Source organism: Ictidomys tridecemlineatus, chromosome 11 (assembly GCF_052094955.1).
Source record: "Ictidomys tridecemlineatus isolate mIctTri1 chromosome 11, mIctTri1.hap1, whole genome shotgun sequence".
Taxonomy (NCBI): Eukaryota; Metazoa; Chordata; class Mammalia; order Rodentia; family Sciuridae; genus Ictidomys; species Ictidomys tridecemlineatus.
This window is the reverse complement of record NC_135487.1, coordinates 44983295-45127473: the sequence shown is the minus strand read 5'-3', so window position 1 is coordinate 45127473 and position 144179 is coordinate 44983295. Positions and strand designations below refer to the sequence as shown.

The following is a 144179-nucleotide window of genomic DNA, read 5'->3' as shown; positions in this document are numbered from 1 at the left end:
GGTGACTTTGGGCCATTTGCTTCCTTCACTGAATCCATTTCCCCATCAGCAAATTGTGGATCACTTCATCTAACCTACAGAACTGTTGGAATCATGGAGTGAAATGATGTTGATGACTTGTTATTCATTTTCCCCCTCATCCCTCTTGTCTCTTGAGTATTTGTGACTCAACCCTAATTTTGGGTGGAGGGGGCAGCAAATGTACTCTATAAAAATTAATTTTCCAATGTTCCCTTTACCTAGCGGTGGCCACATGACATAGTTTTGGTCAATGAAATCTAAGCAGAAGAAGATCGTGTAGTCCTGAATAAGAAAGCTCAACTTTTTTGGTAAAGTTTCTCTACTCTTCCTTCTTGGAATAGGGAAGGGAGACAGGAGGTGCAGCAGCCATCTTGGCAAAATGGGAAGGCTTGGACTTCCCCTGGTGTTGTTGGACTGCTTTCTCCTGAACTCACTACTTGAGGTAAGAACACTCTAACTAGTTTAAGCAGTTTGAAGCTGACCATTTTCTTCACTGATGAATGCAGGCTTTGACCTGTCCTACATTCTCAATATATACTGGCCATTTCCATTAAGGTAGGTAACTGTCTCTAAAGTAGAGGAAGAATTGAAGCTCCCATACCCTGCACGTAAAACAGCATTGTTCTGCTTAACTGCCCTGACTTCAGAGGGTGCAACACTCCTCTCTTCTCTGCCTTGCTCACCTCCAGAATTACGAACACAGTCCTCTCCACCTACAGACCAGTTTCAGTCGAAAGGGGATAATGGATATCAAATCCCTGCACTGTGTCTGGCAAACAAGTTTAAAACAATGGATGTTCCTTTTTTGAAGCAGAAGATCCTAAAGAAGCTTCTGAAAATGAGTCTTCCTGGATAATGAACACATGGAAGATTTTAGAGCGCCTCATGGACTTCAAGGTGAAGAGACCCCAGCAGTTGTAGCATGGCATCCACGTGTCCAACTCCTGCCTGGAGCTCTGGTCTACTCTTCCTGAGTCCTTAGATAATCTCCCTTCCCCTTCAATCTCACTGAGATTTTTGGTCCCCTTTTTCTGTAGCACTCATCTGGCAATAGTCATTGTGTCTGCCTATTCTATGTTAAATGAGAATTGCCTTTGACTCCCTGGTAGCCCTGCACAGAGTGGGTACTTAATAAATTACTGTTGAATAACTAAATGAGCATTAAGTCAAGTCACAGAGAGGTTTTAACTTTTTCCCAAACTGAGCATTTTCATGTCTGAGTAGCTTTACACATGTGCTTCCTGTTGCTTTGAATTCTCTTCTCCCATTTATGCCGGTAGGACTCCTGAGCACTCACGTGTGCCCATCTCAAACATCTTTTGAAACTCTCTCAGAGGTGCTATGCTTATCTCTACTATAGCACATCATTTTGTATTTCATGATGATTTGTCTACATGTTTCTCATCCCTACCAGACTGGGGACTCTTCAAAGCATCTCATAATTTGTTCCCTGTCCATTACAGTTAAAATAGATTCTACAACATGGTAGATAATAAGAATTTTGGTGAATTTAGTTACCAAAAATTTTGGCTTTGACTTGATCACCATCCTTAACCCTGTAATGAGACTCATAACATCAGGTGTAGGCATTTGATGTCGACCAAGCATTTTTATTGTCCATGCAGCTTCCAGAATAAGTATGAAACATGCCTGCAAAGAGTTAGACTTCCTTGTGGAAACAAACCATGCTTACATGGATGTTTTAGAGATCGGTAGAAGTTGAGGTTATGGTTCTCTCATATGAGGCCTCCTGGAGTGACTGACTAGCAATGAATCGTGGCTCTAAGAATTTTGGGGAGGCCCAGTGACCCTCTGCTACTTCTTCCAAAGACGCTAGAGCCTGACACAAGCTAGCCCAATCAGATTCTCTCTAACAGTAATACAGAATTTGGAATGGATTGCAGAGGAGACGGGGAATTGTTGGAGGTGACTCACATTTGTGGCAATCCTCCAGGGAGAAAGGACATGAAGAGCTTTGAGTTACCAGAACTGCCCAAGGTTCTCCTATCTTGGTAGTTCAGCATTTCCTTTGATTCTCTGAGACATCCCCAGCATCCTTCCAATAAATTTCCCTTTTCCTTAAGCTAAAGTCCATTTCAGATGCTTATAATTAAAAAAACAAAATCAAAACCAATACAACCACATGCCAAAAGAATTTCCTGTTTAGTCCCTGTTATGGTTTAGAAATGAGGTGTCCCCCAAAAGCTCATGTATGAGGTAATGCAAGAAAACTTAGAGGTGAAATGAGGGGGTTAGGAGACCCTTCGCTTAATGAGGACATGAATCCACTGACAGGGATTAACTGGGTGGTAACTGCAGGTCAGTAGGGTATGGCTGGAGAGGTGGATCACCGAAGGCCTGCCTTTGGAGTTGACATTTTGCCTTTGGTGAGTGGAGCTGTCCTCTCTAGCCCCTGATTGTCATGTCCTGAGCTGCTTTCCTCGGCCATGCCCTTCTACCCTGAGGTTCAGTTCAACTTGAGCCTAGAGCAATGGAGTTGGCCATCTATGGACTGAGACTTATGAAACTCTGAGCCCCAAATAAATTTTTCCTCTTCTGTGTTGTTCTTGTCAGGTCTTTTGGTCATAGAGATGAAAAAGCTGCCTAAAACAGGCACTGAATTTTTTATGATTTGTATCAGCTGTTGGTGACAGAAAAATTTAAAAAAAAAGAGTGGCTTAAAAATGATAATCAATTCTATTTCTCTATAGTGAATATAGCAACCAGAAACGGTTGCCTGGTCCTCAGAGATCTGGGTTCCCTCTACTACATTGCCCCACCACTAATCTTGGTCTATGATTTCTATCTCATGGACCAAGATGGCTGCTCATTTCCAGTTGTCCGGCTACTAATCTAGCCTACAGGAAGGAGGCAGACACACTTCACCCTTTAAAAATTTGTCCTCCCAAATTAAGCACACCATTTCTGCATACATTTCAAATGCAATTAGGTAACTCCCGCATGTCTTCCACTTGCCTCCCCAGTCCCATTGTTTATTCCTCTTCATCTGCCCTCTGCCTTGGAAGGCTGGACTTTGTGGATTCCATCAATGGGGTATTGTGTCCTCTGGCTTCTGTGATTCTAGCTCAGACAATAGGGGATCTAGGAAAAGATGAGACAATGCACAGAGTGAAGTCAAGGCATTCATTTCCATTGATCCCTTCCTTCAAATGACTTTGGGCCAGCTCTGTCCATCAACTCAAGGCTACTGATTCTTGCAAAAGGATTGACACTACCTGACTCTCTCTTTCCACATCTGGTAACTGCTACTTCCTTTGATATTATTAGGCCTTAAAGGAGGTAATAGCTGATATGAGCTCTATTTATGAAAGTCTCTCTTATCCTAAAAGAAGAGAAGAGCCAATATCATGGGACAGTGACCTTTTGCTAAAGTCCCAGTGGTCCTTTTTGATCCCTTTGCCTATTTCTTATGTCCATTGTTTATAGGTTAAACTTTGGATACCCTCTTGTTAATATCCATAATGTAAGGAAATCACCATCTTCTTACCTCATACAAGGCTGTTATTCACTGAAAAAAAAATAAAAATGTCCACTTCTTTTTTTTAACTCTGATCTCTAAGTATTATTTCTTTAGGTTTTTGTTTTTGGTGCCAGGGATTGAATCAGGCCTTGAGCCTGCTCAGCACACTCTATATACTGAGCTGTGCACTCAGACCTTATTTTTTCAGTTTTAGATTTCAGTTTTTCCATGAATTATAAAAGAAGTATGGCAGTACCACTTTCAATCTTGGGGTGTAGGTCCCAGAGTACACACTGCAGTGTGACAGATCCAAGAAAGGACCTGACCTGGGGACTCAAGAAGAACCAGGACAGCAGCTCTGAGTATTGGTTCACACCGATTCTGAATGTTAGAACAGGCAAGAGACAGAAGGCAAATGAGTCTCAAGCACCCAGAGGAAGTGCCTAGGCTCAGGCAAGTAGGGGCCTGGCATCACAAATATAGAGAGACAATTATCAATCCAAACAGAAACCAGGAAATGTTCTGTCCCTTACTGGAGTATTCCAGTTCACCCAGTCAAAAACTAGCCTCTGTCTATGACTTCTAATTCTTGCATAATTTCCAAATCCCAACTTGTCTTCAAGTTCAGGTGATTTTGCCTTGTAAATATCTCTCCTTTATTTGTTAAGGTTCTCATTTCCAATAACATAACTCAAGCTCAAATCATCTTTTGCTCGCATTAATAGAAGCTTCTTGCTGAATCATTACTTTCCCCTAGAGACTCATTTTCCAAACTGCAACCCAAGGCTGTGTGTGTGTGTATATGTGTGTATGTGTATGTATTACTGGGGATTGAAACCAAGGGTGCTCTATCACTGAGTTATATCCCCCCTTTTTATTTTAGTTGGATCCAAGGTTTTTCTAAATTGCTGAGGCTGGCCTCAAAATTGCTATCCTTCTGTCTCATCCTCCTGAGTAACTGGCATTGTAGGCATGCACCACTGTGCCTTGCAATAAGGTATTTAAAAAAAAAACACCAACTAGATTGTGTACAAATAAAAATATAATCACAGAATTTTCATTGGATACCATAATGGGGTGACAAGATCCAGACATGCTCTTCAAAATCAACAAGATTATGAGCCACTGTTTTCAGACATTGGACAACAGACAGTACAATATTGTGATTCCTAAGAGAAGGGAATGCGTGAGGTCAGCCCCTTGGCCTTCTGCCTGGAATCTCATTTTGGACCCTATCGCAGGGTGAGGGAGCCTATTCACAGCACAGCGATGCAAACAAATGGAGAAGACAGAGTGGAGTTCTGGAAGGCTCAGGAGAGTCCAAATTGCAGAGTTTCAGAGAGGAGAGCTACATGGAGAAGGTACTATAGATTCCTTGATGGATGTCTAGTCACATGTGCCTTGGGTAAAACATCATTCAGCCAGGTCACAGAGAACCAGGGAGCTGTAGGCTGAGCACTTCTCAGAGCTCAGAGTTGGTTGACATTTCAACTCTAACCAGTAAGGGTGGAAGGTCCTCATGGATGAACTAGACAAGGAGACCACAAAGGGGTCAAGTGCTAGTCATGGGGTTAGATTATCCCTAGAGGAAAGCCTTCTTTGGAATTGTCCTAAAAATCTCAAAAACAAGTCTCAAAGAATTACACCAATCAGCAGGCGACTCATCTATCTGTCAGAACAGAAGCTTAGTATTTTTTATAGGACAATAAAGGGATCAGGGTTATGGCTCAGTAGGATGCTTGTATCACATGCCTGGGGTCCTGGGTTCGATCCTCAGCACCACATTAAAAAAAAAATTAAAGAAAAATAAAGATTTTTTTTTTAAAAAAAGAATTATCTCTTTAAAGGACAATAAAATCCAATATTCAGCACCCAATAAAATAGTTTCTGGACATGGCAAGAAGTAAGCAAATGTGATCTATAGTCAAGAAAAAAGTCAGCCAATAGAAACAGATCCAGGAGTGACAGAGATGATAGAATTCGCTAGGTGCAGAGGCCACTTGGGAGGCTGAGACAAGAGGTTCACAAGTTCAAAGCCAGCCTCAGCAGCTCAGTGAGGCCTGCAGCAACTTAGCAAGATTCTGTCTCAAAATAAAACAAAAAAGGGCTGGCATTGTGGCTCAGTGGTTAAGCACCCCTGGGTTCAATCTCTGGTACAAAATAAAGAAACAGCAACAACAAACTTTGTAAGAACAGAAGGTAGGTCAAATACTACGGGCTGTAGTTTGCTTACCACTTCCCTAGAGCAATCACTAAAAATAGTTAAAATAAAATTAAATTGTAGACTAAAAAGCCATTAGTGGAGATAGACTAATAAAAAAAAAGTCAATTCAGAGGAAAACGGGCAAATGAGTCAAATAGAGAACAAATAGCAGGGTGGTACTGAAGCACCACAATATTGCTAAATACATTGAATTTAAGAACCACAACACTGGTGGGATGAAGCAGCAGATATTGCTGAATATATTAAACATAAGCACCACAATATTGGTAAATTCAATAAAATTTAGTTGAAAATTCCAATTAAAAGGGAGATCTTGTAAAAATAAATGTTAGAAAAGCAAGACTCAACAACAGGTAATACCGTGAAAACACAAATGTTAAGAAAAGCTGGAGTGGCTACAGTAGTACCAAATGAACTTCAGCATGAAGAATACGGGCAGAGACAGGGAGAGATCTTTCATTGTGATAATTCATCAAAAATTAGATCACAAGACACAGTAATTGTAAACACCCACCCCAGAGCTGCAAAATTTATGAAAGAAAAACTGACAGAAAAGAAAGGAGACATAGACAAATCTACAGTACTGTGTGAAAGATCCTGATACTTCTTCCCCAATAACTGATATAACAAGTATAAAGAAAATCAGCAAAAATAGAGCAGACTGGAACAAAGGTGCCAGCCCTTGGGACACTATTGATATTTACAGCACATTCCACCCACATCAGAACACACTTTGATTTCCAGGGCATATGGAATATTTGAAGAGTGTCACACGCAAGTCCTAAGAAAAAAGTTTCAGGAAATTTAAAGATAATATCATCGTGTAGACTGTGGTCTTTGACCACAATAAAAATAAATTTAAATAAAAATAATATTGTGGTCTTTGACCACAATGAAAATAAAGCCCATTTCTAGATACATGTCTGGAAAATGCTCAAATATTTGGAAATTAATTTAGAGTTCTAAATAACTGATGAATCAGACAATAAATCACGTAAGATACTGGAAAATGTACTGTAGTGAAGGAAAATGAAAGTGAAGGAAAATGAGATGAGGGAAAAGCAGTGGTCAAGGGAAAACTACAGCTTTCAATGCTTATATTAAAATCAGCATACTATGGTGATGCAGCCACATTAATGTTTACAGCAGCTCAATTTATAGGAACCAACCTAGATGCCCTTCAACAGATGAATGGATCAAGAAAATGTGATACATATACACAGTGGAATATTACTTAGCCTTAAAGAAGAATGAAAGTATGGCATTTGCAGGTAAATGGTTGGAACTAGAGAATATCATGCTAAGTGAAAAAAGCCAATCCCCAAAACCTAAAAGCTGAATGTGTTCTCTGATAAGTGGCTGCTGGCCCATAGTAGGAGAGCGGGTAGGGGAGAATGAAAGAACTTTGGTGTGAGTAGAAGACAGTGAAGAGAGGGGTGGTGTTGTGGGGATAGTAAGGACAGTACAATGAGACAGACGTTATTACCCTATATACATGTATGATGACACTATTGTAGTAACTCTGCACCACATACAGCCAGAGGAATGAGAAGTTGTGTTCCATTTGTGTGCTATATGTCAAAACTCATTCTACTGTAAAATACATAAATAGAAAAAAAAGAAAATTAGAAATGACACATCATTTTTGTCTAAACCTCCAAAGCAGTGAGCCATCTTAAGCTAGAGATGAAGATGAATTTAAACTCAAATGAGTGGAAGTAAGGAAACTAAAAAATATAAGAATAGAAATCAATAAAATAGGAAATAGAAAAACCATCACAGAGAAAAATCAAAGAATTCAAAAGCTGGCTTTTAAAAAAAGATCAATAAATTGATAAAACTCTGATAAAATCACTAAATAGAAGAGGGAAATGACATAAATATCCAATATCAGGAGCAAATGAGGGGTCATCTTTAAGATTCCTGCTGTAATTAAAACAACAGTGAGGTAATACTGTAAATAACCTTATGCCAAAAACTCAACAATTGACATAAAATGAACAAATTCCTTGAAAGTCTTTAATTAACAAATCTGATTCCAGAAGAAATAGAAAATATGCATTGCCCTAAAAATCTGTTATAGAATTTGCTATGGTTATTAATTTTTTTTCATAAATTGAAAATAAGGACTTCCAAAGTAGATTATATGAAACCATTAAGGAAAAATAGTACCAAATCCTCCAAAAGAACTGTCTCAGAGAAGAGTGGAGAGCGGACTGCTTCACAACTCATTTCATGAGGCTTCTCTTGCTATTAAATATAAACTATATATTAATATCCTTCATGAAACAGATATAAAAATTCTCCTAAAACATAGCAAAGAAAATTCAGGAACATATAAAAGGGTACTATACCATATCCAAGTCAAGTTTATTCCTGGAACACAAGGTTGATTTAACATTTAAAAATCGATCAATGCAATTTTACATTTTAACAGGAAAAAAAAGAGAAAATAAAGTTTATGGATGCAGGAAAAGATCTTACAAAAATTAGTATCTATTCATTTTTTAAAAAAAATTGCTTAACAACCTAATAATAATGGGGAAGTTCTTCAGTCTAAAAGTATCTATGAGAAACTTAACAGCCAACATACAAAATGGTAAATGCCCTCTTCATAAGATAACTTTTAACTTATATCAGATCACACATAGACACACAATATTTAAAATGGAAAACAAGCCAAATGTAAGAACTAAAATATCAATTTCCAGGAGAAAACATTGAACAAAATGTTTCCAACTCTTATTTATTTCAATAGGACATTTGAAATAAATTTATTTCAATAGGACGCATACGATATGGAAAAAATTCAATAAATTTGACAGTCATAATTTAAAATTGCTCTTTTGGAGATAGCATCAAAAGAATAGTAAGGCATTCCATGGACTGGTGAAAATATTTGGCATAGATAAATCTGACAAAAGACAAATATCCAAAGTATATAAAGAGCTCTTACAAGTTGAAAGATTTTGTTGTTGTTGTTGTTCTATTTTTGGTACCAGGGATTGAACCCAGAAGCACTGAATCACTGAGTCACATCCCAGCCTTTTTTATTTTTTTATAATTTTTGAGACAGGGTCTTGCTAAGTTTCTTAAGTCCCTGACAAATCGCTGAGGCCAGCCTCAAACTTGTGATCCTCCTTCCTTAGCTCCCAAGTTTCTGGAATTACAGGGCTTGAACCACTGCCTCTGGCAAAAGAAGATTTTTAAAAACTTTAAAAATCAGGCAAAAACTTATAATAGATATTTTCCAAAAGAAGATATAGGAATGGCAAATAAATGTGAGAAGATGCTCAATATTATCGGTCATCAAGGAAATGAAAATTGAAGCTATGGTGAGAGACCAGGATACAGCCTTAAAATGGGTGAAGTTAGAAAGACTGATGAAGCCAAGCATTGCCAAGGATGTGAAGTAAATAAACTCCTCATGTGTTACAGGTAGTCACAAAAACACCATCACTCTGGAAAAGAGGCACTTTATAAATACATACTTACTTACAATCCAGGTGATATCTTCTACTTCAAGATATGTACATGAGAGAAATGAAAAAAAAATATTGTCTGCATAAAGATGTGAATACAAATGTTTATAACAGCTTTATTGGTACAGTTCCAAAAGGAGAAACAACCAAGCAACCACCAGCAGGTGAATGGATCAACACATTTTGGCAAATCCATCCAACAAAATGCTACTCATCAAAACAGTTGGCCAAATGAAAAATGTACCTATACACAGGAACTTAAAAATATCATTTTATTTAAAGGACTGATCTGATAAAATTTCATTTATGTGAAACCCTGGAAGAGACATATCTAATCTAAATTGACAAGAAAAAATTGTGGAGCAGTTGCTTGCAACTGGACATGTTTGAGATTGATTGACTGGGAGAATAGAAGAAAGCCTTCTATGACCACAGTGGTGGTCACATGGGTGTGTACATTTGTCTAAACTGATTGAACCATTTGGTCAAATGGGAGTATTCTATTGTATGTAAAGGATATTCCACAAACCCCAGGCCTTCAAAGTCTTCCCAAAAGTTGCCAAGGAAGCACCCTCAAGTTTCTCTGGGTTGTCAAGTGAATTCCTCATCTGCACTCACATTTACTTAGTCTCTCAACTTTGCTCCTGGGGGCTGTCCTGGTTCTCTGTAGTGTGTATCACTGGAAACTCTCAGCATGCAACTTTGTCCTTGATCTCCCTATAGACTACAGCACGTGTTCTCTATGGAACATTTTACTAAAGGTTTGGTGGTGAAGAAGGGAAATCACATCACAAAAGAAGAAATGATGAAGACTAAATGTCAGACATTTAGATGTTCACAGGCATCAATGTGCTCCTGCTTCCAGAGTCCTGGACCATGTAACTTCTCTCCCTAATTCAAGGACTCAAGACTCTGACAGTGGTGGTAGTGGGGTGCAGGGAGTAGACTGATGGTGGAAAATCCCTGCAGGCCTATTTATTGTAAAAATAGAAAAGTATAAACTCTCATCCTTTTAGGATGATAGCACTTACCTTTGCAGGGTCCCAAAAGCCAATTAAAGTAACTTCTCACACAAAAGAGCAATTACTTCCCAAAAGGATACTTTCTTAGATGAGTGTTTTTCACCTGGGACTCTTTTTAAAAATGCAAACTACTGTGGCTACACCAGTGTAAGAATTGAATTGAATAAGAAGTTCTTGGTCAGAGACCTAGAAATCTGCATTTCGACCAGCACAACACCTCAGCAAAACCCCCCTGTCTTGAATTCTTAGGCAGTTCAAAACAGCAGAAATTCCTGTTTTGTGATTAATAAAGTCTTCAAGACTTCTTACCAGCAGTTTAGGTGTCTCGTTCTCAATTTTATTAGTTGACATTCAAGTTTTGTGTACAGGAACAGGACCTTCCCTCAATTTCCATGCCCACAATCCACCTTTGGATCACAGGAAAGTTTTTGGACTTTCTGCCTCACAGGTGGTTCCTCAGGAGGTTCCCAGATCGTATTTAAGGCTGCAGTGCAGGAAACATAATTCCATAATGCTATGTCTGTCTGTAGCTCCTTAAAGCGCAAAGTCACCCCAAACCATTATAGCTATTCCTAACCACAGATTACTGTAGACTGCTCATGCTACCAGGAAGTTTTATGGTCAGCTCTGAAAACATACATTGCCCTTTGGGATCTTTTGATTGGCAAGATCAAGTTAAAGTTGTTAGATGATGTTCTGGAAAAGCAGTTTATCTATTAATGTTGGCAATTCTTAATAGAATCCTGTGTTCGCTCTCCTCCTCCTCCTCCTTCTTGTTCTTCTTCCTCTTCTTCCCCCTCCCCTACCTTCCCTCCTTCACCTTCTTCTCCTTCTCCTCTTAGTCATCATCATCGTCGTTGTCCTCCTCCTCCTCCTCCTCCTCCTCCTCCTCCTCCTCCTCCTCCTCCTCCTTCAGATTGAACCCAGATGTGCTTTACCATTGAGCCACATCCCCAGCTCTTTTTGTTTTTTATTTTAAGACAGGATCTCAATAAGTTACTTAGGGCCTTGTTAAGTTGCTGAGGCTGGTGTTGAACTTAGGATCCTCCTGCCTTAGCCTCTTGAGTCACTGAGATTACAGGCATGGGCCACCATGCTTGGCTTACTTAAAAAGTGTGGGTACTGAGGCAGAGGTGTTATAATCATACACCAAGGGCCAGGAGGTCCAGCTCCAAAGTCCTTATGCCTGTGATGTTACCCTCATTCCACAAACACTTGCTATGTGTCTGCAGTGTGTGCCAGGCCCTGTGATAGGTTCTGGGGATATGGCAGTGAACAAGAGACACAAAGATCCCTGCCCTGACAGAGCCCACATTTTATTTCAGATTTATCTTGTGAGTTTGTGATCATTTACCTAACTGATCTCTATTGCAGGATGTTTAAACTATTTCTATCTTGTCTTTAAAAATAACCCTATGAAGGACAGTGTTCTGATTTATACATCTATATCCTCATCTGTCTATTTCATCAATAAAGCTTCCAGAATGGGAATCACAAAGTTCAATGGTAGGACTATTCATTCAAGTTCATTAGTCATATTGCTAAATAACTCCCAGGATATACCAATTTACACTCCTACCAACCTCAGCAGTCCCTGAAAATGTCCATTTCACCACACCCTTGACTAAATAAAATGTTTTTTCTCTGTCTTTAATTCTTGCTTATCTGATAGGCATCAAACTCATAGATCTGTAACAACAAATACCATACCAATTTAGTTTTATTTAAAAAATATGAATTCACTGATTCAAAATAGTTGAAAAATAACAAATTGTTTTAAAAAACACCTCATCTCTCTTCATAATCAAAGAGAAAAAAAATCAATATTGAAAAAATCATATACTTCCCAGTAATATGAATATCTTTGCTAAGCTATCAATTTTTTCTGAGAAACATATCTGATATTAAAAGAGTATTTATTGACATATAAATCTTTCTGTGGAGTGGCTTATGTATGTTCCCAAATCTGTGACCATGGTGCCTGTGAGCAATTGATCTCTTTGTGAGGTTTTAACTTGCCCATCCCTGAAGGAATCCAAAGCTTCACCTTCATGCCAGAATCACATTCGAACAGGTTTATTTTTGCACTACCTCTCTTAATTAGATGAGATTTCTCCTCTTCTTGGGATTTCTGGAACACATATCACATGCCTTTGTCATTATGCTTCATGAACTCAGTCATATTAAGTGTGTATGGAAAAGTAAAGTTAATGGCAACTGCTAGATAGATCTGTGGAGAGAATTAAATGAATCAATGCACATAAAGCACTTAGCACAGTGCCTATCATAGAGAGACCCTCAACACACATTTGACCAATAAAGGAATAAATAGCCAACACACAATAAATCTCAGATGCTGCCAACTGTTAGCAAATAGTTCTCAAGCCTTACTATATGTAAGATTGATTATGGAAACCTGTAAAAACACAGACCATGGAGTCCTGCCTCCCGCGACTGTGATTCCTTAAGTATGGGGCAGAGGTGTTCCAGATCCTACAGGTAGCTTAGAGAACCACTGGGTAGCCTACGAGTCGGGCATGTAGCAGGTGCTCAAGGAGAGTAACTTGAATTGTTGCTTCCATTCCTGTCAATACAAAGCAAACAGAATGATGGTTCAAACTTGTATATGGAACCTTGCCCTTCCTCAGAGATGATCGCAAAAGTATTTCCACCCTTGTCCTGGAGCAGCATGTCCCCAAGTGTCACATTCTTCTGTGTCCACCTCAGCAATACCAAATTTTAAGCAATTTACACCCGTTGCTTTATCTGATTTAATTCTCATAATATCTTCATGATAGGGGGAAATGAGGTCTAGGAAGCTTATTACCTGTCTGAAATCACACAGCAATTGACAGTGTGGGTTTCACACAGGGTGTCTTCCCTATAGCTCACCAGTGGGATGAAGGAAAGGAACTGAGAAGCATCACTCTTGGTTGGCTCTTCTGGAGCAGGTGAGGTGCAGAATCCAGTGTTCCTGTGTGTGTGCATGCATGTTGCCAGCAAATTCCTGATTATAGGTAATCATATAAAACACAGGAGATATTTTCCCTTGTACGTAGATACTCTAAATATAGGAGAGTAAATCACCCTGACTTCATTCCTAACCAATCGGCCCCTGCCAGTTTGCACACTACACAAACATAGAATGACTCAAAGAACCCTCAGGTGGTGGGTGGGTTAAAAATCAATGAAATAATAATAATTTTCATAAATGGGAACTCCCCAGCTTCCCACTTGGCTGTTCAGTTAATCGTGAGTCATGAATTTTCTTTTTAGGGTAATATTTACCATACAGCATGGCTGGTGATAGGGAATACGTAATATCCATTTATCTGATGGGAAACATATTCTTAAATCATTACTCAGGGATAGATTTACCTGATAAATAATCCCTGGGATTAAACAAAAACGTTAGGGGTTTGGGACGGATTATAGGGAATAACAAGGTGAATAGGAAGAAACTATAGTTTGAGTATAAATAAAAAGGGTTTTGGCCTAGAGATAGACCCTGAAATAATCCCTCTTGTGATAATTAGAACAGAGAAGCCAGAGGAAGAGACAGAGGCAGGGACAAAGACGGTGCAAGGGAGAAGGAGGGAATGAGGACGAATGTCAGGAACGGTGGTTAACGTAATAGGCACCTGTATTGTGCTGTTAGCAGCTGCAGGTGCTGAGCTGGTTATTGCAATGCATCTTCATGGGTATCTCATGAGAACCCTGGGGTCACTCCCACTATCATCCCATTTCTCAGACTCCAGGTAGTAAAGCAGTTAAGAGCACTGGAGCCAGTACCCTACTTTTCAACCCAGTTCTCTCTGTCCTAGTTGTGAAACCTGAATGCATCTGTACTTTTGCCCACCTTAGAGGGCACTGTCAAGCTCATCTTGTCCAAATGTTGCCAAGGTCACAGTGTTACGGTGCTACTTACTTTCACAGTTGCAAGCAGTGACTCCCAACTAACCTCAGAGGTTCCTCCAGGAGCCCCAAGTTCCACAGTTCAGTGATCCTCCAGTTCTGCAAACTCTCCACCTTCTTTCTCAAGAGCAGGTGATATTAATTTTTCTTTGAGTTCCGGGTTATCTCATTCCATCTTCCTGACTGCTCTGTGAGGTAGGTATTCAAATCTGCATTTTACAGATAGGAAAACTGAGGCTGAGCAAGGTGGACTTCTTGTCCAACAACAAGGCTATCTAATCCCTAAGCTCTGTTCTCTTTACGGTCCAGCAAACGTGAAAATTCAGATCTCTGCTAGGGAAGAAAGAACATGATGAGTTCTCTGTAAGACAGGAGGAGATCCAAAAGAGGGAGAGATGATATCTGACTGCCAGGATCTAAAAAGCTTCATAGAGTAAGAGAACAGAAGCAGAGACCTGGAAAGTGGGAGAGGGTGAGTAGGGCAAAAGAGAAGATTGCACATGTAGGTTGCAAAAATGCACCATGTCAAAAGTGGGAAGTCTTGGGCTATGTCATTGATTTACTTTGCCTGGGACATCTTGCAGGAATGAGGGGAAAGGAAAGGCCAGATTATGGAGCATCTTGAGGGTTTACACTGAGGAGTTTAGACCAAGAAGCACTGGGGAGCCCTGGGTGGACTTGGAGCAGTCCTAGTTAGCAGCCCCACAGAGACACAAGCTCTCCTCATGCCCCACCCCCCTCCTCCTGTTCTTCCAGAGCCTTTCTGCCATTGACAAGCTTTGGGGGAGGCAAAGAGGCAGCCCTCTGTTGTAGAAAATATGTGGGCTTTGGAGATTAATTCCTGCTAGAGCAAGGAGAATTGAGAATCATTCTCAATTCTCAATCATTAAGAAGGGGGCATTTGACCAGAAGGGCAGATGAGGTGTCAGCACTCAGGAATGATAACAAAACACCAAAGAGAAACCAAGGATGGATAAACCAGGGAGTGCAGAGGGACAGAGGCAGGGGGTTGACAGGAGCATTTATTCTTCCTGAAAAGGAAAGTTTATGGAGGTGAGATGGGGAGAAGGAATAGAGCGGGAATAGATTAAGTATAGATTTTTGGTCAATGTCTAACTAAGGAGTCCTTTTCTACTCTGAAACACAAAGGAGCCCTGGAGGGATTTTGAGCAAGGGAGTGATATTGCACCTTGGAAATATCTGCAACATGGGTCAGAAAGAGGGGAGGAGAGACTTGAGACACACCAGAGATCCGACCCATCACTTCAGGCAAACTGGGGAATGAAGAGTCCTTCTACCTTGGGCATCAGCAATAGGGTGGCCTGGTTGTTAAGACATGCTCTTGTCATTGTCATTATCATCATTGTCCTCGATCTCTTCTTTTTCCTGTTCTTCCTCCTCATTCTCCTTCCCCCTTTCCCTTCTCCTCCTCCTATTCTTTCCGTTTTTCCTCCTCTTCCTCCTTCCTTTTCTCCTTCCTGTTCTTTCTCCTTCTTCTCTGCATCCTTCTCCATCTTCTTGCTGCTCTTTCTCTTCTTTCTCTTTGTCTTCCTCCTTCTAAATTACTCACCTCTCCATAGAGGATTCAGGTTTACTCTCCCAATCATCTTCTTATTTGGTTCTGACTTTTTTTTTTTCAAATTTGTAAGAATTAGAATTAGACTCTGGTGGAAGTAACAGATAACCCCGAATAACAGTACAACTTCTTTCTCTGTCACTTCATGTGTCTAGCAGGACCTAGCGTTGCTGACAGCTCCCTGATAGACCCAGACTCTTTCTAGCTTACTGCTCTGCCATTCTTAGCTCATGCCTTCCACCTTGTACTTGAAGTTGCTCAAACTTTATTATATCTGTTTTTCATAAAGCAAGATGACAGAATAGTGGGTAGAGACACACACCCTCTATAAGGTCTTTGCTTAGCAGTTGGATGGCCATCTTAAGTGACAACAGCCGTTTTAAAGAAAAAGCTTTGCTTTCCCACCTAAGGGCATCTCTGCGAAAGGCTCACCACTCCCTCATATCAACCCGACCCCTAACCACCAGCATTAGGACTCGTTCTGCTCTAATTCCTGAGCCTCCCCCATAGAAGTCCCAGAACCCAAGCCTGTTTTGCCTCTCTCTCCTATAGAGAGATGGCCTTTATTTGTCAGCTCTGACAAATAAACTCTTGTGTGTATCTCTGCCTGATATCCATCTTTCATTTCTTGCTTACCCGTCTCTTGTTCTTTGCTTTTTCTTCACCCTCCACTTTAAAGACATTTCCTAGAGTTTGCACACTTAGTTCTCCTTACTCCCAACCTCACATTGTCATATCTAGGAGCCAAAGAAACTGGCAAATGAGGGCTTTCATTTGGCTCACGGACGGGATACTCCCTAAAACCTGATCAGCTCTAAACCCGGATCCGCCCTGGTCCTTGAGCAAGGTCACCTTACTAAAGCATACATGCAATGTCCCAGCGAATGTCCTCTAAGCAACATGGGTTATGCTGGTAAGGAAATTTTGATGTGTCAATCCTACTTGGCAATGGCCCTCAGCAATGTACTGCAACTGACATCTGCTAGTGTGGCAAAGAGAAAACCACTCCCTGATCTCTGGTTCTGAAGATAATGCAGAGGAAATTAATTGCCTCACTGGCGAAGGCCATCCCTAGCAAACAGTTTCTCACCCCTGCCTAGGCAGGCCTGTGTTGGGTGCTCAGGAGGTGGGAAAACATTAAATGTGATATCTCCCCTCAAGATACTTAAATGCTTGCAACTGTAGAATCTCAGAGCTGGAAGGGACACAGAGATAGTCTAGTCTAGTCCTCTCAGCAGCTGACTCACCTTCAAGTTGTGCTTGCACATCACCAACAATGGTGGTGGCCCTCCAAGGCACCTTGACTGTGAGTCAACAGCTTTTGTTGCTTACACTAAATGACATCTGACATCCCCTAACTTTTCCCTAGCCTCTCTGGTTTATCAGGAAGAGATTTTGCTTATTCTTCATTCTATGAAATAACCCATTTGTTATGTGAAGGAGCTCTGTCCATCTCTCAGCCCCCTCCTTTCCCAACCAGTTTCCTCCTTTCTCCAGGAGTGTGTGTTATGTATTAAACTCACAAATTTTTAGAATTGTCAGGCCTGGCTCTGATACTTACTGACTTTGTGACCTTGAGTGACTGATGTTCTCTGAGCGTTCATTTTTCATTAGTAAAATGAGGCTAATGTTATCCACTGCATGAGGTTATGATGAGGTTTAAATGAGCTAATGAATGTAAAACACAGAGCCTGACATCAAATATAACAGTTACTATTATTACTAATATATTTATAATTAATAATAATAAAACATCCTCCTTCCTTCTGGATACATTATGATAAGATATCCAATTAATAAAAGAAACTTTTAACATTCAGGGAGAGATTAGTATTAAAACACTACCTACAATTGTGACCAGGAGTCCCAATTTGTATTCTCTTTGACAGTTTCTCTGGGTTGCTCCTGCTCTCCACAGAAATTTATCTCCTGGGGTCTTTAGTTTGCTGCCTCCATTTGTCCACTGCCTCCTGGGAAGGTGCCTCTGTTACAAAGGGTATTGACATTCCTTGGGCTGATTTGCTGTTGTTGTTAGCAGAAACAGATACCAAAAAAACAAAAATGCAAATAAACAAACTTTGAAGAATTCAGACACTGTTTGCATTGTATAGAGAATGGAGTAGAAAAGAGTCAGGAAACCTGGGATTCTGAATCCGACCTATCCACTGACTGGGTGGCCACTTTAAAGTGTTCTGTGAGTCTCTAATTTTTGAGAAGCTATTCAATCAAGGCATCCTGGTCCCAGATAAGGGATGTTCCATGGCCTTGATTGTCCTGGAATCTCTTTCTCCCCCACCTAGGGCTGGTCCAGGTGGGACCAGCATCTGGGTGGAGGCTGGGTGCAAGCCCAGACAGCCCTGCATACTCTATGAGCCAAGCATAGCCTGCCTGCTACCAGGGTGTGATTGTTCTTGTGATTTGGCAGCACCCAGCAAACGTGTTCCATCAAGGCTGACCTAAAAATAGTTTTTATGCATGGGGCCCAGAAAAATTCAACAGCCCAGCACACAGGAGGTTGGCCAACAAGGCAAAACCAGGCTGCCACCATAAGTCTAGAAGCACAATAGCCAAAATGATAAGGTCTGGCTTGTTTTCCCACATGCATCTTCCATATTCACCCTTCCCCTGCATCTCTATACCTCTCACATCAGGGCCAGTCTCTTCTCACTCCCTGTCCTCCTTCTCTTCTATTTCTGGATACACTGACTTTTGCAGAGGTACTAAATGTGGGAATGGTATCCCTCCTTCTAATTCCTACTTTTTATGAGTATTAAAAGCAGCAAGTAGCTAAAGCAGAGGTTCTGCAAATTTGTCATGTATCACAATCACCTGGGTGGAGGGAGCTTGCTAAAACAGTCATGACTGGACCTCATCGCCCAGTTTCTGATTTGGTAGGTCTGGAGAGCATTGCCTTCCTAACAAGTTCCCAGGGGGGTGCCAATGCTGCTGGTCCAGGAACCACATGGTGAGGACCCCTGGGGGAGCAGAAGTATGTGAGTTCTGGAGTCAGATCTTGAGGGCACCCCTTGGGGCTCTGCCCCTTCCAACAGAGTGACTTTGGGCAAATTACTTTTTGAACCTTATCAGGAAAACAGGGGAATCATAATTCTTACTTTACAGTGTTGATGTGAGGATTAAGTGAGTTGATTCATATAAAATCACTTCCAACAGCATCTGGCAACAGTGGGCCTTGAATAAACATTAGCTGTTACTAGGAACGCAGAGTCTGCCCAGCGCATGAGTCCAGTGCGTGATCTTTTCTCTCTCTGTAGTGACTGTCAGCTCTACTTGAGTTTCTTTGTCCATGACGCCCCTCCCAGGGTCTTTGCGGAAGGACAGGCCTATTGTGGGGCGATTTGGGGACACCAAAGAGCACAGATGGATTGTTACATCTCAGAGATCACAGAGATTCTTGAGACAGGAAAGGGCTAAGGAAATCCAGTCTGGAAGAGCAGAACTAAAACTAGACCCAGGTTTCCCATCTTTCCAGCCGGGAAACTTTCCACAACACCATGACCTGGGAGGCAGCCTGGCTATGCTGAGTGCTTTGAGGATAACCAACTCCATGTCCCTATGCCAGCCATCTCTGGGCATTTGGGTTGTTTCTCCTTTGATTGTTTATGATTGAAGATGACACAACTATAAACATCTAACATCTGAATAGAATGATGATTTTCTTTGGGATTTTTTTTCCCCCCTTGGACTCAAATCCTCTAGCAGAATGACTGGGTCAAAAAGTATAGTGTTATAGCTAAAAGAATATAGCTAATGGTGTTATAGCTGAAAGACTCATTGTCTCTTGCAAGGGGTGGAAACTCTCATTTTCCAGAAACCTCAAGATGGCTGGGGAGGCTGGTGTTGGAAGGGAGAGTCCAAGGCTGGATCTCAGGTCAGCAGTGGCAGGAGCTGTGGCTGAGAGAACGGAGCTCCAGACGAGGAGTGAGACGCCTGTCAACCACCTGAGATTTCCCAAAGAAACAGTGTTTAGACCAAGACTTCTCAAACCTGATTGTGCTAAGCACAATTATGTGGGGATCTTGTAAAAATATGCAGAATCAGACTCAGAAGGTCTGGGTGGGGACCAAGATTTTGCCTTTTAGTGCTGATTAAGGGACTATACATTTGACTGGCAAATGATGAGATGCCTCTGTCTTTGCCCACCGTTCCCAGAATTTTGATTCAATTCCAAAGATTCACCTGGATTTCCTCGTCTGGGTTAGACGCTCCTCTTCTTCTTTGTGGAACTAGCCCCCACAAAATTGAAGGTCATGGACCAGCTTATTCACCACTCTCTTCCCAGCATTGGCTGTAGTTTGAGACTTATAATAATAATAATAAAATAATAATTATTATTATTTTGGAGGGGTATCAGGAATTGAACATAGGGGCACTCAACCACTGAGCCACATCCCCAGCTCTATTTTGTACTTTATTTAGAGACAGGGTTTCACTGAGTTGCTTGTCTCACCAGCACTGGTGGGACTAACAATTATTAATAGGTAAGTGGGTGAATGGATGAACTAATAAATGAGCATGAGCAGATGGGAGTTGGAAATAAAGGGTTGGGTAAAGTATGGAGAACCACCCGATTTGGCCTCCAGATTATTATTGTCTGGTTGAGGCTCTCTGAACCACCCTCACCTCCTGAAAGCCCCGAGTCAGTGACCCTTCTCTGATCCTTGACGACGTTTTTCAACAACCCTCCCCGCCACCATTGCTGACCCTGAACCAAGAATGAACTCAGATGAGTGAATGAGATCCAGGAAGCTTAGAGGTTCCTTACAGGGTGGCTCTAATAAATACCAGAAAACAAAAAGCAGGTGTTGGCGATCTTTCCTCTGCCCAAAGAGTTATTTACACAAGTTTCCAAAGCAATCCCCTTCATCGTTTTACACGCCTATTACACGGTTCTCTTCGGGGAAAGGTCTGGAGTTGGTTAGCTCAGTGGATTAGAGAGTGAGTCCCCCAAGGCCAAGGGTGGTGGGAGCCCTTTCCCTTCCTCCACTTTGAGCTACTGGCTGATTGCCCAATCCTGGCCACTAGTGGTCCCAGTGGTTTACAGAATGATCCTGGGCCAGTGCACACGCATCCTCCTACTCAAGATGAAAGGTGGAACTGTGGAGGCATGTGAACTTGAACTTTGGTATCAGACAACGTGAGCAAGGTACAAAACACAGACATCCCAGTCACTTCCAATTATATAATATTTTTGTAAAAAATACTTTTCATTTTGAAATAATTTCAAATTTACAGAAAAGTTGAACAGGAGACTTCCATGTGCCTTTTTGTGCAGATTTACCATTTTAAATTGTTGGCTCTGTTTGCTTTCTCCTTTTCCCCTTTTTGTTTCTATCCCTCTGAAGATGACAAAAGTTCACTGAAACAAAAAACATTGAAATCATAAAGTTATTCCTCAAAAGTCAAAAACTAAATGTAAAAGAGTTAGACGTAAACTTTTAAATGACTCTGTAATGTGGTAGCATTTATACTTCAAAAACTATCAAAAGTTAAAACTGCACTAAGATTTTGAGGACATTCTGTAACATCCTACTATATCATTTGTCGTTTGGAAATATTTGAAAGTAGGTTGTATATATATGTTACTCCACAGAGTATGCATTTTAGTACTTTGATGTATATTACTCAAGAACAAGGATATTATCTAACCTCAGTATAGTTTCAGGAAATATAGCACTGAGAGAAAACTTTTATATATAGTCAGTATACTGCAATTTCTTTAATTATGTCAATGAAACATTTTCCCTCCAGTATCTGGAGTAACTAAGTCGTGTGTACATTTGTCTTTGTCTGTATTCAGTTTTATGTTTTTCCTTGCTAACGTAATTTTATTTTTTGAATATGTAAAATATTAACATGCTTCCAAAGTCAACACCGTACAAAAGGGTTTATTCAGAGATGTGTCCTCCCTCCCTATCCTTTCTATTCCCTTAACTCTTCTAGGTAACCAATTTTATTGTTTCATGATTTATTGTTCCTTTTTTCCCAAAAAGTATAAAATAAGAAGATTGATATATGTGTTTTTTCTTATTTACCCTTGTTATACAATATTCTTATTGATCCTTGTTATAATTTGGGCTGGAATGTCCCCAAAGGCTTATATGTTAAGGACTTGGTCCCAATGCAGCAATGTTCTGAGGTGGGGCTCTTGGCAAGTAAGTGATTGGATCATGAGAGCTCTGAACTCATCAATGGATTAATCCGTTGATAAGTTCTCAGCTGCTGGCATTATGGGGAGGTGGTGGAAACTTTGAGATGGAGCTATTTGGGGGAAGTAGGCCACTGGGAGCGTGCCCTGGAAGGGTATTTCTTATCCCTAGTCTCATCTCTCTCTCTCTCTCTCTCTCTCTCTCTCTCTCTCTCTCTCTCTCTCTCTCTCTCTCTCTCTCTCTCTCCTCTCTCTCTCTCTCCTCCCCAGCATCAAGAGATGAGCTGCATTACTCTGCCACACCCTCTGCACTGTGCTTCTCTGCTTCACACAGGTTCAGAAACAATGGAACCAGCCAACCATGTTCCGAAAACCCTGAAATCATGAACCCAAATAAATCTGACCTGCTCTAAGTTGATTCTCTTGGGTATTTTGCACAGTGACAAAAAGCAAACATGTTTCTTTCTTAAAGAAAAAATAGTATCCCAATGTACACTTTCGTACTTCGCTTTCATGCTAGCGGTGATTCCACATCCATCCATAGAGATTCTTTCATATACTTGTGAATTCATGGTAGATTATTTTCTGCTCCTCCTATTAAGTGGTAGTCTATGTATCCTCTTGAACTTGGGATGACCTTGTGAATCGCTTTGAGCAATATGACGTATGAAATATTTTAGGATATACAAACCATGACCCTCAGAGGACCATGGAATTCTGTTTTCTCACTCTTGGAAGGCAGCTACCATGTTGTAAGGAAGTTCAGGTGAGGCTACTGAGTGGTGAGAGGCCCCATGTAGAGTGGTCCTGGAGAACAGGAGACCATCTTGTGTGTTCCAGCACCAGCTGATCTCTGATGAATGTGGTCGGTGGAGGGACCTCAGTCTATATCCTGTGGCTAAGAAGAACCACTCAGACAAGCCCAGTCATTAAGAATAATAAGTTTGGGGCTGGGGATGTGGCTCAAGTGGTAGTGGTAGTGCATCACCTGGCATGCGTGAGGCACTGGGTTCGATTCTCAGCACTACATAAAAATTTTAAAAAAATAAAGATATTGTGTCCACCTAAAACTAAAAAATAAGATATTAAAAAAGAATAATAAATTATAGTTTTAAGCCACTAAGTTTTGAGGTGGTTTTTTCCAAAGTAATGGATGTGTGAAACAGTAGTATTCAGTGGGTATGTCCAATCCCCTACATTTGGGTATTTAGATGGTTTTTGCAATTTACAAATAATGCTTCAGTGAATGACATCATGCATTTCTATTTTCACACTGTTGGAGTGCATCTTCAATGTTAAAATCCTAGAAGTGGGATTGTTGAATTGAAAGATACATACACAGTTATTTTTCAGATGTTGCACATTTCTCTGTAAAGGGGCTATGAAGTTTTGCTTCCCCAGTAGCAATGTACAATTGTGACTGTTTCTGAAACTTGAATTTTTGCCAATCTGAGGTGTGATGAAGGATATCTCAGGGTAGTTTTAATTTATAATTGTATTGTTATCTATTATTGCATTAAAACAATTTCAAAATTGAGTGGCCATAAAACAACTCATTGTTTAGTGGCTTACTAACAAAGATTTATTATTCATTTCATACTTTGTGAGTCAGAACTGCAGGCAGGCTTAGCTGATGTCTATGGCTCAGGGTCTCGCACAATAGCAGGTCAAGCTGTCTTCCAAAGCTGCAGGCATCTCAAGGCTCAACTGGGGGAGGATCCAGTTCCAAGCACATACTTGTGACTGTTGGACAGCCTCAGGTCCTGACGGGCTGTTGGGTGAAGACACTGATTCCTTACTGTGTGGGTCTCTCCATTGGGTAGCTCACAACATGGCAACTGGCTTCTCTCAGAGCCAGTGAGATAGAGAATAAGAGAAGGTACCCAAGACCAAAGTCTGGTTGTTTGTGACTTTGAAGTGATATCTCATCACTTTTGCAGCATCATCTTCATTAGAAACAAGTCACCAGGCCCAGCTCACACTCAAGAGGAGTGTGACACAAGGATGTGGATGCCTAAGAGGTGGGAATCCAAAGGGGGCCAATCGTAAAGACTCCCTGATTTAGTATTTCTCTTAGCATGAGTGGGCCATTCATGTATTTATCTTTTGTATCTCCACATGATTTTTACATACAATTTTTTTCCTTGATGTCTAAAAATTCTTAATGTTTTAGAAATATTAATCTTTCATCTATGGTATATGTTAAAAGTATTTTTTTTCTGAATTTGTCATCTTTTTTGGCTTTGCTATGGTATTTTCCCATACAATAGATGTTGTTTTGAGTCATAATTGGAAAACATTTCTCTATACCCAGCTTCTAGGGAATCCATCATGTAATCTTCCAGGACTTTGTATAGTTTCATTATTTCACATTTTGTTCTTTGATAGACTGGAATTTATTCTTATCAACAACATGAGGATTGCATCTAATTTTATATTCTTCCAAATGTTTACTTGTCCCAATACTATTAACTAAAAAGTTCATTTTTGTGCTAGTGATTTGAATTACTCCTTTATTCTATTTTGAATTAATTCTATTTCTGGACTTCCTAATCAATTCTGTCAGTCTGCCTACCCATAGACACTACTCTGTCTCAAATACAGAGGCTTAGAGGATATTTTAATACTTGGTTTAGCTAAGGCTTCATTTTAACATTTCTTTTTAGTGCTTTCCTATCTATTTTTTTGTATGTTTCTTGTTTCATATAAAGTTTGGTATCAGCTTGTTTAGCTTATAAAAAATGCTTATTGGTATTTTTATAGTGATTACAGTAAATTAATAAATTAACCTAAGGTGAATTGACATCCTGGTGATGTTGAGATGTGTGAATCAAGAACAGAAATTATTTTTCCATTTTGTTCAACTCTCTCTTTGTATTTTTATGTGTGTTATAGTTTTCTTCATATACTTTCTGAACATTTATAATTAAACTTAAACAAGCTACTTTATCTTTCTGAATCTTAGATTTCTCATCCATCAAAAAAAAAAGATCATAATATCTTTCTTGAAGAACTGTTACAAAAAATAAAAGAGGAAAGTTGTGAAATGTATGCTGGGTAAATCTTAGTTTTCTCACTCTTTCCCTTGAAGTTCCTGCTTGCTCTTGAGGAGAGGGGAGGAGAATTATTTGCTCATCTATCTAGGAAGGACATCTAGGTCAGTTAGTAAGTCCATAGATTTTATCGGGTTCACCATGTACCAGGGTCTGCGCCAGCTGATAGGGATATAAGAGTGATGGAATGTGATGATCATTACTATCCAAAGTACTTGTATAAAGACACAAATTGGGGCTGGGATGTGGCTCAAGCGGTAATGTGCTCGCCTGGCATGTGCGGGGTGCTGGGTTTGATCCTCAGCACCACATACAATAAAATAAAGATGTTGTGTCCACTGAAAACTGAAAAATAAATATTAAAAAAATCTCTCTCTCTTTCTCTCTCTCTCTCCCTTAAAAAAGATAGAAATTGGTGTGAATATACTGAGTATACAACCAGAGATATGAAAAATTGTGCTCTATATGTGTAATGAGAATTGTAATGCATTCCACTGTATATAGAAATAAATTTTTTTAAAAAAACAGAATGGGAAAATCAAACACAGTATCTGTACTCATAGAGCTTCTGGTAAACCAACATTTCTCATTAATCCATTTGAGATTTTATAAAAGCAAAATGTAAAACCAATTATCAAGTCAGGCCCTGGAACTTGGCAGATTCTAAAATTGCCCAATGTAGAGAAATGAGGGCTAGATCCTAGTTTGGCTTGACATAAAAACAGACAATACCCCAAATGGGAAAGAATAGGAGCTGGAGGGGACACAGGGAGGAGGGAACTGAGGAACAGTGGGTCAGGATGGGGGCCAGGACCCATAATTAGTGAGTGACGGAGCTGGGACTGGAAGCATGGTGTCCAGGCTCCCTGGCTGGGGCACTTTCCAACACACACCCACTGTCATTCTATTTTCCATCTGCATCTCTTGTCACTGCCAGGTACACGGAGGGGTTTCAGCTGTCCACTCTAGCTGCCTGGGGAACATCGGCCAGAAATGAATAGCACATTTCTAAGAAAGACTTGATATCACCAGAGCCATTATGTCACAAGGCTGCAACTCAATCCTCAAAGAGAGAGAGGGCAATTTAACAAAAACTATACCAGGAGAATTTGGAATGGATTAAAAAAGAAGAAATCAGTTGCTCTACCACAGTGTTTTCTTTCTTTCTTTCTTCCTATTATTATTATTATTATCATTATTATTTAGTCAAACAGTCACAGTGTTCTATGTCTGTGTATCCTTTCCAGGTTGTTTAGTTTCACTGAACTTTTTCTTTTCCCCTCCCCTTTAAAATAATCTTACTAGCATGTTTCCTGTGGGATCTATGGAAGAGACCATTCATTGTACTGGGTTGGGTTTTCTCTTTCCTCTTTAGTAACAGAACTCCCAGTTCTTAGCTGAGCAAAGAACTGTCTGGAATAAAGGTGACATTTCCTCACTTTTACTGGAGTTAGGGACAGCCACTTGTTCCCATTCCTTCCTCCTGGGAGCTCAGGAGGAATGTTGTGTACAATTTCCAGAAAAGACAAAGGTGTGGCCTTCTTTCTCTCCTTTCTTCCTTCCTTTTGGTTGGAATATAGGGGTGAAAACTTGAACTAGAGGAGCAAATGGGCCCAGAGTAAACTCTGGAATCAGAGTCCACATATAATGAAGCACAGGATAAAAAAATATGGGATGCCATAAACCCCAAGCTGTTTCTGGACAGCCTTCTTCTGATATTTTGAGGCAAGATTTTCTCCCACCTTTTTAAGCTGCTGTTTGGGGACTATTTGTCTTATACAATGATGGGAAGAAGTCCCACCAATATTAATTTCTTGTTTTATGGGCAATTGTTGCATTTGCCTGCTTGGTTTCCTTTTCTCCTGATTTTATTGTATTTTATTTATTTATTTTTGGTTACAGGGACTGAACCAAGGGGCACTTTACCACTGAGTTATATCCTCAGCCCTTTTTATTTATTATTTTGAGACAGGATCTCACAAAGTTGCTTAGGGCCTCACTAAGTTACTGAAGCTGGCCTAGAACTTGTGATCATCCTGTCTCAGAATCCCAAGTCACTGAGATTACAGGCCTATGCTACCACGCCCAGCTCCTCCTGATTTTAATAATTGCAACTCAAGTTTTCTTTGAGGAACAATCCCTTCTGTCAGCATTAATAGAGCTTTCCATTAAGTTGTATTAATTGAATTGCATTTGAATCTTGGACAGTGTAACTCAAACTTCAAAAATGCCAGAGTGGCTCTGCCCTTGGAGGTGACAAGGAAAGCTTTTCATTACAAAAGATGGTTAAGAAATATGCCATGGAGGCTAAAAAGAGAAAATCACCATTTTACAACTATATTTTACAACTGGGTCTAAGCAAGAATCATCAATGGATGCTAAAACCACTGATTGAAAAAAAAAGTAGGGGAACAGAATATTAACACAGGCAGAAAGCAGATTACTGATCAACCACAAAGGTTCCCTTTAAAATGGTGAGATCTAGGGACACCCCTTTACCTGATGATCAAATATGATATCATGAATGATAGGGCATCCCATACACCCTGGTGTGAGGCACTGAGAAGGATTCACCTATGTCCTATTTATGCCAAAACAGAACCAGGTGAATCCAAACTGAGGGACATTCTGTAAAAAATTGGCTTAAACTCTTCACATATTTCACTGTCATGAAAGACTGAAGAGGAAAACAAACAAACAAATACTGAGGTGAATCATCCTGGCTTAAAGGAGACTAAGGAAACATGATCTTCAGACATTCTCTCTTTGCTGTGTACTACAAAAAATGAAGACCATTCTCAGCAATCGGACTGTCACATTCCAAAAGCAGACAGCATCACTCTGAAGGGTCACCTGGTTATTGTGAAGGGCCTCAGAAGAATCCTCTGGAGGGAATTCAATCACGTCGACATAGAACTCAGTCTCCCCAGAAAGAAAAAGAAGAGGCTCCAGGTGGACAAAAAAGAAGAGGCTCAGGTGGAGAACTGTTTGCAGGATCTGTGGTCAAGTTCAGAACAGGATGGGGGATCTCACTGAGTAATGGGTACAAGATGAGGTCTGGTGTGCTCTCGTCCCCATCAATGCTGTCATTCAGGAGAAGGGTCTCTTGATGAAATTCAGAGTTTTTTGGGTAAAAAATACATCCTCAGGGTTTGGGTAAGGATAGCTGTTACTTGTTGTGTCTCAAGCTCAGAAAGATGAATTAATCTTTGAAGAGAATGCTATTTTTTTTTCAAATTCAGCTACTTTAATTCAGCAAGCCACAATGGTTAAAAATGTTTTTAGCAGCACAACTCACAATAGTTAAACTGTGGAACTAACCTAGATGCCCCTCAGTAGATGAATGGATTAAAAAATGTGGAATATATACACAATGGAATATTACTCAGCAATAAAAAAGAATAAAATCATGGCATTTGCAGGTAAATGGGTGGCATTGGAGAAAATAATGCTAAGTGAAGTTAACCAATCCCAAAAGACCAAATGCTGAATGTTTTCTCTGATATAAGGAGATTGACCCATAATAGGGGTAGGGACAGGGAGCATGGAAGGAATAGACAAAAACTCTAGATAGGGCAGAGGGGTGGGAAGGGAAAGGAGGGGACGGGGTTAGCAATGATGGTGGAATGTGATAGACATCACTATCCAAAGTACATGAATGAAGACATGAATTGGTGTGAACATACTTTATATACAGAGATATAAAAAATCGTGCTCTATATGTGTAATAAGAATTGTAACGCATCCCACTACTATATATTTAAAAAATAAAATCAATTAAATATTGAAAAAAATTAAAAAATTAAAAATTTAAAAAAGAAAGAGTACAACCAATAAAAATAAATAAATAAGCAAAGGTACTGAATCTATCTACAACTAAAAAAAAAAAAAGAGAAAATTTGGGGATGATATCTACATTTCGAAAAGAGGAGCACTTCAGCAGGCTGATGAGTAAGATCTTAGAGTTATCCAGCTATGAAACATGGTCCTGGATTAGACGATCAATTTGTGATATTTTAATAACAATATTATTGATTTATAACAAAGTATTGATTTGGGGGAAAAATGATAATTAAAATGCACAATTCTTTATTGGATTCTTGGAACACAGAAGAGTTCTAAAGGAAAATTTGGAGAAATTTTAATATAGACTCTGTATTAACACTAGTGGTCTTTCACTGTAAGTTTCCTAAGCATGAAAACTGAGGTTACACGGATGAATATTCTTGTCTCCTTGTTTTTAAGGGATTCGTGATGAAGACTTTGGGGCAAAGTATCGTGATGTTTGTAACTAATATCCATACAGTTCAGTGAATACATTAAAATGGGCACACATATCCACACAGGAGACGTGGGGAGTGGGGAGACAGCAGGAGGAGAGGACATGCTTGGGAGGGCTGCTTGAAGGGTATAAGTTTGTCATACGATTGTTACAACTTTTCTGTAAATTTCTAATTTTTCCAAATAAAAAGTTGGAGGGTAAGTCTTTCTTTTCCTATTCTTAGAGTGCAATACATGGACCTTCAAAGCAATGCTTAGCTCCTGTCAAGGCTCTGGTTCCCTAATGCCAAGGAGCACATGTGTGTCCAGGGCAAGACTCCCCTGGCTATTCTTCAAAGCCTGTGTCGCTAGATGGGATTCATACTCGTTGCCTTTTGCACTTGCTGTATTAGTCAGGGTTCCCTGGAAAAAATAACTAATAGGATCTCACAAATAACTTTGGCATACCCAGTAAATATAACATATAATATTGCATAGAATAATACTGTTTCTCTGACATGTATATACATAAACACATATGCATACAATAATCAATAAATATATATTTTATATTACAGTATAATATATATTATTTATATAATAATATATAAATATACAATATTATATAAACAATATTACATGTGATAATATATAGTCTATATTATATACATATAATATACTTATATATTATAGATAGATAGATAGATAGATAGATAGATAGATAGATGGATAGATAGATAAAATAAGGAATTGGCTCATATGGCTCTATCTCCTCTCACCTGCTCCTCATTGCCTGTCACATGGATGGCTATGACTGGATAAGTCTCCCATCTCCCTGTGCGGACACTTGCAACCCATTCTCAGGATATGCAGACATCACAGACACATCACCTCATATCTGGGCTTCCATCTGGTCAGGGTCTCTCCACTTCAGTGGGATGGAATCACAGTCCCCTGTGTGTATAGAGGGTCCTCCACCCTTGGATCTTTTATGCCTTGTTCATTTCCCCTCTCTCACTCACCTTCTTTACCATGTTTTTTTTTTTTTCCTATGCACAGACCAGTCTAGATGTGCTGTCATTTTCCAAATTCAACACCTGCTACTTTTTATGTAGAGGCTTCTGGCCTGAAGTGGATGTCCCCTGTCCTGCCTCCAATAAATAGCCACCCTTCTTTCAAGCCTCAGTTCAGTGCCTCCTTCAGAGAAGTTTCTCCTGCTCTATTCCTGATCCAGAGGTTACTGACTCTACCAGGATCCCTCCTGACCGACTCCAATTAATTCACTCTTTCTGTCAAGGCAGATAAAGCCTTTTGTACCCAGTCTTGCCCCATGATTTGTGAACCAGGGATAGTGTCTGACTCAAGCCAGTATGGAGAACAATGTTGAGAGGAGGTATGTCAGGTGTATCAATGAATGAATGAGTGAAAGAATGAGTGAGTAAACCAAAAGAACACACTGCAGGTTTAATCATGATAATGTCAACAGCAGCAATCCTATCGATAACAAACATTTATGGAGCACTCAGTTGGTGCCTAGCATTATACTAGATGCTTGACCTGAATTATTAAATACCTAGAAGAATCATGGATACCTGCAATCAGTGCTGAATTATTGACATGCATCTAAACATTTTGCATGTGGTTACTCATTCAGCTGCACATGAGCCATATGTATAATAATAATCATAGTTTTCTTTCCTTTTTACTAATGAGAGTGCTGGGGCTTAACCTTATGAGATATGAGATTATTTGCCTTAGATCACACATCTAGTAAGTGAAGGATCTGGGACTTATCTCCTGGAGTCAATGGCTCCACTCCAGACCCCCAGTGCCCTTCTTTAGAATAACTAGTAAACCATTTTGAATGTTCAATGTAGTCATCAAAAATATTTCTAAACTTCAAAACGCATTCTTTTGAGTAGTAAGAATGAAATTCATATGCTCAAGCACATAGCACTTCTGAATTTTCAGCCACTTAAATACAGATGATGTGATAACAGATATTTTTGGTTGGACTGTCATGATAGATAACATGATAAAACATCTAAACATGAAGAAGTATAGAAAACACGATGGGAAGTACTTTGGAAAAGTCATTCATCCTGGATTCTTAAGCTATAATCCTCTTGGAAAAGGGCTTGGAATCCTGAATTGCTGGGAAAGAAAAAAAAAAAGACCAAACATCACGTGCTCCCATCCATGCCAGAAGACAGGACCTCAGAGGAACCCAACTTATTGGCTTCAACCTCTGCCCCCTTGGAGTTCAGAGTGAAGCAGGACCTAGGAAGTTGACACTGCATTCATCCAGCAGGACAGCTTGAACCATGAGTGGACATCAGAGTGGGCTTATGGTTTTCCAACCCCAGAAATGTAGGGGGCTAGAGTCAGAGAGAAGGAGCCTGGGACAATAATAAGTTCCTTGAAAATTAGCCCAGACTCCTTCAGTTTGGGGCTTGAATTCATGCCTCGTAACTCACTCTCTATATGAACTTAGGCCTCAGTTTTAGAATCTGTAAATGACAGTACTAGTTTCTACTGTGTGAGAATTGCATGAGAATTTGCCCATAAATCTCTTGGTAATCTCTTAATATTCATGGGCATCCACTGTTTTAAGCTCCCCCACTTCTTTTTTAAATGTTCCATTATTTTATTTAATTCTCTCAAGAACCCTATGAAGAAGGTACCTGAAAATTAATAGGCTTTCCTGAGACACCAGACACCAGAGAGCCAGGGAAGGAAGTGGTCAGACACACTGACCCTCCTACACAGTGGATGTAAAAGCCGGCCCCTCACCTCCACCCTTGAGAAGGCAGCCCAAGGCTGAAGGTGGATGGACTTTGGAGTCAGTCACTGTTCTTAGCCCAGCTTTTTTACATACTGCTGAATTTTCTCAGGCAAATTACCTAACCTCTCTGAGCTATAGTTTCCTCATTTCCATCCCAGGGGAAGATCCATGGAAGCTAATGGTAGCAAATGAGGATTAACTGAGATAAGATCTGCACGAGCCTGCCTTTAATGAGTACTCAGTAATGAAGCTGCTATTGTCATTATATCATTTTAATTATTACTTCCCAAATATGGGCAGTCCATCCCTGCAGCCCCACCCTGACCTCAGACCAACTTCAAGCAGGTGTCAGACCTCTTTACACACTCCACAGAAATTCGTCTGCACTAAAAATTGGTTTGCTGTAGATCTTATCCCAGAGTCAGAGGAGGTAACTTACCTTGCACATTCCAGAACAGACATCTGAAATCCTCCTCTGATGTCTTTCCTCTCCTGAATCTGTGTTGCCCCTAAACTAGCTCACCTCTCCCCGAGGCAAGACCCCAAGGTCACATTTTCCAGTCCTCCCATGACCCTTTCAGCCTCTCACCCCCTTCTTAGTTCTTGACCAAATTCTACATCTAAATCTGTGCATCCTAACCAACAGCCCAAAGTGCACCCATTAATTGACTGATCCTCCTTAGAAGTAGTCTTAACTTTAGGGATCTCAGACCCACAGCAACCACAAGCTGTCTATCAAAGTTCCTCATTAACACACCTAAGAGTCAGGCATGGGGAAACATGCCTATAATCCCAGCTACTCAGGAAGCTGAGGCAGGAGGATTACAAATTTGAGACCTTTTATTTGGAAACCCCGCTTCAAAATAAAAAGTAAAAATGCAGGTGGGCATGTAGCTTAGTGGCAGAGCATCGCTGGGTTCAATCCTTATAACTGCAAAATAAATAAATAAAAATAAATCAATATTTACACACACACAATCAGGGCCCTCCTGAAATGTGTTCCACTAAGCAAAATTTTCTGTCTCATTCCATCACCACTCTCCATGGCTAACATGGTGCAACTTGGCACATAAAATGTGCCTGGTAAATGGAAGTTATCATATTATTATTTGCAGATCTCTCTTCCTTCTCCTTAGAAAAGTGGGGTTTTCAGGGACACCCACTCCCAAATACACTTAGCTGGTAGAGGTGGTCTGCAAGCATGGTGTCACAGGTGTGTAAGTGAGATATATTTTAGAGTGGTCTTCTTCAAGATTTGTTAAAATGTTGAAGACTCTTTGAACATAGCTTTAAAAAACAACAACTAATATTTCTTTGAATGTTACCAACCAAATAAGTCAGTTATGGGAGTTGAATTGGCATGGAAACATCCTTTCTCACTGTCTTAATAACAAGAACAAACTATGTCTGCTGTTTATATAGCAGAGATCATTTGGGAGAAAAGAAGGAAAAAAACAAAATAAAATACCTGTTAGTTTACTTGATGTAAAATACTAATGATCACCAAGTAATATTAGCAATTAGGCAGAATCATCAAAATTCCAAATATTATTAGTTTGAGTTTCAACGGACTCAACTAGAAGGCCTCATTGAATCTTTTTATAGAGAAACAAAGGTATTTGTGTGTGTATTTGCATCTGTGTGTACATGCCTATGGAACAGAGTGGTGTGCTGAGTCAGCTTTTTGTCACTGTGACAAAATACCTGAGATAAACAACTTAATGGAGAAAAATTTCTTTTTTGGCTTATAGTTTCAGAAGTTTCAGTCCTTGTGGGATTGTGGGGGTCCACCTGGAGGGATGTGGTGCTTACTTCATGATGGCTATGAAGCAGAGAGAGAGAGAGAGAGAGAGAGAGAGAGAGAGAGAATGAATGGGGTCAGGGACAAAATAGGTCTTTTAAGGTCATGCCTCTAGTAAATTTCCTTCCTTCCACTAATTTCCTCTTAAAATTTCCACCGATTTCTAGTAGAGCCGTCAGCCAGTGACCAGCCTTTGCCACATGAGCCTTTGATGGACACTTAAGATCCCAACTGTAACAAGTGGATTTTAAGCCGTTTCTGACTAGCACTCATCTTTCTAAAGCAGTTAACTTGGACCAAGTGCTGATGGATCCTAGTCTAAACTACTAGAAAAAATGGCAGGAAAGGACTGATTATGGGATTAGTAGCAGGGGGTAGGAAAGGGAATGGAATAGACAAAAACTGAGTATAGGGAGAGAGAAGGACATTTATTGAGCACCCACTGTATTTTAGGCATTTTGCTATCTACATAATGATGTTTAGCTTTCATTACATTCTAGAAGATCCGTGGTATTATTCCTATTAGGTAAAGGAAGGAACTGAAACTCATAGAAGGTAAGAGGCTTGGCCAAATTCTCAGAATTAGTGAGGCAAATTCAGCAGAGCTGAATTGTTCGTTTCAGTGTATAGTAATGTCTATCAGAGATAGAAAACAAGAAGCTTGCTATGGTCTCCATAGTTCGTCTCCTTGCATTCCTTTCGAAGTACACGGGGTGGTAGAAAGAGCTCAGGTGTTAGAGATAGAAAATATAAAACCTACCTGTAAGGCTGCACCAGTTGCTTAAATACCACAAACTGGAATATTCTCATGCCAAATTGTAAACTGTTGCTGCCTTGGAGTCGTTCCTTTCTGAGTCCTGCCCCTTTTGCTACCTCACGTGTCCTGAAGCCTCCCCCTATGCTCTTCTAGAGCTCCCTGTGAGTCTGCAACCCAATGGCTTAGTCATTGCACATTAGCGGGAGGGCAGCACCCTAGTCCAATTCTTGGGCCCATCTATCCTGACTCACAGGTATCTTTACTGCACTGGTAGTTACTAACTTGAAATAATCAGTCCAGCCCTCGGCCTCCTTCCTACTCCCTCACAAACCCAACTGATCTATGGAGAATTCTATCTTTGCTAACTTGGGTCATAGATATTTGTGTGATACTTTATCTGGAAAATATGTGGAGAGAGTCAAACAGAAAGGCAGAAGGAAAGATAGTGCATTCACAGTAAGAGACAGAGACTGAGATGGTTTATGGTTTGTTTTTTTTTAAGAGTTTTTTTTTTCTCAAAATTAGAACTTTTTATTTGAAGTATTTCCCTTTTATCATTGTTAGCTCTGGAAAGTGTTGAGAATATAACCATTTTCTTAATAATTTAGCATTTTTAGAGGGTGCATATTAATTATGCAGAATGGTGGATCTCATTGTGGTATATTTTTTATTTTTATTTTATTTTATTTTTTTATTGGTTTTTCAAAACATTACAAAGATTGCAGAATCACATCGGTTACACATCCACATTTTTACATACTGCCCTATTAGTGACTGTTGTATTCTGATACCTTTCCTATCCTCTACTATCCCCCCTCCCCTTCCCTCCCATCTTCTCTCTCTACCCCATCTACTGTAATTCATTTCTCTCCTTTTTTTCCCATTCCCCTCACAACCTCTTATATGTAATTTTGTATAACAATGAGGGTCTCCTTCCATTTCCATGCAATTTCCCTTTTCTCTCCCTTTCCCTCCCACCTCATGACTCTATAAAGAGTTTAGAGGAGAGACAGGAAAGAAAATAAAATCTTGGAGGTTAAAATTTGAGAGAGAACACCGATGTGTTCGGTGAGTGAGCAACTCTGGAACAACAAGGATTTTGGAGATGCCATGTGAGAATTTGTCTTCCCTAAAGCTCCCAAGTGGCATAAGATAAAATGGAAATTTGTTTTTAATTACAGCTGATGAAGACTCTTTATATTGTACACAATGTAGAGACTGGGTCACATGGAGCTCTGGATTTATGAAGTTTACAAAATGACCTCTATTATTTCTTCTAATGTCAATCATCGGCAAAAATCTTGAACTGACGTCTCAAATGTTGATCAACTTCTGTGGGTTCTATAAGATGATGAACTATAGGGTCACAACACGTTACAGAACTCAGAAAGCAAGAGACTTGGATCTACCTGTAGTTCAGTCTGATCCCTTAGGAAAGTATCTTACTTTAATTTTCATTTGTAAAATGGAAGATGATGTTTATTTAGAAGTCGTTTTATTATTTTTTGAGTTTCAATATGCCAGACACTCTATGTCTATCACTTAAACTCCTATTGCCAATCTGTGACTTACGTGTGATCAGTTCTTTTTCACAGAGTAGACCTAGTAAGCATAAGAAATCTGTCCACAGACCCTCAGCTAACTAGTGAAAGGGCTGAGATTCACAGTGTCCTCTCTTGCTCCAAATCCAGAGCTTTTTCCTTTACTATGTATGATTTCCCAACTTTCCTTGAGACCCTAGAATGCAAGTCATGAGTAAGCTTTAGTATTTAGAAAAGGCTTTAAAACCATAAAAGTGCCATGGAAATACCAGATGTTTCAAATATATTATTATTTATTTTTTGGGGGGGGGTAAGTTTGAGTTTATAGGTCAATTTGTACAGAATGGAATTTTAAAAACAAATCTTTTCTGAACAACTACTATGGTATAAATGTCTATGAATGTAGCTATTTTTTTCTTGAAAATTCTCCTCTATTTTTCATTTTTTTAATTTTTAAATTTCTTTTAATTAGTTATCCATGACAGTAGAATGCATTTATGCACTTTGACATGTCATACTTAGATGGGGTATAATGTTCTAATTTTTCTGATTGTACATGTTGTAGAATCACATTGGTCTGCAGTCATATATATACATAAAGTATTAATGTCTGTTTCGTTCTACTATCCTTCCTATCCCCACATTCCCTCCAGGTCCCTCCCTTTACTCCCATCTACCTGATCTAAGGTAACTCTATTCTTTTCTAGTGTCCCCCAACCCCTGCTTATTGTGAATTAACATTCACATATTAGAGAAAACACTTGTCCTTTGGTTTGGGGGGATTGGCTTATTTTGCTTGGCATGATATTCTCCAACTCTATCCATTTATCGGCAAATGCCTTAATTTCATTCTTCTTTAAAGCTGAGTAACATTCCATTGAATATAAATACCCCATTTTTTTTATCCATTCGTCTATTGGAGGATACCTAGGTTGGTTCCACAGTTTACCTCTTATGAATTGAGTGGCTATAAATGTGGCTGTATCACTATAGTATGCTGATTTTAAGTCCTTTGGGTTTAAACTGAGAAGTGGGATAGCTGAGTCAAATGGTGGTTCCATTCCAAATTTTATGAGGAACCTCCAGACCACTTTCCATAGTGATTCCACCAATTTGCAGTCCTATCAGCAATGTACGAGTGTACCTTTTTCCCTACATCCTCACCAACATTTATTATTGCTTGTATTCTTGATGATTGCCATTCTCACTGGAATGAGATGAAATCTTAGTGTAGTTTTGATTTGCATTTCTCTAACTGCTAGAGATGTTGAACATTTTTTTCATAGACTTGTTGGTTGAATATATTTTTTTCTTTTGTGAAGTGTCTGTTCAGTTTCTTAGCCAATTTATTGATTGGGTTATTTTTTTTTCCTTTTTGGTGTTAAGTTTTTTGAGTTTCTTTATATATCCTAGAGATTAATGCTCTATCTGAGGTGCATGTGGCAAAGATTTTCTCCCAATCTGTAGGCTCTCTCCTCACATTACTGATTGTTTCCTTTGCTGAGAAGAAGCTTTTTAGTTTGAATCCATCCCAGCTGGGGATTGAACCTGGGCCTTGTGCATGCAAGACAAGCACTCTACCAACTGAGCTACATCCCCAGCCCCCTTCAAATAGATTAGTGACTGCTCATTCTTATTCTCTGTACTTTGGGATGTTTCACCAAAAGTGATTAGGGGTAGATGCTTGGAGTGCCACGCAGAATCCTTTTCAATGAAGCACGCATCTCCCCAGCTGCTGGGAGTGTGATCAACCTGCAAGGTAGAGATGCCTCTCCCGAGGTCACACCCTCTCCTGAGCAGCCCAAAATCAGTGTGATCCAGTGACCATCTGATGACAGAGCATAAAGACCTCTGGCCATCTTGGCCTAACTTTGTGCAACTCTGAAATGTTTTTCTAGTTCCAGAAGACTTGGTGAGGAGCAGCATTATTTGGGGGCCTGCATCATGGATTGCCTTCTTGCTCTGCCGGCTCTGCCTCCATCTTCTTTCCCTCCACAGGTATTCCTCCCATGACATCCCTAAAACATCCTGTGTGCTGAACACCTTCTGAGTCTGCTTCTTGGGAGAATCCACCCAGTGACAAGTGGGTTCTTTGTGAGTCCACATCTCTGGTTCATGTGAAACCTTCTCAAAGTTAGGAAATGTGCTTTATTCATTCCTAGGTCACCAGTGCTTGGCCTGATACTAGCTCCGGAGGGGTGGGGCAGGGGAACATTCCTTTCATGTTCTATGAAGGAGAAATATACCTGTGAACTTCTGGGATAACAGTAATAGTACTCCTTACATAGTATCCATAATTCATCAAATACTATTTTAAAGGCTTTGAACCTAAGGATTCAATCCCACAACAATCCCAGAAAGTAATTATTATTATTTCCATTTTACAGGTCAATGGTCCCAAGTTCTGCCTGAGGGCCCCTACTAGTGGTGGGTAGGTTTTAATTGCTCAGAGTCTGTCTCTGAAACTTGCTTTCCTCATCAGTCCTGCTTAATGCTTCCTGTATCCGTGTGGCCATCCATCTGCCATCCACCAATTGATTGATCAAGGTGAGCAAAGAGCTTGGGAAGGGGAGGGGAAAGGATCACCTTTTACTTTAGGGGCACTGGGATTGTTGCAGATGAAACGCCTGCTGTGAGCCCAGGGTCCATGCATCTAGGGTGTGGGCCCCCAGAGCTCCCCAGGTGACCCCGATGCGCACGTGGGTTTTGGAACCCCTGATACAGCAGCACTTAGGTAGAGGCCATAACGGAGGCCGTGGGATGTGGAGTGATCTGGCATAGCCACCCTGGCAGGGAGAGAAAGGAGCCAACACTCTCCCCTGGTTCAGGGTCCTCAGCCAGGGTTCTTTGAGCTGTACTTCCTGAGCTTGGGCCAGGAATCTGCCCCGGGCATGGGGAGCCACATACCTCACACGTGCATCTAATGATTGCTCAGGAAGTGGGGGCTTTGGGGCTGACAAACGTTGCACCGGAAAGGGGAGGGAGAGCTGTCAGGAGGGGGTCAGCGAAGCCAGCTCCCTCAAAGCATTGTCCTTTCCTTCCTCCAACAGGATGCCAGGAGCCTCACAGAAAAGGGACCCATTTGTCTTCGTTCCCAGCACAATAACTTGCTGCTGGCCTTTCTCTTGGGCCTTGCTCAGAGCAACAGGATACAGTCTTTGCCAGGAGAGAAGGAAGGAAGGAGGGAGGCAAGGGAAATGACAGGCGCTCAGGATCTCTAGGCCCCCCAGCCTGGATCCTGGACCTTGGGAAGACCCACGACTGTGAGGCCCAGGACTGCCTGGGTCCAGCTGGGCCCGGAATGGGAAACAATTTTCAATTGCAGGGAAAACCTTAATCAGATGTAAGCTGAGTAACCATTAGCAGCTGAGCTACAATATCTGGGCGTATCTAAGTGGCCTTTGGCCAACTTTTTAATCTTAATCTAGTTTTCTTTGCACATTTAGAGAAGGAAAACACATAGGGTCAATTCAGAATAGGACCTTCGTTCCTTTTTTCTCATTGTTGTTAAAATGAAGAACTTATGCTTTGAAGCATTATTTTGAGCTTCTTTTGCAATGGAGATTTTTTTTTTTCCCCAGGCTCACTCACTCAAGATCTGCAGCAGCAGAATCGTGTGTGTGTGTGTGTGTGTGTGTGTGTGTGTGTGTGTGTGTGAGAGAGAGAGAGAGAGAGAGAGAGAGAGAGAGAGAATGGAGTAGGGGCATGGAGAGGGCTTACCCATGGCAAAGATGGGGGTGAATTGGCTTGTAGAATTGAAATCAATACTGCAATTTGCTACAGAGATATAAACAAAGCAAATCAACACATTTTAACAAATGCTTACTTGTCGTGTGTTATGAACTCCACATATATGATATTCACTGTGCTGGGGGATGGGTTGCTCATTTGTTAAATAGCCCACAAGTGTCTAGTTCAGTAGGTGACTCCTCCAGGTTATATATTGCCAAGAGCGTTGGTATTGTTCACAGAGAGCTAGGTATCCAGGAGACAGCGGGATCCTCCTGAAGAGACACCTCATTCTGGCTAAACACGTAGGGAAGATGGACAGTGGACAGTGAGTTGGAGGTCACCTTCCTCAGTGGGATTGATTGCTGAAGAACATGGTCTTCCTTTTAGATCAATGTCAACCCTTGTCCCTAAGACTCTTCTGAGGTGTAAGAAAAAACATCACATTCAATTAAAACATGCGCTGTTGGTGTGAACTCTGCTGCTGCCTGTCAAAGAAATCATATAATTAATTTTTTTAAACCAAAGTTGTTTGGATTTCAACACAGACATATTTTAATGAATAGGCTTGTTCCCTCTCCCTGTCTCTCCTGTGTTTTAAACCTAGTTGGCATGTAGAGATACAATGGTGAGGAGGGCTAGAAGGAGTTTCTGCTGTGGGCCCTTGGGCAAGAATGTGACAATGACAGGATTAATGCCTGGTGGAATGTCCAGTCTTTCTGGAGGTGAAGGTCCACAGAGCCTGACTGGGGTAAAGGACAGACTGTGGCCTATCCTCGCTTCATCACTCAGAGATGGCTTTGGAGAAGAGTGCCCAGGAGAGGTGAGCAGAATGGAAAGGCAGGAGAGAGGAAGAGCAACAGCCATCTGCTAAGAATGGGCTCTGTGGAACACTTTGCATATGTGATTTCTCTCAGTCCTGCTGGGCTCAGAACATGACACTCAAAGCATGGTGATTTGGCGTGTTCAGTACTGGGAAGGACACTGGTGGCCCCAGAAGCAAAGTCCTCCCTACCTTTTCTTGCTCTCCTGTCTCCCACCTCTTTTTCTCTCCCAAAGCAAGTCAGAGAAATCAGAATTCCTCTTATCCAAAGCCATAGAAACTACAGCCCATCTGCCCCAACGTAAGCCACAAGACTAAGACAGGTCCGTCTCTCCTGTCTACCCTTCTTCTTTGAGGACCCTCATTTCAGAGGCATCCTGCCCTAGACTGGAGAGGAAGGGGGTGCTGCACAGAGACCAAGATGACTCTGGACCAACAGTCCTTGCTGGGTTCCCCCTCCATCCATTACCATTACATTATCCACTTTTTATCGTAACATATCTCTCCATAACCCCTTTCTTTATCAAAGCTAAGAATAAAAATAGACCGTTTTCTGTCGATCTTAGGGTCATGATTTATGAAGGCTCTTGTGTCAGATAGAGCTTTGATTAAATAAATCTGTATGCTTCTCTCTTGTTAACCTGTCTTTTATTATAGGAGTGTCAATAGGGACCCTTACAACACCTGAGGAAGAATATCACAGCCTTGCCACCCCTACTGTGTTTACTACATTCCCATGAGCTGCAATTCCTGTCCTAATTTTCACCAAGGTGAAAACAGGGGCTCAGAGGGTTGGGTGATGGTGACTTGCACAAGGTCATGTCGGTGGCAATGATCAGAATTGGGATTCTTCCCCAAACCAGCCTCATCCCAAAGTATGTATTTTTTGGACTATCCCATCCTCTGATTGAAAACCCTTTCCTGGTTGGTTTTACCATTGGATTAGGCTGAGGTGTGACTGCATATTGGGTTACCTCCCCTGAAATGAGCCCTCATATCTCCAGGGTCAAATGTGCTCTTTTTTCAAGTCAACTAGGGCACTCTTTCTTTCTCAGAAACGTGGTAATTAATTTTACAACTTGCAATTTCCCCTTTCTGTATGTATCTAATAAGGGTTTCTTGACATTTGGAGGAAGGGAAAAAATTTTGCTTTATAAAGAGAGTGTTCTATTAACCAAAGTGTGGTTCATGAACCTGAAGTCTTGACATTCCCTGGAAGCTTGTTAGAAATGAAGGCTCACTGCCCACAGCCTTGCCGCATCCAACTGAGATGCATAAATGTTTCACATACACAAGGAAGTTTGAGATACATTGTATAGAGGACACAATTTAGATTCAGATATGGGTTCAAATTCTCACTCTGCTACCAATGAGTGAGATCTGGGTTTTACTCTTCTCGTTGATAAAATTAGGATAGACAATGCCCATTCTTCAGCCTTGGAGGAGTAAGTAAACTAAGATTTACTTCAATGTTCACATATAGTATACCATCCATGAATGATGCATACTTTCTGCTCTCATATTCCTTTCCCTTAATTCTTTTTTTCCTTTTGGAAAATGTACATGCTATAGAATCTGTTCTCTGAGAGAGAAAATGCATCTGAAACACTAATCATATTCATTGGATCTGTATTTCCAATATGGTGGTCACTCACTGTGCTTTGGACATTTAAATTAAAAATAATTAAATAAATTTAAAATTTAGGTTTTTAGTCATGTTAGCCACATTTCAATAGCCCCATATGGCTAGTGACTAGTATATTGGGCACCATAGATACAAAACATTTTTTTTAAATCAAGGAAAGTCATATTAGATCATGCTATCTTGGATACTTCTTATTTATCCTGGGCTTTTACTAAACCACAGCCCAGCTGTTTAAATAGTAGGAGTTTAATAAGTGCTCTTTGGCTTGAATTTTGCAGGTTTACTTATTGGAAAGAGTGGCATGAGAGTTCCAAGTTCTGGTTTCCAATTTCTGCTCTGTTGATAAAGAATCTATATGAACTTGGGTAAATCACTTTTCAGTTTCAGTTTCCTCTTCTGAAAATTTAGAGGGGAAGAGGCAATTAGAATACCTCCAATTAGTCTAGAAGCTTTTGCATTTTTTATCTCTTTTAATAGTTCCCCCAACCTTACAACTTACAGGGTGAGCAGGTCATCTTTATATGACTGGGACTATCCCAGTTCTAACAATAAAAGTTCCAAATCCCAGGAATCTCCTGATTCCCATGGACCCCAGGACATCTGGTCACCCTACCTACAAGTCCCTTCCAGTTACAAAATTCCACGGTCCTGTGCAAACCTCAGAGTGGGGTTCCAGGAACCCATAGCTGCTGCCAACAGTAGAGAAGTATCAGAGTTCTTGCTCTGGAATCTGATGAGCCTGAGTCTGACACCAGTGCAATCACTGGATTTCTCAGAGACTTGGATTCCCCCTCTGCAAAATGAAAATGTGAGCACCAGTTCTTCCTTCTATTTGTCGTGGTGAGGGTTAACCTAAGGAAACTTTGTACCCTGTGGAGCATTCTGCACAGGTATTATTAATTCATCAGACTCTGGAAAGGGAGTAGGGTCTATCTTTAGGGACCCGATGATGATTAGGATGCTCATGCGTACGTACCCCCAGGCATCTGCTTTTAAAGGGAGATGCCTCTCTATGAGCCCTTGTGTTCCTCTTCATTGTAACTCCCACAGTCTTTGCCCCAGACTAATAAACAGCAGTTTAAACTGGTTAAAGAGAGAACATTTCAACCCCTTGCCCCTGCTGGGATAAAATGACTCTGATCCAGCAAGTTTACTAAACACAAACTAATCATTCTTGTTGCCAAAGTAGGCTTTTGGCAGAGCTCTATTGAGAGAGAGAGAGAGAGAGAGTTGGGGGCGGGGGTGTGGGGGGGGGAGAAAAAGAAAAAAAAATGCTCTGGATTGCTGAGACAGCACTGTATTTAGACAATTAAATTTGGAAAAGCAAGACAGTTCCTGTAACTACCTCCCACACCCCCTACTCCAAGAACAAAAGGTTTTGTTGAAAGTATTCATATGGATATTAATACCGACACTTTAATGAGCCCCTCAGCAAACTCATCGGCAGTAATTGCAGCCAGCCACGGTGCCACCAGTGGGAAGGGTACAAAAGCACCTCCAAAAATTAGTCACTTGTAAGTTAACCCCACAGTCACGTCAAGCAGCCTACACTTGATGGCTGATTCACAAGGATTCCTTGACACCTCTGTACTTAAAGGGGACAGATCACCATGGGAAGTCTGCCGAAAGGGAAAAGTTCACATTTACAAAAGACCTTCCCATCAGAGGAAAGAGTTTTGAGGAAACCAGGGTTGTAAGTTAATCGCTGGGTTAATGATAGCAGCAGCACTGGTTTTGCTGAGCAGTTTCTGGTTGTGAGGCAGAGCCCTGAGCTCCGCACCTGCCTGATGTGGTTGACTCCTCCACCAAGTCCTGGAGGCAGGGATGTTTTTATGGTGCCCATTTAATGGACAAGGAAACTGAGGGTGCAAAAGGCCTTGTCCAAAGTCTCCTAGTTACGACAGCAGAGGCAAAGATTTGAACTCTGACTGGCTCCAGGTGAGATTTGAACTTCACTTATGAAATGGGAATGCATGAAAAAGTTGAGATTTTTTTTTCTTTTCATTTAGTGGATATGCTTCAGGGATTAAAAAGTAGCCTATGGTTTAGCCTTGACCCTCAGCATATAAATTCATAGAGGAAAGAATCTCTTTGCTTTCCTAACCTTCTTCTCTAAATTTTTCCTCTTTAGGGCTCTGATTACACACACACACACACACACACACACACACACACACACACACACACACACACAAAGGCTCAGCTGGTGTGGCAATGCATGTCCTTAATTCCAGACTGGGAGGCTGAGGCAGGAGGGTCACAAGTTGGAAGCCAGCCTTGGCAATTTAGGAAGATCTTGTCTCAAAATAGTACTTCAGTGGCAGTGTGCCTGTGGGTTCCCAAAACAAACAGGGCTCAAATCTTTGATTTACTCTTCCAACTGATGTATCATGAATTCAGTCTTTTCTCTTTCCTAGGTGGTTATTTAGAGAAATGTGTTCTAAGAAAAAAAGAGAGAGAGTAGAGGAGAGGAAGAACAAGTAAAAACAATAAGATTAAAGGGGTGGAGGAAAGAGAGAAAGAAAGAGAGAGAATGTGTGTGTGTGTGTGGGGGGCTTTCAGGGCATCCAGACTTGGTTTAAATCATTGCTCCTACTTATACTTAATTACTAGCTATAAAATTTTGAGTAAAGCTCTCTCTGTGACTTAATTTTCTCATTTTTAAAATGGGGGTGATATTGTTTATCTCACTGGATTATTGTCACAACAATTATTATTATGGACAAATAATACTGTCTATGCACTTCCTGTAACCCATGAATTACCTAATAAACCAACCAACCTCCTTCCCTCCCTCCCTCCCTTCCAAACTACCCTTGGGTTCAGTCCTTGAAACAACCCATGAAGCATAAAGCAAGCAATATTACATTCTTCTTTTACAAATGAGGAATGGAAGAAGAAATTGAGGACTAACAGCACATGAGTCTCTCTGCAGTAGCTCAAAAGCAGAATGGTCTTTCTCCAGAGGGTGAAACTTTTCCACTGATGTTGGGAAGCAAAGCAAGGTTAGGAGCCTCAATATGGACTGGACTTTTACAGCTTCCTTTTTTTAGCTGCTCTACTATGGGAGAGCTGTTGAGGAAATTGTCCAACCCATGCAAATAAGCAATTGAATATAAGTTTCTGTGAGGGGAGGGAGGGAACCAAAACTCTGGGTGGAGCTGGTGGCCTGGAGCTGTGCTAGTTTTCTCTGTGGATACCACCCAGGGACTCTCAGTTCAAGTGATTAACTGCATTGCCTCCTGGAAGGAGGGAAGTGGGACTAATAAAGAGACTACCTAAGTGGAGGCGATGATCACACTCCTTGGTCAAGCGCTTTCAAGACTATCAGGGCTGAGTGGTGTCTCAGAAGAAGCCACTTCTGGGTCTGGGGAAGGAGCCTTTCCAAGCCTTCACGTTGCTTCAGCAGAGTGGATTGTGAAGCAGGGATCCAGCACTGAAAAAGTGTGGGATGTGGGCACAGCTCTCCATCTGGGTCTGGGTTCCTCAGGATTGAGTTCCATAGAGTATGAGTTCATAGAGTATGTGCCCCAACAGAGGAGTTAGGCACTAGAAATGAAAGATCTTGACCTGGCATACAGTAGGTACTCAGAATATTTGAGATCTCTCCCCTTAGTACAGATCTCTTTGGGAAAGGGGAAGGAGACAGAAATGTAGTCTTCTCAGGCAAATGAAATGATTTGCATTTTCTCACTGGGAAAATGGCAATTTCTCAACTCTTAAGACTTGTGGATTTGAATAGGCAAATCAAATCACCCTGGCTGGAGGGTATGAGTTTAAATGGTTTCATTCAGTTGGTCTCTTCTCTCTCCCACTACCCCAATTCTGCAAAAACCATTTTCCTTCTCTCTCTCTCTCTCTCTCTCTCTCTCTCTCTCTCTCTCTCTCTCTCTCTCTCTCTCTCGCTCTCTCTCTCTCTCTCTCCTCTCTCTCTCTCTCTCTCTCTCTCTCTCTCTCTCCTCTCTCTCTCTCTCTCTCTCTCTCTCTCTCTCTCTCTCCTCTCTCTCTCTCTCTCTCTCTCTCTCTCTCTCTCTCTCTCTCTCTCTCTCTCTCTCCATTGTCACTGTTTTTTGAATGCTTCCTCTGCCAGGCACTCTAAATGTCTTCCAGAATTATCTCATTTAACAATAAATGAGTGAGCGGTCTTTTGTGTCCTCAAATGATTGGTCATAAGTGCCCCCAAATGACCCAACCGAGTAGATGTAATTATTAGTTCTATTTTACAGATGAGGAAATCAAGGTACAGAGAGGCAAAGTAACAGTATTATAAAGTGTAATAGGAGAGACAGTTAAGACTTAAATGCACGTGGCTGTATAACCGATGTGATCCTGCAATTTGTACATGTGGAAAAATGAGAATTCATACCCCATTTTAATCAAATGTATGGATATGTCAAGATCATTGTATTGTCTCGAGCAACTAATAAAAAATAAAAATTAAAAAAAAAAGACTTAAATGTGAGTCTGATTTCTATGCTCTTAGAATGGGGGTCAAGAATACATTCTTAGATCATCCTGCAAGCATCCAGCTGACCAGGCTGGGGAGATTGCCTGTTCAGAAGTTCAGTCATTCCTTCCTAGAGTCACATGTTCTACCATCTTCACCTCCCCAAACACGGTCATCTTCATGCAGAAGTCCCTGGCTACCTTTCCCAAGCCTCAGCAGCTTGCCTGACAAAACCAGGAAACTTACCAAACTGAGTCAGAGAGCGCGCCCTTCTCCCCTTGCCCAACCTGCCTCTGCTCCATTCTCCTGTGGATCCATGGCCCCAATTTCATGGGGGCCTCAGCGCTGCCTGGTGTGCGCTAGGCATTTGGTCTGGGCCTCCAGTGTTCTTTGCCTGGGCTTTCATCACAATCTCCTTCTTGGATCAAGGTCACAATCTCCTTCTTGGATCAAGGTCACAATCTCCTTCTTGGATCAAGGTCAAACTCCTCAGTGTGGCAGTCAAGGCTTATTGTGAACTCAAGGGCTTGTGCAGTATATCCCCAGCCTGGAAGGTTCTCACACATCTTCTCCATCTGGACTCTACTCTCTCTCCCCTCAAGATTTACAGGTTATTTCAGCAAAGCTGTCTCTGGGACTCTCACTTGCCCATCACTCATCCTTCCAGAAAATTGGAGCCTCCCTCCTTGATCCTCCCCCAGTCCACCAGGACTCAGGAATGAGTTCCATCTTAGCATTTACCACACTGTATTGTCTTTCTTTTCTTTTCTTTTTTTTCATGAGATTTGAGTTCCTGGAGGTGAGGGGGAAGTTGTCTTAACCAATGTCTAACAGTGCTCAGCCATCATTCCAGCCTGGGGTTAAATATTGCAGATTCTCTTGCAGAGGCCATCTCCAATCACTCCACCTTAATGGGTCTCTTCCCACACACCACACTTCGCCACCACTGTGCCCAGCTAGCTCTTTAGCCATCAGATAGACCTTGATGTGTATTGAGTAGACGTCTGGTTCCCATCTCAGACACTGGAGTTTAGATCTTTCCTTTAGTATTTTATTCGTTCTGGGACTTTGGGAAAGTTATTTTATCTCTCAAGCCTCTATTTCTTCATTTGTAAATTGATGATATAGATAGGATCCTGCAGGAGCATCTTCAAGATTTAAAAACATTTATAATGTCCCTAGCATAAGTACCTGGCACAGATAATGCATTCCGTTTACCTATGTTTTTGGTTTTGTTTGTTTGTTTGGGGTTTCTCCCTCTGGAATATTTGCTTTGCAAAAGGAAAGGCCATGTTTTCGTCTTGGGGGGAATTGGTTTTCTAGGGTTTAGCATTCCCTGACGAAGAACAGACTTTCAGGGTACATGAGTTCACTAATGATGAACGAACGGAGAGAGTCGGGGCTCCTTGGATCCTCCTCTGTGGTCTCCTGATGCTTCCATCATTGAGTGGCAGGAGCCAAGCACTGGGATGTCAAGCCAGCCTGCTGTTCAGAGGCTCTGTCACTCCTTCACAGAGTCTCCAGTTCACCTTGTTATCCCCCAGGGTGAAGGTCAAGTCTCGGGTTAGCTTGTGAGTGGATAATAAACTCTTATTCGTTATTGCATTGGTGCAGGTCACCAGTGTGACGTTATCACTCTGCCTCTCATTGGCTTATGATCCATGGCCAGCTGGTAATCTAAGTCTTAGATTCCTTCTCTATAAAAATGGATAATAATAACTACTTTTGAGTTTGTCATGAATATAATACCAGTAGTAAAATAAAATACTATAGTATATAATGTAATATGACTGGTACACAATTTTTGTTAATGACTATTAATCTATATTGACTAACTATTTGTATTTTGGGGGGGGGGGGATACCAGGGATTGAACCCATGGGCACTTAACTACTGGACCACACCCAACCTTTTTAATTTGAGTCAGGATCTCACTAAGTTGCCAAGGCTGGCCTTAAACTTGCAATTCTCTTGACTTAGCCTCCCAAGCTGCTGAGATTACAAGCATGCACCACTGTATCTGGCAATACTTCTATTTTACATCACACTATAGGGTCCTTGTCTGTCTGTCTGTCTATCTTTCTTTCTCTCTCTCTCCTTTTACCAGACCGGGAGCTTTTTAAGGGTAGAATCTGTGTCTGCTTCATCTTTGTATATTCTGTACCTAGCACAGTGCCTGGCCTATGCTCAGTAAATTTGTTTAATTCTTAGGTTTTCAATATATAACCTCCTCAAAGATCTTCAAGGTAACCAAGGTGAGTATTATCACACCTCATTTAAAGATTCAATAGATGCTGAGTCACAGGGACATTAAATATACCACTGCTTTAGTATCCTGGCCAACCCCCCGAACTCTGATGATCCACCATTAGATTTCTGGTAACTTTTCTTCTCTGCAATCATAAAAAGGGGAGAGAGGACCTGTGTGAGCAGCATTATTCAGAGGTGAGCAGGCACGGCCACCACCACCTGCTGGAGGGGACACAGGCTGCACAACCTGAGAGCCCTTTTAACACCAGAGAGGACACAGGATATATGGCAAGACCCATCTACTCATCCCTGCTTGCTACTACAGCCCTGAGTCCACACTCAAACCCAGGTAGTGCCAGGCTCCAGCAGGATGTAACTCTCCTCTCATCTGTCAATTGGCCCTTCCCCCGCATGCTGGAGTCTACTTAATGAAAACCCCTCACTTTCTCTGCAGGACTTTGTTCTCTGAGTTCCAGGACCTATCTCCATATATACTCTCATCCCTGAGCTTCCTTTCCGTGTCCTCAGGACCACACAGAGGTTCTATTCAGTTCAATTCTACCATGCTTATTTATTACAAAATGGCAAGTCACACTTTTAGGAGGTTCTACCATTTAAATTACTTTCACATTCATTTTCATACTTATGCCAGGAACTGTGTGCTGGGGCTAATGTGAAGTGAGCAAGACATGGCCCTGCTCTCAGTCACTCAGAACCGCTAGGGGAAAACAGAAGTTTGCAACAACACTGATACTATAGCAACGGCTACTACTGCTGCACCTGCTAGTTACCACTTATTATTTTTTTTAATTTTATTTTTTGCAATGCTGTGGATCAAATCCAGGACTTCACTTATGCTAGGCAAGTACTCCATCACTGAGCTAGGCTTCCAATCTGCTACCAAGGATTTTTAAGTTTATTATATGCTAAACTCATTACTGTACTCTATGAGTTGTACCGTCATTAAAAAATGAGAATATCACCAGAGTTGGGAGCAAAAACAGCTGAGTTGATTGTGTGCCAGGCAGAGGAAAGTCATATCAAGAGTTATCTGGTCTCTCTGAGCAGAAATTGAAAGGGCTGCATGATAAGGCAAAAACCATGATCACCACATAATGAAACTGAGATCCGGGTTCAAGTTTCTGGTGGGCTCATGAGCTGGATTATGAACTCTTCCTTTGTCTTTACATTGATGTAGGTAAAAAAAATCCTGAGAGATTAAGCGTGTAAATTTGCATGTGCATACCCCAGATTAGTCATTGGATTTGAACAGCTTGTTTCTGATCTCTGTTTTATAGACAAGGAGATCAAAACTCAGCCAGCTGAAGAAAGTTGCCCACTGTCACTCACTTAGAAAATGGTAGAGCCAGAAATTGGTTTCCAAATACCAGGACCCATGTTGCCTCTTCTACCAGGCTGTCTTTAAATAATTCTCATGAATATGTGTGATCAGTCAGATTTTGGACTTAAAATTCTGGGCTGAATTTTCTACACATGAAGACACACCACTCACCTTAGAATCAAAAAGCTATCTCTTGGGGAGTGACTGGAAATGTATGCACAGTGGTGGACTCCAGGACCTCTGTTGGAGGCTGCTGGCCTGCAGGTGATAGGAAGTGGGTCAGAGGGCTGACATGGTCCCATCCACTTGCCTTTGCTCAAAGAGAGTTGAAAAGCTCCCTTCCCTTTTTTCCCCAAGGACCCACAAAACAATGTTACCCCTTTCCTAATAGGAACCTATGTTAGTCTCATTGGGTTTGTATTTTGATACCCGAGGCTGGGTACTTTATTGTTTTAAAAAGGTTTATTTAGTTCAGAGTTCCCGAGATTGAAAGTCCAAGGTCAGGCAATGCAGACTGCTGGCCTCTGGTGAGGCTCTCATGGTGAATCCTATCATAATGCCCAGGGGTAGGAGCACCTGCCAAAATGACCACAATGTGACAGAGAAAGCAAGAGAAATTCAGGGCCCAGAGTCACTTTCTTCTATCTTTCTTTTTTTTTTTCTTTTTATAACAACTCACTCTCACAAGAGCTAACAGTGCTATATTAATCCCTTCTGAGGACAGCTCTCAGAATGACCTAATTGCCTTCTCCTAGGCCCCACCTCTTAAAGGCTCCAACATCACTACCCAGAAACCAAGCGTCAAGCACATGAAACTTTGAGGGACACACTCAAACCATATCCAGGCAGAGAGCAGAAGGTTTCATGGATTCCTGGAAGGTAGAGAGGTAGGATCCACTTGAGGCCAAGCAACTGTCTTGAGGAGAGTGAGACGATTCATTGTGGATCATGTATTTAAAAGTCTTGCCAAGCAATCATTAGAAAAATCACTTCCCTTCTCTGAATCTCAATTTCTTCAACCATAAAACCAGCAGTGGGAGAGGGAGGAGGATACCCAGAGAGAAGCAGCATGGCTGGAGGCTAAGAGCGTGGGCTCTGAAACCAGACTTCCAGGACGCAGATCTTGCTTCTATGAGCTCTGAAACAGAGGCCTGTTTATGCCGTGTCCTTGTGCCTCAGTTTCTTTTAGAGTAGTGGGGGACAATAATGATAATACCTACTGCCTAGGGCTGTTGTCAGGATTGAATGATGAGTGGATGCATTACTATGACCTCTAAAAGGACTCTTTTCAGGATTTAATAAAAACAGTAACTAGCATTTGTATCATGTTACAGAATAAGACCTGTCCATGGGTCCTCTCCTTAGTCTCTTCTGGCAACCTCTGGGTTGTAACTGTTGTCACCTCCTGTTTACAGCTGAGATAACTGAGATTCAGAGTCCAAAGGATCTTTCCAAGCTCACCTAGGCTGTGAAGGATAGAGAGGATGCATACCTGGATTTCTCACTTCTACAGAGGCAGCATGGCAGAGCTGGATGTAGAACCGAGTGAATTTCAGAGTCTCTCTCTCTCTCTCTCTCTCTCTCTCTCTCTCTCTCTCTCTCTCTCTCTCTCTCTCTCTCTCTCTCTCTCTCCTTTCCCATCTCTGCCTCTCTCTGCCCACTAGATGTCTTTTTAATCTAACCCTTAGTTTTCTTCAACAATAAAATGGAGATGATACAATCTACTGCCTGGGATTATACAAATCCTTGCTACTCAAATTGTGGCCCACAGACTAGCAGTATCAGCATCACCTGGAACTTGTTGGAAATGTGGAATCTCAGACTTACTGAATGAGACTGCAGTTTAACAAGATGCCAGGTGCTTTGTATACACATTAAAGTTTGAGAAACTCTGAACCAAAGAATATAAAGGTGTTTTATAAACTGTGAAGTGAGGTGCACCATGCTAATAGTGATTTGATAGAAATGAAGAGCAGCATCCCTATGCACACTCAGTATTTCCATTCATACGGTTGCTGCTGGCTATTTACTCTCAAGGAAGGGGAGCCAAGTGAGCTATCTCCCTGAGCACATTGGTTCCTTGGAACATATTTACATGGGATATGTGTAGTTTTAAAAAATGATCTGTTGCTTATCTGAAATTCAAATGCAATGAGGTGTCCAGTATTTTATCTGGAAGACCTATTTCTAAAGGGATCTAGTTGCCATTTAGGGGCAAAGTCCCTGAAATTAGGCATATTTGCTTAGCTATTAGTGCTTCCAAGTGCTGGGCTCTTTCCTTACCTTAGTGCCTGGACAATGGCAGGCAAGAGAATCATATTAACGACTGTCACACTTCATTGAGCACCTGCCATTTCCCAATCACTTTCTTGATAATCACTGCTTCAAACTAAACCTTGCTTCTCCAAGTAAGACTGTAGACAAGCAGCATTGCTTATTACAAATGCAGAATCTTGAAGGCAAGTGGGGTGGCATACACCTGTAACCCCAGCTACTCGGGAGACTGAGGCAAGAGGATTGCCAAGTTTGAGGCTAACTTGGACAACTTAGTAAGACCTTGTCTCAAAATAAAGAAAAATAAAAGGTTTGGGGATCCCACTCAGTGGTAGAATGCTTGCTTAGTATGCATGAGGCCTTGAGTTCAACCCTCAGTAGCACAAAATAAAGAAAAATAGAAATTCGGAGTCTCAGGCCCCATCCCAAACCTAGAGCATCACCTACATGATTCCTATGTCCTTCAACTTACAGACACACTGTAGTAGGCAACATACTTCTTTTTTAAATAGTAGGCTTGATGTTTTTAGAGCAGTTTTAGGTTTACAGAAAAACTGAGCACTTTCCATATGCCCTTCTCTCCCTACACATAGTTTTCTTTATCATTATTATCATGAGTTATAGTGCTAATATATTAGTTACAATGGAAGAACAATTTATTAACTCAAGTCCATAGTTTTCACTACTATTCACTCTTTGTATTGTTTTAGCCATTATGGTATCACACAGAATAGTTTCATTGCCCTAAAAATCCAGTGCTCTACCCATCCATCTCTTTCTGCTGCTTTTCCTGAAATCCATGGATAATAATGATTTTTTTTACTGTCAAATACTTCTGATTTGTTTAAATAAATGTCTTTTCAAAGACCACTAGAACAGAAGACATGAGAGACAAACCCACAAAGATATAGTCATCTCATCCTTGACAAAGATGTCAATAACACACCTTGAAGAATAGTAGCTTTTTCATAGCTCTGGGATAAAACTAGATCCTTATCTATCTTCCTGTACAAATGTCCACTGACAGTGGACTGAAGACTTGGGAATCAGACCAGATACTTTGCAACTGCTAGAAGAAAACAGGGCCAATTTTCCAACATGTAGGCATGGTAGCAACTTCCTTAATAAATCTCCTAAAGCTCAAGGAAGAAGAAGAAGAAGGAGGAGGAGGAGGAGAAGGAGGAGGAGGAGGAGAATGAGGAGGAGGAGGAGGAGAAGGAGAAGAAGAAGGAGAAGGAGGAGGAGGAGGAGGAGGAGGAGGAGGAGGAGGAGGAGGAGGAGGAGGAGGAGGATTCAGTAAGTGGGATAACATCAACTTTAAAAGCTTTAGCACAGCAAAGAAATAATTAAGAGCAAGAAAAGAAATACTAGCAAATGCTAGAAAAGTCTTTGCCAGCCACTCTTGTGATAAATTATTATTATCTAGAACACAAATAGAACTCAAAACCTTAACACCAAAAAACTGACTAATACATGGACATAGGAACTAAACAAAAGAAGAAATGCAAATGACCAACAGATACATAAAAAAAAATGTTCAACATCCTTAGCAACAGGGAAAACAAACAAATCTCCTGAGAGAAACCAAACACTGAGATTTCACCTCACCCTGATTAGAATTGCAGCCATCAAGAATAAAAGTTATGATAAATGCTGACAAGGATATGAAGAGAAAGGAATACTTATACATTGTTGGAGAGTCTGTAAACTAGTACATCCACTATTCAAATCAGTATGGAGGTTCCTCAAATGACTACAAATACAGCCACCATATGACCCAGCTGTCCTACTCCTTGATATTTATCCCAAAGAGCTGAAATCAGTACACTACAGTGATATCTGCATACCAATGTTTATAGCAGTGCAGTTCACAATATTCAAGTTATGGAACCAGCTTAGATATCTGTCAACAGATAAGTAAATTAAAAAATGTGTTATATATTCACAAATATATATAAGGAGTTCTACTCTGCCATAAAAAGTAAAAATGTTGTCATTTGCTGATAAATGAAAGGAACTAGGCAGCATTATGTTAAGTGAAATACGCCAGATGCAGAAAGTCACGTTGAGTTTTTCTCTCATATGCAGAAGGTGGAGATAAATAAAGAATAAAAAAGCAGGGGTGGGGAGCAGTTCTTATGAAAATAGAAGGGAGAACAGTAGAGAAGAGGATAAAGGGAGAGGGCTGTGGGGTGGTAAAGGGAAGAAAGAGCGTTATGGAATTGACCAAATTATGCTATGGGCATGTAAGAGTGTAGCACAATGAATCCCATTTCATGTAAATTATAATGCACCAACTAACAATAATGAATAAACAGAAGGAAGACCTGTAGAGTAGAAAGGGTGGGGGAGGTAGGAGGGGAGGGAAACAGGAAGCACTGGGGAACAAAATGGAGCAAATTATGTGCATTTACAAATATGTAGCAATGAGCCCACCACTATGAATAGGTAGAATGCACTAATAAAAACATAAAAGTCCTTCCATAAGGATAAAGAATATGCTTCCCATAAAGAAACTGATATGGAAGTTAAGCAATTTGCCCGAAGTCACCAATCTAACAAGTATAGGAGCTGAGTTTCCAACCCAAGTGTGCCCAGCTCCCAAATCTCTTTTATCAATTATGGCTAAGTCCTTTTCCTAGAAGAAAGAAGACATTTGGACTTCTATGCTCTCATGGAAGTCCAGAGGTCTTGGTGACTCTTCGACCTATGGCTAATGTTGGGGCCCAGAAGCAGGGACCCACCTGGCCCCCTGAATTTCCCAAGAATTCCCAGTGGTCCTGAAGGTAGATTTCCAGACAGAATCTTCCCATCAGATGTTTTCGCACCTCATTCAGCCAGTTATGATTTACAAATGGAAACTAAGACATGCTGATGACTCTGAATGGACTCACTAATTATCTCAATCAACAGCTCCTGGGTCTTAGCTGCCAGCCCTGGGTGTCTCATAGAGCTCCCTCTGGCTGCAGTTAGAGAGGAGCCCGTTGTTGAATTCTGCTGGGTTTGAACATAGGAAGCCATGATGTGTGGTGGGAAGTGTCTTCATCTCTCTTGCCCTGCCTTTTCCCTTTTTGTCCTGATGTTTTGGCTCAGTCATGAGGAATCCTGAGAGAAACCAAGGTAGTCATAGAATGGAAGGAGCCAGACAAAGCCACGAGGAAGAGTTAGCAAGCAGATGCGCCAATAAGTGATGATTGAATGTTTACAAAATATCAGCTCTTGAGTTGAGTGCATTTTTCCTGATCCTGTGAAGATTCTAGTTTTGGAGGGAGAAAATAAAGTCAAGGGTAAATGAATGTATATAGACAGGAGATTTCAAGGAACAAGAATAAGAGAGGAAGCCACGTACCAGAGGCACCTGTAGGCCTCTGATAGAATAGAAAGGAAAATAACATTTACAGAGCATGATCTAAAATATTCTTTGAATAAATTATCTAAAATAGAATATTCTATATTAAGATATTTTAATAATAACAGTTTCCACCCACTTTTTTCCAGCACGTTTCAGTTTGCCATGCTGACCCTTAGGTAGAGGTCCACTATACTTCCTTTACAGATGCAAGAAACTAAGATTCACAGATGCTACTAGCATCATGACTGCTGGTACTCATAATCACAAGTTCTAGTAGGGAGTTCTGTTTTCCTGATTACAAAATTGATTCTGTGGCTACTTGTCTCATCTAATTGGCTTAGATTTTTAGATGGTATAATAAGAATACATATTTAAAAGCTCAAAATTTAGGAGACGGAAATCCCCACGTTGTATCCATAAAAGTTCGGCCAGGAGAAAAACTGTACCAGTTATTTTAACAGAGAGAATTATAAAAAGAAGTGCTATCTGGGAACTGAAGAATTAAAATGGCAAAAACGGAAAGCTAAGTATCACGGAGCTAACAACTACAGAAGGCAGCTCCCTCTAGGACTGGGACGGCGAAAAGAAGAGGTTGGCATAATTAAAACTTGCATATGGCGAAGGGACCCTGTGGAGTTGAACTCGGACTCTGAGAGGGGGACACTGCCTGGCCAATAATGGTGTTCCTGAGCTTGAAGGATGAGTTCTATTGGCCTGGGACCCAGAGCGGAGGGGATGTAAGCTGGTTGGTGTCAATGAAAGATTGCAATGAGGCCCGAATGGTGAGTGTTGAAAAAGCTGAAAAGTGAATTGAATTGTTACTCCTAAAAGGAGTTGCTGCTCAGAGTGAAGTGTCCTTTACTCATGAACACTGTCAGGAACAAAAATCAACAGGTAGCAAACAGGAAACAGCAATCAATTCTTCTGCTCTTCCAGGTGTGCATGCTCCTGCTGGTACCCTGTATTAACTGAGTTCAACAAGCAACTAGTTACCAGGCTGAAGTATTTTTATGCAAAGTCTTGGTTCCAGTATCTCAAAACAGACATTATGGTGTAGTGAAATGTAACCGAAATTTAGCATCCAAAGACCTAACATAAAAGCTTTTAGTTGTTATCTTAAAAAAAAAAAAAAGTCTTAACTCTCTATTATCTATCTATAAAATACAAATATATACATATTTTTTTTCTTGTAGTGCTGGGAATTGAACCTAGGGCCTCATGCACACTATGAAAGCACTATATAACTGAGGTAACCTCCATTTCTTTTTATTTTGAAACCAGGTCTCCCTAAGTTGCCCAGGCTGTACTTGATCCTCCTGCCTCAGCCTCCTGGTAGGTAGGATTACAGGCATGCACCACCATGCCTGGTTTCTTTAACCTATTATTATTGCAACCAGAGTGATGGCTCTTAATAAATAAGCTATAAAGTCATTTCTCTATTAATAAATCTACAACGGATTCCATTTCACTTATGATTACTAAAACTCCTTGGCTCATTTGCAAGGGCTCTCTTGACTTTCGATGTCTTAAGCCTTGCCTTAAACCGAATGCCTTAATTACTATATCCTGGCCACAGTGTCCTCTTGATGTTCCTTAAACTCACCAGCTCAGAGCCACCCCAGAGCCACCTCTGTGAATTTGCTGCTCCCTTGGCATGAAGTGTTCTTCCCCAACTCTTAGTCTGATTTCTTTTCATTTTTTTAGAACTGAGGCTAAATATATCTTTTTGTTCTCCAACATCCAAGTTTAAATAAATGCCCATGTGCCATCTTTCTTATTACAATTTAGAGCACTTCATGAAATTTTTAATTATTGTAATTATTGAATGTCTGTTTCACTCATTAGATTGTGAGCTTTTTGAGGGCAGAAATCTTGCCAGTTCTGTTGACTCATAGCACACTCGATCTGACATGCAGTCATTACTCCCTAAATATTTGTTGAAGGGATATTAAGTTTTTCTTCCACCCCTACCTACACTGATGACTGTGCACCTCATGTTACCCCAGAGCACATTTAAGCTCCTTGAAGGCAGGAACCACTTCTTAGATGCCTGGCACAACCATGGGAAAAAGCATACGCTTTTAAATTTTTTTTCCTGATGAAGTGTTTCTGCTTTTTCACTCATAGAGACTAATCATAAATAGGGTCTTCATAGACCATGGGGACTCCTTGGTGCACTTTTAAGTCTTTGATCCTGAGCTGATGGTGGCCACCTTGGAGGATGAGACAGGGAAGCTCTCACCATAGCTAAGCCTGTCAACAACTACCACATAGAGAAGTGCTAGAGAGCATCAGCCACAGTTTGCCTTTGAAACCCAGCCTGGCTACTCACACTACTCATGTGACCTTGGGAAAGTTACTTATTCTTGTTGTTTCGGTTTCCTCCACTCTATGTAGTAATAGTAGTGTCTCCCTCATAGGGTACTAAGAATGCATTGAGGGATTCATATAATGTGGTGTAGTAAATATAGGGGCCAACAGAGAAACCAAAATTAAGACAGGTATCTAGTATTCCCTTGGAAATACAAGCCCCCACCAAACATCAGCACCTGCCTCTCCGTTAAACTTTACTTGTAACAGGCTGCCCCTATCTTCTGTCACTCACTTTCAAAATAGAATTTACTATGCAGTATCCTGTAACCTGAAATCTTTATTTTCTACTAACATTACTCATACTTCAGGCTAAGCCTTCCTTGTGAACCTCACCCTCAAATAAAACACTCAGTTATTTTTTTTTTGCTTTTGTTTCTTTTTTAAAATTTTTTTATTAGTTGCTCAAAACATTACAATGATCTTGACATATCATTGCTTTTGTTTCTTTTCAAGATGATTCTTAGGTTCTAATTTGGATTTTGCACTGTATTTTATATTCCTCAAAAACCACATCTTACTCCTATGACACTTTTTGTTTTGCTAACGGAACCTTGGGACGTAAACTAGACTTGGCAGCTATTGCTTAATTCCATTCAGCACAAGGTGGGAGCCCCCTCTTGATATGACAGTTTCAGTTATGAAGAATATAATTATTTTAGCTAATTAAAATATAATATAAATGTAGTAGAATTAGAATATTATCATTTTAGGATAGGACCTTTTTTAAATCCCATATGGCAGAGATAGTTAATCACCAATATCTATTAATTTCTGCCTTCTCATATTGGAATTCCACTCTTTCAAAGTATCAGCAGGGCATTTATTGAGCTGCCTCCACAGGAGTTAATTTGATAGCCCCCTTCAGCCAGCTGGGTCCTGGGGTAGTTATGGCCAATGGGATGAGTGTGAAGGTGATACATGAAGTTTTAAGTCATTTATTTAAAAGGCAACTGCTTCCCCTGCAGTTCCTCTTACCTACGTCCTACATATGGGGGATATGGGACAGAATGTTGGTAAACAGCTGCATCCACGAGACTAAAGCAACACTCAGGATTGGTAGAACACCAAAAAAAAAAGAAAACTGTGTTCCTCAAAGATGTTGGGGGATAGAGTCACCATACTCCCCTGGACTGCCACCAGCTTATAATTTTCTGAAAGAGACAAGTTTTCCACTTTGTTTAAATGATTATTATTTATCCTGAGGGAAAAGCTAAACCAATGTCCTAAATTTAAAAAAAAATCTACTATTAAAATGTCTTGAAGAGTCATTGGGAGGGCTGAAGGTAGAGGGTATAGACTGAGCTTTTAGAAATTACTTGAAAAGTCTGGGCAGTTCTGGGATCTTCCATGTTTTTATAGACTTTCTATGAAATGGAAGCTTTCGTTCCAAACCTACCTCAACTCTATTTTGACCTGGAAGAGTCACTTTATGCCTGCTACAGTCTCGTGCCCAGCCTGCCTCTTTATTCCCACAGAGCAAGTGACCCTCTGCTGAGGTGCTGCAGAAAACCCAAATACCCTCATAACTGCAGAGAACGCAGCAGAAGCAGCAGTAAGTGTTCACTCACTTCCACATTCCAGAATTCATACCCATGCATCTGGTTGGCCAAACCTAAACTCATCCAGAGCTTAGCTGCAACAGTCTAGAACATGTACCGTTTACCTTTCTAGCTTCCAAGATCTAGGGATACATACAAGAAGGAGGATGAAATGGATTTAGAGTGCCAGTCCACTACAGCCGGCACCAGAGTTGTCAGATCCTGAGGGCAGGTAGCTAGTCCTCAGACACCTTCAAGTCACATTAGTTTTGCTTCAGACACTGCATTACTGCTGTGTCACCATTGAGTATGACGTGGTTTACCTTCAAAGAGTCTTGTATAGTTGACAACACAATCTGTTAAGTCCTGTGCTTTGGTTGGGTTAGGGACAAGCTATCTCAAACTATGGCCCCTGGGCATGTTGAAAAGCCAGTAGAGCAGGAATCCTTCTGACCTGCCCCCAGCCTTTCCCCTCAGGGGCAGACCATAAAGCCTAGGAAGGATTTTCTAAGCTTCCTGTGAGGAAGGTCACAAAATCCTCCTGTGACAGGTGCTGACCTATGCCCAAAGGAAAGGAAGAGAAAGGGTCACAGAGAAGAATTTGAACAAAGAGGCCTTGGTAAGTTTTTTCTTGGTTTATTGCTATTAGAACACTCTTCTTGTCCTATCATATTTCTCTATGACTTGCACTGTTCATGAAACCTAGCATAAGAACATTCAGGTTACCCTGAGATCTAGAATGCATTTTTTAAAAATAAATAAAATATAGAAAAATAAAGCAAATTCTTATTGAATTTGCAACTCAGAAGACAGTAGCTGGAGAGGCAGCCTGAAGGCGTAGTTTGGGAATCTAAAGACAGAAGTTGAAACTGTAGTTCTGCTGTTGACGAGTTTTGTGAACTTTTGACAAAGGATTCCCCCTACCCCTCCTGTTTCCTCAGCAGGAGAATCTAAAAGTCAGTTAGACTAGACCAGAGCTGTTCAGGTACAAATATACATAGAAGTCACCTGGAGGATTGTTAAAGTGCAAATTTCTATTCGGTAGGTCCAAGGTGGGCCTGAGATTCTGCATATCTAACAAGGTCCCAGGCGAAGAGAATGCTGCTGGGTAGACCATGGTGGAATCTATAATGATCTGTAGATGATGTCAAAAGTTTTCTGCAGCTCCTGGTATCCGTTCACCACACATACCACATATCTTCTTAGTAATAACAACACCTCCAGTGGGTTTAAATATATACTTAGATACACATTTGTGAAATTACACATAGAATGGCAAGTGGTTAAAAATTCTAACAGTGCAAAAATATAAAAACACAACAGTGTACAAATACCCCCATAATCTCACCCCCAAGAAAGAACAAAGTATTTCGAAATATGATGCCCACCCACAGTTCATGGTGCTCAGCTGTCTCTGCTCAGTGAGGTTCCAGGACATTTTTTTGGAAGGTATTAAAATTTCTTTTTGAACTCAGTCATTGTCCCACCCAATATGGGTAGGTGACAAGGTGGTGAGTTGGGGCATACAAAGTGGAGGGGTCCAGCGTTGCTTGCATTGTTTCCTCAAGTGGGGATTTTGAGTTTATGGTAACTCTAGAAAGGAATCCTCACAGAGCTGAGGGAGAATGAAAACACAGAGGCTCCTAAATCTGGACACGGGGGCGGGGGGTGGGGGGGGCTTTTCAAATAGGGGCTTTTTGCTCCCCAGGCTTTCTGAGGAGACACTGCCTGTTTGTTAGGGGAAAATTTTGGAACAGGCTTTCCCTAAGAAATGCCCTGTGACATCAATGATTGAGATAATGAAACCAAGAAAGGTTAGAAATTCTTCATCAAAGGCTTGGGAGCCATGAAGCTCTGGCTACCCAGAGCAGACTCAGTCCAGGGACCTAGGAGATAGGCAGGTCTTCTGGGACCTCCACACACAGGTGAGAAGGCCAAGGGCAGACTCTGGCCTTGCTGCTGAGGCAAGATTCCCCAGTTGCCTTCGGGACAGCATTCAACTTATTCAGGTCATCCTCTCGGCCTGACTTCTCAAACTTTCTTCTTGTGCTTACAAAAGCAGTTCCCCAAATGACCCTGCTCTTTCCTGCCTCTTGGCCTTTTATAGATTGGACCCTTTTCCTGGTATACACCCCCAGTCCAGTCATCTCCTTGGAACCTTCACCTTTCTTTTTTTTAATTTTTTTTTAAATTTTTTTATTAGTTGTTCAAAACATTACAAATTTCTTGACATATCATATTTCATACATTTGATTCAAGTGGATTATGAGCTCCCATTTTTACCCTATATACATAATGCAGATTCACATTGGTTACACATCCACTTTTTTACCTATTGCCATACTAGTGTATGTTGTATTCTGCTGCCTTTCCTAACCTCTACTATCCCCCTCCCCTCCCATCCCCTCCCTTCCCATCTTCTCTCCCTACCCCATCTACTGTAATTCATTTCTCTCTTGTTTTTTTCCCCCTTTCCCCTCACTTCCACAATGAGGGTCTCCTTCCTTTACCATGCAATTTCCCTTCTCTCTCTCTTTCCCTCCCCCCTCTCATCCCTGTTTTGTGGTGATCTTCTCATGCGCTTCCTCTCTATTCTGTTCTTAGTTGCTCTCCTTATATCAAAGAAGACATTTGGCATTTATTTTTTAGGGATTGGCTAGCTTCACTTAGCATAATCTGCTCTAGTGCCATCCATTTCCCTGCAAATTCCATGATTTTGTCATTTTTTAGTGCAGAGTAATACTCCATTGTGTATAAATGCCACATTTTTTTATCCATTCATCTATTGAAGGGCATCTAGGTTGGTTCCACAGTCTAGCTATTGTGAATTGTGCTGCTATGAACATTGTTGTAGCTGTGTCCCTATAGCATGCTCTTTTAAAGTCTTTAGGGAATAGTCGAAGAAGGGGAATAGCTGGGCCAAATGGTGGTTCCATTCCCAGCTTTCCAAGGAATCTCCATACTGCTTTCCAAATTGGCCACACCAATTTGCAGTCCCACCAGCAATGTACAAGTGTACCCATTTCCCCGCATCCTCGCCAGCACTTGTTGTTGTTTGACTTCATAATGGCTGCCAATCTCACTGGAGTGAGATGGTATCTTAAGGTGGTTTTGATTTGCATTTCTCTGACTGCTAGAGATGGTGAGCATTTTTTCATGTATTGTTGATTGATTGTATGTCCTCCTCTGAGAAGTGTCTGTTCAGGTCCTTGGCCCATTTGTTGATTGGGTTATTTGTTATCTTATTGTTTAATTTTTTGAGTTCTTTGTATACTCTGGATATTAGGGCTCTATCTGAAGTGTGAGGAGTAAAAATTTGTTCCCATGATGTAGGCTCCCTATTTACCTCTCTTATTGTTTCTCTTTCTGAGAAAAAACTTTTTAGTTTAAGTAAGTCCCATTTGTTGATTCTTGTTATTAATTCTTGTGCTATGGGTGTCCTATTAAGGAATTTGGAGCCCTACCCCACAGTCTGTAGGTCGGAACCAACTTTTTCTTCTATCAGACGCAGAGTCTCTGATTTGATATCAAGCTCCTTGATCCATTTTGAGTTAATTTCTTGGGTGGAATGCTGGTAGCATCTTACACTAACCCCATCATAACACTTCTTAGACCCTGTAATGTCCTTTTCTTTCTCTTGCATTAGACCATGAGATCTCTGGGGATATAGCCTGTTCTAGGTAAGGTTGTGTCTCCTGGGTGTCCACAGCCTAGAATGTGCTCATTGAGACTTTGTTGAATGAATGAAAGTCCTGGAAATTTCAATCACCGAGGGAAAGTTAAAGTAAACATTACTAAATATGCTTGACATGAACTCATTTCTGGTTAATAGAGGATTTAATAGTAAAGATGGAACATTCATTGGTTCATATGATTTATGGAAAAATCTTGAGAAGATAGTATGGTGTAGTGAAAAAAAAATGATAAAACACTGGGCTTGAGCTCAGCGGGACTGAATCTCAAAGTTACCATTGACATATTTACATCATTCAGTAAGAATTTCGCCTTTCTAGGCACTACTGTCCTCAGGGGAGATAGGAGGATTCTCACAAGGTTAAATGAGGGAGTAGTGGTATTTATGGAAATTAAAAAATACGATTCCAAATTTCTGTCCTCAGGGTTGGGGATGCTCCATGTTCGAGTCATGTTGGTATTATTTCTCTGTTACAGTCACACACACCACACCCCTATTCAGAACTGTTTTGAGACACTAGGCTGAGACCCTGAAAAGTAAACTTCTCCTTTGCCAGCAGCTCCCTTTTTAGCCCTTCCAGTAGGGGGTGCTAGAGAGAGACTGAAAGATGGAAGGAGAAAAAAAAGAGACTCACTCCTTCCTGTTTGCTCCCTGATGTGTCAGTGCCATCTCAATCTCGATTCTTCACCCTGGCAGCAGCAATTCCTTCCAGTTGAATGCAGTTTGCAGTTTTTTCAAAACCTGTAAAAGCCTTTGTGAATTCCCTTTGGGACACCAGTACCAGCTGCTGGGCAGGCACTCCCTCCTTCCTAAGAGATCAGGGTCCCTCCTGCAACCTCAGACACCTCAGCACCAGCTGAGCCGTGCTCCCTTGCAAGTGATCTGCATTTTTGTGTTTAGAATCCTCTTCTTCAAATTACTCTATTTTGATAATTTTAATAATTCTATTTATTCTTTTGTCCCCCCAGCTCTGGGGAAGAGAGCTGCTTCCATGATCACTAATTCCTATTACCCCTTTTACTATTCTAATTCTTTGGCACCTACCTAACAATCCTTTATATTGCATCCTCTCTGTTAAAATAACTGGTGTGTTTTCTGTCTCCCACCTATATCTTACGGCACTTTACTTATTGCCATATTGGGCAAGGTCTGGAGAAGAAATAGGAGGAGCATGTGGATGGAAAGGAGCTCAAGAAACTCCACTGGTCCTTTATAAAATATTATTGAAAATTTCTAGAATGTTCTTGTGGTAAGCAGCCTCTAAGATGACCTCCAATGATCCTTCTGTGCTAGAACTGATGGCAGACTTGATGGAATATCAATTCCAAGATGAAGCTGTGAAACGTGCGTGGCTTCCACCTGTGTGCTCTCTCGTGTGCTGCTCCCTCTGGGAGAGGCTGTCTGCCAGTTGTCAGGCAGCCCTGCAGAGAGACCCGTGTGGTATGGGATCAAGGCCCACAAACACAAGGGAGCTTGGAGACAGATCAACAATCCCCTTTTGCAGTACAGTCCTCAGCTGAAACTGTTGACCACGATGTCATGGAAGCCTTTAAGCCACAGGCACTCCATGAAGCCACACCTAGATGCCTGACCCAAAGAATTGAGATGATAACTTGTTAGAAGTCACTAAATTCTGGAGTATTTCATTAGGCACCAGTAGATGATAAATAAAGTTCCTTTCATTGAGAAATTGTGGAAGAACAAAGAGGAGACATTTTCCCTTTATTAGTAAATATGGAAAAATGATCTAAGAATCAGCAGTTATACATGATTTCATTGAATTGAATATTCATTTAGTTCTTACAATTTCAGTTTCTCCAAAGCTTGGTTTTCTTTTCTGTGAGATATGCACTGTTGGAGAGGAAACTGGGGCAAGAAGAAATAATACATATTTGCAAAGACAGTTTGGACCCAAATTCATACATGGGCATTATTCTGAGCTAGGAATTAAATAAAGAAAACAAAATATTTTAAACTTTAGATCCCCATTAAGTAGCTTACAACTTAATCAGGATGATAAAACATGGAAAAAATTAAGTAATCTATAGACCCCAGAACCAACCAGTATTCTTGTTTGAAAATAACATATTTGACATGGTACATTAATTGTTTTAATAGGGAGAGTACAAACCATCAGTGCTTCAACAGTATACGTTTATTTCTTGGCAGGTGAAGGCAGAAGGAACTGTATTCTGTGCATTCTTTCAAGAACTAGGAGCTCAGGGTCCTTCCAACTCCTGGCTCTGCCTTTTTTCTAAGTGACTTCAGCAAACTGCTGGGGAGGAAAAATAATTGCCAACTGTGGAGAAGGGTTTTATGGGCTAACTATAGAAGTATGTTGCTTTTCATATTTCACTGTTCAGAACATGCTCCTATGGAACCACGGACTCACGTGGCATTCTGGGAAGTGTAGTCAGCTGTGTTCCCAGGAGGAAAAGAAAGTGAGGTCTGGTGAACACGTAGCAAATGTTTGCTACAAACAGAAACCAGTTCTTGTTGAACTTTGTAGAAAAGAAATACATCGGAATGACACTTGCATAGCTATTACTGCAAGCTGATTTATGCAGATGTGTCCTGCAGTGAGGGAAAGTGAATAAAGGCTGTGCTCAGCTAGAAGGAAGGTTTGACCAATGATGGGCCTTCAGGAAATTGATATAAAGGCACCCCATGTTCTAGGTGACACTGTGTCCAGCTCACAGAATTGATAAGAAGGCAAAAGAATGAGACTCGGAGATAAGGCAGAATGCAATGTTACTACAAGAACAGTCTGTTTAGAACTGACCCTCCCACCCTGTCACATTGGCTATGTACTCACTATCATGCTGACAAGCCCTGCTGCCTGGGAAGCTCTGTGCTGCATGGTAGAAAGGAGACAAGCTGGTTCTCTGGATCTCTTTTCCAAGGGCAATTATAAGGGCAGAGTCTTCATGAGCTAATTACCCTCTGCTATGGTTTGGACCCTCCAAAAGTCATGTTGAAATTGAATTATCAATGCAATGGTGCTGAGAGTTGGTGGGGTCTAAGAGGTGTTTGGATCCTGAGGACTCTGTCCTCATGAAGGGATTAGTGTAGGTGTCATGAGGTTGGGTTAAATATATGGAGAATGGGTCTTTGAAAAGCCTCTTCCTGCCTTTGTTTCCTCCTTCCTTTCCTCTGCTCCTGCTTGCCCTTCTGCTTTCCACCATGAGCTGAAGCAGCACATGACCCTCAACAGACGTGGCTGCCTAAACTTGGATTTCCCAGTCTCCAGACCCATAAGCTAAATAAATCTATTTTCTTTATCAATTACTCCAGATCTGCCTCAGTATTTTGTTTTAGCAATAGAAAATGAACTCAGACACTTCCCAAAAGACCACTTTGGTAATTAAGTTTCAACATGAATGTTGGGGGGGACACAAATCTTCAGACCATAGCACCACCTTACCAACTGACCTCAGCTTACTCCTGGCATACCTAGGCTACTCGGAGTCCTTTGGGAGGCAGACACCAGGTGAGTTTAAGTGTGTGAGAAATTTATTAGAGAAAGAGGCTGTGAAAAAAAAAAGTAGCTGGGGAGCCTAGGAGAGCATTTGACTGTGATGCAAGTCTGACCTCAAATGAAGGTGAGAGGGAATGAAGGGAGGAAGGTTGGGTGGAGGTGTCTCCGGCTACTGTGCAGTTCCAAGGAGAGTGTGGCAGAGTTGGGGAGCCAGTGTTGCTCATCAGAGGAGACCCCATCTCCCAGAGATGGATGTCTTCATACTCCTGGATCATCCAGTCATTGGCTGGGAGCAGCTGTGGGAGCGTGGCTCACGCACAGATGCAGAAATGGATTTCGGCACCCAGCAGAGAGGGCCCCTGTGCTCCTTACAATTGGAGATCTGAAAAGCCCATTCTCACTGCCAATAGAGCAGCAGCAATCCAGGTGCTCCAAATCAGTGACTAGACTCATGGTGTCTTAGTATCAAGTCCCATGTTCCATGCCAGAGACCCACAGGTGAACAGATCCCCAGGTCTTTTTTTCTATTCACCAACAGACCAAAACATCTATTTAACCAACTCACACATCTTTAAAGTTGTTATTTTTTTATCAGTGAAAGTCTTTTTAACATATATGATGCTAATCGACAAAACTTTTGGAGTTGAGTGGAGATGAACATAACTGAAATGTTGTCTCTGAAGTGTGGCTTCTTGACTAAATGCTGGATAAATACCTCTGGAGTGTGTTTTTCTGCCAAGGGCAACTGGCTATCCCAGACTTACAGTATTATCTGAATCATGTTAATGCAAACTGGAGAACATGTAACACAGTGGTAGTCATATATGGCAAAAATCATGAAGGTGGGGCCACAATGACGAAAATCTTGGAGCTAATCTGCAGTCACCTTTTGAACTCTACCATGAATGGTAAAATTACTGTTGTGATATTTCATCATATTACTATTTGATAGAGTTTTGTAGTACTATGGAAAGAAGGGACAACCAGGATTTCCTCATTTCTCTGCCAAGGTATGCAGAGACGCCAGCAGAGGATGAAGCTTATGGTATTCAGGGTAAGAAAAGAGGGCTGAACCTGTGTGTGTCTCACATACGTGGGACGTGTATGGACAAGTGTCTGGATTAGGTGAAAACTAGGAGGGGAGGCTACACCCCTAACTCTGTGCACAGGTGTGTCACAGGGGGATCACCAGGAAGACACTACCATTCAGGTGGAACTTCTGATGGATCCCCATCTGTATCAACATTACAATGAATATTTACACAGCCTTTGCAGTTTTTAAAACCTTATCCCACACTTATCTAATCATCATAACCCTTCAAGACAAGTAGTATTTTTTTTCTGCACTTTATAGGCGAAGTTTCAAAAATATCAATTATTTATTTATTTTTAGTTAGACATAATATTGGGATTCATTTGGACAAAATTATAAAAGCATGGAAAATAATTTGCTCTAATTCTGTCCCTAGTACTTCCCCTTTTCTTTTCCTTCTACCTCCTCCTCTTCCCTTCCCTCTACAGATCTTTCTGCTATTTTTTTTAATTAAATGTCTTGTGGATAGACATAATAGTGAGATTCACTGTGCTATATTCATATCATATGCGTACATAGAAAACTTAGGTCAGATTACGCCACTGCTCTTCCTTATCCCATTCCTTCTCCCTTCCCCTCATTCTCTTTTGTCTATTTCACTGATCTTTTTTTCTATTTTTTACTCCCCCCCCCCATCTTTGGATTAGCTTCTGCATATCAGAAAATATTCACCTGTTAACTTTCTGGGACTAGCTTATTTCACTTGGCCTGGTAGTTTCCAGTTCCATCCATTTACTGGCAAATGGCATGTCATTCTTCTTCATGTCTGAATAATACTCAGTTGTGTACACATACCACATGATAGTCATCGTGAAGCTGAATTAGAAGCCAGTTTCTTCTGTCTTCCAGACTGACATTCATCTATCACCTGCCATCACTAGTTAGTGCTAAGAATACAGAAGTCACAGAGTATGTTCTGTGCTCCCAAAGAACTCTTCTCTACTCGAATTCCTTGAAAATACAGCAGCACCCCATTTATCTTTGCGGAATACATTTCAAGATCTCTGGTGGATATTTGAAGCCACAGGTAGGACCAAACCCTGTAGATACTGTGTTTTTTTTCCTGTACACACACACACACACACACCCCTATGATAAAGTTTAATGAATAAGTTAGGCACAGTAAGATTAATGATAACACATAATAATTTTAGAACAGTTATAGCAATATGCTATAATAAAAGTTCATTAATATTTATGAATTATTTATTTCTGGAATTTTCCATTTGATATTTTTGGATCGTGGTTGGCCACAGGTAGCTGAATCCATGGAACATGAAACTGTGGCTGAGGGGGACTACTGTATTTGGCACTGTTGGGAATTCTGAGAAGATAGAGAAAAAATACACATTATGGTCTTTTCCTTGGAAGAGTTCACAGTCTTACAGTTGTTTTTTTTATTTTTAACTTTTCATTTTGGAACAATTTTAGATGTATAAGAAAGTTCAAAGCTGGTATAGGGAGTCCCCATCTACCCTTTCATTGGCTTCCCCCCATGTTAACATTTTACGTAACTGTAGTGTATTTGTCAAAACTAAGAAATCAACACTGGTACATTCTTGTTAACTAGACTGCAGATATGATTCAGGCTTCATCAATTGTTCCACCAGTTCTTATTTCTGTTCCAGGCTACCATCTTGGATATGACCTTGTGGTCCCCTGTCTCAATTCTTTAGTTCTGATCTGTAACAGTTTCTTCCTCTTTCTCGTCTTTCATGACCTGGACCTTGGTACCAGGCAGATATTTTTGTGGAAGGCCCTTCAATTTGGGCTTGTCTGGTGTTTCTTTCATGATTAGGCTGAAGCTGTGAATCTTTGCCTCCTCATCACCTGGTACAGGTGGGTGCACAATGTCAGCGTGACCTGCCACTGGGGAACTCAACCTTGGTCATTTAGAGAAGGTGGTGTCTGCGGCTTTCTCTACTGTAGAGTTGCTCTTTCGCTCTTCCTGTGCTCCGTTCATTAACAGTGAGTCATTAAGGCTAGCCCACTCTCAGAGGTAAGGGAGGGAATGACATCCCACCTCTTGGAGAGAAATTGTCAAGTAATTTAAGACACATGTCAAAATCCCCCACAGCAATTTATACTATTATGAACGAGATAGTGTGGGGCCATGCAAACATCCTCTTCCTACTTAAATTTTCCCTCATTAATATTAGCATTTGTTAATGGATCTGACCTGAGGAAAATCAATACGATTCTAGTGGCGATTTTCTATTTCCCTCTTCCTTTTGTACTTCTTAGGATTCTTCTGCAAGGGAAATTTGACCCCTTTCCTCATTTCTTTATTATTCGGTTGTTCTTTTATTTGCATTAGTAGAGACTCATGGATTTTATTCTTTCAGTTATGCTCCTAAATAATTGCTATTATTTTGTTGCTGAAGTTATCCTAGTTTTGACCACTGGGAGCTCTTTGAGGTTGGACCCATATCCCTTTGATGTGCTTCATTCTCTTTTTAAACACTTTCTTATTTTTTGTCATTACAAGCTACCGCAGGCTTATCTTGTATTTCTCCCAGGACTCCTGATTTATTTTGCTGGAGAATGGTATTTAGAAACCAATACCTGGACACGTACATTGTTCTTGTTGCTGAGATCATTGCTTCTCAGTCTTGATGGCCAGAGCTGGGGAAAGTATGCATGTTTACTAAGCCATGGACACCCACATGTCTGTCCACATGGATCTTCCTTAATCTAACTGGGGCTGCATCCTGAGGTCTCTGATACTAGCCCAGCATACCGTTCTGCTTATTGGCTTTTTCCTTCTCCAACCATGAGACACTTCAGAGAGGTTTGTAAGCTAGAAAAAGATTCTACAATCATATGGATGATGAACTGACTCTGCATAGAAGAAACAGGAAGTTTTAACAGTTGGCCCTAGAACCCATCTTGCACGTGACCTGCAGGAGACTCTATTGTGTAAGGCAGATTTGCCCAAACTGCAGAATCCTTGAGAGATATCCAAAGGGTTCCGGGGGTGGAAAAGTCACATGTAATTCAAAGTACATAGGAAAGGTTCTCTAATATGAAGTCCAAGCAAAGTTACTTTCTTTTCTTCAAAAAAAAAAAAAATTCCCTGGATCCCAATTCCTTCCCCCACTTGACTCCAAGATCAAGACATAAGGTGTCACTGGTTGACAAGGGTCCCCAGGCAGGACCACCTGGGGAGACAGCAATCTGAGTAACTTGCCCGGGGCACACAACTCCCTTGGAGGAGGCTCATATAGAGCAGATCTAGAACTCAGATCTTGATTCCTAAGCCTGTGCTTTGTTCATAACACCACATTGCCACTGATTGGCTCTCTCTAATTACCTGCTGAAGATGACTAGCTCTAGGGGTGTATGTGTGTGGGTGTGTATGTGTGTATAATCCCAATAGAGGGGAGAGTTTTGTATCTGTGTATGGGGAGGAGGCATGCGTAGGCAGCAGGCCAACATCTTTGGCTAGTGTAATAACCCTTTCAAAGCCAGTACTTGCTTGTCCTCCAGCTGGGATGACCCAGGCCTCTTTCTTGGGAGGGAACTGAGGCATCTTCTACAGCTCCAGCAAAAAGAAGGGCACAGGAAATCAGGAGTCTGCAGACACTAGCATGGTTGTTGCCGCACAAATCTAGGCTTGACTCCCAGCCCTGCCTGTGACCTTGGGCTAGTTTATGAACTTCTCCATTTCCAGTTTGCTAAATCCAAGCCTCCTAACTGGGCTTCTTGTCTTCTCACTTGTTCGCTTTCAGAATTGCAGTGTTGCACCCAGGAGTACTCTTCTTAAAAGGTGAATCTAGGGCTGGGGATGTGGCTCAAGCGGTAGCGTGCTCGCCTGGCAGGTGCAAGGCGCTGGGTTTGATCCTCAGCACCACATAAAAATAAAATAAAAATGTTGTGTCCACCGAAAACTAAAAAATAAATATTAAAAAATTCTCTCTCTCTAAAAAAATAATTAAAAAGGTGAATCTAATCCACTCAGGATTCCTGCAGCTCCCCCAGCCAGTTATCAATAAACCAGTCCCAAGGGTTCTCATCATACTTAGGACAAAATCTCACATCTTTTTGTGGTTTGTCCCTCGTCTACCTCTCCACCTCTCCACCCCTCCCCTCTGTTCTCCAGCCCCACTCTATCTCTAGGTCATTCCCTGGAACACTCCTTTCTGCCTCAGCTCCTCTGGCCTGCAGTTCCCCCAGCCTGGGACTCTTTCCCTTCTTTTCACTGAGTTAATGTCTACTCATTCTCTAAGTCTCAACTTCTCCCCCTCCTAAGAGAGACATGCCCTGAACCTTCTGCTTAAATCCAACTCCCTCCCTCATTGGTTCATGCTGCTTTCTTTTCTTTCACTTGCCGTGATTTACCATTGTGCCTTTGAGTGTGTGGTTCCTTGTCTCCTCTCACAGGTTGTGGGTCCCTTGAGAGGAAGGAGGGATCTCTTTTGATTCATTCTGGCTATACTTGGAGCCATTATGGTGTGTGGCACATAGTAGCTGATCAAGAAATACAGAGTATGAAGGGACGAATAATGAAGAGTCAGATGTGAAGTTCACATAACGGAGAGCTTCAGCATATCTTGGTCTGCTTCACCCCTCTCTTCCCCCTTCTAGTGGGTGCAGAGCACAGTTCTCAGGAGTGGGTGCAGACTCACCCCAAGGCTCCTCTACTGAGGAGAAGTCCCTGACCCTGACCTTGATCCTGACCCTGAGGGGTTGGCTGGATGCAGCCACAGAGGCTGTGGAGCCAGGCTAGGCAGAACCAGTGGTGGCCATGTCAGCCCCAGCAGGAGTGGCCTGGAGGGAGAGGGGAATGGGTGCTGGGAGCAGGCCCCCTGGGTCTTCCTCAGAATCAAGCCCTCCCTGTGCTCTTCCCTGTCTGCCCTGTGCAATGCTGCAATGCCCACGGAGCGACGCTGTGCTTGTTTTGTTGTGTGCGCTGCTAGGCAACTGGCCTGTTTTTGCTTATTTACCTCCCCTGGGCCGTTTCACAACACTTTGTAATAGGCGCTGCTCTCTCTGGTGCACATCTGGTTTGGATTCCGCCTGTCACAGCCCCTCCGCAAAGAGAGAGCTTGCACTTTCCCCAGCAGTCACGGCACGGACCCCACGACTCCGGCTGCTCCTGGGTGTTGGCCCAATCCGGGCTGTCCCTCGCCCAGGCCCGCTGCCCTCCGCCCTGCACTCCTACGCTTTTTCTACAGTTTACACATCTCCAAGTTTCCCAAGGAGGGAAAACTTTTGAGAAGGGCACAGGGAAACAGGGACAGACCCCAAACCAGGTTCCATGTCTCTCCCCTTCATACCGGAGTCTTCCCACCAACAAGACCACCTCGAGAGCCTTAGACCGAATATTAGGTTCCAAGGAGATAGTAGGTTTCCCCCTCTTCTTGCCACACTTGAAGATTTCCTATGGGGTTTCTGTAGAGGAGCAATAGAGAATCAGAGGTTCAGTAGATGACATCTTAGAGGAGGAGCGAGAAGGAATAAAAGTTCTGCTTTCTTTACCCACCTGGACAGAATATAATGGCTAAGGCCGGGCAGGGCAGGGTCAGCCCCAGGTGAGTAAGTAGGGCTGGGAACAAACCCAGGGCACCCCTGTCTGCTCTCCGCTCCCAGGAAAGCCCAAAGCCTTGACAGTGGCTCACGGGGCCCTCTGGGGCCTGGCCCTGTTACCTCTCTGACCTCATCTTCCCCTCCTCCACCATAGGCAAGCAGCTCCAGCCACGTGTGCCAAGAAGCCAGAGAAGGTTTCCTTGGTGGGAAGCAACTCAGCAGCTGGCAGAGCTCAGGGAGCTGAGCAAGGACTGGGCCACCACCCTTTCTCTACCAACGGGGTCTCGCTGCCAGCGAACCAAACGCTCAAAGTGCTGAAGCGCACGAGTCTCCTGGTTCTTCTCCATGGCATCTGTCTGCCCCTGACGTATGATCTGTTTACTGCCTGTCTCCCGTTAGAATATGAGCTCCTCCTCCAGGGTGGTCCCGAAGTGCTTATGCACAGGACGGTTTTGTGCAAATATCAGGCTCAATGTGGATTTGTTGGGTGATGTATGAATGTATGGATTAATTAAGTCATTGATGAGTTTGTTTTTCCTCCCCACTCTGTTACCTGATGATCTTGACTTATTTTTACCTCTCACCTACAAAAGGGTGCCGACCTGTCATTTCAGACTGTAAGCTGCCCATGAACCCCCTCCCCCTCAGTTCCCCCTCCCCCTCCCTTCCTCTGGCCTGCCTCTACCCCAGCAGGCTCTGCACCTCACAGTGGGGTTTGCCCTGGTCACTTTGCGTACTAGCATGGACCTGTTGGCAATCTCCGAGTGCCCCTGTAGTTTGCTGTGATTGTGCTGATTCCGTTCAGATGGTTCCACACTGATGAGTCAACAGGGAATAAGGGGACTAGATGACCCTTAGAGCTGCCCATGGCCTTCCTTCCCCAGGGTTCTCTGTTGATTCCTTCTCAGGTTGGACAGTTGTGGACCTTAGATGCAGACCTGTGTGGGGCAAGAATACAGAGTGAGATGCCAAACTGAACCCTGAGTTTGCATTTTTCTCCTAAGTCTTCATCTTCCTGTGACCCTCCGTGAGTGGCAACCTCATCCGTTCAGCTTCCTAAGGTAAAACCCAGGACTTAGCTATTGCCCCAGCCCAGCCATTGTGCTGGTACCTCCATGACACATCTCACCCCATCTTCCTTTCTCCACCACCATAGTACAGATCCTCAGCCCTTTTCATGCTTACATTCCTCATAATTTTACTCTCCATTGCCCAGTAAGTGACCAGAATCATATTTTAAAACAGAAATTCAATCCTATTGCTTTATTAAAACTGCCCAAATGGCTTTCTGCTGCCCTTTGAACTAAAACCCAACCCTTCAGTTGGGCCCCCAAAGCCACCACCTGGCCCCTGATGACCTCTTCAACTTTGGGTCACAATAACCCCTTCTCACCCCTTTTATAACGTGCTTTGGCTGCTCCAGCCCACTTTCTATTCCTTGAACAGGTGACCTCCTTCCAAGATGGATGCTTTTGCATCAAGGGTCTCCTCTCTGTGGAATATTCTTCCTTCACACTTTCACCTAGCTGAGTCTTTCTGATCACTCAGTTCTTGGATTCAATGACATCTCTTCATAGGAGGCTTCCCTGACTGCTCAGTGTAGACTATCAGGACCACCCTCGCCCATGCATAGGCTCAGCGCCATGGTCTCTCATCTCATCCTCTTTTAGATTTTTCCTGAGATACACCACCAGAGATTTTCTGTCTGTCTATCATCTCTTGTCTCATAATCACAATGAAACTCCATCAAGACAGGGACCCCAGCACCTAGAACATGACCTGACACATAGTAGATAATCAAGATGTTTGTCGAATCAACCAGTGAGTGACTGATGGAAGCCTGAACTGGACCAAGAGTTGGGAGTCCTGTGTTCAAGTCTAAGCTGGCTGCTCTTCAAGTTGTTGGCGTTGGACATGTCATGCGTGTGCTCTGGGCCTCCATCTCAACATCTGGAAAACGAGATCTGATTTCATGATCTGGAAAAGCCGCCCAGTTTCCAGATACACTGATCCTATCCATCTTTCCATACTGTTGACCATTAAAAGCTGTCAAAGGTGGTGATGACAGCAATAACCCAACTACACTTGATAAATTATTTTTGTAATCTTATGCAACATCCCAGGTTACATCAGTTATTTATGATTTATACGTAAGCTACGTATCCAAAAAGGATTTGATGCAGCTCAAGTTTCAGACCCACTTTTCCATTTCCCCAAACAAGCTCTTACTTTCTTTCTGTACACAAAGAAGAATAAAATACTCTAACTGCTGTGGTAGAATAGAGCCTTATGATTGAAAGCAAGAGAAATCAAACTCAATTAGACTATCACAATGAGAAAAATGCCTTGACAGTCCATGAGCTTCAGGAAAGAACTGAATCACAAGGTCAACTAGTAAGGCAGTGAGAGAGCAGGCTTCTCACTGTTGGAACCAGGTGCACACATCCCCACTAGGGTTCCTTCCAATGCTGTCTGTTTCTATTAGTGTGTTGGCTGCATTCTCCTCTCTCAATATATCCTGGCTCTTTCCACATTGTCCCAGCACAGAATTTATCACACTCTGCCATACCTTATTTATATATTTTTTTATTTTCTTGCTAACTTTCAGTCTCTTCCAGTACCATGAAGTTCATTGAGGCAGAAACTTAATGCACATATTGTTCTGTATCTTTTGCACCCACCCCAGTGCCTGGAGCATGGAAGGTGCTCAATAAATAATAATTGGATAAATGAAGGGCAGAAAATGTAGCCGCCAACTTCTCCAGCCCTTACTATCCAACAACTTCAGGTGGGGAAAGGCCAGCAAAGCTCTCTAAAGACCCACTTTTTTAAAAAAAGTAATACATTAGTAAATAAATACATAAATGAAATCTCAGGGAAGGGACTCTTTGGTCCAATTAGAATACATGCTTTCCCTTGTACCAAACCACAGAGACCACTGAACACCTTTGCATCACATCATGTGAGGTCGGGGAGGAGGAGCTTTTTGGAAAGTACTGTGGGAGGAAATCTCGGCAATGTCGACAGAGTTGTGCAGATCAAGTGACACGTTGCAGAAGAGCGTGCTGTGAAAAGCTATTAGGAAGTTGCCATTTCTGTAGGTCTAAATTGATCTTATATTGGGAATTTTGTATGTTTCAGCTTTTAGAAGTGTTAAAAGTGTTGCACAGATGTAAGATAGGACAACTTTGGTCACACATCAGCAGAATGAGAAAAAAAATCATGATTTTAAGGTGAAGGGCTGAGTGGATTCTTTTTGTAATGAAGGTGGTAGCCAGATTCGTTTACTGGGTGCTAACTCCACATAGAAGAGTGCTGTCACACTCTATGTGGACTATCTCATTAATTCTTCTACCCTTTCCTGGAGGTAAGTATGATAATTACCCCATTCAGTAGACAAGGAAACTGAGGTTCAATTAGGTGGAGTTCTTTGCCCTGGATGAAACAATTCAAAAGACAGAACCAGGATTTGAACATACATTTCTGAAATCAAAGACCATTCATTACACTACATTGGGAAAGAGGTTGGAGGTTCAGTCCCTCCAGGCAGGTTAATCCATTGCTACCAGGAAGAAGGGATCTTTCTTCCTCTGTAATCTGTAGACCTGGGATAGTCTGCTTGCAAGTTATTTGCATGACTTATAACTGGTAGTGAGTGCCTATCATCCATGACCAGACATTTCTCTTTGAGGGCCCCTCTTACTCATGATTGCACTTAAAATAAGCCTTGTATTCTACTAGCATGTGAAAGGTTCTCACTACGAATTAACTGAATTAAAATAAGTGGGCAGAATACAAAAAAAAGTGATTTGATATCTTCAAAGGATGTAGTATTTGGTTTGAATGTTCTGGAGTAGTAAGGAAATGGTTCAATGGTAATAATAATAATACCCACATCATGGGTAACTTTTGTTGGAAGCCTGTCAAGTTATCTCCAGTTTTTTGTACTACCTGGAAAAGTAAAGAATGGTGTCTCTGGGTCTATCTGCTTTAGAGCACCAAAGGTGTCTCCAGAGACTGAAAATATCTCCTCTGTGATATCAAAGCCAGGCCATGAAAATGTGTTTTCATCACATGGTTGTGCAAAGCATTGAACCGAAAACCTCTCCTAGGTTAGAATTTCACAGAATTCCATTCTGGGCGGGCTCCCTATTTCTACTGAATGCAAACCTCACCCACGCTCCAGAGCCCTACAACTCTTGTCAAACACATGCTTAACTTGATTTTGTACATGGACTTGATTCTGAGCCATGGAATTTCAGAGCTGTGCCGGCTAGTTAGGAATTTAAATATTAGCCTTCCTGACCTGTCCAGCTTTGATCTCCTAAGTTTATGCTCACAAGTATTGATAACATGGCTCCACTCACAAGCAAGAACACTGGGTCCGCAGCCCACTGTGACTCACGTGAGTGTGTATGTAGATCTCTGCTAAGATCCAAATGGACTTAGGTTACTCAAGAGCTTATCTGATGGTGGGGGAGGGCTGCCCATGGGGCAGAGAAACAGAGCTTACTTTTATTCAGCCAATCTTGCTTGCTTTATCCTGCAGAATAGACTTAACAGTGAACTGTAACTGAACCGTGGCATGACCAGGCCTTTTAGCACAGCCAATCTTCCTTAATTTCGTAGAGTCTGCTGTTCGTGAGGAATGAACATAGTTAGCTAGCTACCGTTTGCCACAATTGGCTACCATTTGCCAAGTATTTCTCTTGTACCAGGTACCTTAAGCATTTATATAATACCAATAATAATATGCACAATTATCTATGCCAGGTGCTATTCTGGGTTGTTTACACATTCTTTATTTTGTCTGCACAACAATCACGTGAAATTGGTACTACTATTATCTTCATTATTCAGATGAAAAACCTGAGTCTCAGAGAATGTAATTAGCAATGGTCATGCTACAACTCAGTGGCGGAGAGGATCTGAACCTAGTACCTGGCAGTATCTCTTTCCATCTTCTATAAGCCCAGTGAGGCAGCTTTAGTCATGTTGCAGAGAAGGAAAAGGAAAGTAAGTAGCTTAAGACACAGTCCATTAGTAGCAGGAACAAAATTTAAACTCAGTTCAAAATCAAATACCATGATTTTAAAAAGATGCCTGTTTTTGAACAGCCTGTTTCTGTATGGCCTCTGAGTTAAGAATGAATGATCATAACATTCTTAAAGTATTATCAATAATAATAATAATATTCAACAGTGAGCCCAAGTGGCCCCATAAAACAGGAAATATTGGCTATCTGACCCTTTATAGAAACAGTTTGGTGACCTCCCCACTCCACTGTGTCCTCTCCATGTTGGCCTAACCTAAGGTAATGAAGATCTAAAAAAATAATGCAGGTGGGAGTGTCTCTACATATTCAAGAAAACTATTTCCCCTTCACTGGGCCTGTTTCTCCATTTAGAAGGAGAATTTAGAGACCACAGGCCCTAATCCGCCCTAACGAAAGGTACCGCATGAGGTATTCCTTTTTCCATTTCACCTCCTAGCTTATTATTCTGTCACCCACCTTATTGTAAGAAATTCAGACATGATTATTTATACTTCATTGGGGGAGAAAAACATAGCCCCCAGAATAATCTCCTCCGAAAGCTTCAGATTGCCCCACCTTGGAACATCAGCACCCCTGCAGAGTTCCCAGAGCTCAGAAACTGCTCCCTCTTCTCAGCTCCAGGCAGGCCTTTTGGTACTCTCCAGCCTCTCTTTTGGAGTGTTTGAAGTTGTTATTTTCCTGAGAAACGTTGGCTTCCTCCCAGCCGCTCCTACACTCTCCTTCCCTCTCACCTCCCATAGTACTCAACACCAGCAAAAAAGAAAACGGAAAAAAAATGAGAGCCATCATCTAATTTTCCTTCATCTGTGTCCTGACATCAAATGAGCACAGCTTCACCTCTTGGGTCCATTGATTGCCCAGGCATGGTCTCCTACATGTTCTAAGAACAAAGGCAGCTCCTCCTTATCTTCTGACCTCTTTTCTCCTTCTCTTTCCCATAGAATCCATGCACACTTCCCTGTTTATAGATTTGCAATCTTTTCATGAACTCTCTCCACCCAGAGAGAAAACCAATCCAGAACTCTCCCCAAGACCCTATGGCCTCACTCTCCTCCTCAGCACTGGTGAGCTCCAGGGCTGAGCAGCAACCACCCTTCCTGCAAAATATGGCCTTGAAGGGAGACAAAAACACTGTGGAGATCGAGGTCCAGGCCCTGTGGCACCTGCAGGTCTTGCTTGTCTTTGTCTTATTCCAGGGAGGGTGGACTCTTTTCCTGTTCAGACTCTTAGCCTTGTCTCTCCAGGATGGTCACAAGAGGCTCCCAACAGGTCCCTCCACTTGCAGACCTTTCTCATTCTCTGAATCATGAGCCACTCTGCAGTCAGAGGAATTATCCCAACCTCCACCCCATGGTCTTGACCCCTTAGATGCCTTCAGGGGTCCTCAGTGCCTGCAGAACGTCCTCCTAACCTAGCTGTTCATGACCCAGCCCCTGCCTGTCCAACCTCCTTTCCGTCTCTCATCCCCAGTGCCTTTGCTATCCCAAAGCACTCAGAAGGCTCTAAGTGTTCCTGACCAGAGACTGCGCACCCTGCCTTCTGTGGATGTCCTAGGTCAGGACACATCTGCGCAGTCTCTGATCTGATCTGTGCAGCACATCTTTCATTTGCATCTCTGCATTCATATTTTCCTTTCCCATCTACTCTGTAGCAGGAGGCCAATTAGTGGGGATCATTTCTGCAAGTTCTTGAGCCTCTTCTTCTGTTAGATTGACCAACTAGGAGACTCAGGAGACTGAAAGGGAGGAAGGGGGATAGGTGGGAGAGATTTGATTCCCCTTTGATTCTCCTTGCCATTTTTCCCAGGACAAATTTGGCTCTTGCTGTTTCTCCCAAGGTGGAAGCTCTGCAAGACTCTCCCTCCCTTTGTGGGAAGAGTTTGGCAGTTTCTAAGCTTTCATGCTCTCCCTTGTCATCCTTCTACATCTGCATCTTCACAAATAAGTCCTTTAAAAATAGGATACTTAGTGGGAACAGCCACTGGGGCTGTTCTGACCCTAACTAGTACACGGTGACCCAGCGCAGAACTCAGGGAGTGCTCCGTAGGCACTTCTGTCAAAGATCCTGTTACAGCACTTTGCTGATTGGCTCCCTGCCCTCTGCCCTCCCATCAGAGTGTTCCATTTCAGTTTGTCTTACAGAGATGCACGTTGCCTACCCACAGTTACTGAGCAGCTACTATATGCTGGACCATGGCCTAGGCACTGCAGATTCAGAGGTTAATAAATGATCCATCCTAACCTTGAAGATCTTTGATTCTAGTGCAGGGAATGGAACTTGAGCCTCATTTGACACTGTGGCAATAAGCACAAGACCAGTTGGCCATCTGCTCAGTAAAATCCCAATTCCACCATGAATGAGCTATGATCTGAGTGAGTTCTCTCAGCCTCAGTTTCCTCATCTGTAATTGAGTAAACAAGTTACCTTACAGTTGCAAGGACTAAAGTAGTCAGCATAGTCACGTGGCACCTATTTGGCAATAAGGGTCCATTATTATTTTTATTATACAGCAGGTGTGTGGTTTGTATACATTAAATAAATGAATGAGTATTCTCATTGATCTCCATAGCAACCCTTTCCCCACCCTTCATCTCTCCATGCATTCCTAGCATGGAGATTCCTAGGATTCCTTTTCCCATTCTGCAGATGAGAACAATGGAAATGAATGAGTGAGTGAGTGAGTGAGTGAATGACTAGCCAACCCACCCAGTCTGCTGTCTCCTACCTCCTCCTAGTGACCCCAGCTAGGATGTTTGTCTGGAAAATTGGGCCCCAGAAAAGGGATTCTGGCTTTCTGCCCAACTTTCCAGCTCCAGAAGATGGTGCCCACACGGCTGTGGGTGAGCTGCTCTGGACCTGGCACAGCACACGGGCAGGTGCCCTGGAGTCTGTAAACACTGAGGCCTGAAGCTCAGGGCTTCCCAGAATCGATGGCCCCAGTTCCTGTTCAGCTGATGCTCTTTCTGTAAGACCTTTACAAGCTCCACTGCCCCTTCTGGTAAGTGGGGGGCCAAGAGGGAGTTCTACTTTCACATTTGCTGGGACACCCACGGGAGGGAGATTTCTCAGTGAGGGGTGGGGGTGGGGGGGAACTTTCCTTTCTCCTTTGCCCTAACCTCAAGTTTTCTCCTAAGCTTTCGTTTCTTCAGGAGATACTAAATTTCCCACTGAAGCTGAGGTAGGACAAAGGTCCTCACAACAGCAAGACTTGAATCTACCCCAGAAATAAGGGAACCCCTGCCCTGTGCCCGGTATGCTTTATGTGCAGCAAGTCCCTCTCCGCTCATCCATGTCGTGCTCCTCCAGTTTCGGTTACCTGAGGCCAACCTCAGCCTGAAAATATTTAGATGGAAACTTTAGAAATAAATAATTCATGAGTTGCAAGTAACCTTTTATTACATTTACTGTGTAATTGTTCTATTTTATTTGTAGCTGTTATTAATTTCTTACTGTGCCTACTTGACAAGTTAAAATTGATCATAGATATCTATGTATAGGAAAAACTTGTTTCTGTAGGGTTCAGTATTATTTGCACTTATCTTGAAACATATCCGGGGTGGGGGGGGCTACTGGACACTCTTGTGCTCTCCTCCCAACATGGTGGGCCTGGCCGCTGATTGAACTTTGGGGACTGAGACTACCTAGAGTTAGAGTAAAAGGTTTAAATGAGGAAAGTTTTGACCTTTAGAAACATTTTTAAATTGCTACAGAATGGAAGTCCCCCAAATGGAATTCATCTCTGCTGCTTCTGTAGCATATACACAGCGTTATTCTTCTTTCTGTAAACTGTCTGCCTGTCAGTATCCATGTCTGTGTCTTCTACTTGTCTGTCCCTCCTTAAGTAGGTGACTCACTCAGGGCCCTCTGCCTGGCCCCAGCACATGATCTGAGGTAGGGGCATGTGCCATCTTGGAGCCCAAAGCGGTATGCCTGGTGTTAGAGAATGGGTGAAGAGGAGATGTGGGGTCAGGTCACCCAGTACCCTGTAGGACACTGTGAAGGGCTGACTTTAATTCTGGGGGTGGAAGGGAGTCACTGAAGGTTTTTGAGCAGGACCCTCACATGCTATCCAACGCTCATTCTGATGGCTTTGCAAAGACAGGGCAATAGGGAAAAAGCAGGATTAGAGCTCCCCAACAGACCAGGCAAGAGCTGGGGAATCTCTCTAGTCTCTGGTCACCAGGCACAAGCAGGCATCAGAACCCTTGCAGGATTAGGTAAAGCACAGTTTGCTGACTGGAGTTTCCCATTCGGTTGTTCTGGGAAGTGCCCAAGAGTTCGCATTTCTATCCAGGCCCCAGTTAAATTTGTTGCTGCTGGTCCCCAGTCACCACCAGTTTAGAGAAGCAGGGAGGGAAAGCATGGACGAGACATAGACTTATACTCAATGAGTTTTCCTCTCAAGTGAGCACTGTGTAGACGGTGAAATTCCAGAGAGGCAGAATGCCCCTTGGAGGATCCTGGGAAGGACCACTCCCCCAGTGTGGGGGTGGGGAAAGGCTCTGGAGAAGCTTCTGGAAGAACTCTTGATGGAGCTATACTGGTTAAATGGTAGTTGACCAGGTAAGGGAGGTCCCCAGGGAGGACTAGAAGGAGAGCATTCAAGGCAGAGGGCATGGCCTGAGCAAAGGCAAGGAGGCGGGAAAGATCAAGGTGTGTTGAGCAAGTGGGGCCATGATCCAATAGAAAATGCTACAGGTAACCACTCTACCACGGCGCGTCACGTGGGCCCTTAAGGCTAAGGAGCTTGAACTTTATCCTGTACCACAGAGGTTTGCAAACTTCTGGGGGAAACGGATGCTCACAGACCTCTCTGAAAGTCTGATCAAAGTTAAAATGCATACAGAGAGAGTCAGGCATACATTTCAGGGTGTTTACAAATTCCTGAAGTCTTCCCATGAACTCCAAGTAAAGAATGGGTTTTAAGCAGAGAGTCAACCTAATTTATAAACTTGAATCTTTCCTAGTCTGTGTAAAGAATGAATTTGGTTAGGGGTCATTGAGCACAGAAAATCCAGGGTTCAGTAGTCTGGGGGAGAGGTATTAAATGGTCATGCAGATGGGGGACCATTGAACACCTGCAGACAAGTGTTAGGGTGGTGAATGTCATGATCAGACTGACTTTTTAGCAAAGTCACTCAACTCAACTCAAAAAGCATCAGCTGATTGCTGAGCTGAGAGGGCTTCTTTGCCTGGGTTGAATCTAGGCTGATGGGCAACGCAGGCCAACCCAGCAAGAACAAGCCATCTCCGCCCTCACTCCACACACTGGAATCTGTTGGTCATCAGTTAGTTGGGCCAGGATACCCCCCTGCCTTTGAGGGCTGGAGGCCAGGGACGTGGAGAGAGGCAGTGCTCTGATGAGCAGGAGAAAGGCTGCGAGGGCAGAAGTGGGCAGTGAGTTCCTGGGAGGCAGCTGGGGTGTCATTCCTTCCAAAGATTTCGCAACAGCCTAGGGAGCAGACAGAGCTGAGATGGTTGCCTCCTTTATAGAAATGGAAAACCCAAGGTCAGTGGACGGTGAGTCTTGCCAAAAGATGTGCTGTGAGCACCAGAGTGAAACTGGGACTAGAAGGCTAACAGCACCTGACCCTTGTTTATGTAGTCAAATGATCACAATCGAGCTAATCAATATATCCATCACCTTGCATATCTACTTTTTGAGGTAAGGTGAGAACACTTGAGACTACTATCAGCAAATTTGAAATACAATTTTCCTAACTCTAGTCACCCGGCTGTACCTTAGATCCGTAGAACGCATCCATCTCATAACTGCAAATGTGTATCTTTGACCAACGTGTCCCAACCCCAGCCCCTGGCAGCCACCATTCACTCTGTTTCTGTGAGTTCAACTTTTCTAAATTCCACATATAAGTGAGAGCTTGTAGTATTTGTCTTTCTACGTCTGGTTTATTTTACTTGGCATGATGTCCCCAGGTTCATCTACATTATGCAAATGGCAGGATTTCCTTTTATAATGGCCAAAAGGTATTCCATGATCTGTATGTGATTTCAAGAGTGATGTCATATATGTATGTGTATGTATGCATAAAATATATATAATATATGTTTATCACATTTTTTCCTTCATTCATCCATCAGTGGATACCTAAGGTTTTCCATTATCTTAGCCAGTGTGAATAATTCTACAATCAACACAGTAATACCGATATTTTATATTTCATTTTCTTCAGATATATACCCATTAGCAGACTTGCTAGATCCTATAGTAGTTCTATTTTTAGTTGTCCATAATAACTAAAATAATATACCTTCCTCCCAACACTGTATAAAGATTTCCATTTTTCTACCCTCGCCAACACTTGTTTTCTGTTATCTTTTTATCATAGTTACCCCAAAAGGTCTGGATGACATCTTGCAGGGTATGAATTTGCATTTTGCTGATGGCTAGTGATTTTGAAGCACTTTTTCACATACTCATTGACCATTTGTATGTCTTGGTTGAGAAAATATCTTTCAGTACCTTTGCTAATTTTTTCATAGGGTTATTTATTTATTTATTTTGCTATAGACTCCTATGAATTCCCATTAATTAAAAGGATCATAAATGGGACATTCTAATGCCTCATGTGCCTCACTTTTCTTATCTAAAAATAGGACTCATATTTTTATTGTAGAACTCAGTTTCACAATAGTTGCTCAAGGAATGGTTTTTCTCCCCAGCAGTATAGTGCTGGTATGGGAAGTGATTGTGGGATCATGAGTCATGGCAGATGCTTTAAGGCATGGGGGTGGGAGGAGGGTTGGCAGTGAATTTCAGGCACCTGTGGGATCCCTAAAGTTCCATTGCAAATGTGGAACTCACCTATGGGATTCAAGTTTGGGATGAAAGTTTGGCAGATGTCATTGTATTAGCAGCAGCTGAAACTACTGGGACAAGTAAAAATAGAGTTCTTTCCCTTTCCTATAGTCATATTATGCAATATTTTAATGGTACTAAGGTGTATCTTGAAGAGAAAATTAAAAATCAATTAAAGAAGTATTAAAAAAAACTTGGTATCATATGAAATGAAGTAAAACTTATTCCAGAATATGAGTCACAGGGAAGCCAGGGAAAGGTGTGTGTTTCCTGAAAGTGTAGTATAAAGAAAAACTGATCAATTACATGGCTGTCAGTAACCAAGGAAAAGACAGGTAACCTGAGTCTAAATCAATGAGGCTCAAGTCCTTATCAAGGCCTTTCCCTCTATCAGCACCACCTACTTATTAAAATAGTATGTTTCTGCTGGTTTAGGTCAGCTGATAGTGCATAAGTTGGTCAGTGTTTCTGTATCCATGGGTGGAATTTGGTTAGAGGGTTCATGGGCTCCTTGAGAGATGCTACATACAATTCCACTTCCATGCAAAATGTTTATGTTGTAGAGTATGTTTATGTGTAGCTGGTCGATTAGTATTTTCTCTGTGAACCCCTGGTACCTGGGAATCAGCAGAACGGGGCTCCTGTCCTGGCTATCATCACCCAATGGCATCTGCAAGTTGAGATGGTGGCTCTCCATAGTTGCACAACCATATATAGTTCTGGCCCCACTCCATGTGACAGTCACTGATATGCTGAGATTCCAGGAAAGGGGAGCCAGGTTGAGCCAGAAGGTATAGGATGCCTGGAAAACTTGTAGTACAAGGAAGGGCTAAAAGAAAGAATTCTTTGTATAAGCATGAATTTGAGAGGGATGTAATAATGCCTTCAAAAGTTTTAAGGGTAACTCTGAGTGAGAAATTGACTTGTTGCTCATCCACGTGGACCAGTATATGGAAGTGTCAAAGAGATAGATTTTGGCCCATTGTTAAAGTACCTCTAATGGCCTTTGCCATCTAACAGTGAATGGAACTGCCCTTGGAGGAGTGTCTGTCCTCAGGATGATTGATGGAAGCTTTTAGCTTGGGTTCAAGTATCAGATCTAACATTGATGAACATATTCTCCAGCCTCCTGGCTTCTCCTACCCATTATCTCTCCCTTCCCCTCTCTAAAGTCCTCTGGTTCTAATTCCAAGGAACAAACTGCGTGGACTTTTTCTAAGTAGGAATCAAACTTTAGGCCCCTTTTTCTGTCAGTTTGATCCAAGATATTCATAACTTTTCCAAATGATTAACTGGGGAGGCAAATACCTCTCATTCCTCAGGGCCACTGAGGCCCATGTGGGGTCTGACCTCATCCGGGCACTGAATGGCAGCCCAGCCCTTGAGGGTGCTTTCTCCCTGGTGTGGCCCCCACCCCCAGGTCAGGGCCCATCAATTTGGCTTTGAGGGGAGGAATGTGAGGCATGTCCACCCAAAAGGGGCAGAACAGATGTTGTGTTGTTCCTTCGCGACTGCCTTTGCTGAGTGGCTTATGACTGAGTCCTGGAAAGTCAAGTCAGGAGCAGGCCTCTCTAGAACAAAGGGGAGCAATCTAGTGGGTGAGACGGAAGAGGTAAGTTGTCACAGGAGCTGGGGGACTAGAAAGCAGTTTGCAAGCTGAACAGGCCACAGAGTTTGACCTCTTTGTTTTATAGATGAAGAAACTAAAGGTCACAGATGTTGACATCCTTGAAGTGGTGCACAAAGTCAGCCCTGTCAGGGCTGGAATTAAAGTCAGTCACGGGAGGCACTTGCACAACCCTGAGTGATCCCTCCTTAAGTTTTGTAGCCTAGGTACCTCACTCAAGTCACCTCATAGCAGCTGAAACCACTGGGACAACCAGTGGCCCCTGGACCACCCAGGCCCTGGGACACTTGCCCCACACTCAAAGGTCTTCAGAGGGATTGCCATGGTTGGAACATTTGTGTGACGCCCACTCCCTGCTCAAAATTCATCTGCTGAAAAACTAATCCCCAAAGTAATGGAATTAGAAGATCTCTCAGGAGGTGATTAGGCCATCAGGGTGGAGCCCTTCTGAATGGCCTTAGTGCCTGTTTTAATCCATTTGTGCCTCCATATAAAAAAAAAAAAAAAAGAAAGCCAGACTGGGTAACTTATAAACAATTAGAAATGTAACTCTCCCAGTTCTGAAGGTTGGAAAGTCCAAGATCAAGCTCCCGGAGGGTCTGCAGGCTGGGGAGGCTGTTCGGTGGTTTCAGGATGGCACCAAGTCACTCCACCCTCCGGTAAGGACGAATACTGTGTCCTCATATGGTGGAAGGGATGGAAGAGCAGAAAAGGTCCAAATGCTTGGTGAAGCTTCTTTTATAAGGGCATACTGTCATTCCCAAGAGAGACACCCTTCTGACCCAATGACTTCCTAAGGGCCCTACCTCTTATTACTATTGTGTTGGAGATTACATTTTCCCATGTTTGGAGGGACCCGAATCATAGAAGTCCCCTAACAAAAGAGCTCTAGGGAAACTCCTTTTCCTCTTCCACCACGTGGGGAAACCACTGCAAGAAGGTGCCATCTTTGAGGAAGTGGGCCCTCATCAGACATGGAATCTGCCTGCACCTTGATCTTGGACTTCTAAGCTTTCAGAACTGTGAGAAATAAATGTCTACGGTTATAAGCACCTAATATGTGGTATTGTTATCGTATCCGGAACAGATTAAGATAAAGGTTCCACCCATGGAAGGGTGCCGAATTTCCAGCAGGTGGGCTTCCCCACTGAGGCAAGATGGGCCTCTGTCTATAAGAACTTCGAAGTAGCCAGGTGGGCAGTGGAGATGGTCTGGTGCGGGCAGCCGCCCCACTAGGGCTTGAGAAGTTGAATCGCCAATGAGTGGAGGCAGTTTTTAACAGTCAAGGATAAAGTCAAGGGCTCCTCAGTTATCATGAGTTTCATTGTCTTCTACCCCCTCCTGTGATGGGAAGGGAGATGACCACCCCCATGTCTGTCCCTGCAGATAATACAAGCACTTCTTTCACCACACACTGTTCAGATTACTGCTCACTGTTCAGACCCCCTGCTTCCCCATTCATTTAACAATGACTGAACACCCCAAATTTGCTAGGCACAAAGGTAAATAACATTTAGGTATTTATACTTTGGCAGGGGAGCTAGAGGCAAAAAGAGATAAGTATCACCACTTGATAGTCATAACAATAGAGAAAGCAACAGCTATTATTGGGGCTCCAGGAAAAGAGACATAACCCATGTTGGAGAACAAAGAATGGAGGAGGAGTTGCCTGACCTGATTTTAAAGGGACTAGCAGGGTTTCAGCAAATGAGGAGCAGCAGGGAAAGCTTGTTCCAGGGTGGGTCAAAGGCACAGAGCTAAGGACCAGCATGGTTTATGTGTAAGAACTGCAAACAATTCGATGGTTATAGGAATTTCAAACCAGGCTGGGGAATAGCAAGGAGGAGCTGTAAGCTGGGCTAAGATGCTTGCACTTTGTACTCCAGGACAGCTCTCACACACTGACAGTCAAAGCTAGGCTCTCCATCCCAGGACAAGTTTGATTTAGCCCATGGGAGGTTTTAAAGAATTCTGAATTGGAATGCCTTTAGAAAACCAAGCTCCTTGCAGGAAGAACCTCTGCCTTACAAAGATATCCTCAGGGATGGCGAAGAACAGGCTTAGAGGGACGCCCTGGGGAAGAGAAGTGCTTTGGGAAGTCATTGCAAAAATCCAGGCAAAAGACATCCAGGCTTTCAGTTGTGCCAGAGGAAGAATGTGGTAAGCAGAGAGGGATTTCCCCACCCATTCTTTACTATGGACCCTCAGGCCAGAGGAAATAAAGAAGATAATTGGCTTGGAGCCAGCAATTCTATGTCAAGTACCTCTTTAAATGACAGAAAGCTGTGAGGTTCCCTAACCTACTAGGAACAGACAATGTCCCTGAAGAATAACATTCATCTTGTAATTATCCCAACAAACCCAATCCTGCACCCACGCCCATTCTACCGAGGTTCTAAGAGGTTAAATAATTCCATAAAGTGTTGGTCTGAAATGGAGACCCAGAATGATGTGACTGCAAACTGGGGTTTTGTCCTCAGCCATGCACCTGCGTGGGTTTGTCTGGGTGTCTACGCTGCCCAGAAGCCATCAAAGTGGTTCATGACTGACAAAATAGAACTAAGGAAATACTACCCATGAGGGACCCAGCAATCTGCTTCCCCAGACCTGCTAGGGGACTCTGGTTGTGCTGAAGCTTGAGAACCACTGCAGCAAATCACTTCAGGGATTCTGTGTATTTTTACTATCATGTACTGGGTTTCCTACAAATGAGTGAAGACTTCCTGCAGTCACTCAGGGTTCAGAGAAATCTCAGGTGTGCCTAAGAGTGGGCATGACAGGCAGACCACTGGCAGGTTAGAATTCAATCCCTATGTTGGCCTTTTTTAAAAAGTAGGTTTCCCAGTCTGCTCTCGGCTTCACTGGTGCCTCCTCCTCCTCCGGGAAGACTGCCCTGACCTTATTGGGCCAGGATGGTGTCTCCTGTCAGCATTTTCTCAGAAGCATTCCTGGTAACTCTCATCACGCTTACTAAGCCCTGTGAGGATGGAGACAGGTTTTCCTGTTTGTTCTTAAACCCCTAGAACCCAGCCGAGGGACCTCTGATAAATAGACATTTCAGGTAAACACCTGGCTCTCCTTTGCCAGGAGGGAGGGTCTTGCTAGGGTATCGCTTGGCCCCGATCATTTCTCCCAAGTCCATCCTGGAACTTGTCCCAACCTGAGCTGCTGGGTCATTTCAGCAGTGGGGATACCACCTCCTGACCCCCAAATCAAGCTGGCATGACACCCGTCACTAGGATCCCCACCATGATGTAATAAACACAGAACTCATCACTCCTGGAGAGTTCTGTGACTATCTCTTGTTCTGCCACCACTTGTCTGTTCATGGATGTAGGTTCCACAGTGGGGCTGATCTGCTTTGCTCAGCTCGACCCTCAGCACACGGGAGTCCCTCCTTAGTGACTTTAGAAACAACCCTGACTTTTCACTGACTCATTTACTCAAACACTCCTACATTATCTATCTATGAAAATTTTAGAGATGGGGGAAAACAAGCACAAGAAAGTGGGGGACTCTCCAGGTCCCACAGCCATTGGGAAGCCGACGAGCTGCTGGAGCCTATGGCTTCAAGCTCTCCAGGCAGTCGTCTATCACGTCCGATACCTCTTTGCTGCATTCAGTTGTTTAATATTTTTCCACTAAGTAATGGGGAGCCATTGAATATTTGAAGCTTCCAGGAAATGGCATGTGTTGTATTTTAATGTAAGGTAAGTGCCTCTTTCCTCCCTCTTGCCCCACACACTAGTCCTAATTTCAAAGACTTTTCCATCTGGGGGTCACAAAGTCACGGCTGCATACCATAAATCCTTCCAAATGTTTCCTCATAGCTGTTTTAGTTGACAGCTCTGAATCACCAGCACTGTGACAATGCCAGGAGGGCTGGGTTGTCAAAGCCTGAAAGCCCAGGACAGCCCGTGGTCGCCGATGGTTGCACCAATGCACCTGCGCTGTGAGAGAAGACCTCCATTCTCCCTGCAGCCCCAGAGAGGGTACAGTGGAGATGAAGGGATGTCACCTCAGGAGGCAGCTGATTTGTGATAGAGGATTCAATATGACCCCACATCAAGCTCAAGTCTCCTAAGTCTCCTAAGCTTTAGAGAAAGGTTGCCCTTTCACTATCACTTGGGACAAAAGGAGAGCACAAGGGAAACATCTTTGGTAATGGCAAAAAAAAAAATGGTAGGGAGTTAGTTAAAGCAACTGTCATACTTTCATAAGAAGGAATATTATGCAGCTATTCAGATCTGGTTTTAAAAAATGGGAAGACATAGCTGGATTATCCTAATAAATTGTTAGAAAAATTAGGATACCAACTGTTAAGTATCTTATAAGACTATTTTTGTTTCAGAAAAGTATGGATGGAAAAGTGGATGGATGAATGGATGGATGGATAGAAGGATCATTAATATGCAGGAAGGTGTGTATAACTAGATGTATAGACAGATGCATAAGTTAAAAAGACATAGAAAAAAACTAGAACGACCTATATCAATATCATAACAGGTGTTATATCTGTTTGGAGGAATTAGAGTAATTTTAAAAATTCCTTATTTTTATTTTTATAATATTCCTGGTTATTTAGTAATGAACTTATGCTGCTTTTATTAGCACAGAGTTATCAATACAAAATATCCTAATATTCAGAGTCAAGAGCTCATCTTGTTTTTTCTTATATTCTCTTTATTCTTCCTGAATGGATGTTCCTAGGAACCATCCGTCCATCCATCTATCCATTCAGAGGCAGAATCTATGAGGACTTCAAATGGCACTTACACGCCCCCCATACTGTTATTTCTATCTCATGTCCTTTTCCCCTATGTGGCCAACCACACTGGCTCTCTTGTTCTTTTTCCAGAACACTGGGGCCCCTTGCTGTTCTCCACCAGGCCACCCTTGGTCTTTCTTGCCCACTCCCTCTCATGCTCTACGACTTTCAGATCTTCCCTTTCAACCTTTCCCTTTGTGGTTTCCATCCCTGCCCTCCTTCCCTCCTCCTGCTATGACCTGGCTCTGTTCACCAAACCTTGTACAATACTCTAGCTTAAACTTTTCAACTTGTACTTTCCTTTCCAGCCACCCCCACCCACCAGCCCTGTGCTCCTAATATCCCTGCTTACTTGTAAGACAGTCTTTTAAAAAAAAAAAAATTAGCTGTAAGATGGACACTATACCTTTATTTTATTTATTTATTTTTATGTGGTGCTGAGGATCGAACCCAGAGCCTCATATGGGTGAGGCAAGTGCTCTACCAATAAGCTACAACCCCAGTTCTGCGAGTCAATCTATTTACATCTGTTACCTTATCTGTCTTCCCTACCAGGTCTGGAGCTCATGGAAAGCAGAGGCCTTACCCTCACCATGCTTTTACCCTAGGTATCTAGCACATTTCTGGCACATAGTGGTACTCAGTAGATATGTTTTAGTGACAACTGTCCTAATGGCTACTGTTGGTGAAGCCCTATCCAGTTGGCAGTCATTTTGATAAGCACTTACTAAGAATTTGCTCATTCTCACAACAATGTGAAATAGATCATATTTCCATTTTACAGATGGAAAAGTGAGTCTTAGGAGGCTGAATGGCTCAGCCAGGTAACTTAGCCCAGAAGCACTGGAGACATCAACTACACCGAGGTGTCAGAGTGCTGCACCTTCCTCTTGAATTCATTCATATATTCATCCCACCAGTATTGATTGTATGCTTCCATGTACCAGGAACTATTCCAGACTGGAGGAACATGTCTGGAAGAAGGGATGATCCCTTATAGGTAAAAATGTGAAATGGGTGTGTGACTGAAGTACAGAGCATCTCAGAGGCATGGGCATCTTGGCTGTGGGTCAGAGAGGAGCAAGGGAACTGTGGATATGCAGTCCAGGCAGAAGAAAGGGCAATTTCAAGGACAGGGCAGAAGGCAGTGGATCCCATCTGGATGTTGCCCACTGCATCTTGAACACACTATTTACATACCGGGATACAGCACCTGAAACTAAGCAGTCATTGAAAGTTAGATAAATGCATAATATGGGTTCCTACATTTTTAAAGAAAGACAGAAAACTTCAAATTTCAAAAAGACACCGTAAGGCTGAATGGGCAGATGAGTCTGACTTCCATGAGTCCCCCAAAGATGACCAGAAAGAAATAAATGTTTTTACCAAGAACTTCTTTGGCTCAAAACATTGCTCAGCCCCCTTTTCAAATCTGCTCCTCTATTTTAAAAATGCAAAACCAGCGCTGCCTGAGGTACTGTGGTTTTACACGTTGCTAGGATATCAGTGTATTTACCTACAACCACAGACGTCTGGCTTCGTAACAGCCCACTCAGCCCTCACATGAGGCTAGGTCGTGGGAATTCAATCAACGTGTGGTCCTGAGGGGGCTTTGAAATCAACCAGGGAGTCAGTAATTGTTTCGAGGTGCCACAACTGAAATTTTTCTCCAGGTTTTGCTATAATAAGCTTTTTTTGTTGTTGTTAAGTTGATTTGCTTTGGCTTCTTTTGGGGTTTCCAATTCAGTTGTGATTTGCACCTGCTTTTTTGAAACTAAAAAAATATATATGTGTGAAGGAGAAAATGGAGTCATATTTTCCTACTCCACAGTCCCTGGGCTTCCAATCTGGGGATGCTTAGGGTCTAACAGCTCAAGGGGGAATTTTGAACATTGCAGGGACATGGACGTTAGATGAATGTGCAGGTGATGTGGCCTACACCAAGTTGAAATCCTAGCCCAAGTGCTGCACATTGCAAGATGTTGCCTGTGCAGTGCAGAGGGGGGGACTGTCCTTGGTCAATTTGCAGGACACGGGGCAATATCTACCAGGGCTAGGTACGCACCTTCCCAGTACCTCAAATGCAAATCAATTGGATTGCATCAGGTGGAAGCAAAACAGACTCAGTTCCCGATTTTCAAAGCTCTTCTGAATCATTACACTCTCTAAACCAAACCAAACACAAGGGGATTCTTCCAGCCCAGTCTGTCCTTTTTCAAAGAGCTTCAACCTTCTCTTGGTATCACCATCAACAAGGTCCCTTTATGTGACCCAGGGCTGCAAAGGCTAGTACTCGATTGTATCTGTCATTGTTGGAACAACTAAAAAATGTGTCCCATCTCACTTTCGAATGGAGCCTGGAGAAAGAATATTTCCTCTTTCATTGAAATTGTTATTTCAACAGGCGAATGATCTTATAATGAGGGCAGCAGGGGTGACTTAATATCCACACATCTGAAACTCTACTTTGGGCTGAGAACCACAAAAATGCAAAAAATGCAGTTGTCTCAGCCCTCAACCCTCACAATGGCACAGGGTCCACCCCGCACCCTGTAACCTTAGGGACATAATTGGCAACTAATTCAACCTGGAAGTCTCATTGGCTAATTATGTTGTTGAAAACACATGCTCCATGATACATCATTGACATATTTTCTCCTTTTTTTAAGGTGACCCCTTAATATAATTGGCCAGTCCTGCTTTGAAACATGTCCAGGTCTAAATCATTATGACTCTATTCAGCGGTGTATATCAGGATTTTCCCATGTTCCTTTGGCAAATAGTACCAGAAGATCATCTGTGGTTGAATGAACTGTGATTGGATTTGATCATGAGGATGCACAGAATCTGTTGAACAGTTCATCAGTAGAAGTTTTGAAGGTCATTATAATCTGCAGGTTGGTGTTTTTCTGCCACTCCAATTTCGACATATAAACTAATTTTATTTTTCTACACCTTCCTGCTTGTTCCATCTTTTAATTTTAACATTTTCAAATATTATAATAATACAATGAAATTGGGACATTTTAACCATCACTGAGACCCAACTAACTCCTCTCCCCTTCAGAGCCTAAAATGACCCTTTCAAGTTTTTACAGATTGTGTAAGAAACAACCTCTGATCTCAAAATAGACATGGAAAGAGGGCAAGTGGACCCCACATTCTGCACTTGAGCTCCCCCAGAGGGATTTGGAGAAATCATATATGCTTACATGAAGTCAGGTGTGCTGTGGATGGCTTTGCCAATCCTGATGTGCTATACAAATGTCTGTTAATTGGGTAAGTACAAATAGCATGACAGGCCCACAGGATGAATTCCAAATCCTCCATCTTCTCTTACTTTCTAGCCTTCTCTTTTGTGAAAAAAGTCTTTTACTCCAGCACAGTTGGTGTCTTCTCAGAGGTGAAGATGTCTTCTACATCACCTCCCTTCTTCAGGGCCTCTTCAGCCCCCCCTCACCCACCTACCCCAGGACCTCTCTCTCCTTTTCCCATGTTCACTCATTCAATCACTCTCTTCTTCCTCCTTTCCCTCCTTCCTCCATCCCTTCCTTCTTCCTTTCATGTCTCTATCTATATAACTGCAACCACCTTATTGGACAAGTGGCATCTGTTGCTATGATCAGTAGAAGGCCAATCTCACCTTGTCTTGGTACTAGAAGTACAAGACAGATAGGCCCTATACCCACCAGGTCAGCTCCAGTAGTGGGTTCTGATCCCCATGCCCAGCACTACCTCCTAGCAGCTAAAGCAGTGCGACTGGGGATATTGCCACACCAGCGGGTAAGCCAGGTGTAGACTGAGGACTCCTCATTTCTGGATGAAGAAGTGTTCCAGGCCTAAGGCCATTCTTATGCAGAGGAGAGGGTGTGGAAACACTGCACACACCGCACTGACTTTCCCAATACGCACCCAGATCCTCATCAGGTGTGCATACATATCCATATCCGTATCCATTCTGTATCTATATCAACATCATCTCCTAAGTATTACCACTTGTTTTCAATTCTACTCATTTTTCTCATTTTGATACTCTTATTTCTAATGCAGGTATCTTCCCTAATACAGTAGTATTAGACTGAGATTTTTGGAGATAGAGGCATGAATTACTAATTTTTGTATCTTGAACTAGCTCCAAGTAGGTACAAAAGATGCTGGAGAAAGATAGCATCTCTCGAAGGTAACCCCTGTTAGGGCATTGTCCTGGACAATTCAGACATAACATTTTGTTTATCTATTATCCCTGACTTTGTCTCCATTCTAGCAGTTAATATAGGCTTAAGCAAGGCAGACATTTTAATGCCTTAAATCTCTCTCTGACCTTGCAGTGGCTGTCCTTTCACTGAAACACTCTTCACAGGGCCCCATATTCCTCTATGGTCAGACCTTTCTTTTTATTCTTAACTTCAGGAGTCATCTCTTCTGAGAGTCCCACTCTGACTCCCTTACCCAAGGAATACAACCTGATTCCCCCACAAAGGCGTTCTGTATTCCAGGGTCCTTTTTCACTCTTCCCACAACACCTGAAGTTAGCTTATGAATTTATTATCTTGCTTTTTTAAAATTGTCTATCTCCCCTATCCCCTTTTCCAAATAAATCAATAAGCACTATGTGGGCAGGGGTATGCCTGCCTTGCTTAAGCCTATACTAACTACTAAAATGGAGCCTGGCACAGAGGACATGCTCACTTATCACCCGATGAGTGAATCCAGAGGGGAAGGTGTTATGACACCTGCACTGGTTGGCTAATGTCCCTCCCAGCCTCCTGCTCTGATTCATGATCCCTGGATTGCAGGAAACCCGAGACAACCCAGTTTTCTGCCTGGTCATTTTCTAGTGTGAAGTATGATCAAGTTGTCCATTAAACTTACAAGTTTCCTTGAAATTTTCAAAGCTTCTTGAAGAGTAAAAAAAAGAAGTGATTTTGTTGTGTGTAGGAGAAAGCCATCACCTGAGTGAATGTTTCAGTGCTGACCAGGGGACCAGGGCTTCCTGACCACTATGGGTTCTCATTGGACTTTAAACCAGCAGTTCCCAAACCCAAAGCAAGTTATCCCAAAACAGGGTTCCAAGGAGAAACAGAAGGCACATTCACACTGGGTTACTGGGAGATGATCTAATGAAAAGGCCGTTGTCATAGGTGCAAAGGAAACCACGGGGCTTGCGCAATAGGGACCGAATGCCATACCAACCTCAGGAGGCAAGAAGAGGCAGCACCTCCAAGAACCACAAAAAGGTGGGAGGAGCTGCCTGACAAGAGGCTGCCTTCATTAGAGGAAAGGAACAGCAACCCTGAGCTCAGGGAACCAACTCCCCATCCTTCCTTGCCCTCCATCCACCTGCATCTTCTGTTGCTGGCCCCCCCAGGCCAGGCCCTGTTGTTACATTTCTAGAAATGAAGACTGGTATTCCCAGGGGCAGGAGTGATCTAGAGAGGCATGAGAACTTACCAGCACAAGAGTTATAACAGCTAATAACAATTAAATCAGGATTTTGATAAATACGGTCATAGACTACCCCCATCTCCCCTGTATCTGGACTTTTGGAAGTCCTTTGTGGGCTAGCTCATTTGATCATCTCAGGAAGCCCATAGGTAGGCACTATCCAGTCTCACTGGGCAGATTGGGAACGAGGGATTATAGAAGTCAAGTGCTAATTGGTACATGAAGGGGTATAAAATCACGCCAGATAGACAGATCCAGTACTCTTTGTCTACTGGACCACCCCTGTGAACCCACATGAAAACTGTTGAGGTAAATCATTGCTAAAAATGTAGGGGAAACCCAAAGGTGTGGCCCAGGAGAGAAGATAAAACATTTGCATAAGCATTATTTGTGTTCAATGAAGTCAAATACACTCCTTTTAAAACATGTCAGGAGGATCCCAAGTTCAAAGCCAGCCTCAGCAAGCTGAAGGCTTCCCTGGGCAACTTAGCAAGACCCTGTCTCAAAATTATAAATTTAAAAAAAGAAAAAAGGCCTGGGATATAGTACAGTTGGTAAAGCACCCCCAGGTTCAAACTCTAGGACTGCAAAATAAACAAAAAAAAAAAAAAAAGAAAGAAAAGAAAAAGAGGAAAATTAAAGTGCAACCCAAGAAAAGAAAAAAACATAAAAAAGAGAAAGAAAGAGAAAGAGGAAGAGAGAGCCACTTGCACACAGAATACAGGCCAAATGTCTAATTATAGCTGATAAGGTCCCTCATGATCTGTGCCTACCCGACTCATCTTTCCCCATTCCCCTTGTGGCACTGTGTCCCAGCCAAAGTAAACTTTATTTAGCTCTTTAAATAGCCCACAGGTCTTTGCCCAAGTTACCAGTTCAGGCTGGAACACTTTACCACGCCTTCTATTCACCCATCTCAACTCTTTATCTAACAGAGTTCTAGTTTGGGCCTTTCTTTCTTCCTTCCTTCCTTCCTTTGTTCCTTCCTTCCTCTAACAGATTATTGGGCAGCTGGTGTATGCAGGTCCAGTAGTAGGTGTTGCTGATGTAGGTCATCCATGAGGAAACCTTATGTAGGCTGGGGGTTTCCTCCTGTGTATTCTGCAGCAGCCTGGACTTAGGCTATGATAGTCTCTCTTACTCTGTGCTTGAGTACCCTGGTTCTATGACTGTCTCCTCTGTTTGACCAAAAGCTCCACTATGGTAGGGTACTTCTCTCTCTCTGCGTATTAGTTTCCTATTGCTGCTGTAACAAATTACCATGAGTTAGTGGCTTAAAGTCATGTAAAAGTAATGATGTGAGGTTCCAGAGGTAAAAGTCTGACACATCTTGCTGCACTAAAATCAAGGTGCTGGGAGTCTGTATTCTTTTCTGGAGGTTCTGTTTTCTTGTCTTTTTTCCTATTATAGTCTGTTTGTATTCCACTAATGACGGCCCCTTCCTTCATCTTAAAGCCATGCATCACTCCGACATGGACCCTTTGCCTCCCTCTTCCACCTTGGAAGGACGCTTGTGATTATAGTGGGCCCACCCAGGTAAAACCAGAATAATCAGCCATCAGTTGATTAGCAACTTCCGTCTGCCACCTTAGTTCCCTTTTGCCACATGATATCACACACTCACAGGTTCCAGAGATTAGGACATGAGAAATTTGGAGGAGCTTATTCCCACACTATTTATCCCCAAATGCTAGCCTAGGGTAAAATTGAATGTCTGAATGTGCTGACAGGGATGTGTGTATGTGCAACATATAGAATCTCTATGTGCATGCGACATATGCTGGGAGTCGTTTGTGTGGGAGGTGGGGATTCAAGGGAGATACTCTGTCTGATCTCATTAGTGGGGGTCAGATGTATGTATGTGTGTGTTGGGGGTGGGTGGGAAGACCACCTGAAGGGAGATATAGAAACAGAAACTAGACAACTGAGTACTAGTCTCCTGACAATTCAAGTTGTGAAATACTTGGATATTCCCTGTAGGGACACTTTTAAAAATTGTTTTCTTTATTTTTTTTATTTTTAGACTTAGATGACAGTAGAGTGTATTTTGACATATCATACATACATGGAGTATAACTTATTCTAATTAGGATCCCATTTTTGTGGTTGTACGTGATGTGGAATTTCACTGGTTGTGTATTCACACGTGATCCATATGGACCAGTTATGCTTCAGGATCTGTGCTCACATGTGCTCTGTGCTCACATGTGCTGATGACCATGCTCAGAGTGAAGACAGCTTCCTGCCTGGGCCAGAAAGCTCTTCCAGAATGGCCTGCATGAGTCAGCATGCAGCTCAGACACTTTCAGCACTGCCAGCAATGAGGAGAGCAATTGAATTAGTTTCCCAAGATTAACGAGAGGGTGTTACAGTCCTTGATGTAGAATCCTCTATCCTTTTCAAATCCCCAGCCCGTCCCTTACCTAATTTCAAAGATTCAAAACTGGCAGAGCCTTTAGGTCACATCTAGCTTTCCTCCTTCATTTCACAGGTAGCATAGGGCCCAAGGAGTGGGGAGACTTGTGCAGGCTGTAGGATCATGCAGGGCATGGCCCCTTTGCAGTTAAGATCTTTACAAGGTGATGCCTTCTCTGAGGACAAGGATTCTGCATCACATGCTCCTCTAACATCAGGCTTCCTTAGGTCTCTCTGCTCCCCAGTTCCTTATGTTCCTAAGAGATAAAACCCAGAATGGTGCTTTGAGATGCAGTCTCTATTCTTGAGAGAAGTTTCTACTCAGGATCTCTGTTACATTTCCCACATAGGGAGCCAGGCTCGACAATCTAAAATGCTCAAGGAATGTCTTCCACACCTTTCCCTTCAGGTTTAGAACAAAACCAGACCCAAACTGGAGCTACAGGCTCAGTGTCCCTGGCCCTGCCCTGACCTCCTCCATCTCCCCAAGCAAACATTCCTTATTTGTGCATTTGTACAAAAATATCCATGGTCCCCACCAAGGGTAGACTATGCTAGATGTCAGGTACACGGCAGTGGGCACACTGACATAGATTCCCTCCATCAGGGGCTTATTAATTATAGAGCTTCTAGGTTTCATCCAACTCCAGAAATCCACAAGCTGTTTCACTTTTAAAGAGAAACAGAAAGAGTGTAAGCTGCACCATAGTAAGAGGAATGGGAAAGGAGCAAAGAGATCATGAGAGCAAGATAAAGACAGTTGGGAGCACACCAAGACTCAGAAGGAGAACACTGTGGTAAAAGATCTAGAAACACAGGCAGAGACTGGGCTGAAGTCACCCAACCACAAGAACCTCTCTCCATCTGCAATGAATCGCAAGGAAGGAGGGAATCCCAAGAAAGGATCTTGCCTCCAGATGTGCAATCTCTGTGGGTCTCCCTGCCATGTTCGAGAAGAAGGAGGCCAAGACAGAAAGGTTAGACCACAGACTCCATAAAATCTTCCTTGGAAGTTTCATGGTCTCACATGAAGCTCTGAGGAAGGGTTCAAGAGTACACAGTTCGACCTGACCCTAGGGCTGCTCTAAATTCCTCTCCTCCATGGAAATCCTTCTCATTCTCCCTGAGCAGAAGCCTCTCTCTCTGAGAGAAAGCATACCAGATGTCCACACTTGGTCCACAGTTTGTGCAACCTGGTCTAATCAGCTGTGCTTATATTGGTTGTATTGGTGGTGGTCACATGTGCCATGTTGGTCTTGTTAGCCATGGTGGTGACATAGGTAAAGCACAGTCCATATTCTGTAGGTGTTTGTGCCCTTCCTTAATAAGACTTAGACATTAATATAGTCTCATTTTATTCGACTAATGTTTATTGAGCACCTATTATGTGCCAGAAATAGGTGCATGCTGGTACTCCTAACCTTATCCCAGGGCTCACAGAGCCAGCACTCATAACCTTGCACTACAGTCAGAGCAAAGATGCTGATCCCTATTATACAGTCATGGGAGAGTAAGACTCAGAGACAATTGGTAAGACTGAGATCTTCCTGGGCCTCTTTACCTCGAGTACATCCCAGAGTTGTTTTCCCTTGAAATGGGCTCAGTAACATCTCTCAACACCATTTGCAGTCCCTCTCATAAGCCAGACTATTCTAGGTAGAAGGAATATAATAGTGGGGATAACTCAAACCCTGCCCACTAGAGACTCCGTCCAGGTAGGGGTGTGGGGTGGAAGAGGAGGAGTGAGTGGGTATAAGTACTTTGAAAAGATGTCTACGTACTGCTTCAGGAATTCTGACAAGGAGCAACAGATTCCACTGAGGGGGATTTGGGGAGGTCTCACAGAGGGGCTAATACGTGAATCAAATCAGGCTTTTATGGATCAGCAGATGTGTGCCAGCTGGAGAAAGGGCAGAAGAGCAGCCCCAGTCGGCGAAGCCCATCAAGCATGGAAGAGTGAGATGTGTGTTTGGGGAGTAGCCAGCCATGTGGGTGGGCGAGCAGCCCTGGACGCAGAGTGGTAGAAAACCTGGAACTGCCTTAGGGAGGGCACCGAGAACCTGCTCGAGGGCGTGACCAGTCTGCATGGATGATGGGGAAGGGGCACAGGCGGTTTCTAAGCAGGAAAGTAATGATCCCTGTGGGGTTAAAAAAGTTCCCACAGCTTGGGAGGTGACTGGAGGGAGGAGATTTGCAGGGAGGCCAACCAGGAGGCGGGAGCATTGGTTTTGGTGAAAAGCAATGAGTTTACACGAGTCAAATGGCTACGGGAAAAGAGTTGACAAATTCCATATCTGAGATATGGGGCAGGTAGAATGGACAGGGCCCAAGGCCTGATGAGACAAGGGAGCTGAAATTTGGACACCTAGTGCCTCCTGCAAGAACTTTTAGTGATTAATGGTGTCTCTCATCCAAGTGGGGATTTGAGAACAGGACAGAGTGGGAAGAAGAGAAAAAAAATATTGCATTTTGGACAGGGGATGGTTAAGGTTCCTTCTGGTTATCAAGTAAGATGCTAAGGGGCAGGTTCAGAACTTCAAAATAGGTCAACCTAGAAATGTGGAGCTGAGCTCCTAGAGCCACAGACTGTAAATGCCCCAAGAGACACAGGAAGAGGTTGTATAACAAACCACTGTGGCACTTAAAGCCATGTAAGAGGAGAGAATCAAACAGCATCCCCTCCTTCTGAGCCTCAATGGCTCTCAGAGCCCAGGGTTTCTATTATGAGAAACATTCTTCCATCTTCAAACTGAACATGTGAATATCAAGAGGAGGCGCACACCTTCTAGTTAGCATAAACTATTATTTGCCCCATAATGCAAGATTTGCTAGTATACGCTAGCTAGCCTTAGATGTTTTAAATCTGCATTTGCTTAAAATGCACCAAATATCCGTCTGTGCTCAGAGGCAGAAAGATCCCAAGCAAAATGAAGCTTTGGGGACAGGCTGTTGTTGAACCTTGGAAACACTATGCTGTCAAAGGTCCCCAGCATGGGATAAGCAGATTTTCCACCATTACCAATTTACATTTTTTTTTTCTTCCAGCCATCCAAAGGGGTGTTTCCGAGTTTTCCAATTTCCTTCTGGCAGGTTACACAATCAGAAAAGGCAACATGGCCCCCGGTCACCAAGGCTCCCATGTGCCCAGGAGAAAATGTTTACGGTACCAGTTAGCCTGAAGCAAATCCACTGTCAGCGTTTTTCCTAAACCTCGGAGAAAGAAGAAGAAACAAAAGCTGTTGAAATGTGAAAATAATTAGAGAAGAGACTTTCCCAGGGAACAAACATGGCCCACGCTGTACAGAGGGAAGAACAAACAAACTTTGGAGGAGATTATGGAGCTGTAAAATCCTTGTTTATTTCTGCAGAAAGAAATAAAGTTGGAGAGAAGCCACGGGGTCTGCAAAATAATAAATCACGTGCTGGGGGTGGGAAGGAGGAGCTGGCCTATAAATTCAGAGACGAAAACAAAGCAGCATTCCAGCCCGTCCCTGGTGGCGTGTGAACCTGCACCACCGTTTGATTTCTGAAGCGATCTGGCTCCTTCCCTGTGTCGCTGGGCGTTCCTCAATGTGGTCGCCCCCGTCAGGAAAGCATTTGGTTTGGGTTAAGGTTTCTGAAAGGACCTCTTAGCGTTGCTTGGTTTTCAAAAAGCAAGAGGGGAAAACATCCAACCCTTGTTCCTTCTTCTTCTCAAGCTGAACTTTGCAGAAGAGTTTCTGCACCGACAGAAACCACAAGGACTCAGTGAGGTGAGGCCAGGGCCGGCCCAGGAAGGCCAGGAGGAAATTCCCAGAGCCCGGTGCCCTTGGAAAGGGGAGCTCCCTAGTCTCTTCCCGCTTGCCCAGAGCTTTGGGTAAATTTGCCTGTGAAAGGTCACAACTGAACTGCTCTCTTGGTTGAGGGATTTTTCAGGGCTAACACCTCAGGTTTCTGAGGGAGAGAGATCCCGTTTCCTGAGAAGACTCAGGCTATCAGCATGGACAGCAGCTAGAACCTTGGCCTTAAAAAGTGGGCTGAAGGGTGAGCCTCACTGCAGCTTTCACACTGGGTGAATAGCCCAGGGGCATCCCCTGCCCCAGACTTTCTGACCTTTCTCCCACTAATTTTAAATGGAAGTAAAAGTAAAAGGGCATTTAATTCACTGAATACTGACTCCCTACTATGTGCCAGGTGTGCTAAGCCACTTCCGTGCACCATCTTGTTATTTCATAAGACAAATGTCATTATAGCTTTCTAGTATAGTTTCCTAGTACAGATGAGGAAACCGAGGCTCAGATTTTTACAGGATCAGCCCAATATCGCACAGCCAATAAATGGTGGCAGTAGGCTGCAGACTAAGATCTGTCTCCACCTGCATTTCTCTGAACTCTAAGCTCTGCAGTTTCAGTAACTCGAGCTTTGTGCCTACAGAAGCTAAATGGGAAGTGCTTTGCCCGAGCAGAATCAGCCAAATGTTCAAAGAATCAGGATAAGCACTCAGAGCTTTCGACAGTTCTCAAAAGATTATTTCAAGCACCTATGTTAGTTCCATACCTCATCCTTATTTCTTTATTTCTGCCTTTTCTTTCCCTCACTTGCTAACTTAGTTCCCTATTTATACTGTAACTAATTATTATAAGCTTGTAGGCTACCAATACCACACATTTATTTTCTTCTAGTTCAGAAGACCAGAGGTCCAAAATCAGTATCACTGGGCTGGATCCACAATGTTGGAGAGCTGCTCGCCCCATGGAGGCTCACGGGAGACTCTAGCCTCACCTTCTCCAGCATCTTGCACTATTGTCATTATATATCTTGGCTCATGGCCCCTTTTTCCATCTTCATAAGCAGCAGCAGAGCATCTTTTCACTCTCATTTTGCTTTCTGCTTTCTTCCAACCCATGGCCTTCTTCTCCTCTGGATTAGTCAAATCTCCCTCTCTGCTTCCATTCACACACTGCCTTCTCTTATGTCTGTGTCAGGTCTCTCGATACTTTTATTTCATCCTTAATGCTTGGATTGTATTTAGGACCCATCTGTATCATCCAAAATAATACCCCCAACTCAGGATTCTTAACTTGATCAGATCTTTTTCATGTAAGGTAATATTCACAGCCCCCAGCGGTAGATTCTAGTATCTTTAGGGGACATTTTTCTGCCTGTCAGACCTGCTTTCCCCATGAAAGTTGCACTTTGCATTATGTTTCCAGGAGTGGAAGTAGAATTCAGTTTGGTAGTCCACATCCTCTTGCTATGAGCACTCTCCTGTCACCTATTTCTTTGCTGTTGTCCAATTTGGTGTGCCAGGTGTCCATTAGAGTCCTGTCCTTGGTGTTCTCCCTTACAAACAGTTGCTATGAGAAAGTTATAAGGCAGTGCCTGGTCTACAGTAAAGTACAAGGAATTAAACTCAAGAGAAGGTGAAATTCAGAAAACAAAGGGATCCAGCGGATTCAGAGAGGTCACAAAAACTTCTTGCAGGGACTGCTGCCTATTTTAATCCAGTTTTGAACATTAGATTTGTGAGAAGTAGAGGGAGCTATGGTGTTGAGCAGCTTGCATAGGCTGGCTCAGCCTTAAATAACTGCCACCTCATTTTCTTTCCATCAGCACCCAGTGTGGTGGGTGTTATATGTTTACAGATGAGGAAACTGAGGCTTGATCAGAGAGATCATGTCCCTTGCTCATTTGTAGGTGGCGGAGCTGAGACTGAACCTTGGGCTTCCAATTACAGCTTCTACACCCCAGCATCCTTGACCTGTAACCTTGGCCTTAGGCTAAGAAATGGTAGCAGAAGGGTGGTGTCCAGTGGGCATAGGAAAGAAGATAGATGCTCAGATTGCAATAAACAGAGGAATAGAAGCCATCTGGCATGAACAGTCAGACTAGCAGAGATTGTACACTGGTGGCCCACAAACTCTATCAGACCTGAAGATATATATTTAGAGGAGTTTACCCAAGGTTTAAAGAATATCCAAAACTAATCCCTCCTGGTAAATGCAAAAAAATAGCTATCAGCATGGGGAAAGAGGTAGATTTTCATTCCTGCCTGACAAAGGTCAGGTGGCATTAGATTGGACAGGAGCTCACTGCCACTATCAGGCATTAATCTCCTGACTTTGACATTCATGTGAGTTGGAGACTCCTGATAAACTATATGTCTTAGCATCCAGCCACCCATTTTGAGAAACAAAATCAGATATCTTCTACTTTCAATGTTTCTAAATAAAACGCCACTGTGTTGACTGAGGACCAATCAGAGGTACCACGTGTTTCCAGCCACACCTGCTACAGATCTCTCAGAGGCCATTTCTTGGGCATCACTGACACAAAGCTATTTTAGACTAAGGTTAACCCTTGCCAAACATGTATGACCTTATTGCAAAGCATTTTCATATTCCTTAGTCCTTTTTGTCCTCAGAAAAATGCTAGGAGTTAAAGAATAATGATAAAGTCTCCAAAGGGTTGTTGTTAAGAAGAAATAAAAACACAAGGGTGAGGAGCAAAAATGCTCCTGTTGTTGTTAGAGTGTGACCGGGTTTTGCAGAAATTGAAGGCAGAGGCATCGATATTGCTTCCTGTTGCTGATGGACCTGAACAGGAAGTCTGAAGCACATAGAGGGGGACCAGGAATCATGGATGGGCAGCTCTAGCAGCTCCTAGTTCCAGAGGCTCTGGAACCCATTTCACCCAAACACATCAAAATAAATAAAATAATAATAATAATAAAAAGTCAAAGACCACATGTTCAAACCTCCCATTGGTTTTGCCTTTCCTTTCCCCACATACTGTCTCTGGGAAGAGCTGTCTCAGCCATTGCCCTGCCAAGGAAACAGGGTGGTTCCCCTGACCACTGGCCTCCACTCTGTGCCTTTTCCTAAGCTTTGGTGCATAAGCCCACAAGTGATCTTAGAAAATTATAAAATGCTGTTCTATAAATATACTCTTCTGCTTTCTGCTGTGGGTCTTGACGGGATGAGCTTCCTGTTCTTTTGAACTCTTTATGGGCAAAGTTTCCTTCCACAGAAGAACTGCATGTGATGAAGTGAGGGATATTCTGGAGAATCACCCATCATTGTGTTTTTCACTGGTGCAGGAATGGCAAAGTTCCAAATTTAAAGACCCACCACTCCACAGCAACATGCATGCATGCCCTCCCTGGAAGACCCCATCTCCACTTGCCCTAGAGATTCTATTATTGGTGCCCTTACTGATATCTCAGAGCCAGACAAATTAAGAATTTGTAAGGATTTACTTGGTGACCCAGAGAAGCAGACAGAGGATGGGTTTCGGAACCAAGAGACCTGGATTTGAATTTTGACTTTGCTTCTGATTAGCTGTGTGACCTGGACAAGAGACCCACATAGCCTCGTGCAAGTTACTTAGCATCTATCTGCCTGCCTCTGTTTCTTTCTCTTGAAAATGAATATACATAGTCTATAATTTATGGAGCTCTAGTAAGAATTATCTGAAAAATGCATCCAACGCTCTAAGCACACAGTAGGTGTTCAAGAAGTGGTCATTGTCACCAGATCATAAGTTCTCAACATGACTAGTTATCAGTAAGGTGAAAAAGGCTCACCTCACTGTGACTCGAAAGTAGATTTAATGAAGGGAAAATTTACAGGGATGGAGCAGGGATAAGGGAACCACTAAGGGTGCACCCGATAACTGCAGCAGTGGGAACCCACCACTTCTGCACCTAAGGAGACAAGAGGTGTGACTGATCTCAGTCAGCGGTGGAGCTGTGGAAACAGGCCACAGGCAGGAGCTGGGTGGCAGAGGAACAGTGACACATGCTGGCTCAGAAGCACAGGGAGCAGTGAGGAAATCCCCAAGCTCTCTTTCCTCCCCTTCTTTAGTGTCTTGCTGATGCCCACCAGGTCAAGCCCAGCAGACAGAGGCCGGGGACTTCCCCTGATTCAGTCATGGGACAAACCCTCCCTGTGGCACAGTGCAGACCAGAAGAACAGATCTGAGTGGGATTGGGGTACAAATGGAGAAATGGCTGCCCAGTCAGAGAGAATTCCATTTGGGCTCATACTAGTCCACCATATGCAAAAATCCTACAGTGGTCATTGCAACCTCATCACTCCCCCTCCCCTACATTAGTTCCCCAGTAATAAATGCCCCCAATCCTGTCCCAGGGCTTCTCTCCAGATTCACCTTATGCTTCCCCTCTCCTTCTGTCTCTGGAACTCATGTGTCCTGCCTTGCTTCTCTGCTTCCCAGTTGAGTCCACTGGAAACTTTGATTGGTGAAAATGTGACTGGTCAAAGTCCTTGCTCATCCTTTCTCTGTTTGGCTAAGTTCCTGACATCTTCCAATACTAGGCCTGGGCATCATCTGCTCTGAGAAACATACCTGATCCGTACTCCTCTGTGTTCCCATTCACAGGAAGCAGAGTGTCACAAACAAGACTCTGGAGCCAGACTGCCTTGCTTGCAATTCCTGCCTGCCATGTTTCCTGCTGCCGTGTGCCCCTACCACACTGTGCTTTCTGTGCCTCAGAACCATCATCTGTAAAATGGGCTGTTAATAGTACCTACCTCAAAGGACTTTCCTAAGGGTTGAACAAGCAGGGTAATGGTGGTGCACTCCTGTAATCCCAGCAGCTCTGGAGGCTGAGGCAGGAGGATTGCAAGTTCAAAGCCAGCCTCAGCAAAAGCAAGGTGCTAAGCAGCTCATTGAGACCCTGTCTCTAAATAAAATACAAATTTGGGCTGGGGATGTGGCTCAGTGGTCTAATGCCCCTGAGTTCAATCCCTGGTACCTCCCTGCCACCCTCAAAGGCAATGCCTTACATATAATATGAATGTGGAAGTAATAAATAATGGACAATTTATTTTATTTTTATTATCAGTATGCACCATAGAATGTAAAACAGTATAGTATAATTCAAAGTTTATTTCATCCTACCATTGATTCAGTGAACAATTCAAGGATGGGCTCTACATGCATATTCCCAATGCCTGACATAGTATTTGGCATTCACTAGGTGCTCAATAAATGATCAATGGGTGAATGAACAAGTGATATGAGGACTTAAGTCTTTGGAATCTGGGTTTTCATGTGACACATACCATAGGCCTTTTCTCAAGAAGTTAGGTCCAAAAAATTCAAAACCCTCCAGAGCAAGAAGGGAGCCACCCAGCAGGGAGATTCTCCTATAGGCCTCATCCGGGTGGGTCCCTGCCCCGAACAACCAGCCAGTTTCTAATCTAATTATGTGCTAAAAGAAACAGATCCTCCACCCTTCACACTTCCTCCTCCCACGTTAGAAACCAAGAGTAATGAGGTGTATTTGTGCCAGAGCCCCAGCCATCTCTGGGGAAGACACACTCCCCCCACACCCTTCCCACCCTCGCCCAAGCAAGATCACCATCAGGACCGTGCATGCATGGAGGCCCTGATTGGAGAACCTCGTGGGTGCTGGCAGGCTCCAAGGACAGATGGAGTCCTAGTACTGGTGTATGCTTGAGGAGGGGACTCGCAGAGGCTCTGCTCAGCCCGCAGCAGCTGGGACACCTTTCAGGGCTTCCGGGACCCTCCCTCCTTCCACTCACTCCTACGTGTCCTCCCATCATGTCCCAGCATCTCCATTAAAAATAAAATGCACAGTCCTGCATGGCCTGCTTGCTGGCTGCCCTTCAGCCCTCATTCCCTCCTCCTGCTCTCACCCACCCCTGCAGGCAGGCAGGCCCCACGGCTGTTTTTTGAGAAGCTATTTCCTTGCTATTTCCTTGATCAGAAGACTCTGGCTTCAGGCATCCTTGCTTCTATCCTCCCCATCCACTTATTATCTCTTCAATGTAACAGACAACTATTTTTTAAAAAAAATTATATATATATATATATATATATATATATATATATATATATATATTTCACTATGGTAGCATAAGCATTACATAAAATTCAGGATTTTTACCCATGTTGAAGAGTCCAACGCCACTGGCATGAACTGCATCCACGTTTTGTAAATGATCGCCACCGTCCATCCACAGAGCTCTTTTCATCTTGCAAAACTGAAACTTCTAACCCATTCAACAGTAATTTTCCATTTCCTCTTCCCTCCAGTCCCTGGCAACCATCATTCTACTTTCTGTTTCTATAAATTCTGTTAGTCTAGGTCCTTCCCAGGAGTGGAATCATTCAATATGAAATATGGCTTTATTTCACTTAACCATAACGTTCCATGGATGTACCCCATGGTTCATCCATGTTGTATCACATGACAGATTACTTTTTAAAGGCCAAAAAATACTCCCTTATGTGTTGATGGCACATTTTATTTATCTAGGTAACTTGATGACTTTTGAGTTGCTTCCACCTCTCAGCTAATGGTGAATAAGGCTGCTGTGAACCCGGGTGTGGAAATATCCATTCAAGTGCCTGCTCTCATTTCTTTTGGATATACATCCATACCTCCATAAGTGGAATTGCTGGATCATAGGGCAATTCTGTACTCTTTGAGGAATTGCCATTCCATTTGCACAGTGACTACATTATTCTGCATCCTCATCAGCAATGTGCAAGAGTTATGACTCTCCACATCCTCATCAGCACTTGTTAATTTCTATCTCCTTCCCTCCCTCTGCCCTTCCTTACTTCCTTCCCCTTCTCTGATGGTGGCCACTCTAGTGGACATGATATGGTATCTCACTGTGGTTTAACAGACCATTTTGGAGTGCCCACTATGATCTGAGCCTAAACTGAATGATTGTCACGGCATGCAAATAGAATCCAGTCCCTGACTGCCAAGAGGGGAGGCAGCAGCAAGATAAACCTGCAGTGAACTATATATGGAACTAAGCCCTTGCTGATATTATCTCATTTAATCCTGTCTTCCAAAAGAGAGCATGATTACCCCCAGGAAACCAAGATTTTAGGGAAGAAACCAAGACTCACCGAAGTCCAGTGACTTGCCTCCTCATTATAGAGCTAATACATGTGACCAAATAGAAAACACATGTTTTGAGTCTTAAAAGCCTATACTCTTTTCTCTGTGACTATTGTTCTCAGATTTAAAAAAAAAATTAACTGAGCAGAAAAATATATAAATAACTTTGAGGCACCCACAGAGAATTGCCAATTTTTTATTTGGTAAAATAAGAACTCTGGAAAGCAACTGATTTAACATCTAATGTCACTATCTCTGCATCAAAAGAAATTTTAGGCACATACCCCTTTGGAAAACACACACAATCAAGGAAAGTTTGTGCAACTTAATAGACTGAGCTCCATGACAGCCCCTGTCCACACTCGCCTGCCCCAGCATTGAGGATTGTGTCCTAAACCACGGCGAGTCCTTGACTGTTAGATGTCAGGCGATCCAGCCTCGCAGGTCCTCTGCTCCGTGCTGTGAGAGACACCAGGTTGAGCACTGCCTTCAGAACTGCAGGCGGAAATGTAGACATGCTCACAGCCAGGAGAATCCGGTGCCTTGCAGCTCAGCCAGCCTACTCTGCAAGTGACAAGGAAGTAGGAAATGTCACCAAATCCGGCCCTTTCTGCAGCTTTCATGACCCCACTTGAGCTTCTCTCCTTCTCTCCCACCACCAGCTCAGGGCCCATTTTCCAGAGGGAGTTAAAGACTTCCATACAACAAAAGCCACCATGAACCAAGGGGAAAGATAAGGCCTGCCTGGGGCGGGTAATTGCCAAACAGAACACAAAACAAAGGTTTGCATTAAGAATATAGAAAGATTCAGCAAGAAAATCAGTAAGGAAAAAGAGGCCAGATAAGAATGTCACTCTACCTCTCTACCTCCATTCTTGCCTGGGTCTACACTGCTGCCCACACCACAGAGCAATCACTCCAAAGTAGAGCAGGCTGTGGTTTGTTCACACGCTAATCAGCTCAGTATTTGGGACCGGACTTCAAAGTTTTCCTGCCAGCAGTACCTAACTACTGAGCCCTTTTTTCTTTTCTTTTTTTAGTTTTGAGACAGGGCCTTGCTAAGTTGCTGAGGCTGGCTTTGAACTTGTGAGCCACTGGAATTACAATGGTGCAGCACTGTGCCCGGCTCAATTTCTCTACCTACACATGGGGATACATGCAACAGGTTGTTGCATGAAGTAAGTAAATTACTGCTTCTAGAACTTACTTCTTTAAGTGTTGCCTGGCATTGGTACTTGCTACGGTAGTGCTAGCATCAACTGCAGAAAGCCCTCCAAGACCAGCCTTCTTTCCTCCTTTCCAAGGCTTTGTGTCTTCATAAAATAAAGTCCTGCATGTGCTTTACTCATAGTATTAATATACTTTAAATATAGAGTATTTATGCATATTTTTAAATTATAAAATATCAATAATCTAGAAAAATATAGAAGGCACTATAATTAGTGGTCATGCCTCTTCTTCTCTTCAAATCTTATTATTTTGATATGTTTAATTCAGGTTTTAAAAAGGAATTCCAGCAGTACATCAAAGCAGTGCCGTAACATGGGCCAATCCTTTAGCCTTTTCCTCTTCTCTCACCTCCAGGAGAGGTCTCCACTCTTATTTAAACGTCTGTCATTCCCTTGGCAACTTTATACATTAGTAATATGAGCTAGTTTTGCATGCAACAAAACTTTACAAAAATTATATCATACTATAAATATCCTATGATTTCTTTTCTCACTCAATGTTCTATCTTTGAGATTTGTTCATACAGAAACATGTGACTCCAGATTTTTGTAAATGACCTTTATCAGGTTAAAGAAGGTCTCTGCTCTTCCTTGTTTGCTGAATCTGTCGGGGAAGATGCTACTATCTCAGTGCCTATTACCATGTGCTTTTCCTTTAGTTAATGTTTTGGAGTATAGTTTTTGCTTTTCAAATAATAAAGCACACTGGCATTCCTTATAATAACTCCAATGGGTTGTAAACTACTATCTGCATTTTTATATATTGCCAGGTTTAATATGCTCATTTTTTATCTAATTTTTTTACACTGTGTTTGTCTGGTTTTATAATGAGGGCCACATAAAATGAGCTGAGAATGTAGTTTTCTAACCTGCCTGTTGGGGCAAGTAAATATTGATTAGAGCATTCCTGTTTATTTATCTTTTCTCTGGGGCTGTTTGCATGTTACAACTGCAGAGCTGAGGAGTTGAGACATTGTGGCCAAAAAAGTCTAAAATATTTACTGTGTTTCTCCTCACAGAATAAGATGGCCAATCCCATCCCTGATTTAACTTTAAGTTCACAGGCTCTCTCCACTGTGTTACTCGTGCAAAATTTCCATTTATTCAGAAGTTTCTGAAAACTCTTACCTTTTCATTTATTTCAATAATGTTTACTCTCACTTCATGGAGCATGGTAGAACAGCTGCTTTTTAAGTCTTGTCTGCTTATCCCAGTATCTGGGTCAGCTTGGTGTTGGTGTCTGTTAACTTTCTTATTCTTTGTTTACTAATTAGTTTTAGTGGTATCTTGGACGTTTTTAGTATTGTTACAAGACTCTGCATCCTATTAAGATTCTCCACAGAATGATAATATTTAGTTATTTTGTTTGTTTGTTTGTTTGTTTTTAAGTAACTCAGATAATTAGGTTCAGACCACAAATCACAGATCCCAGTCTACTATCTGCAGGCCAGGATTCTGTTGCTGGTTTAATTTTCAAGGCCTTTGCAGTGCTCTTTAGGTCTCTCCCATGACTGCTCTGGGAATCCAAGGAGTGTCTGCATTGCAGCTCAGTCTTGGAGCTTTTGTATGTTGCTTTGGATCAGATTCTTGTATGTGAAGCCTCAGCGCAAGCCCAGGATTTCATACAGATCTAAGGAGCTCCTTTCTCCTCCTCCTTCTTGGCCATGATCTCCCTGTCACCCTAACACAGGGTCCCAGTGTTCTGATGTGCTGATAGGAGCAGTTTCAGCCGCCTCCTGCTGTCACACATTTTCCATGACCCATCTCTACCTTGAAAATGAAGCATCAAGACAAAAAGGGAAGACAAAAAAATGGGGATTTCCCCTACCACACACACATTCTTCAGACCACCGGGGCCCTTCTGTGTCCAAAGAGGAATCTTCTCCGACAGTGTCAGGTGACAGCAAAGCTACCATTGCCACCACAGCAGGAATGCAATATGTGACTGGTGTACTAGGGGGCCAAGCTTAGAGGGCAAGATGAGTGAAATAGAGTGGGAGCACCCCCACACTCTGCCTTGCAGGGTCTACGCTTTCTCAGCCTCTAGCCAGAAAGAAAAAGTTTGTCTTGGAGTTTTCACTGTCCACGTTTACTGCATAGTTCAGGGATTCAGGCTGCCCTAGCATCCAAGCTGACTTAGGAGGAGGGGGAAGAGAAAACTTACCCTGTGGTAGTTCATTATATCTGTCAAATTGACTGGGCTACACGGTAAAACATTACTCTGGATGTGTCTATAAGATGTTTCTGAGTCAGATTAAATTTGAGTTGGAACACTGAATAAAGCAGATTGCCCCCCCCCCATGTGGGTGGGCTTTATCAAATCTGCTGAAGATCTGAATAGAATAAAAATTTAATTTTTTAAAAGGAGAAAGTATTTTTCTTGCAGGAATGTTTTGTTTGTTTGTTTTTGCTTTGTTCTTATTTAGTTGTCTTTTTTGTTTGTTTTGTTTTTCCTGCCTTCAAGATCAAAATGAAAGACCAGCTCCCCCAGATCTCCAGCCTCTAGGCTGCAACCACAGCCCATGAACTTCCTGCATCTTAATTTCAACCAGAACTTCCCAGTTCGCCTAACTGGTGTACAGCATTCCTCTGCATAGATGTGCTGCAATTCTTTTCTCTATTGATAGGCATTAGGGATGTTTCTGCATAGTCTTTGTGAATGTGTATGCAACTTCTCCAGAATATATATTTGCAAGTGAAATTGCTGAGAGGTAAGGCATATCCACCACCAAATCTACCAAATAGACAGGGCAAGGCCCTCTCCAAAGTGAGGGTAAGAATTTCTACTTCAGCCATCAAGGCATGACTCGTCTCATTGTTTCAGATGTTCATCAGCTTTTGGTATTGCTGGATTCTTAAGATTTTGCCAGTGTGGCAGGTGTAAAATGGAACCTCCCTGCTTTAGCTCACTGAATACTGGTGAGATTGAGCTTTTCAAAAGTTTGTTGACCATTTACATCTCCTCATCTGCAATTCTTTACACCTTTATATGCATTCTCTTTTGCCGTTAATTTTTTTCTTACTGATTATTCTCATTTCAATGCTTATATATAGTCTATTATCTTTTGTGTATGTAGCGAATACCTTCCCCCATCAATCTCTTGTCTTGTCTTGTCTTGTTTATAGTGATTTTTGCAGAACTCTTCATGTTTTGATGCCAGAAGAGGGAAACACTGTGGATACCTTCTTCTCCCTTGCCCTCTACATTGAATTAGTTTCTAATCCCTGTGGATTTATTTTTCCTACCTTTGCCATCTATCCCATATTAACTGCATTACCCTGGCCCAGGTTCCCCATGACTTTCTCTAGGACAACTGCCTTTTTTGCTCAAGAGCTTCCCCTATATCCACGCTGACCCAGACATAGGGTCCCTCCAGAGGACTTTCAGGAACACAGGTCTAGCTATTCTTCATATAGCCCCTTCATCTTTGGGGCTAAGCATAAGCTACTCCCCTGAGAAACTGTGACAAGGCACTGCTCTGGGCCCCGGCCACTGCGGTCCTTCCAGCCCAGCTCACACCTGGGCTCCAGAGACACTTCTCGTCCGTGTCTTCCTGACACAACAGGCATCTTCACACTCTGACTCCCTGACACCTTTATGTTTAAAATAACCAGTGCCAACGCCCCTCTGCCCTGCTTCCAGGTAATATTTCCAAGGCTTCAAGGTAGAAGTAGGAGGCTCTGGCCTGGGAATTAATAGCTACTGTGTACACACAGAGATTCACACCTTTGTTACAGCCACATTTAATTCTCCCATTGACCTCATTTTACAGGCTCAAAGATGTCAAGTGACTTGTAAAAGACACAGCTAGAAAGCAGCAGAACCAGAGGGGGGATTCCAAATATTCGGTGGCCTAGTATGGACCCAGAGCCCTTCCTGGCCTACGAGTCCTGGCTCTGCCACACTCCCTGGCTTTGTGATCTGGGGTAAGTCACTTCCCTTCTCTAAGCTTCCATTTCCTTCTTTGAAAGAAGATGGAACCTAATGAACTTGATGGTCTGTTCTGCTCTTTCTTCCTGGAGAAGTCTAAGCCTCCATGGTGCCCAGAAGGTCTGCAGACTCCTCTAGTCCAGGGCTTCCCACTCAGAGCAGTCCGTAGGATCCCCGAGTCAGCAGAACCCCACAATCCTCCCCCACTCCCATTAAGTCTCTACACCTGTCTCTGAACTAGCACAGCGACTCTGCCACCTGAGATGTGCCTGGGCTCCTGCCTGACTTACTGCATCTCTTCCTGGAGCCAGAAACCTATCAGCAGAAGGGAGATGGTGAACCCAGACACAACATTCTCATGGAATTACATTGAACTCTGCTTACTTCCTGACTATGTGCAACCCAAGGTCCTGCTGAGTCTTGACATTCTCATTTACATAGCGGGGCTTGGCTAAAGAAGATAGAGGTCCCTTCCAGGTCTCACTTTTCTGACGCTGGGACAATACAAACACCCTGTGGTGAGAACTTATTAGTCAAGGAGTGATCCTCCCACCAAGGCCCACTCTCCTAGGGAGAACCTGACTTCAGTAAGTTCAAGGTGTCTCTCTGGGAACTATTGGCTACTATTCCAAGTTCCAAGTCAAGCTTCAGTGAAAGTTCCCAAAAGAGCAGGGATTTTTCAACTGAAGAGAGGAGGAAGGCAAGAGATTCAAGCAAAGTTCCATCCAACCAAGTCAGGGCCATCAGGATGGCAGAGGGGTTGGATTGTCTTTAGAGTCAGGCAGCCTCAGATTCAACTCCCCATCCCATCACTGTGTATCCTTAGGCATGCCACATAATGTCTCTGGGCTGATTTCTTCATTTGTGAAAAAATAGGCTAATCACATTTACTCACAATTACTTGTGAGGCTTCAAGGAGATGGGATGTGAAAGTGGCTGTTTAATACCGTGGAGATGTTCAAAAATGACCACCGGAATATTATCCTTGTGTGTTTTCTATTTAAAGGGAATCAGGGACTGCCAAGAAGACATGAGAAAATTTAAAGCCAGATGTTTTCAGAAAAACAATATCTGGGGGAAAAAAATGTACTCTGGTAGCATCCTGAATCAGAGTCCTAAGACTGGAAGTGGCTTTAGCAATGATACGACTCAGAGTAATTACCAAGCTTAGCACTCTGTATTCCCCACCGTCCACTACTGCTTGGGTGCTGGCACTGATTGGGGGGGCAGGGGGTGTTCATTGCTTTTCAGAATTCAGAGAGGTGTGTTGGGGCAAATCATTGAAGCTTGGAATGTCAGATCCAAGGAATGTTTTATAGTGAAGACTCCCTATCTCCTTTATAATCTGACAACCACCAAAACACATCAGTCTTCAGCCTACCCCAGGCTTTGCCATTCTACCATGACTTGGCCTTTCATTCTGTATTTTCTGGGATACCCTCTCCTCCTTGCCCTCTTCTTCAAGTGGGAAGATTCATACTCACCCTTGAAGATGCAGCACAAATATCTCCACTTCTGCAAGGTCCTCAGTGACCTCCTCAACCCAAGCTTCTCTGTCCCCCCAGCTCCTGTTTGTAACAGAGCAGCGCTAAGTGACATTATCTGTTTGTACTGGTTGTCTTCACTAGACTCTGGTTCCCCCAAAGCAGGAGCCTTCACATCACACCCCTATGTCCCTAGTTCCTCCCACAGGACCTGACTCCATGCACAAATGCTGTGTGAGGAGTTGAGCCCCGCAAAGGGATGGCAAAGTCTGCACACAGGAGGCGGAGGTTGTGCTGCCCAGGAGAGTCTAAGGCAGTGGGTGTAGCTGGATCTGGTCTCTTAAATGGGAGAGGTCTTCATTTTTAAAACTCTCTGGCTGCTGTTTTGGCTTTAGCCTGCATGCCTCCAGCTGAAGTTAAGGAAGAACCTGTTCACAGCACCACGAGGGGCTTTGCTCTCTCCCTCCATCAGCTCTGCCCAAAAAACGGGCAGAATGCTTGACTCAAGTTTCAACCAAACTGTACTCCGCAAACAAGATGCACAGGACATTGTGGTGTGAAGCCATTAAGTTGTGGCCAAGTAACTCAATAACTTGAGAGAAGCAGGGATGGACATTGTTGTGATGCATGTACTGGATACAGTGGCAAGTGCTTGCCACACTTCATCTATAATAAAGCTGTAGGGTGAGGGATTGCTATCTAGTTCACACTTGCAGAAACTAATGCTAAATAGGTGTCAACTAGTCCCACATTTAGGAGAAGACCTACCCGGCTATGATCCAAAATACATTTTTTTTTATAGTTCTATAACCAATGTGGAAGAGATGATTGTAAATCACCTACCAAACATCCATGTCACCCCACATGCTGAGATACAGAACTGCTGTTCTCTGCTAGGCAAATTGCCATCTAGAGTGTAGACATTTCCTTGCTCTGTTTACAGCTGGAGAGGGCCCAAGGCAGGTTCTGTGCTGTGGTTTGAAATTAGAAGGACCAAGTGGGGCTTCAGTGAAGGCTCATCACGAAGAATAATGTGTGTCCTTTTTTTTTTTTTCAGAATTTCTCCTGCTGCTACACTAGAGCCAAATGTGGCTCATGCACTGCCTGAAACCTTATGGATCTGGAGTTGACTTTGAGGAAGGAAGCCATGTGCTAGAGCAGGGCTTCCCTGATAACTCTGGACCCTTCAACCAACCCCAGATCTGCAGATAGCTGGCTACACATCAGAGGACATCTTCATGTGGTTAAACCTCTGTTCCTGAGAAAGCAAAATGCTCACGAAGTCTCAATTAGATCACAAGTTCACAAGGGACTTTAGGCAAGTTAGATAAACATTTAAGAACTTGGGTTCTTTTATTCCCCAATCAATAAAATAAATAAATTGAATTCAAGTGTCATTTTCAAAGTTTTTTATCATGTTAAGGAACCAAGCACAATTACTGAGCAACCAAGAATGGTTCCATGAAAGATCAGACCTTTTTCCAAGGATTTCCAAAGTACTTAGAAAGACAAGAAGATGTCCATTCATCCATTCATCCATTCATCCATCCATCCATCCAATGCAGTGGATGCTGTTATACCTTGCTACCCAATTGCCCAATGTCATTTCCCTACTTACCAACAGCACTGGTGACTGACAACTCACAGTGACTCCCTCTGTAAGGAGTACCCTTGGTTAAAGGGTGCTGCCCCAAGCAACATTATGCTCACTCTCTAGGGGCCATCCATATCAATGGATTCGTGTGAAAGATCTGCTTACTTCACTTTGTTACAACTCAGAAAGGCCATCCAAGCTGCAGAGCCTCTAGCAACTGCATCTCAGGTCAATGTCCCCCTGCAGCCAGTCCTGCCTTGCTTGCTCCCTCGTGGCTGGTGTCTTCTAAAGCACTCTTATAAACTTTCCACAGGCAAATACCTGCCTCTGGGTCTGTTTCTCAAGGCACCCAGGACAAGACAGTGGTACCAGGAGTGGCTTTACACTAGGATGTTGGCACTGGATCACCTGCCAGCTGGCTGGCAGTTAGGATCCCATTGCTGAGGTAGAGAGCATACTGATAGCACCTGGCTCAGTGTTGCCTACAGTTGAAGAAGTTTTGCTCTTGGAAAACCAAGGAATATAATCTAAGACCCTCTGTAATTACACACTGCACATCTCTTGTGGGAAGAGTACTGTGATTGTATCTAGGATCTTAAGATGAATAGCGTTGGTTCTGATGGTCTCTGAGATGGTTCCCATGGGAAGCTGTGATTTTGACATAAGGAGACTGATACCGAAAAACAAAATGCACTCAGAGTAGATGCATCCAAATCAGTGTGGCTCTTCTAAAAATCCCCCCTCTGCCCCGAGAATTTAGACATCTCATTATTGTGGAGGAAAGACAGGGGAGGTAGAGTCATGTAGACCTGGGTTTAAGTCTGATTTTGTTCTAACTTCCTTTAGACCCACAGACCAAATCTGTATGACCTTGGAAAAATGTTTTCACTTCTCTGATCCCTAAGTTTCTCATCTGTAAAACTCAAAGAAATATCTGTTCCAATGAGGTATTATTCCATTTAAATTAAAGCAAGATCACATGAGCATCGTGTCTCGTTCAGTAAAGATATTCTAAACACTCAATAAAGGCTGGCTCCTTTTTCTTCTCATGTTTCTGCATATTACTCTGCCAACTCGCTTTGGTAAAGTGCCACTTAAGTTTAGTTTAAAACCAAAATAAGCAAGTGTGCCTTGCTTTTTTCTTCCTGCTTTCCCTTCCTCATTTCTTCTTTCTCTCATTTATTTATTAAGCATGGCTGGGGCATCTATTAGGAGCCAGTCATGCTCCCCTGACTCCCTTTTCTTCCTTGCTTGGTTCCAAAAGACTTTTTGGCATTTCTGCACAATCAGATGACAGTTTGGCCCCTCTAGGATACAAAGAAGACCACACCTTTGGATCTGAAACAGCTGGGAACTCAGGAGCCACTGCAGCTTCCCAGGAATACACCTTGATCTTCATAATATGTGACATGTTTTGCAACTGGTTCTGATTGGGATGCCCGACTTACACATCCAAAGATGAGAAAAGAATGAAGTAAAAGTGCAGAGCAATGAATGCAAAGAAGAACTAGCTGTAAAATATTGACAAACCAAACATTTAGGTGTAGACAGAGATGCTGGACAGGTGCAACAACAGGGAGACAATGGTGACTGAGATAGCTTCTGAGAGCTGAGTCTAGTGGGGGAAGCCAGGCTCGTGAGTAATTACCAATACACTGGAAGCAGTTCTCTCTGTCCAGGCAGTCAACAGGCTTCTGGTGGGAGACATGAATCTTAAGCATGAGATGGGCTGGACCAGGAGGGTGGCATTTCAGGAAGAGAAAACAGCATGTGCAAAGCAGAGGGCCAGAACTAGCAAGAGACATTTGGTAAACTGCAAATTGTTCACCATATGCTGGAAAACATCTGCAGAGAGGTGGGAAGGTCCCCCAGGAACTGTATGCCTGTGGTTTGCTGAGTGCCACCCTAGTTTACTTTTTAACAATTTTCCCATCGTTTTTATCATTGCATTATAAACATACATAATAGTGGGATTTGCTTTACAGATTCGTACATGCACATGATATGACAATATAATTTGGTCAATAGCATTCTCCAGTATTTCCCCTATCTTTGTCCTTCTCCTTCCCCTGGCCCTTTCCTCTACTCTACTGATCTCCCTTCCATTTTCATGAGATCCCTTCACTTTTCTTTTCTTTGTTTTTTTCCTTTCTCACTTCCACATATGAAAGAAAACATATGACCCTTGACCTTCTGAGTTTGGCTTATTTTGCTTAACACAATGCTCTCATTGCATCCGTTTTCTGCAAATGTCCTAATTCCATTCTTCTTTATGGCTGAGTAAAACTGCATTGTTTGTATATACCACATTCTGTATCCATTGATCCATTGATGGACACCTAGGCTGGTTCCATGGTTTGGCAGTAGTGAATTGTGCTACTATACGCACAGGTGTGCAAATATCATTATAGCATGCTTGACTTAAATTCTTTAGATTGGACACCAAGGAGTGATAGCTAGGTCACATGGTAGTCCCATGCCTAGTCTCCTGAGGAAACTCCACACTGATTTCCATAGTGGTTGTACTAATTAACAATCCTGCCACCAGTATAAAAGTGTTCCTTTTCCCATACATCCTCTGGCACTTAAAGATTGGGTTTAAATGGTAAGAGAGGCATGAGGTTGAGCCTTGGTGTGAAGTGGGGATAACCAGGGAGTGCAATGAGAACACCTGAAATGAAAAAGCTCTTGCCTGCCATGTCAGCAGCCACAACACCATCAATCCAGTTAGCAGTTCACATGTGTTTCCTCTCTTCTTCCTTTGGATGTCATACATGTCCCTGGAACATGTTAAGGCTATGTGTTAACCTGTGTTTCCAGAGCATTTGAGCACAACCTTGGAAGCCTTTCCACATGCACAGAAAGGCTCAGTAGAGAGAGCCTGTGTCTTCCTAGACCATCTGCTCCCAAGAGCACCATCCACCCTTACAGTTTGGGGACTTAGAACAGCAAAGACACACAATAACGTTGGCAGATTGTTTGGACAGAGGCTCAGAAGGATTGAGGGACTTGCCCACGTTCACATGGGGAGCAGGTGCTGACATTGAGGCTTCAGTGTAAGACTCTAGGACCCTACTCTTGCCACTGTACAATGTGGCTCCAGCTACAGATCAGTGCCCAATGCAGAAATAGTGTTGTGAGGCATTATAGCTGAAAAGCCATTCTGACTGCAGAGGGTTTACATTTACCTCTCAGCCTCTCCTTGAGAAATCCTCTCCTTTGTACATCCCTGGTGGCAGGTCCGTCAGCCTAGAATGACCTTCCCCTTCTATCCTCCACAAAATCTCGCACATGCTTCAGGGGCCAGCCAGAGTACCCCTCCTCTACGGTTCTCTTCCTACCTCTCTGGCCAAATGATCAAGCCCTCCTCTGTGCCACAGCATCATGAGCAAACAGCAACCATCAGCATGGGGTACAGTGGGGTTCTTACAAGGAGGAGTACGTAGTAATATCTACCCTCTATGCCATGATATGAGCCCTTTGGGGACAGGGAGCTCTATTTTACTTATCTTTATACCCACAGCACGCAGAATAGCTCCCGGTATGTCATAAGGATTTGAAGAATATTTGTTGAATGTGAGAAAGAATGAAAAGATGAATCAATGGATCTGCCCAGCCCTTATCAGGGCTCTTGCTGGGATCCTATGCTAATTGTACCCTCACCTTATCAGCTTTTCAGTTGGGTTCAGCCCATGGGAGGCTCTAGCAGATCAGAGGCTGGGAGGAGAGAGGTGAGCTATTTATTTCTTTTCCTGCTTGTCAAACTTAGAGTAAGGTATATTCAGTTTCTAGGGCCGCCATAACCACAGACTGGGTGGCTTAAACAACAGAAACCTGTGTTCTCATAGAGCAGGAAGTCTGAGATCAAGGTTTCTCCAGATGTCTTTCTTCTTGGCTCGTGAATAGCCATGTTTCCCGTGTCCTCATACGACCCTTCCCATATGTCTGTGTCCAAATCTCCTCCTCTGATACAAAAGCAGTCATATTCAGTTAGGACCCCCACTCATGACCTCTTTCCTACTTAACCATCTACTTGAAGACCCTATCTCCAAACAAAGTCAGATTCTGAGATACTGGGGTTAGGTCTTCAAAATATGAATTTGGGGGACAGGACAAAATTCAGTCCATAACAGGTGCTAATGGCTCCCCCACTGTAGCCAGTGTCCAGGTGCTCATCTCCAACTCTCCCTGCACCTGTGCAATCAATTCTTTTTAATCTGAGCCCATTGTGAGTGTTCAGCTGTCTCTAGCAGGCTTGTTGACAGCTGTGGTGGTGAGAATCTATAACCACTACTAATCCTTGGTAAGGACAGAGTTTAGTGCCAAGTTTAGTAAAAAATTCAAAGTCAAAGAAGAGATGCTTCCCTCTTTGTGCCTCATTCTCTCTGTCTGCAAAGCAGGGACACTAGAAAAAGGCCTCTCACATGACCCTCGAGGGAATCCACTGTCATAAAGTGGGTGAGAGATTTGCCAACTGATGAGAGAAGCAAGAGTGAAGGGTTTGAGTCCGCAGAGTGAGCCTGCTACGCCAGAAGCAAGCAATGCCACAACTCTAGATGCCAGGCTGGGAGACAACCACTCACGCTGCAGAAAGGAGAGAGGCCACCCAATGGACCGGGCCCAGCTGCTAACCAAGGGGGGCGGGGGTGGGGTGCTTTTTAATGGTCCTCAGTCAAAAAGGCCTCTCTCTTGTCAGGGTAAGGCAGGACCTCCTTGCTCCTGTTGGTAATAATGACCTGCTTCACGGGTTTGCTGGGTATCTATGGAAAATAGTCCAGGCAGAGATCCTGGATACGTTTATTTATGATGCTGTTGACATAGAGAAGACCAGTACATTCATGCAGAGGCCATGTTTCCTGTGTCTATAAACATCTCCAACGTGAGAAAAGGCTTCAACTGGTCCATGGGCACAATTTATAGTTTGCTCTGTTGCCAACATAAATCAGGCATGAATACCATCCTGATGAAATCATGCAGATCATTGATTTAGGGTGATGAGGACTGCAAGCAGGGTGGATTTCCAAGGGAGCTCATTCCTGCACCCCTGTTGAGCAGCTTGCCTTCCTCTTGGGGAGAAGTGAGGGCCAGTCTGGCTACGATGTACAGTCAAAATGGGCATGAGCCTTGGGGATCAGCAGTGTGGGCTCACAGCTGGTGTGGGACCTTGTTGAATTCTTCAAACTTTAGTTTCCTCTTTTTTAAGAAGGGGAGAGTGGGGTCACCTCCAGAGGTTTGGGGGGTGGCGCTAAATGAGGTCACAAGGGCTTAGCAGGTGCTACTTAAATGGTAAATATTGACTCTCTTTCTCTAAGCTCCTGCACTTTTGTATGTCCTGGAATTTTCAGTTGGTCTCCAAACTGGCAGAAGTTGAGCTAGTCACAAAGGTAACCTCCAAAGGCAAAGTGAAGCGTTCACCGTGTGTTTAGAACCAGTGAAAAGGGCCCCAAGCCCCAGTTAGGAGTCTGTCCAACAAAACCCTTCCCTTTGAATTATTTGACCCCACCCTATGGTCCCACCCTCTTGCAGTCTTCTACTGAGCACTGAACTCCCTCTGATATTTTTCTTGGCTATTCCTTACTGGTTGCTGATTCTCATGATCACCTTCAAATGGAAGCAAGCAGCTTTGACTACGTTTTAATAAGGATTATAAATAATAAGGATGGAACATTAGCTTAGCATCCAGAGAGGTCAAGTTTCAGTCCATAGCATTGCTCCTCCTGGGGAGTAAACAGATTCACTGGGGATCCTTGGTAATGTCTAAGAGTGCAGTTTCAACCTCCATTTCACAACCTATTAAAATTGAGTTCACGTGCATCCTCCAAGGGGTGTTTTCTCCCCAGTCTGTTCAACGCCTGCATTACCCTAGGGTAGTCCATCTTCTGGAATGAGCCTTGGGAGTGCTGAGCTTGGTGGAGTCACACCTGACTTTGACCCAACACCAAAGCTCAGCACCATGAGACATTGTGCAATCACTTCCCCAAACTCAGCCACAGTTTCTTCACCGAGACAATGAAGTGTCATTCCAATCCTAACCAACTCAGGACACCCAGTGAGAAGAGTGGAGAGCTTTGAACGGTGGCCACGTGGCCCCTCAGCTGTTACAGGGCTAAGAAAAGCATGCATATTACCAATCCCCTAATCTCAGCCTCACCCCACTTCAGTCAAAGGCACCACGGCCTCGTCCACTTAGCCCTTGATTTCTTCACCCACCACATCTTTCCCCAGCAAGTCCACCCACTGCTTCCTTAGGTGTACAGGGACCATTTTGATTTGTAATATATTTATTTCAATACCTTTTATTTAAAAATAATCCTGACTTATAGCAATGTCACAAAAAAAAATTAATGTGCTCTTCACTGAACTTCCTAAATGTGAACATTTTATTGCGTTTGGGTTAGCTTCCCCACACCCCTCTCTTTCTCTCTCTCTCTCTCTCTCTCTCTCTCTCTCTCTCTCTCTCTCTCTCTTTCTCTCTTCTCTCTCTTTTCAAAGGTCACCTTCCTCAGCCCATGACCCCACCCTATGGTCCCACCCCCTTGCAGTCTTCTACTGAGCACTGAACTCCCTCTGATATTTTTCTTGGCTATTCCATACTGGTTGCCTCCCTGACTGCCCCACAGGAGGGAAGCCTTATGAGACTCCTGGCCATGTGTCACTCGTCTGGTTCACTGCTGAATCCCCAGAACCTAGGACACCCCTGCACAGCCCTGGCACTCAATCGCAGTTTCACTGAATAAGACAACTGGGGAATGGCCGTGTCTGCGCGGGCAGGATCCTAAGAGGAACACTGCTCGCTCTCCGTCCTCCAGGCACGGGGCGTCCTCCAGAGCCCACAGGTGGGACCTCTACTCTATCGTGGAAATATTTGCCTTATTTTGTCCTAGGGGGGTGGTGATTACTTAAAACCTAGCTAACATTTGGGTGGGACCTTTCTAAGAAAGACCGAGAACTGCACACACGTGCGCACCCACCCGGGAGGAGAGAGATGATGGCAGGCTTGGAGAGGCCACGAGTGGTAGAGCCGGGTGCCATATTCCCAAAGAGGCTCTGCCACTCACTGCTGTGTGATCTTATACAGACTACACAGACACTCTGTGCCATCATCTCCTCGTGTGTAAAATAGAGACAATGAAAATATCTCCATCATAAACGTATTGCATGGCTAGATGTATTAATCTATTTTAAATATACTTGGAGCTAAGCCTGACACATGGTAAATATTCACTAAATGTCATTGTAATATATAGTTACATAACTGAGAGCAGATAGTACACACTGTCTTATAGCCTTTTATTTTTTCAGCTGGCACAATTTCTTAAATATTCCACATCAACAAATATTCAGAAGATGGCTAATTCTTTTTTTTTTTTTCTGTCAAAGAGACACATGTGTTTCCCCACTTACCCCCACTGCTAGGGATTTAGGCTGCTTCTGAGTTTTTCCTAATACCAACACCACCATGTGGAAGACCCTGGACAAATATCTTCCCAGGCACCAGCAACTACTTCTCATCTTTTTCTAGAAATGGAACTGTTGGGTGAAAGGCTGCGCGTACATTCTGACATGAGATACAGACTCCAGGTGCCCGAGACACCGAGTACCAATAGAGGCGTTGCCTGGGGACTCAGGTCCAGAGGCCAGGGCGGCTCCTATCTCGCCATCGCCCTGCTGTCCTGCCGCCCAGCGCCAGCCAGGCTGCAGCCGGTGTGCCCAGCAGAGGCCACCGCAGGCTCCAGTAATCCTGTTTACTCAGCTCTGGGCAGGAACACAACCTGGATGTCCTCTCCTCGGGGAATATCAGGAACTTTTGCTTTGAACTTTATCTAGGAGCATGAAAACAACCGCACGCACCACGCCTGCCATTTCCCCGCTGGCCTTTCCCCTCCTGCTTGACCGCCCGCCACGCTGCTCCCAACAGCACCTGCACTTTAGGACCCTTCTCCACTGGGGCTTCTCCTCTGTTACTCAGCAGCAGGCCTTCTGTTCGGGATGTTGAGCTCAGGAGCTAGTTCTTTCCAGAAGCCAGTCAACCCCCTTCAATGTGTGCACCCCGATATGGGGAGGGAGCCGCCTGGGCAGTGGCATCAAGCACCGAGCACAGCCACACCTCAACTCCTCCGCAGCTGTAGCACTAGTCCTCAGCTGTCCCTTTCTGTTCTCAGGGTCCCTTCATGAAACCACAGGTGAAACCCTGATCCTAATGCAAATCTCTCCGTGTCATTGTGGGAGAGCATCTTTAGATCCTCCTGGGAGTCACTGTGTCAGGGTGGGTGATTAGGGAAGGGCCTGGTGTCTTTGAGCTGCTTTGGGTGTGTGTGTGGGTTGTGAAGCATGAGTGGGCACAAGAGCCCTCTCTTACGTCCCCCAGGGAAGGGGAGGCCGCTCTTTTCCTTGGGAGGGCTGGTCTGTCCTCTCACATGCTCTCCCCTCTTTCCTGTCAGAGGATCAGTGGTTCCGGAGAAGAAACAGGACAAGCTGGAACTCAAGTTGAAAGAGGGAATGGCCTGGCCCCAACAGGGATCCTCCAGTGGCTGCTGCTGTTTCCAACAAGGAGGTGCACAGTGCACCCTGATAGTCCCCCAGTCCCCAAGGAGTAGAACCTCTGAAAGAGCAAAGAAAAAGCCAAAAGACCTCACAGGAGGAGCCACGGCACCAGGGCTGACCAGGCCAGCTGTCAGGGGCCTGTGTGGAAGGGGTTTGGCCCCTTTGAGTAGAGTCCAGTCAATCTAGGTCTTGGGGATGGGGGAGCAGCTAAAGTGCATACATTTGGGGGACCTTTCTTTAAAATCACAAATACAAAATGTCCATCGTTACAGCAACTTACCTAACAGGAGGGGATGTGGGGGTGGAAGGCAACAGCAAACTTCACCCTTTGGTGTTAAAATACAATACTTTTCCAAATTTCATATCAATATTCAACTGTGTGGACACCTTGTTAGGGCCTCTCCCAGAAGGAACCTGTGCAATGAGAGCCCCTGAAGACTAAGTTCATTAATGTCCATTTTTGTAGCTGAGAACTGAAAACAGAGACAGAGCTTCCCTAACCCCTATTCCTCATAAGCCGCCAGAATTCAGATAAGTTCCACCCCATAAAGCCAAGATAGAATTTTCTGCCAAATGAAGTAAGGGTGGTAAGCCAGACTTTTATCTATTTTAAAAATACAAATAAGTGTTCCTTTTGCACAGATGTGTCACAAAAACCTCCTATAGACACCATGCTCCGAAAATCCTTTTATTTTTAAAAGGTCGTCAAATGACATATGCCAACATATCCTTTCTTGAGACTCAGTTTCTCCCTCTCACACACAGGGATGATAAAACCCACCGCCCTGGTTTGGTGTAAGAACGAGATCAGTGAAGTGGAAAGATCCTGGCTTGGGGAGGCAGCTATTTCCTAAGCATCCACTTGGAGCCTGACCCTTGGATTGGTTCTGGGAAGAAAGAGATGAATTAAGCCAGTTCCTGTTTTTCCAGGGACTCATAATTTGGCCTGTATGTGTCCGTTACAGGGAGTTAGCTGTGCAAAGCAGGGTAGGACACTGGCCTGGTAACTGTCCTTTAATGTGGGTTCCAAGAGTCCTGGGAATGCTGGCTAACTTTGGGAGCAGTCGGGTGCAGACCTGAGGGGTGCCCTGAATGGTTGGGTGTGTCCTTCAGTGAACCATTCACCCTTGGGAATCTGAGCACCTTCCAGATTTGGGGGAGAATGTGAAAAAGACTGAGATAAAGCACAGAGCTAGTGTTCCCTAGATGGCCACAGGTTCTGTCAACCCCATTTCTACCCTTGTGGAGATCTTGTAAAATTCTTCTTCATTCCCTGGGAGGCCATTTCTGAATCCTTTTCAGCAAGGAGTCAATTTCAAGGTCCATGTAGAGGGCTCAGGGTGCTTCCCCTTTCCACTTCATTCTACTGAATTCTATTTAAATAGAGCATCCACCTTCAAGGAGGAAATCCAAACCACTTCCTCCCACTAGAGATGTTTTGCAATGTCCACTTTTCTTAAGGTTGGGCCCGACGCCCAGCTGAGAAGAGTCAGTGCCCTCTGATCCAGGGGAGGTTCTGGGCCACTTTTTCTTGGTTCCTTTGCTGGCTCGAGGTCTTGCCCCTAAAGCCCGAGTCTCCCAATGACAAGCTCCTCCCCTTCACCCTCCCTGTGCCTTTCTTGCTCTTAGCATCCTGGTGTCCAAGCAACCTGCTGCCAAGACTTGGCCAGACTCCAGTGACTTTTGTCCCGTGCCAGTCTCTTGTCTCTCAATGGCCACCTCCCACTCCACCAGCTGTATTTTTGGTGCTACCTTTGAGATGAGGACAAGGGACATTCTGGTATCACAGGCCAAGTCTGAACTGAGAGTCAGGAGACCTCCGTCCACCAACAATGTGTGCAGCCCCAGGGATGTCCCTGAGTTCCCACTGGACCAAACTGGCCGAAGGGGGTCTCCTCATCCTCCTGCTCTTTCTTTTGAGGACTCCACTCCCTATCCACTCCCAAATCCCATATGAGGTTCTAAAGATATTTAAATAAGTAATATAGTACTTCCAAGGAGATCACGGATTAAAACATGAAATTTTGAAAATTATAAGCAAGGGAAATAATTCCTAGGAATGAACATAGGCCTCTCAGAAGTTTTGTCCCAAATGAAGATATACATTGAGTCTTGAAGACTCAATCTCTGAACTTAGTGGAGGTAAAGGAACAATGTTTTATGAGAAGGGAACAGCACCTAGCACCTGCAAAGACCAAGAGCCAGCTCAGAATTAATTCAGTGTGGTAGCAGAAGGGTCCAGGAAAGAGAACAGAGCATATGCTGTGGGTCCCTGGACCTTGACCCTCCCCTATAGAAAAAGAAGCCTCTGTCTGGTGGTCATCGGTGGAAGTTTCCAATGCAATCTAATGTCAAGGGACTCACCAAATGCAGAAAGCAGAAAAAACTTCCAAGCACACCAGCACAATTTATTTTGAACCCTGGGACTCTGGGTTTCACAGCAGAATTTCTGACGAAGACTTGAAGAAAACAGTCTTAGAACTAAGACAAATATTTAGAGTTTTAAGAGCTCAGCCTACAAATTAGGAAGAATAGGGAACTTGGATGTCAGATGTGTAACTTTGTTCTCCTTAATTTAAAGCAGACTTTGTTTTCTGGTGGAAGATAGATTGACATCCTCCTGCCTGCTCAATAATACAGTAGAAACCACTTCTGAAGAGCCAATGTTTTATGTTATAGACAACCAAATTTAATAAGGTAGCAGAAGAGAGAAAAGTGACGTCAATATGGCTTTAGCTGAGAATCAAAAGAAATACATTGTTGACTTGACTGAAGTTGTTCCAGTCTTAAATTGTAGTAGAAGGGAAAAGTGAAGTTTTCCATCTCCTTAGGTTCTTCATCCTGACCCTAATGCATTCATTCCAAAAAATAAGAGCTTGCTCAGCAAAACGAAGATGGAGTTTACTTCTTTCCTCCATCCCTTTTTAACATAGGAGGAAACTGGTATTTCCTGAGTACCTGCTGGAAATTTACCTACATTTACTGTTTTCCTCCATTGTAAAGATGAAGCAACCAAGGCTCATAGAGGTTAAATGAATTGGCGAAGTTCATATAGCTCAGGTAACATGGCGTTTGATGGACAGGATCTCAACCCCCATACTTTTCTGACCCCAAAGCTCACATTCTTTCCACTTGCCCACTGCCTTCCTGTAGTCCAGAGATTTGGTTCATGGAGAGTGACTATTCATAGTGTCTGTCAATGAACAGCCTCAAAGAAACTGAAGAGAATATGCTTCGTTTAAATTTTTGTTCGTTTGACAAATAATCGTTGGTCATAATGGCGTGCCAGCCGTCACTCTAGGCTCTGAGAATACAGCAATGTATCCAACACATGAACCCTTTTTCTTGTGTAATTCATATTGCAAGGACAAAATGACAGGGTGGGTGTGAGTCAGGACTCTGGAGGAAGGCTCCCAGGATCACATGGTCATTCTGCCACTTGCAAGTTATGTGACCTCGGACGGGTTGCCTAACCTCTCTGTACTTGTTTCCTCATTTGTATAGAAAGGGCAAAAGGTAGCATCTCCCTTTAAAATCGTTATGAGGATTGAATGGGCTGGTATTTAGGAAGCAGTTGAGCATAGAGTACTGTTTAATAACTAGTAGAGAAACATGGGCCCTAGCAAAGTCAGCTGTAGAAGTGTATCACATGAATCTAGGTGAAGAGGAACAATAAATCAGGAAACAGTGAAGGGCTTGCAATTTCAGTTATTAGGCTGGCCAGGGAGGCCACACTGAAAAGTGTCATTTGAGCAAGGACCTGAAGGCCTGCGAGCCCACAGCAGCCACATTTGGGCCTTTCACTGTTGGTTCAGGCGGTATAGAGCCCACCCCAGAGGATTTGCTAAGAGTGTCAATGATCCTCCAGTGACCAGTGCAGGGACATGGTGAATAGAATGCATCCTTCCATCATGATGTGATTCCCTTCATGTGTGGCCAGAAGAAAAGCCAGTTTCCCTGAAGGACAAAGTCATTTCTAGAACATTCCTTCGCAATACAAAGCTAAGCCATGGATTATAAGGTGCACTCAATGTCCTTATCACCGAGATAAAGCTTGTCCCGGCTGGCTGGCCCAGGGCCGCCACCCCGTGCCTGCAGCTACTCGTGACTCGCTGACCACACCTGGCTGAGTCCTTAGCTGGTGGGAGGGAGATGGGTGAGAGGACGCTGCTGGGTCGAGTCCTGCCTGGGTGAAAAGCATCGGGTCCACCCCGGCCCACTGCCCTGACCCTACAGGAATGCTGCTTCAAAGGACTTTCTGGATGCAATGCTTGAGGCACAGTATCACGAGAGTCTATTCCCTCCGAGCTGTCTGAGAATTATCTTTTTATGCCTTGAAGTTCCAGAATTTAGAGATATGGTTAAAAGTCACATCCTTCTTATGGTGTTATGAAATAAGAGCACTGTAGGGGGTTGGCCTCGAGCCCTGGCTCTGCAAACAACTCCGACGACGTGTCACTGGACACCATAGCTCCTGTCTCTGGTTCTCCTCTCTGTGTGTATAAAAGGATCGGCGGGGTGGGGGTGGTGGGGGGAGAGGGAAGGACAACCAGCCTCACACACACCACTGCCCACTTCTGGGCTTCTCTGGGCCTGGTATATCACATATGCCATCCCATGCCAAAATCAGTGTCCCAACCCCAAGCAGTCAGCACTGTGACCAAGCTACAGGTGCAAGGTGGTGCATGGTGAAGGCAGAGCAGAGAAGGAGCCCAGGCCTGACGCCAGCTGCCAAGCTGCCATTGCTTAAGCTTTTGCCATGGGCAGAATATCTGTGTCCCTGCAAAATATATGTGTTGGATCTTTACCCTCAAGGGATGGCGTGAGGATGCAAGGCCTTTGGGAGGTGAGTAGGTCAGGAGGGTAGAGATCTTACAAATGCCATTGGTGCCCTTATGAAAAGGACTCCGGGGAGCTCACTTGCCCCTTTCACCAAGTGAGGGTACAGAAGGGAGATGGCTGTCCACGAACCAGGAAGAGAGTCCTCAGCAGATATGGAACGGACTGGTACCCTGATCTTGAACTTTCTAGCTGCCAGAACTCTGAGCAGTACATGTCTGTTGTTGATAAGCCCCCTCCTCGGTGGTACTTTTGTTAGAGCAGCCCAAATGAACAAGGCAGATTTCCCAGTACCTTTCCAAGACCCTAGTTTTTAGCAGTCTGGCTTCCCCTTCTCCTTGATGATTTCTTTCCTCCAGCTTGAGTAATAGATTGCCTCTGTCCCTCCAGTGCCTGGTCATGGGTTTCATTCTGGCCATGAAGACCCTCCGGTAAAAGGAAACCTTAAAGACAGATTCCCATGCAAGTGACCATAGCTGTCCAAGGCAATCCTCCAGCTCACCCAGGTCACCCCTGGAGGCATCCCAGACTAAACACGGAAACAGCACTTCGGAGGAGGGGTGAGAAGTCTCCCCAGGGTGATCCAGATGGTTTCATAAGAGATCTGTTCTCCTGGGGTCAGAAGTCAGCCTTGAGAACTTTGTCTGAAAGCCTATTTTATGTCATTGCAAAGGGAGGCCGGTGTGTGGTCTCAGGGAGAGAGAGTGATGCTGAAATCAGCTGGCCCTGGTCTAGCACACCTTGTAATTCTCCATTTGTCTTTGGGCAAGTCGATTCCTATATTATTCCAGATAAGGCATTGGAGCTGGTGTAGGCAGACAGTTTAGAGTCTGAGAGTGAGGCAGAATGGGTTTGGATCATAGTTCTGCCATTTATCAGTGGGTCTGAGATGTGAGCTTCCTCATCTGTAAAATGCATAGCATAATAAAGGTTATGGTGGAAATTAAAAGTCATGTACACAAAGCTTCTCACACTGTAGGCCCTTAGTAACTACTGCATCAATCATTGGCCCTCCCCACTCAACCGGATCAAACTGCCTTAAGAAATGCTTCTGGAGTCCTCAGCATTCAGGGATCAGGTCCATGGTGAGCCAAACTACATCCATTCATTGGCTTACAAATCCTGTCCCTATAGGCTAACTCATCCAGGACTAGAAACAGGAGTGCACCATCTTCTGTGCCTGTTCAGTGGGGATATAGGATGTTCTGCATCACCATGGACACTCCCTCAAGGGCAAGGCATGGATACAACAGGGCGACTCAACAATGCTGACACCCCAGTGGACAATGGACCTTGCTTCTATAGCATGCAGAAATCTGATTCAATCTGAGTTCAGGAATTGGATGGCTTCCCCAAATCAAGATCGTTCCAATCCTTCCAATGGGCTGAGCAAGGGACACATGATAACAGTAAGGAAGAGATACTGTCCCTGCTCTCGTGGACCTTAGATCCCAGAACAGGGTCAATGCAAGCAGATTCTGTGGGTGATTCTGACTTTCTCCTCTATTGGGATTATTACACACCCAGTGGATTTATGTCAGAGCTTTTATTGGTTTCCTTCTACCAGAAGGAGCGAGCATCCCCTGTCCAAGTGTCAAATCACATCTCAGGGTGTCACAGGGGCTCTGGTTAGACGTTTGGGTGTGGTCCTATCAGGGTATGTAAAATGGAGGGCTTCTTCCCGGGGCCAGGAAAGTAATCAGAGTTTTAAAGGATGAGTAAGTACTTTGCAGGCCATCACAGGAGGAGGAAGGGCACTGCAGACAAAACCTACAACAGGTGCAAACACCTGGAGGTAAGAATTAGGTGCTTGTCCTCAAAGCAACCATGAGAAGCTCCAGCATGGTTCAGTCTCAGGAGGGGAGGGGTGCCGAGGCTGTGAGGGATTTCCTAACCTCTACCAAGGATCTCAATTACACCTGAATCTGACCCTTGCGTTGTTTTATATGATTCTTGCCAGCTCTGCGAGTTTCATTAATAATTCCCATTTTATAGGGCAGAAGACTGAGGCTTGGGATGGTTGAGAACGGCTCAAAGCCATGCAGTTAAGTTAGGATTTCAGACCCAGGTCCACCAGAGGACGAGACCCATGCTTCATCTCCTCTGCAAGCACAATCCAGCTTTCATGCCTCCGTCAATATTTGTTGAGCCCTGCTGGGTGCCAGGTACCATTCCTGCCTGGGGTCAGAGCAGCAGACCAGAGAAGGACCCTGCCTTCACGGATTGGGCACTGTGACAGAGGGAGGAGGGAAAGGGGCATGTGGACAAATGCCCATGCTAATTTTGAAGGAATGAAGTGCTCTGAAGAAAAATTATCAATGAGAATGAGAGTCAGCATTGGCCAAGGCTGGAGAGATGGACCCCTTTCCCCCAAGTAGGTGGGGAAGTCTTTCTGAAGAGGTGACACATAGCCAGCCCTGAGTGATGAGGATCAGACATGAGGAGATCTAGAGGGACACAGGGCGGGCACTCTGCACACAGAGGAAAGTGCAAAGATCCTGCACATGTGCCAGCTTGTGTGTCCAAGGGACATAAAGCAGGCCATCATGGAACAGAGAGAGCCATGTAGTCCAGAGGATCAATAAAGGCCCGTTCACATGCTTCAGGGAAAGCAGTTTATCCTGGGTCAAGAGGATTTAAGGCCAGAATGTGGAGTAAGGCAGAGGTCCTATTGTCAGAGTTACAGGGTAGTTTCCCTGGGGGAGTTGGCCTGGGACAAAGGAAATATCCCCCACTCTGCCTCTTCCCCACTGTGTGACCCTAGGCTAGTAATTTAACTTCTCTGAACTTCAGCCTCTTCCCATGGATAGTGGAGATTATAATACCTGCCTCACAGACTGCTAATGGGATTGGGCACCAGACACTGGCCCATCTATTTCACCTTGCTAGGGAATTAATAGAAAATCCCCTTAGAGACCATGGGCCCTCCAGTGTGCTCTTGAAGGGCCACTAGAAGGACTCAGAAAATCAATTGCTTAACAAATAATCGCTTGCCCATCCTGATAATCGACAGACTTGTCCAAGCAGCCCTGGCCAGTAGAAGTACTGGCCTTAGAGGCTGTTGCACTCTTCAAATATCCCAAGGCAAGACTCCATAGTTAACCTTTGATGACCAAAAGCAGCCTCGAGTCTTTTTGAGCATTTCTTTCTAAACTTTAAGGTGCTCGTGAATTATCTGTGATCTGGTTACAGTGCAGATTCTGATGGAACAGGGCTGAGTGGGCCTGAGCTGCTCCATTTCTAAAATGTTCCCAAGTAATGGAGGTTCATCGGGGGGCCAGACTTTGAGGAGCAAGGATTTAGAGCCCAATGGCTTCTATTGCACAGACAACATTGGACCCTCCCCAGGAAGATTACCAAGTGACAGCTTGTCTTTAGTAATTTCTCATTGAATCCATTAGATAAATAAGTCCTCCTGGAATGCCCTTTATGCACGAGGCACCATCTGGGAAGTAGGACTTCAGTGAGAAGCAAGGATCACGGCTGCCCTTACAGAGCATTTATCCTAGTAGCTGAGAACCAATTAAGCAAGTGATTGGGATAACCTAAAGGTGGGGCTTGGGGGTGTCCAGGGTGTCAGCTCAAGGGAGTCCGGAAGACCTGGATGAAGTGGCATTTAGGCAGAGGGCTGGTCCTGGGGAGGTGTACAGGCACAGGGACCAGCACCGCCAGGGGCCAAGGCTACCCAGCCTGTCAGAGGTACCAACTCAGATTCCAATCATATCTGTCCGATCCAAAGACTTGCTCTGGCTAGTAACTTCCATGCTGCATGAATCAAGTCTTGCAAAAGAGAAGCTGCCAGCTGTCCTTCCCCGGAGATGTCCGAGCAGCTGGCCCCAGACTGGAAAAATATGAGCAGAAACCTCGGCATCACCTGACAGGCGTGGCGATTATGAAACTCGCCTCCGCACCAAACACGTTGCACCACCGACACTGTCCAGGCATTGCTTTCAAATGTCCTTCCTCCCAGTGACTTGTGACTGAGAAGTGTGATCACCCTCTGATCGCTGCTAAGAATAGTCCTTTATTTTGCCTGTCACATTAGTTGGTTATCATCCCTGGGGTGAAGTTCATCAGAAAGTAAAAGTCCATCGACCCGGGAGTTTCCAGGACTCTTCCAAGGGAAAGAGACAGAAATTTACCTGAAACAAACACACTCTGTGCCAGATAAAGCACATCAATACCTTCTTTAAATGAAGCAGAGGTGGCAGATTGGTCTGCGAAGAAACTAAATGCTGCTGTGTGACTCTGGCAAAGTCTCTGATCTCTACTAACCTCAGTCTCCTCGTCTGTTAAATGGGAGACGAATTCCTACCTCACCAACTTTATATGAGTCAATGTTCATGAAATGTTAAGCCCAGCAATGATATGTGAGGATGGGGGAAAAGTCTTCATTACAATCTGGAGAGGTAAGAAAAGATGAGGAGACTGAGAGTCGAAAAGGTTGAGTTCTTGAGTCTCCAAAGTAAGCATATGGTAAGCCAGATTTGAAGTCCAGTCTACTTCTGAATCCCAGTATCTTTCTCCATTCATTCTCTTCACAACCTCCTTATGTTAGAATTATATGCTTTTCCATTTGGCTTTGTTTGGCTGCTATAATTTGTATATGAAGTGTCCCTAAAGACACGTGTTGAAGGCTTGGTCCCCAATCTCAGCAATGTTCAGAGGTGGGGCTTTTGGGAATTGATTGGCTCATGAGGGCTCTGACCTCATTAATGGATCGATTCATTGAGAGATTCATAGCTGAATGGATATTTGGGAGTTGGTGAAAACTCTACTGTCATGTATATCTAAAAAGAACAAACTTTTTAAAAGTATATGGTGTAATTCTCAGTAATAAATAAATAAATAGATAAATAAATCAGACAAACATATTTTTCTGCCCAGAAATATTAGGCTTGACCATTGACTTATCTCAGGCAAAGGAATGTGGATAGAAATGACAGAGAGTTTTGAGCTGACACCGTCAGGGGCATGTCTGTTTCCCCTCCTGTCTTGCCCCATTTACTATGAAAAGAGCAAGCCAGAAACTCTTTAAGCCTGCCCCCGAATCACACAATAGGAGCAGACCCAGTCCTTACCCAAAGCCGCACCAGCCTGCAACTTGAACCAGAGCTTCTCAGCCAATCCTCAAACCTGTGAGAAAAATAAATGCTTGTAATTGCAAGCAACTGAGTTTGGGAAGGTTTGTTACCCAGCATAATTATGGTATATCTGACTAATACACAAGCATAACATAATCAAGCTGGGCCAGCTCAGTAAGAATTTTCAAGTATACCTACTATGTGCAATGGAAAGTAATAAGTTCATATTATCTCTATCATCAAAGATATTGTTATTGCTTTTCATATCTCTTCTGCCTAGCATAATCTTGATACAGAGTAGAAAATCACTCCATTTTGTATGAAAAATTAAATAAATGGGTGCATGGAATGTATATTGTGGAAGAGCAAAGCACAGCTCCTTTAAAAGAGACCTGGCAATGTTGAGGCAAATATTGTCCAGGATCTCAGTGTGGTCTCAGAACAGCTTATCATGTGAGACTCAGCTGATCCTAGGAGGACAGGAAGGGCTTAAGGGAGTGGAGCATAGTGCCCCAGCCACATCACTACCAGGCTGGAGAAAAATCAGACACACTGGGTACAAATCTTCAGGCTGCCACACCTAGCTGTGTGACCTTGGACGAGTCACATGTCTCTGAATTTTAGATGAGTTCCTCTCTTCCCTTGGCCCATGAGGGCCTCCTCCTCCTATGACTGCCTATAAACCCTTTCTTGAGTCCCTCCTCCCCTCCCTGAGGTGTCAACTACCCCCAACTGAAATGATCTGGTCCCCACCATCCTTTGGGGTCCTCTCTGCATGTATCTTCTCCCTGTGTGGATGATGGGCTACCTCAGGGCAGCCCCTTCCTCAGCCCTGGATGTGTGCAGGCCTAGCACAGTGCCTGCACCTAACAGCCTATTGGTAAATCCTTACCAACTTTGACTAAGCTAAAGGAGATCGCATCTAATCTGTTTATATATTGTTTTCAAGAAGGGTCTCAGGGTTAAATATATATATGTTTTTTTTTTTCTTTTTAATACATGCTGAAAAACTCATCTACACAAACAAACATGGATAAAAAACAAACATGTCCAACACCGCTCGAGGAGGTTTTTGCAGACTTGTCTCCCATTTAAGGCCTGTAATTTCCCTCTTGGCCGACACTGGCTTTGGCCTGGACCATATTTCTCAGTCTCATGGCCGGCAGCCTGCCTGGGTTTGGGTTTAGTATTGCTTCTTTTTTTTTTTTTTTTTTCTTCCTCGGATCTGAAACTGAAGCCGCAGGTCTTTCCAAAACCCTTTCTCAGCCATTAGCTGCCACATTCATGTTACCTGCTACCCCTTCTAGGCCGTGTGGATCCATAATTGTATCCAGAGGTCCAGTAACAAGCTGGCAAAGTGAATTTGTTCTAGAAGGGGCGAATGGGAGGGACCCAACTGGGGACTATGTGTGACCCATGCAAGCCCTCTGCCCTCCCAGAGCCAGCTCTATATCTGATGGGCTGTCCTACCAGCCAACCTCCAGCATCAAAGAGGTTAGGGACAGTGGAGGGAAACTGAGGCAGGCAAAAACAAAACAACTGGATTGTGCCGCTGAGAGAGCTCATGAGGACTAACCCCTGGGCAGGCAGCAGAGCTGGCTGATTAGACAGCGCTCCAGGGTCAAGCATGGCTGTGTCCAAATGGCGACACTGCTGATCCTGCTGAGCAGGTTCTTGTACTTCTCTGAGCCTCATTTCCCCTCCTGTGAACTGGTGATTCCTACCTTGAAGGGCTGATGTGAGTTCTGAATGAGTTCCTGTGGGTGAGGGGCTAAGCACACTGTGGGAAATGAATAAATGGTGATTTTCGTTGCTGTAACAGAACCTCCAATTTCAGAACTGGAAGAGCCTGTCCTGATCCTCCCTACCCTCCTCAAGTCGGCTTCATGGCTCCTCCCACAGCCTGGGCTCACAGCTCTTATAAGGAGTCTCCCTGTTAGAAAGTTCCTCCTCAGGCCGAATCAGAATGGTCTCCCTGAACTTTCACCTGATGATCCTTCTCGCTCAGGGCCACAAAAACAATCTAGACCCTCACCCCATATTGTGGTCCTCCGCAGAGAAGGCAGCTCTCAGGTGCCAACAGAATTATCGAGGCTCTAATTAGGTGTGTACATATACAGATACCTGTGTGCACATAAAGAAAGAAAGGCTTGCATATATGATCAGCTCTCCACATCCCTGGGTTCCACATCCATGGATTCAACTGACCATGGATCAAAAATACTTGGAGAAAAAAAAAAAAAGCATCTGTACTGAACATGTGTACCCACCTATTTGGGACAACTGTATACACATGTATAAGCAATTGCAAGGCACATATAAGAGGTGTGCTTAGTCTAAGAGGCCCAGGAGAGCATCTCAGAGGAAGTTGTGTTTAAAGTGAGCAGGAGCTGGGAAGTGGGTGTGCAAAGACCTGTCCCTAATAGTGATGAAACAGACACCCATGCACACCCCCTGTGCTGGTAGCAGCGGTGACAGGGATGTCTATGAGTGTTTGAGGCTACATATTATAATTGTCACATTTTTAGTGTAATTTTTGTCTCTTTAGGCCCAGTGTCCTCCACTGCCATAGCCCCTGTATTTCTGCATTAACTTCTGTACAGTCAAGGAGAGCTGGGTTTGGGTCCAGGCTCTGCCACTCACAAGCTAGGTGACCATTTCTCCAGGGCTCTGCCTCCACAGGGTAGAAAGGGGACGGTGGTGCCTCCTCCTGGCTGCGATGTGGACTGGATGAGGCAGCACATGGAAAGTGGCCCTGCAGATGGCACATGCTTGGCAGACGCTGGCTTTCTTTCCTTGTTTGACAAGATAATGCCAGCCCATCTGACATTACACCTCTCTGATGGCAGCTCGTGTCAGACTCTGAGTCAGTTCCAGTACATTTGGGTTGGAACCAGGTCATTCCAGCCAGTTTGGGGATGTGAGATACCCTAGGTCTGGTGGGCTTAGGACCCAGAGTGAGCACTGAGGCACAGGACTAACTTTGCAGAGGCATTGGAGGTCACGGAAGTCAACCGTGATAGTCACTACTATGAAGTTTCATGCGCACAAAGGGGAGGAAGAATTTAATCCAAAGTGGAGTGATGAGTGGAAGCTTCGTGGTGGAGGTGGTGGGAGTGGCAGATGTCCCTAATGGTAGTGGCAGTGCCACAAGAACCACAGTGCTAGATCCCAAAAGCCTTCCCCAGGCTTCTCTCAATTGCTAGAACTAACTTTCTCTCTCTCTCTGAAAGGATCTTCTAAGATTATAATGCACTCCCCAACCCTCAATCGTCATTGACTTTGTTCTTACAATAAATCCAAAATGCCCCCCATGTCTTGAAGGCCCTCCTGTGCCAGGGGCCTGGTGTCCTCTTCTAGCTCCACACATTTTAGGCGGATGGGGCCTGTAGGAGCCAGGCTGCAGCAGTCCCCAGCAGGAGTGCCCACATGGCACCTCTGCCTCAGTAACCTCTGGGAAGGCATCAAGGCTACCAGAGGGTGGGCGAGGAGAAAAGCAGACTGTGAGCCGCGTGCCTACTGCAGGGCCTCTCCGAGCAACCCTGCAGACCCTCTCAGGAGGTTCTAGTCACAATTATGGCCTGAAGGAGCATGCAAAGGGACATCGTTGAAAAGAATTGAATGCCAGGACTGAGTTTAGAGGTGAGGGCAGGGTTACAAAAACTGGCCAGAGAGGCTGGCAGAGATTGGAGCTGGCCACAGGGGGAAGCCTAGACCCCTCCACAGGTGCAGGAACAGCTGAGAAATGTGTCCTGAGGCCTGAGAACTGAAGCGAGGACAAGCCCCTGCACCCTCCCCCAAAAGTTATGGCCATTTTGGTTCCAGTTAGTGCCAGAACTGTGGCAAAAATAAAAAAAAGGAGTTCAGGAGGAAGAGAGGGACAGAGCTCTGGCCTCTCTTCCCACGCTCCTCTCTCCCCCTCTCTTCCTTTTGGCCAGTTATAGGCTGGAATTGGGATTTAAAGGGTAAGGGAGTCTGGGTAATGCAGTGTTAGGGAGTAATCTTCTAGGGCTCAGAGCAGGCAGGGAAGAGCATTAAAAGAGATGGGATGGGAAGGGCCACAAAAAAGAATCACCAATACAGCAAGTGCCCTGCATCCTACAAAGAGTAGGAACAGCCAACCCCAGGGGGTGAACTCTTCCCCAAGAGAGAGAATGCCATTTAAGGGGAAGAGTGAGCCTGTCTGGCAGGCAGTTTTCCCGGCCAGGCCAGAGTGTTCACATAGCACCCGGGTCCTGTGTCTGGTGCATTTGCCAGAATATTCCACACAGCCACAAACATCACATACTTTGGCCCATGCACAGCTATGGAGGGCAAAGGGGTTGTTCTCCAATCGAAACCCTACCCATCTTCCCCAGGACCCAGATCTGGGCTGGCAACAAGTGACTTCAGTGCCACCATGACAGAGGCAATGATGATTCAGATCCAAGAACAAAATAATGTGAATCACGATGGTGGGAAGAAGCAGGTAAGTGTGGTAAGAAGCAGGTAAGTAGCCTGCCGAGATCATTGCATGGATGGAGAAGACAAGCCCAAGTCTGCCAGCTGCAAGGGCAGGCTGTTGGCCATCATGCCAAACTGTCCTCAATGCCACCTGGAGCCCACAGACAGGCAGTAGAGAGGCCGGAGTCCTGCCCCTGGCTTACGCAACACTTCATGGTCGGAGGGTGAAAGCCTGCCACTCCAGAGTGGTCTTGCATCATTGGCCCTGTGCCCTCAATTTTCCAGCCAAGTTAATCTCTGTGGTATCTTAAGCTCATCCTGCTTTCTCTAACCCCTGGACCTTTGCACAAGCTGTTCCGTTTGCCTGGGACATTGCCTCCCCACTAAATCCTCTTGTAACTGGACTAACTTCACCCTGGTTTAGTATCACTTGCTCCACAAAGCCCTCCAGGGCACCCCAAGTTCTGGAAAGAAGCTTCTCCTGGAAGTGCTGCCTGACTCTCATATTGCTGCCCACAGGTCTCAGCCATTCTTTGGATGGTTCTGGATCTTGGCCTGTCTCCCACACCAGATGCAAGCCCTGTAAAGGCTGAGACAGCTGTCTTGCTTGCCCCTGTGTCCTTGGAGCCCAGCTGAGTGGCAAACACAACACGTGGAGCAAGTAGGTGTTGCTGGTACAGGTCCAGCCACACTAGGAAGCACAGCTGATGCTGCAGGAGCAAATGGAGGGGAGTTTCTCCTGTGAGGGGGCAAAGAGCAACCAGGACCCCAGGGAGGGACCCCCAGAGCAGGAGATGCCTGGCTGAGAATCCCACATGGGCAGGTTTCTATTGAGCACAAGAGAAAAGGTATCCCCAGGAGACGGAAGAGCCTGCGCCAAGGCTGGGGAGTAACTGCATTACTCCAGTTACAGGGAGTGAATAAAAGGGGATTATGGAGAGGAGCCTGGGAGAAGGGAGACAGGGCTGGATGAGAGGAGACCACGTGGGGACCTAGAGGGACAACTGTGTGGTGAAGAGCACAGCTAAGGCTTAGAAAGACCTGAGTTGGGCTCCAGGTTTTGCTATTTTCTGGCAACTTCTAGCTTTTGTGGAACCAAGGATAAGCTGCCTAACCTTTCTAAGCCTCAGATTCTTCCTTATACAATGGGATAATACTAATTCCTGTCCCTTAGAGAATTAAGTGAGATAATACATGTGAGTGCTTTGCACGGTAAACGGCTCGTGGCAAGCATCAACAAGTGATGACCCTTGGTGGCTAGGATGTCCTTTGTGGCCATGGGAAATGGGGTTTGCTATTCAAGGTTTTGTCAACTAGAGAGAAGTTGCTTGGAAAGGATATGTGGAAGGGAAGGAGAGAGGGAAAGTTTTGAGCAGGATCTTGAAAACTAGGTTTCAAGAGGTGACATGGGGGCAGAGGAGCATGAGCTGGGATTGAGGGCACTGTAGTGCAGGGGCTGTCTGGGGCCAGCTCCGAGGCCAGCCATGCAGTACACTGGATGGAGAGGGCTTTGGAGTCAGGCAAGGCAGGGCGTGTCTTAAAACCCCTCAGGCTTCCTCCCCAAGAAATGGGCTGATCATCCCTGGCTCCATTATGGTGGTCATAGACACTGGGGGCTGGCATAGTCATTTGTGCGGTGTCCCTTTGCTATAGGGGAGACCAGAGAGAAGGCTGAGCCCATAGCTCAGGGAGGCAGGGCTTCTGTGACTCCCCTCCCCCACCAGGACTGCCTGAGCCTAGTGCCCTTCTCTCCCCAGCCCTGGGGACCAAGGCCACCAGGAGCCCCTCAGCAACCTCACTTCCTGCCCCACCCACTGTAAACAGGTGAACCACTGTGACCTCCTTTTAGGGTGCTGGATTCCCATGGAGACTCTCTGGGGAGAAGGACTGAGAAGAGGAGGCCAATGGCGCTCAGAAGGCTCAGTCTCAGTGTGGAAGTATCTTCTGGAAGTTGTTCTGGAACTTCTTCTCCCTGGCCTCATCCACCTGGGAGGGATGATATGCTAAAGTCCTTAAAAGGCCAGGCATCTTGGATTCCCAAGTCAGACCCAAAGGCTCATTGCTCAAATTGGGTCAGGGGTGTTCAGAGAGGGACAGGACACTGCCCAGGGCCACGCAGACTGCATTATGCTGCAGCCTCCGCTTGGCCTCCTAACCAGCCCTTGCAGCCACTCTTCAGACTTACTGGAATTCCCTTTTTTTTAGAGCCAAAGCTGAACAACTTGGCCCAGATCTCACAGATAAGAGAAGGGGACCCAGAGGCAGAGAGGTCTCTGATTACCACCCAGCACCTCTCATTATGCTATGCAGCCTGAAGAAGCAGTCCAACAGTTAAGTCATCTGGCAACTTCAAAATCGGCCTGA

General features: G+C 43.5%; 2 long non-coding RNA genes across 2 annotated transcripts; one reads left to right on the top strand and one right to left on the bottom strand.

Annotated features, from left to right (window-relative positions):
* Nucleotides 1–69354: 69354 nt before the first annotated feature.
* On the bottom strand, nucleotides 69355–109782 carry LOC144368071 (uncharacterized). Its single transcript, XR_013427817.1, has 3 exons — nucleotides 109696–109782; nucleotides 74399–74589; nucleotides 69355–73516 (listed from the first exon to the last, which is right to left on the bottom strand). It is a non-coding gene; the product is annotated as an uncharacterized LOC144368071 (long non-coding RNA).
* Nucleotides 81321–82095, top strand: LOC144367716 (uncharacterized). Its single transcript, XR_013427238.1, has 2 exons — nucleotides 81321–81705; nucleotides 81842–82095. It is a non-coding gene; the product is annotated as an uncharacterized LOC144367716 (long non-coding RNA).
* Nucleotides 109783–144179: the final 34397 nt, after the last annotated feature.